This window comes from Chiloscyllium plagiosum, unplaced genomic scaffold (assembly GCF_037043375.1).
Source record: "Chiloscyllium plagiosum isolate Xiang-an unplaced genomic scaffold, Cpla_swu_hap1 HiC_scaffold_39, whole genome shotgun sequence".
NCBI classification, from domain to species: Eukaryota; Metazoa; Chordata; class Chondrichthyes; order Orectolobiformes; family Hemiscylliidae; genus Chiloscyllium; species Chiloscyllium plagiosum.
This window is the reverse complement of record NW_028270177.1, coordinates 18,165,474-18,309,652: the sequence shown is the minus strand read 5'-3', so window position 1 is coordinate 18,309,652 and position 144,179 is coordinate 18,165,474. Positions and strand designations below refer to the sequence as shown.

The window sequence follows — 144,179 nt, the reverse complement described above, 5'->3', positions numbered from 1 at the left end:
ACTTGTTCCTGACTTAATCAGGAACTTGGACTCATTAAGCTGGTTTTAGCAAGCAAATACTTAGTTAGTTTGCATTTGCTTGCTATGCCTTCTATTTCAGTAGAGGCATTAATCCATTTCAAAGACCCAAAAACATTCTCAATAGTCTGAGGTGGAGGTGGGTTTGATCTTCACATTTGGTTTAGCAATATATATTTACGGTTATAAATATTAATTTACAACCTCCAGAAATTAACAGCTATGTTTGGAGAATGCTCTCATTTCAAAATATCTCTGTTTTTGTGCTGCACTACACAGTCACCCTCCAAATGTGTTAGTGTCATGGCCCATTTTGTTGAAAAATAATTTTTCTCCTCTTATTGGATTCTCTTGAGGAATTGGTTTAGCTCAGTTGGCTGGATTGTTGGTTTACAGAGCAGTGTGATGCCAACAGCATGGGTTCAATTTCCATCACCGGTTTGAGGTTACCATGAAGGATCTACTTCTCAACCTCTTACCTTGCTTGAGGTCTGGTGGCCCTCAGGTTAAATCACCACCAGTCACCTCTCTCTGAGAGAGCAGCCCCTATGGTCTGTAAGACTATGGCAACACAACAATTCTTTCTCGAATTCACCTCCACTTCTGCCATTTATCTTTCTCTTTTGATTTTGTTTCAGTTGTGTGAAAAGTTTTGTTTTTTTCTTTTTCCTTCTGTCTTCATCTCTTCTCCTCCTGCTCTATTTTTTACTTTGTAGTCCACTTTTTTCTTGTTTCACCTCTTATTTCAATGTTTTCCAAACATTTTCCAGTTGTGACTCAATTTTGGTGTTCACCCATTGCCATGACCCCAAACCCTTGAGTGTAGTTTTTTTTGCAGAGGTGGGGGACTGCAGTGAGGAATGTTGGGAAGGGACCTGTGGCAGCGATTCTTCTCCATTGGATTTGCAGCATCCAGATCTCACTATTTGGCTGGGTTAAGTTGCATCCACCTTCCAAACACATTCCAATGATTTAGAGGTGTCCCAATGCGTTTAGCACTCATCGTTAACTCACTGTTGCTGCCTCAGAGTTCATGGCCCGAGAACATCGGTTTGTAACACCTCTAGGAGTTAGTTTGGGAACCTCTGTTATTTTCTGTACATTCTACCCTATCTCTGTTGGAAACAATATCGAAAATGTTGAGGAAGAAACTTGAGTAAGAGAAAATAAAAAGTGCTCAATACTGGTCTTTATTACTATCTGTTGTGTTGAGACTGGCTCCTCATTGGGTGCCTTTTTATATTGCCATATTTGAATCAATTTTGAGTAGGGAAATTTGGCGAAAACATCATGGTCAGTAGACCCTAATGGAGCTAAGTGTTTAAGTAAATTACTTTCATCTGAAGCTGCATGCATGTTTGATAACTAAACAATCCATCTAATCAGTACAGACAAAAACCCAGCCTCCCCGCACCTGATGTCCTAGTGTGAGCATTTCTCAGCTGATCTTTTTTTGTTTCTGCCATTAGATATCTGGCAATTGTCCCAGCTAGCAGCCAACTTGAACTCTGACCAGGAGTTGAACCTGGAGTTTTGCTGCTGTGCATGGCTCAACCCTGGGCAATGGGTTTGATAGCAATCAGGGAGAAGCCTAATCCACTACTTTTGTAAAGTGTGGCTCTTTTGACAGGAATTTGTTAGAAATTTAGGCAAATGCATTATTGCCAATTAAGATATTGACCATAAATAAAGTTAATTAGCACCACCCAGCAGTCCAGGGGTGGTTTGTAAACTGCAAGAACATGTGCAACTTGAAACAGCCTTCACTACATCCTTTGTTTCTATGGCCCTAAACTGTTCACCCTTTTCGGTAGCTCAGTCCTGACTGTCTAATTTAATGTTGTTATCAGACAAAGTTTAATATATGCTGTTTATTTGTTTGGATTGAGTTGGGGCGGGGGGAAGAAATGATATTGAACGAACCATGGACAGAATGCTACTTGGCTTCAGCTCATGGTGTTATGGACAGTTAGGTGGGAATGAGCATGTTCTCCCTCGTCCCTGGAATGCTGTAGCATCTTGTTCCACAATGAGCATATTTTTATACACTGACCTGAACTGGAATGTGTTGGAATTGTCTTGGTTCAGAAACTAGTGAATGGGATTCTTCTCACAGAACATAGACCTCAGTTTACATTCAGTATTGCAATGCTAGCTATAAAATGTATGTTGGCAAAAGTAAGCATTGCCCCACACTGAAGTATTTCACTGTGCTGAGTATGGAATATTTGTCCAAATTAACTTTTCCTTTCTTCTGCAGGAACAGAAGGGATTATAGCATGCCAACTGCTTCCATCAACGCCCTGTTTACTTCACTGTCGATTTCATGGTGGGATTTTATCAGTGTGGCTGCGATCACCTTGCAGTGTCCTTCCAGACTGTATGTTATATGAATGCCAAAAGGTGATGCAAAATGTTCAACTTTAGCAAAAACTCAAGCCAAAACTAAAGTGGACTGGCTTATCTAAGCTTCATTGTGGTTTGCAGAGGTTTTGAGTAGATTGGACTCAAGATGACTGAAGTGTTTGGTGCAAGATTTTTTGTTAATGATCAGTGAGGATTGTTTGTTCAAGAACAGTGACACAACACAAAAATGGTTAACCATTGTCAGTAATGTTTAATTGCGGAATAAGAGAATTTTGCAATAATTAAAACAACCTGATACAGCAGCTACTTGACTGATTTTTGTAGTGTCTACGATAGATTTGTCTTCCTGATGGTTTCTTTGAGAGATACTCAAATATTTCACTTTGATATCATTTCCAAAGTGTTTTTTTTAGAATGTAAGTTCCAGTTAAGACCTTGGCAATTGCCAAGATGTAGCAATGAATTGCGAGCGTGTGCTAGTGGGAACTAGAAGAAATTAGATAAAACATATTTGAAATTTTGGACATGTTGGGATTAATGAAATAAGTGCACAGTTTCCTAGATTTTTAAATGCCAATAGCCTTTGGATGCTGTAATATATTTACAGTTTACAGGTGGGCTTAAAAGTTCTCATTTTTACAATTTCACCAAAGTGCACGCCAATTTATTCTGCCTGTGGTACAACTTGAAGTAAGTTATGTATTGGTAATCTATTCAAATACCTGAAGTATTTTGTACATATTTTTGTCTTTTTCTAAGCACCGAAATGATCAAACCTGTATTCTTTATATTAAGCATTAATATTGAATCTTGTTTGCTGTAGTTAGAACTGAAACACAGGAGCAGTGAAGCAATGTCCTGTACTAAGCAGCAATTTACTGCTCAAGTGTTTAAGCTCTAACACTCAAATTCATTACAAGAGCTCTACTGGTTTGTTGCACTATAATTAAGTGAGTTTGCTTCTTATTTTTTGCACTGTGGACAAGATAAAAGTAAATCAGGGAAGACTTTTCATGGTGAAACAGGTCAACCCTGTATGTAATTTAATAGTGTTTATCGAAGACTAACCCAAAGCCTTATGTTTGTATAATAATCCAAGCTGGTTTGTACCTATGGTACAACCTCCCTATTTAATAATGGATATGTATATCATATATATAAAAATCATATTGTACGTGATTTATTATGATTTTCTTAAGCACCTGTAATTTAATAAATATACCATGCTTAAAAAAAGTCTTTCATCCATATTCTGACTTCTATCCTGTTTCTCAGTACACAGCTGCTTCCCATATCATCTTCCTATGAATCGTACTTCACAACCTGGAGTTGCATGAGTTCAGACTCATCACCGGCACTGACCAGTCAGAGTTGATGGTACTGCGCCACTGTGATGTAGTCTGGTTTCTTTGTAGATACTTAATTCAGTGTGAAATATTTACTGATTCTTTTACCATTCTCTTTTCAAAGTCAAAATGCATATGAACTATGTACATTTCTTTAGAAAAAAAGCTTTTTAACTTGATCTGCTTTAAGTTAAATATTTATAATTTAAATACAAAGTGACGATATTAAAGGACTTTAAATAAAAACAAGTACCAGCAAAACAAAAGACTCATTGGCTGTTTAGCTCATTTTTATTTGATATTTTGTTGGTGTAGCATAGTTACATTTATTGGTCCAAACTTTGGTCTCCAAGTAACCCTGTGAAGAGCTTTGAGGGTCAATTTGACATGTCTGAGAGGCTATGCGAATTCAAGTCATACTTATTTTACACAACCAACCTCAGCCGTTGGGATTAACAGATGGTTCCATCTTTTTGTATCTAGCTGTCAGCTTCATTATATACAGCTAATGAAATGAGTGGCATAAATGTTATCAGATTGGCAGAAAATACTCCAAGGCTGATTATTATCGTCTTTGGCAATGTGGTCTATCAATGTTGTGGGATTATTATTAATCTATAGGCTCTGCAGTTTTTCCATGATCAAATAGCTTCTTGGACAGACTAACAATGGGTCTGAGATCTTCATGTGATAATGACCCCTGCATGGAGGACTTCAATGTCGAACACAAAGTGGCTCAGGTGGACCATTGCTAACTGAGCCGAGTCTGAAAAGGCATATCTGAGAGACTGTGTCTATAGTAGGTGGTGAGGAAACTAAAAGGGGAGAATAAACCCACGAGCCAGTCATCATCAGTCTGCTTATTGCAGTATTGATAGAGGTGATCGCCACATAGCTATTGTGGAGACGCAGTCCCATGTTCACATTGAAGATGTCCTCTATTGTGTTGTGTGGCACTACCGTCATATTAAGTGAGATGGATTCAGAGCTAGGCAACCATGAGGATCTCTAGAACAGCAGCAGAACTATTTTCAACCATAACCAGAATATCCACACTCCTCCATCACTATCAAATTGAGGAATAAACTCTGGCTCAATGAAGACTGCAGGAGATCATGCCAGGAGCAGCACCAGGCACATCTAAAGAATGAAGTATCAACCTAGTGAAGCTACAACACACGGTAACCTGCATGCCCAAAGCAGAAGCAGCATGCAATAGACAGGGCTAAGTGATTCCACCACCAAGGGCAGCACTGTGGCTCAGTGGCTAGCACCGCTGCCTCATAGCGCCAAGGCTAACTGTGTGTGTGGAGTTTACACATTCTCCCCGTGTGTGTGTGGGTTTCCTCCCACAGGTGGATTAAACTGCCCAGTGTCCAGGGATGTGCGGGCTAGATTGATTAGCCATGGGAAAATGCAGGGATACGGCAGGGGAGTGGGTCTGAGTGGGATGCATTTTGAAAAGTCGATATGGATTCAATGGGCCGAATGGGGATTCTATTCTATGATTAAACTGATCAGATCGAAGATCTGCAGTCCTGGTTCATCCAGTTGTCAATGGTGGTAAACAATCAAACAATTCACTGCAGGAGGAAATTCCACGAACATCCCAATTCTGAATGATGAGGCAGCCCAGCATATCTGTGTGAAAGACAGTGTCGAATCTCGTGCAACCATTTTCAACCAGAAGCGTTGAGTGGGTGATTCAACATGGCCTCCTCCTGAGGTCCCTAGCAGCATAGATGCCAGCCAGTTCAATTCACAACTGAGGACTATTTAGATTTCCAGAAGGCCTTTGACAAGTGCCTCATAGGAGGCTACTGAACAAGAGAAGAGCCCGTGGTGTAAGGGGCAAGGGACTGGCATGGATGGAAGATTGGCTGATAGGCGGAAAGCAGAGAATGGACATAAAGGGATTTTTTTCAGGATAGCTGCCAGTGACTCGTGGAGTTCTGTGAGATGGTCAGTGTTGGGACCACAATTATTCACATTATACATTAACAATCTGAACAAAGGAACTCCGGGCTTTGTTACAATGTTTGCAGATGAGAGAAAAATAGGTGGAGGGACAGGTAGTTTTGAGGAAGCGGGGAAGCTGTAGAAGGAGAGTGGGCGAAGAAGTGGCAGGTGGAATACCATTTGGAAAGTATGAACTTAACTTTTAGTAGAAGAATAGAGGAGTAGACTATTTTCTAAGCAGGAAACAGGTAAAGGATTTGAAATTCTGAAGCACAATAGAATTCAGTCCAAATTCAGGATTCTGTTAAGGTTAATGTGCAGGTACATAGAACATTATAGTGCAATACAGGCCCTTCGGCCCTCGATGTTGCGCCGACCTGTTATACCAATCTGATGCCCATCTAACCTACACTATTCCATGTATGTCCGTATGCTTGTCCAATGACGACTTAAAGTTGGCGAATCTACTACCGTTTGCAGGCAAAACATTCCATACCCTTACTACTCTCTGAGTAAAGAAACTACCTCTGACATCTGTCCTATATGTATCACCCCTCAATTTAAAGCTATGCCCCCTCGTGCTCGCCATCACCATACTTGGAAAAAGGCTCTCCCTGTCCACCCTATCTAACCCTCTGATTATCTTATATGTCTCTATTAAGTCACCTTTCAACCTTCTCTCTAACGAAAACAGCCTCAAGTCCCTCAGCCTTTCCTTGTAAGACCTTCCCTCCATACCAGGCAACATCCTAGTAAATCTCCTCTGCACCCTTTCCAAAGCTTCCACATCCTTCTTATAATGCAGTGACCAGAACTGTACACAATACAACCAAGTGCGGCCACACCAGAGTTTTGTACAGCTGTAGCATCACCTCATGATTCCGGAACTCGATGCCTCTATTAATAAAAGGTAAAACACTGTATGTCTTCTTAACAACCCTGTCAACCTGGATGGCAACTTTCAAGGATAGTTCAGTTGGCAGTTAGGAAGGGACTAGAACACCAGGGCACAGATGTACAGCTGAAGCTGCCTAAGTATTTGGTCAGACCATATTTGAAATATAGTGAACAGTTTTGGGTTCTGTATCTAAGGAAGGATGTGCTGGCTTTGGTGGGAGTCCAGAAGATGTTTACAAGAATGATCTTGGGAATGATGGGATTGTCAAATGAGGAGCAGTTGAGGACTCTGGGTCTGTACTCAGACTTTAGTTGGATAGTGGGGGGGATTGCATTGAAACTTACAAAATACTAAGAGGCCTGGAGAGAGTGGACATGAAGAAGATGTTTCCATTTGTAGGAGAGACTAGGACCCGAGGGCACAGCCTCCGAGTGAGGGACAACCCTTTAGAACTGAGATGAGGAGGCATTTCTTCAGCCATTGGGTGGTGAATCTGTGGAACTCATTGTCACAGAAAGCTGTGGAGACCAGGTCATTGATTGTCTTTAAGATGGGGAAAGATTGGTTCGTGATTAATAAGGGGATCAAAAGTTATGGGAAGAAGGCAGGAGAATTGGATTGAGAACTTATCAGCCATGATAGGAGCAGAATTAGGCCATTCCATGTGCTATGGTCTAAGACAAATGGATACCACAAAGACCTTGGGATCTTTGAGTTCTGGTCATTGTACTGAAGACCTCTGATTCAGCACTGTCCTGCCTCTATCTTTGGTTTTTGGGTACAGCTACAGTGCTGGCATCTATCTGAAATTGTAAAAACTGTGCCAGTTATTTCCTGTCCACAAAAAGCAGGACAAATCCAACTCAACCAAATGCTGCTAAATTGGTCTACTCGCGATCATTGCAAAGTGATGGAAAGGATCAATGACAGTGCTATTAAGTGACACTCTGAATTAGTCTGCTCACTGATATTCATTCTCCATTCTCCCAGGCCACTTGATTCCTGATCTCATTATACTCAGTCCAAACATGGAACATAAGAGCTGATCTCAAAATGAGGCAAGAGTGACTGTCCTTGAAATGAAGGCAGTAGTTGACAAAGTGCAGCATCAAGGTATCCTATTAAAAATGAAATTGATGGGAAGTGGGAGGAAACTTTCCACTAGGAATCATATCCAGCACAATAGAAGATAACTACTGTTGTTGGAGCTCAGTCAAATCAGAGCCTGGATATTTGCAGGAGTCCTTCAGAATTGCATCCTTTCTATTCACACTTTAAGTGTTCATTCCCGCTTCACTCACCAGAGCAATATATATCTATTAAAGTGAGGTAGCAGAGCGTTTGGTAGCTCAAGAAATATGAAGTATGAAAATAATAAAAGTATAAACTCCTGACAAAACTAAGCGTATTTAAGCTGAGACTTACCCCCCCCCCCCTTATTACTGAGCACAACTTGCGTATCAGTGTAATTGTTCATGTGGGGCTATGCAGGCAAGTGGGACTGGTTTAGTTTTAGGAAGTTTGGTTGGGGTGGACAAGTTGAATTGAAGGATCTGTTTCCGTGTTGTATGACTCTATAACATATCCTTAGCAACATTGTGATCCTGTTGATGTACTTATTTGTAATCAGATGTTGAAAATGCCCTTGGTTGTATTATTGAGAATCTGTCTTCCCAGTGCACAGGGAATTGCTGCTGGGGTTCCTCAGGGTAGTGTCCTAGGCCCAACCATCTTCAGCTGCTTAATCAATGACCTTCTCGAATCCAAGATAGCGGCGACCCAGCAAGTCTGAGTCTGTAGTGTTCCTCCCAAGGCAAAGTGGGCCACCTGCCTCCACCACACTCACCAAATCATTAAAAATAGTTTTTACTTAATGTAATTAGTTGCTCAGTACTGAATTTAAACAATCTAATCTCCTGTAAAAATGCCTAAAGGGAAGGGAGCCCGCAGCTCTCCGTGGGCAGGAACCCCTCCCCCACCCTCCCCAGCCAAATATATTACCTACGGTGGTGAGCCTCGTGGAAATAATCTCCAAACTTGGCGCGAAGATCGACGCCTTCATTGAAGAGTCCCGGAGTCAATGGGATTCACTCTCGGCCGCACTACAAAAGCACGACCGAGACATCAAGGAAATCGAGTCGGAGGGGCGGAGCTAAAGGCCGCGACCTCCGAGACTATAGTAGAATCGGCCGTGGATCGGGTCTGCACTCTCGAACAGCGAGTCCAGACCTTAGAGAATCACATCGACGACCTCGTGAAAACATATTCGTTTGCTGGGCCTTCCCGAATGGGAAGAGGAAGGCCAGCTTACAGCGTTCCTTGAGCAGTGGCTTCCACAGCTTTTAAATCTGGAGGCTGGATCAGGCCAGGTAAGGGTGGAATGGGCCTACCGGGTTGCAATACGCAGGCCCGGCTCGAACCAGCGCCCACGCCCGGTCCTGTTCCGGCTGCAGAGCTACAAGGAGAGGCAGATACTTTTAGAAGCTTCCAGAAATCTTGGGAAAGATCCCCAAGCCATGATTTATAAAGGAGCCAAGATTATGTTATTCCAGGACTTTTCCCCAGCTCTGGTCTGAAGAGGATGACATTTGACGAAGCGAAGAAGTGTTTAAGGGACTTAAATATTCAGTACTCCTTGCGCTACCCAGCAACGCTACGCTTTAACCATGAAGGGTCCGTGTACAACTTCGGATCGCCGGAGAAGGCCAAGGAATTTTTGGATTCTTTTAGATAAATTGTAAGAATTAATTGATGATGTTTTGCTCTCCCCCCACCCCGGTTTACACCCCCCTTTTTTAATATATTAATCCCTTTCATTACCTTACTGTTTAATATTTTCTTCAGGGGGTGGGGAGAGGGGTTTATTTATTTGTTCTCTACTTAGCGATTTTCTCTCCCCTTTATTTTTCTTTTATATATATAGGCCGGGGGGTTTAGTTAATGTAGGTGGGGGGAGGTGGTTACCTTATCCTATTTCATTTCTGTCTTTAGGAGCGGGGTTGTTTTCCTCTGTTATTTTGTTTTACTATATTTAAATTATTACTTGCCGAGACTGTAATTTTATAGTTATATATGTTTATACATGATATTAACATTACCAAATATATCCAGATGTTGGTGTGGTTGGGGGGGAGGGGGTGCGGGGGTTGGGTGCTCACTGTTAACTCTAGCTCTGTAGTATATTTGAATTTTCTTCATCCTATCGTGGGACGCCTGGGTCAAGGGTGGGGCACGGTTGGGAGAGAATATGATGGGCTTTTGGAAAGGAAGTGATGCCCCCTGGGGACAAGGGGGAAAATCTCCATTTAAATACGTTTTATATTTTTTAAATTTAGAAATAGTTTTTTATTATATTGATGTGAGTGTATTAAAGAGCCTTTATTTTTGTGAATTTTATATGCTCTATGCTCAAGATGTTCTGGATAGGATTTCTCCTCCCGAGGGGTCTCGGACTTGCCCGGACGATTATGGTTAATCAGTCGGTTAAATGGTGCACCTGGAATGTCAAGGGGAGTAACTCACCAGTCAAAAAGAAGAAAATATTATCAAACCTCAAGAAAGAAAGGGTTGATATAGCTCTCCAACAGGATACACACTTATTGGATAAAGAACATTTGAAATTACGACAGGGTGAATTTGATCAGGCCTTCTTTTCTTCCTTCAACTCAAAAAGTAGGGGAATTGTTATTCTTATTCGGAAGAATTTCCCTTTCAAAATCCTAAATCAGATAAAAGACGATTCTGGACGATATATTCTGATTAAAGTCCTCATAAATGGAGAAGAATATGGGATCTTAAATCTGTATTGCCCCCCGGCACATCCTTTTAAATTTGTAACGGAAGCCTTCTCAAAATTGATGGCTCTCGGTGCTCATTGTACAATTATAGGGGGAGATTTTAATTGTATTAAGGATCCGGAAATAGATAGGCTTCCAAAGAGTATTGCAGGAGTATCTCCTAGATCTAAATAATTGGTGGATTTGAACTAAGAATAAGGACTAGTAGATGTATGGAGATGCCTTCATCCACAGGGCAGAGATTTTTCTTTTTACTCCAATCCACATAAATGTCATACTAGAATTGGTATGTTTTTTGCCCCCTTGATTTTTTAAAATTCCATATCATCCTGTAAAATAGGCAGTATATCAATTTCTGATCATGCTGCTGTACATATGGAAATCAAGACGAGGAACAATGAGACATCCCCCTAGCATTGGCGTATGGACCCCTTCCTGATGATAGAAAGTAAATTTGTAAAGTACTTCTCTCAAGAATTTAAAACTTTTTTAGAAATTAATTCAGGTACGGCTAGCAACCCATCAATGATGTGGGAGACCATCAAAGCTTACGCGCGAGGTTTGATCATTTCATACTCAGCGACCCAGAAAAAATTAAAGGGAGAACAACAGCGTCTGCTTGAAGCTTGCTTAAAAGCAGCTGAAGCAGCCTACGCTGACAGACCTATTATCAAATTACAAAGGATTACGGCCCTTAGGACAGCTCTAAACACCACGCTTACCCAAACGGCTAAGAAGGGAAATATTATTTGCAAAACAAAGGTTATATGAATTTGGCGATAAACCTGGTAGATACTTAGCATTTCTCACAAAGAAAAAGAAGACCCCTTAAACTATCATGTCTATCAAGGAAAGTATGGGTACTCTGACTCATGATCATAAAAGGATTAACACAATCTTTAAAAAATTTTATTCTGATTTATATAAATCGCAGGATTGCAAAGACAGAACTAGGAGGATGCAGTCATTTTTTAAAAATCTGACCTTTCTGGACCTAACTCTTGAGTGTTCTCTTAACAAGCCAAGAAATACTTGACGCAATCAGGCAACTTCAGAGCACCTGGCCCAGATGGCTTTCAAACTGAATTCTATAAAGAATTTACAGGAATATTGGCTGGTCCACTTATGGACATGTATAACTATTCATACAGTCAGGGCTGTCTCCCGCCTTCGCTGTAAGAGGCGAATATCTCCCTTATTCTCAACAAAGGGAAGGACCCAGAAGATTGCGCATCATACAGACCAATATCCTTGCTAAATGTAGATTTTAAAATCCTTTCTAAAACATTAGCATTGAGGCTAGAAAGGGTATTGCCACACATCATAAAGGAGGATCAGACGGGGTTTATTAAGGGCCGTAGATCATCCAGTAATGTTAGAAGGGTTTTGAATATGATTCAAGCCTGCCATCAGGGAAAGATACCAGGAGTAGTAGTCTCATTAGACGCGGAAAAGGCATTCGACAGGGTTGAATGGTCATATCTGTTTTACACATTGGAAAGGTTTGGCGTTGGAAAGGTGTTTACCAAATGGGTCTCAACACTGTATAGTGATCCCAAAGCAGTTGTGATTACCAATGGATTAAGCTCGGATAGCTTCAGTGTGGATAGGGGCTACCGTCAGGGATGTCCTCTTTCGCCATTGCTATCTACGCTAATAATTGAGCCATTAGCAGAAGCTATACGGGCTGACCCTAAAATAACGGCCCCGAGGATTGGTACAGGTAAACATAAAATTACCCTTTATGCAGATGATGTTCTTCTATTCCTCAGTAATCCTCTGATGTCCGTGCCTTGCTTAATCCAAGTTATTAATATCTTTAGTGCATTCTCAGGCTATAAAATTAATTTTTTCAAAATCGGATGCTATGCCAATGGGTGGCCTTGCTAGTATATCCCACTTATTGGACGGATCCCACTTTCCCTTTCGGTGGTCCCTGGAGGGCTTCTTATATTTAGGCATTTGTATCACCCCAGTATTTGGTCAGTTATACAAGGCTAACTTTGTGCATTTACTGGAAAGGATAAGGCAGGACCTCCAGCGATGGGGAGACCTTCCAATTTCCTGGTTAGGCAGAATAGCACTAATTAAAATGAATGTCCTGCCCCGTCTCCTATACCCTATGGGAATGCTTCCGGTGATGCTGCCGAGGCTGGCTCTACGCAGATTGTATGGCTGGCTGGGTTCCTTCATCTGGAATCATAGATGGCCCCTCATTAAGCTGAAGAAGCTACAATTTCCATAGGCAAGGGGAGGACTGGATTTCCCAGATTTTAGGAAACATCAGTTAAGTTCCCTGTTAAGCTACATAGCCGATTGGGTCTTGTCTGACCCACAATCAATCTGGCTGGACATCGAGGCTTCTCAGGTAAAATGCCCACTTATTAACCTCTTGTTTTCAGACAAGAGGAAAATCATAATACTAAATACAATTAAAGCTTGGAATATGAGGGCAACTCGTATAAAACATCCCCCTATGCTCCGATAGTGGGAGCATGGGGATTTTAACCGGGGCTTACAGATGTCACTTTTAAACTCTGGAGATCCAGGGGTATCTCCTGTTTAGGGGATCTGTTTAAAGAAGGGGTCCTGATGTCTTTTGAACAGCTGTACCAGAAATTTGGATTGCCTAATGGAGACCTCTTTCGATACTTCCAAATTCGAGATTACATACAGAAGAAGACTACGCTATTAGATAGACTTTATAAATCAGATAGAGAACGTAGAGTGTTATGGCCAACGGGGGTATCTTCGGTCAGCACTATTTATCATTGATTACATGGTGAAGTATCGGGAGATATGGACAATCTGCTTCAAACATGGGATCAGGATTTGGGACTGGAAATCTCTATAGAAATGTAGAATGACATTTGGGAAAATGCCAGAAAAATTTCCATCTGCAACAGAACTCAGGCCATTCAGTTGAAGATACTTCATAGGGCCCATATAGCACCGGACCGATTGGCAAAATTTAAGGCAGGAGCATCTCCAATGTGTCCCAAATGTAAAACAGAGGTGGGCTTATGGACCTGTCATAAGATCGTAGATATTGGACTAAAGTAGCAAGTGCTCTGACAGAAATCTTAGGAACGGAAATTAGAGTGGACCCTGTATCTCTCCTTTTGGGCTTTTCGAACTTACCCTCCCTGGATATGCACGGGAAGAGATTATTTTCTATTCTCTCTTTCTGTGCAAGGAAAAATATTTTGGTAAACTGGGTGGCTGAGGGCCCTCCTGGACTTTCGAATTGGCACATATTAATCATGGAATGTATTCCCCTTGACTTCCTTACAAATATGGTGCACCAAAAGACCGAATTATTCCATAAAATATGGCAGCCCTTCTTGAATTACATAAATACAGATATTTCGGCTATCCTAATAAGGGCTTTTATTTAATTGAGATGGGGAACCTGGCTAGTCCGGGGCCCCTTGGGAGAGGAATCCCACACGAATACAGGTTTTGTTATGATTTGATGTTAACACATTCTGAGCATGTATCTCAGTACTCAATTTCTGTGTTATCCATTGGGTTTTTTTTCTTCCCTGAATAATATAAGAGACTTAATTATACACTCTGGTTAGTTGTAGGTTAGATTAGTAGTAATTTAATTTTTTTTTCTCTCGGTATCTTTTTTCTGTTTGATAAATTTTGGTTATTATTTATTTACGATTTAATTGTATATCAATGTTTATACTTGGGTTTTTTTTATTTGTAAACTTGTAAAATATGTTAAATTTTCAATTAAAATATGTATTAAAAAAAATCAATGACCTTCCCTCCACCGTAAGGTCAGAGTTGGGATGTTTGGTAATGACTGCATGTTCAATATCATTTGCGACTCCTCAGATACAAAAACAGACTATGTCCAAATGCAACATACCCTGGACAGCATCCAGCCTTGGACTGGGAAGTGGCAGGTAACTTTGGCTGACACTCGTGTGGTCCAAATGACCATCTTGAGCAAGAAAGAATCTAACCATGGCCCCTCGACATTCAATGACATTACCATCACTGAATCCCCTACTATCAACATGCTGGGGTTTACAAGTCTTTCGATGTGTAACCACATAACAAAACAGTTGTTTAAAATCCACTCTACATTTAATATACATATTTTATTTTAAAGGTATGGAAAACTTACAGTACATGACTGGTACTTCATACAAAGTCTGTGCATTATTAGAACCAGATATACTAAATGTGATTGAAATATGGTTTCAAAAATCAGTTGCAGATTGACCTTTTGAGACAATTTTATATTCACATTCTAGCTTATCAACACTATACATACCTAAACTAAAATTTAGCAAGTACGTATGATAATATTGAACATATCTGAATATCAAAAACATAGAAAGATCTAGCAGTCATGAGGGGAATTCAACTTGAAGTTTTTGAATCAGCTGCCGATGTCCTGGTTGCTGACAAAATGTACTTCCTGTAGCTGTTGATTCACAGTGAATGATAGTTACTTATAAAAGAAAGAGCTTGTATTCGGATAGTGCCTTTTAGATCAGGAGATTTTAAAGTGCTTCGCAGCCAAAGAACTGTTTTGAAGTGCAGTCACGGTTGTTATGTAGGCAAATGCAGAGCTAGGACACACAAACAACAATGAGCTAATGATCAGTTAGTCTGACTTTAGAGGGTGTTGATTTAGACAAATATGGACAGGGACAATTTCTTTATCAGAAGTGCAATGGGCTCTCTCATCAAAACAGGCATATGAAGCTTCAGCTTAATATCTGGAGCACACCCTTCTGGAATGGAAATATGCCACTCAACTGCTTTGCCATTCTAATAGCTTGTGGGTAATCTACAATATATGGTTATGCCTTTGTTCCAAATCCTTATATGCCTATTGAATCTGTTTTAAATTTCAATTTTCCCAGCATTTCCAGCCTTTTATAAGAGAGAATTCCAGATTTCTAATTGGCAGAATGAGATTCCTAAATGGTCAAGCTCTTTTTCTACGATTGCATCCCCTTGTTCTGGATGCCCATGTCAGAGGAAAAAGCTTCTCTGCATCCACACAATCTACTCTCTTTACTATGTTAAGTACTTCACTTAGTTTACCATCAAACGTTTTTGTTTCTGATTTACAACATCCGCAGTTCTTTTCAGTTTTTATAATGTATGCTAAATATTGGTTTAAAGTCTAAAATTTCAACTTGCACTGTTGAATTGTTTGAATTTAATCAATTAACTAACACCACACATAATTCTTGTTTTGGCTATAACTTAGAAATTATTTGCAATTGATGACTAAAAGATTATGGCATTGATGAGTACAATGGTTACAGGTCTTTGTCGCAACTTGAGATGTCAATATACCAAAGAAGAGTTAATGTCATGATCATTATCTGGATCCTTCTAGTTTGATTCTTTTTTTTATTTCTACGTTCCACACTCTATCCAACTGCAGCAGCTCTCCTATATTCTACAGATGACCAAGCTTACCGTCACCCAACAACAGATCAGCTTCATATTTTCTCCTAGACTCACTAACTGTGGAGGCATTGTAGCACTTGAACTTTCACTGATGTTCTTCCAAAAAATACTCTCAGATTATAATAGTTAGTAGCTTATTTTGCCAGCAAGATCATACTGCATTTGACAAGTGTGTCATTCGGTGGAAAGATTCAAGTGTGTGATCCCATTTATTTCAAATGTATCGTTATGATCCACAGTTGACTACTGGCAAATGAATATACAGTGGAATCTCATTGTGGCATTACCTCTCATCTGCTAGCCTGACCCCATCCTCATTGGGCACTAGCAAGGCCCCTTGCAGGTCTTCATCTGGAATCAGGGGCCTGGAGTGTGAATCATGCCTAGCGAGCAGTGTGCTTAGCAGTGCTAATGAGGAGGTCATCACTTTGGTTCCCATAATTGTAGAGAGCACAGGCTACAGATAATATGTGTCAGAGAGGGGACAGTGGGTGATGTCAGGGGAGTCGGAATAAGAAGGGACTGGTTACCATTGGGTCCCTTGACTAAGTCTTTGAATGAGGCCTTCCTGCCTATCCCCAGGAGACTCCAAGCATTCTGCACAGTCTCACCTGTTGTGCATTCTGTGTGATGATTGGCTACTTACGACTGGGTTAATTGTCATGGAAGTGGAGTGACACCCTTAAGAGGTCATTAATTGGCCACTTAAGGGCTTCAGTTGGCAGGGAGGGCAGGTAAACTCTAAGCTTTCCTGCTCAGGTCTTCATTCTGATGGGGAGGGGTGATGGGGTAAGATGTCAAGGTTGAGGGTTCTTGTGGAACAGTGGTAATGTCCATGTCTCTGGGCCAGGAAATCTGGGTTCAAGTCCTATCTGTTTGAGATGTATGTCACAACATCCCAGCAAAGTTGATACAAAAATGTAAAAAAGATAGAGGGGGTTCAGGTATATCATTGCCCTGGCTGTATAAATGCAATTCCTTCCTCCAAGCTCATCACCAACAGAAATAATATTCTGTCACAAAAGAATGGCACTTGATTTTGAACAGAGTTCAGTTGGACGCAATCAAAGCTTTTCTGATCGAAGAGCATTGAACTGTTTCTTTCGGTACAGATGTGGTCAGACATGCCCGGTATTTCTGGCACTTTGGTCATTTATGATTTCTAGCATTTTGTGTTTGCCAAGGGGTTTCTCTCCAGTGGGAGGCTGGTGACCTGAAATGGTTTGTTTCTCACTGTATTAACACTACCCAATGACCTGCTGAGTGGTTTCTCTTTTAGTTTCTTTATTTTTCATAATAACTTACAATCAGTTTGGTGAACTCCCAATCCAATTCTTAGTGCAGGAGGTTGGAGGGCAATGGACGATAATGGAGTTTGAAGAGGTGTAAAAGGCACATTGATACAGTACAAGATCTTTGACTTTCGGTTTGTTAGGCAGTGTTTTTTTTTAACCTGAATTGTCAGTAACATTTTATGGTTGAGACTGTAGCAGAAGAATGTTGCACCATGTATCATTCACCTCATCTGCACAAGAAAAAATCTAAAATATCAATCGCAAAATAATTTTTTAAAGTTCAATTTTTTGCCTCGTGTGGAGAAAAAGATCCTTGGCAAATGACTATTAGACGTGATGGGTCTCGTTTTGAAGGAATTAACTAAATTACTGCTAACTTGTGCCTGCCAACATACAGTGGGTTGTGAAAGGTGCAATCCTTCTAGTCTCAGAGGGCTGCTGCCTCTTTGGAGAGAGATGACTGGTGATGGTTTAACCTCACAGTCCCCACAGCTCAGGTCAGGAGTGATGTTGAGATGGCAGGACCTTCATGGTAACCTTAGCCAGTGCTGAAATTGAACCGATGCTGTTGATGTCACTCTGTGTTACAGTCTGGCCGTCCAGCAACAGTCCGTCTAATTTTCATCCTGACTGTGCAGACCTCTGAAGCTGGAGAGTGGCAGCGCCTCCCAGAACCAGAAGTCAGTGTTGCAATCAGTTTGCTTACGCTGATCATTGTGAGTGGAACGCTCCTGTCCAGCCAACTGAGCTAACCAACCACCTCTGGATGGAATAACTCTTACAGCATATTCTGTTTGTCAATTTACAGCAGGGCTAATTATCTGTTTGAAAAAGAAGGATTTTTTAAAAATATAAAGTAATTTTTTAAAAAAGGCCTGCTTTATAAAGAACACAGCTTTTTCTGGATTTAATTTTGGCATGATGCACTGGACTGCCTTTCGTTAATGGGACATACCAATCTGGAAATTTGACGTTTATGAGCTAACTGAACATATTACAGCTGTGTCGGTGATACTTTTATCACAGATTATTAGCAAGTTGAAAAATCTTTGTTCTGAGAGATTTGCTTTCCCATTTCAGGCAACATATTCAGACATTACACAGTTTAAGTAGAGAACACACACATGCAGAGCAGAGTTATCCCATCAGGCCATGAGAATCTGTACACCCCACTAAATTAATATAACATTTCTCTCATTTTCCAGACCAGCCGTCTTGTGGTTTCTGAGTGATTGTCAATCAGGGCCATTCAGTGCTGAGGGTCTGTACCAACTGGGAGCTAGTTTGAAAAGCTCATTCATTCCACATAGGACCCTTACAGCTACCAGACAAAGGTGGCTTTCATTGCGTCAGTCTGCAGTGGATTTCAACTGTGAACCTAAAGGCAGTAAGCCAGTGTTTAAGACACTACACCACCTTGTTTCTTGTGTGCAATTGCTTTTTTCTCTCTTTCCTTTCTTTCAAGTTTATATTTGACTGCCAGTGAACAGAATTCTGTGTGAGGTCAATGATAATTCAATTTGTGAAAATGTTCCATACAACAGTGTTGCAATTGTAAATAAAAAGTAATGAGGATTGATGCTGATATCAAAGCTTTAACTGGGGTTTGCCTACCACTTGGTCGATTTGAGGACAATATGGTCAACTCATTTACGATAGCTGCAGATGCTGTTTACACCCTTGGTTTTATATGTTTTGATGTGAGTAGATTCTTTACATTTGCATTCTGCTGCTGAAAATCCCACAGCAGCATTTGGTCAATGTTGTCAGTTTTGAGTTGTGGATGTGGACAAAAACACAAAAACTAACATGCCCACCTCTGGCTGAGCCGAGGTGGATTCCACCCACTCTCCCGGAACGTACTGTACTTTGCTTAGCCCTACTAAGTACTTAGTGATCGCTATTCTAAGCATCAGTTCTGAAGAAAGGTCATTGGACTCGAAATATTAACCGTGTTTCTCTCCACAGATGCTGCCAGACTTGTTGAGTTTTTTCAGCAATTTCTGTTTTTGTTCCACTATTCCTAACTTTTCCTGTCTTTTTGTTCCAGCACATGCCCCAGAACGTGGCAGGGAGGTATGATGCGGCACATTGGGTGAAGGTCGTTAATGATACAAGGTCAGCTGTAAATAGCCCCCGCAGGGCCTGTTTACAATCTATTGAAGCCATGAATATTTTATTAGTTACATTAGTTGAAAATTACTAATGATCCAGATTCAGTATTTCCTCATAGTTGTGGTTGAAACAGTCCAGCGTAAGGATAGCAGCTTGAGAACCGAGTAAACCTACAGATATTGATGCTAGTCCTTGTCCTTTGCTGTATTAACTTCAGCAGTGACTTTAGTGATGCAGGAAACAAGCTCACTGTATATATTCCAAAGCATTTAAGGATAATCCAAATACGGGGCAGATACAGAACAAAAGACTAAATGTGTGAAGAAGGTAACCTTTAAAATTGAATTCACATTTTAATCATTTAAAAATTAAAATTGCAGATAGTTTCAGTTTTACAAGATCAAAGATTGTCGTTTAAAGTGGCAGTTTCCTAAAGTTCTTACCATTGGTTTTATTTTGAAATTATTTAATATTTTAACTGACATTTCACAAGAATCTTGAAGGCTTTCTGTCAAAAATAAGTAATTAAAGCAGGAAGACCATGCTGTGCCTGTTGGCTTGATCAAAAAGCCCATCTTCAGAAACTGCAACTTAATGGAGGTGACCATGACAGCATCTCCAATTGGTTGTTCTAGCTGAGTTCACCAGCTTGTTTGTGACCTGCTGTCACACACTTTTATCTTAAGCTGCTTTTGTGTTCTAATTCATAGATCTAGTTCATGTAGAGAGATAATGTGTGCATTTCACTATCACTCTTACACTTGGATTTCGGGTGATGTCCCTGGGTTTGCTATCTTTCAATTTTCCACAGAAACAGACATACAAAACAAGTCACCCGTGTCTTTTGTGCTACTGAAACCTGACACAGTATTCAGAGAGCAGAATTTTTTTTGTTTGTATAAGATGCTGCAGGGAAAGAGAGACAGACTTGTTTCCATTATGCAATCTCACAGTTGTGACTGTAGTGATTGTAACGAGGAAGACCAGGTGAACCTCTAGAATATGAGTTCTCTGATTGGGACTGTTAATTTGGTCTAATCGAGGAGCCCTGGCCACCATATAAGAACATTTTGTTAAAAATAAGCACTACACTATTAGGCGATAGTGCAAGGAAAAAAAAAAGAACATCTTGTTCAGACATCTTGTTTACTCTGAGAGCTGGCTCTGAGGGAGCTGGATCAGTGTGAAGGACTCTCCTCATGTAAATAAAGGGTGATTTGGTAATGGGATACCAGCCTCTGTGGAATTATTTCAATGGTGACACGAGAAAAGCACGCTCCTGAAGAAATTCACTCGGAGCAGTTGTCCTTGAATTGGGGTAAGCATTTCTGGCATCATGTCATTTTTTTGGGAAGCTTCACTTGTTCAATTCTGCCATTGAAGATTGGGCCCAGTATGTGGAAAGAATGCGTTTTTTTTTCTGGGCAAATGACATTGGGGCAGATGAAAAGCAATGAGCAATTCTCCTGACAGGGTATGGACCCGTAGCTTTTTCAGTTATTAGGAGGCACAAAATACTAAAATCTTTCAAGAGTTGACGCATTTGGTTAAGGAATATTACGACCCCAAACTAACTCTAATTCTGAGATGCTATTGGTTTTACTCAGCAGTTTGAGAACTTGGGGAATCCAGATCGGGATTTTTGACTACGGTAAGATGGTTGGTAGAGGCATGTGACTTTGGTTTGCTGTTTTCCCTGGAGCGTCAGAGGCTGAGGATTGAGCTTACAGAGGTTTACAAAATTATGGATAGGATAAATAGACAAAGTCTTTTCCCTGGGGTCGGGGAGTCCTGAACTAGAGGGCAGAGGTTTAGGGTGAGAGGGGAAAGATATAAAAGAGACCTAAGGAGCAATTTTTTCATGCAGAGGGTGGTACGTGTATGGAATGAGCTGACAGAGGAAGTGGAGGAGGCTGGTACAATTGCAACATTTAAAAGGCATTTGGATGGGTATATGAATAGGAAGGGTTTCGAGTGATATGGGCCGGGTGCTAGATTGGGTTGGGATATCTGGTCGGCATGGACGGGTTGGACTGAAGGGTCTGTTTCCATGCTGTACATCTCTATGACTCGATAACCTTAATGGAATGCTGAGAGTCTGTTTGGTGTGTGGGATTAATTATGTAACTATGGAAAAACGTCTACTACCTGATGCCCTATCAGACTTCAAGCAGACACTACAACTGACTGTATCACTGGAAAATGCTGCAAATAGAGCAGATGAGTTGCAGGGTATTCTGATTGACTCACCAGTCTGACTGGGTTTGGAGAACACCACTTAAATGAAGGCAATTGCATAGCCTCACTCAGGTCATATCCTGAACAGAGGGACTCTAGGTCAGCCCACAGCAACACCCCAAAACAAAGCCAAGTCTCAACCAAAAGATTAACATTTTCATCAGAATCTGGGCTGGCAAGCCATTGTAGTTGCTGCCAGTGTGTAGACCCAAGACAGCAAGCATCCCGCTAGACCTAAGTTGAGTAAGAGAACTCCCAGGAAAGTCCACCTACACCTGGTTTGGAGCAGTTAAATTGTTTAGCAATATCCAAATCAGAACCAATCAAAATAGCCATCTGGTTAAATGGTCACCTGGTTCTAATGCAAGTTGATACCAGCACAGCCATTTCAGTGAACTAGACTTTAACAAAATTTACTCTGGAACCTAACCCTTAGGTTTGTACAAGACTTCGGCTCGACTGGGAACCTAAGGGGACAACTTTGGTTCCAGTCTCTTATGAGAAGCAGCTGGTTCAATTCCTGCTGATTGTAGTAAAAGGCTCGGGCCCAAACTTGATGGGGCGAAATTGGTTGAGAAAGATTCACCTTGATTGGTTGAACATTTTTTGATTGGAGAATGGCTGCCTGAGTGAAGGCCTAATTAAATACCTGGAGGTTTTTCAGGATGTTCTAGGGATGGTCAAAGGAGCCAAAGCCACTTCGTATGTTGACCAGGAAGCAATTCCACTGTTCTGCAAGGCCTGTCCAGTGTCATTTGCCTCATGGGCAAAAGTAGAGTCAGAAGTCAGGAGGTTGGAAAGCGAAGGAATCATTAAACCAGTTCAGATTGCAGAATGGGCAGCAGCAATCATACCGACTATGAAGCCTGATGAGTCAGTTCACCTTTGTGGGGGTTTTAAACGAACAGTAAACCGCTTTTCTTGGCTAGATAAATACCCAGTCCCTTGTATAGCAGATTTATACGCAAAGCTGGCAGAGAGGCTGGCTTCACGAAGTTGAACATGAGCCATGCGTACTTGCAATTGTGGTTAGATGAGGATTCCCAAAAGTAAGGATGATCAAAGGTGCCCAGGCTCCCATGCCTGTACCAGAGCTTAGCTCTTTCCTGGAACTGGTGACTTATTATGGAAAGTTCATACATAAATCTGGTGTCCATCCTGGCACCTTTGCATCAACTCTTAAAAAAGGTCAGCCTTGGAAATGGTCACTTGGCCAAGCCATAGCTTTCAGGGAAGTGAAGAAACAGCAATCATCATCTAAGGTGTTAAAACTAAGATCCCAAGCTAGATCTGGTACTGACATGTGATGCCTTCCTGTACAGCATTGAGGCAATATTAGCTCACAGTGAGCCCAATGGAGAGGAACGCCCAATAGTGCATGCATCCATGACTTTGGCTAATGCAGAATGTAAATGCACCTAGATAGAGAAGGGAGGTTTGGCGGTCATATTTGGAGTTCAGAAGTTCGACCAATACCTTTACAGACGAAAATTTGTGATAATAATGGACCGCAGACCCCTGCTAGGTCCACTTTAATAGGACAATGTAGTGCCACCCGTAGATTCAGGCTGACTTCAGCAGTAGGCTCTGATACTAAGAGCAGATAATTACAAGTTGGAAAACCGTCCAGGAGGCCAAGTAGCAAATGCAGATACATTGTGCTGCCTCCTGCTAGCAGGTACATTGTCAGTGGTACTGCCACTGGAAGAGTCTGTAATCATTTTAGATTTTCTGGACACACTTCCAATCACAGCTGACAATATCAGAATTTGGATGCAGAAAGATCCAGTTCTGGCAAAACTGAAACAGCTGATAATGATGGGGAAAATCAAAGGGCCATCACAACCAGAACTAAACCATTTTGGACCAGGAGAGACCAGATCACTGTAGAGAATGGCATAGAGGAATAGTTATTTCCCGAGCAAAGTTCACTGCCAGATACTGGCTGAACTCCAACAGGGTCATCCAGGGGTTTCCAAAAGGAAGATGTAGGCGAGAAATTATGTCTGGTGGCCTGGATTAGATGCAAATATAGCTGCATTAGGAGGGCAAGGCCCTGAGTGCCAAAAGGGACAAAAATACCACCTGCAGGTCCTCCACATTTTTGGGAATGGCTGGGTAAGTCCTAGACTCAGTTACATGTCTACTGTGCAGGTCATTTCGTGGGCTCAATGTTCTTAGTCATTGTGGACGCCCACTCAAAATGGCTGGACATGCATTGAGTACTTTGTCAAACACAGAGTCAATGATATAAAAACTGCTAACATCTTTTACAGTACACAGACTCCTAGAAGGTCACAGATAACAGGCCATAGCTTACTAGCAGGGAATTTGAATATTTCCTAAAGTCATGAGGTGTTTGACATAGAAGGGCAGCTCCATACCATCCATCATCCAATGGTCTGGCAGAAACAGCAGTCCAAATTTTAAAGAAACAGCCTACAATTTCACTAATTGCCAAACTGTCCCGGTTCCTCTTTGATTATAGGACCACCCCTCATGCAACTACAAGGATGGCTCCAGCAGAGTTGTTAATGTGGACAAGATTCTGCACCAAGTCTTCCTGGACCTGAGGGGGAGGCTGAAACAGCATCAGGAATGCCAATGTTGGACACCAGAGAGACAGCTAAGCAAGAGAGACAGTTTACTTCAGGGGACGCAGTTTGGTGTAGGTATCATGGAATGCCCCTACATAGCTAAGAGACATGGTCAACACAAGGTCAGGTCCAGTGACGTATAAAGTTTGGGTAGGTGTGATGGTCCTGAACAAGCACCTGGACCATACGAAAGCTGCAAACTCACAAATGGTGTGGGAGTGAAACGTGCCCAGCTCCTCGACAGCCTTTCCAACTGTTCTGGAATCCATGGGTTTTCCCTCTCTGTCAGGCATTGGGATCTGGGATGGACACGGCGATTATCACTGCCTTTGCTGCCTGAAGAGGAGAATGAATTTCTTCCAAGATGCTCCAGGCACAAGGGCTGAGCTGCTGTGTGTTACACGCCAGCCGTATCAGAGACAGAGTTGGCGGAACCTGACCCGGTGCTGAAACACCCCAGGAGGAGCTAAACAAAAAAAACCCAGCCTGTGTCTTCAAACTCAGAGGGATAAGAATGCAGTGACTGTAACGAGGTCAGCCAGTTGGACCTCATAGAATATGAGTTCCCTGATTGGGGCTGTTAACCTGGTACAATCAGGGAGCCCTGGCTGTCACTGGCCACTCGGGTGTTTCCTTTCTTCCTGGTGGTAGAAATTGAATAAAGATTCGTACACCTTGTGTCTCTCACTGTGTCTCACACCTGCACACACACAACATGGGTGCTGGGGAAAAAATAAGCGCCACCGAAGTTAGGCGGTAGTGTGGGGGTTAAAAAAGAACAGGAGTGTCAGGGGTTCTATTAAAAAAAAAACAGGAGTGTCGAATAACCTCTCCCCACTTCCTCCCACCACCCACCCACCCACCCAATCCCACACCATTTCACAGCAGAAAAAAACAACAAAAAGAAATAATAAAAAAAAGAAAACAAAGGGTGATGGGAAAGGAGAGAGAAGGGAGGAAGAGAGGAAAAACAGAAACAATTATGACTCCGATATATATTTAAAAAAATCCAAGAACAAGAGTGTCAGACATCCTGTTCATTCCGAAAGCTCTGAGGGAGCTGGAACAGTGTCAAGGACTCTCTACATGTAAATGAAGGGTGACTTGGTGACGAGATACTGGCTTCTGTGGAGTTATTTCAGTGACAGACCATCTACCAGCTGCTGTGCTTCAATGGGGCTGGAGGTTAGATTGTTACTTAAACAAAAATAAGTAGTTAACAGGAAATGATGTGGCTGCTAATTTCCTGAAAAGGTGACTGACAATTCTTATGAAATTTGCAATCCATGGCGGGATTATTCTTGTCCTGGCTTTGCAATGTCTGCCTTTGAGTTAGAAAACAGTCTGTATTTCGTTCTCCCTTTCCGCCAAGCATTGAAGATACCTTGGAATCTGAGACAGACACCGTGGATTGACTGGTGAGTCCGCATTTTTTTCAAAAAAGGGTTGTAAGAACATCCTATCAATCTGTGGTGGAAGCACAATCTGTAATACCTTTTAAAAGGTATCTGCATCAATAAATGAGAGGGAGGAATGGATAGGAAGAATGACATTATGGGGGCGGCAGGGTAATGATTCTTTCAGAGAAGTGGCACAGGTACCATGGGGTGAATGGCCTTCTAAGCTGTAAGCTATTTTGACTCTGCTTAACCTACGAATATGTTTGACCTAAATTACTGTTGCATTTTAAGCAGTGCTACAGCAATATTTTGTGGGTTGTTTAGCTAGAACTGCTGCATTGTTATAATTTTTGTGATCATAATAGCTCATTGTTACTTCGAAGTGCTGGAAAACACTTTTAACATCTGAAGATAACAGTACTATAAACACCCCAACTTGTGCAAGTGAAAATGTAATTTCAACTTTTACAAAAAGCTCTTTAGCATGCATTGTCACAGCAGATAAGTTACTCATCCTCCATAACGACAAAATTGATTCACAATCTGGTTTGTTTTCAAATGCACACACTTACAGTATAAGAATCAGACAAAAGGAATCTCTGTAGCACTCAAATACAAACAATGAGAATCAGCCACCAAACCCTGCGATGATGGTACATGGTGTCCCTTGATAACAAGTGGAGGGGGTGGGGGGAGGATGGGGTTCAAATGCTGTCCTTTTGTTCAGGCTGCAAAGTTCAGACGATGCCTTCATCCAGCAGTTTGTTGACCCCCTCGCAGATTTTCTGCAGATACTCTTTGTAAACTCCATCAGGATTGTACAACTCAGACAGAAACTCCACGTCTGCGAAGAGTCTGAAAACGTGATCGATGCGTCCGTGGGATTTGGGAGTGAGGTGCCGCTCGATTAGAACGTGCAGCAAATCCTTGCATTCAATCAGCAGTTCCGCCAGAATGTTTCTGTCGAAGGTGAACTCAACCTCATAGAAACTGACTGCCGTCATGGCCGCCTGATTTAATTTCTTCTTGAATTTATCCACTGTCTCCACTTCGTCCTGGTTGAACTGGTTATTCCTGTAGAGGATTCCGATTTTTAAAGCAATCTTGATCAAATCCTTTAAGACTTTGTGGGCCTCTTTCTTGTCATTTGTGTAATCTCTGGTTACTTTGTACAGTTCATCCAAGATGTCACTACTTGTGTCGTCAATGAGCATATTGGCCACTGCCTTGGTGGCCATTTTGCTCAGGATCTTTTTCTGAGCTTGCAGGGCCAAGCTTTTGGAGTTAAAGGATTCCGTTCCTGTTGTGGAAATAAAAGAAAAAAATCAGTGATCACAAAGCGTTTTCATACAATACAGTTACACAGTAGTCTCTGGCACCAGAACATGCCATTGTGGGTTCCATTAATTTTTACCTGCGTTCATCTTCCACACAAGTTAATTCCAACATGATTAACTCCTGTGACATAATGTAAAGGGTGCTTTGATTGGGAAAGGAGGGGAAGTGTGTAGGAGGCCCTGGATGTTTTTGTGGAGACTGGGAGAGTTGTGGATGACCACAAGTGAGAGGTGTTGGGATGCTGGTGTGGATAACTATAAAAGCTGGGCAGGAAGGGGTCGTGTGGTATGATGGTAATGTTCCTTCCTCTGGACCAGGAAGCTGAGTTCAATTCCCATCTGCTCCAGAGGTGTGTAACAATAAGGTCTATAATGTGAAGATATCTAAGAGCTGGGGAGTTTTGGAAGGTGAGGGGGCAGGGGAAGACTAACACCCACTGGTGACCTTGCCCACACTACGTATCCACAAAGAAACAAACAGACTAAACCCCTCAGAGATTGTCCTTAAAATAAACTATGTAAATAAATAATAAATAAAATCAACCGTCAAAATAAGGGACTTTTCCTTGAAATGCAGGTCTGTTGTTCAAACAGGAACAGAAATTGCTAGAGAAACTCAGCAGGCCTGGAAGTATTTGTGGAGAAAAATCAGCATTAACATTACAAGTCCATGATCTTTCTTCAGAACTGGAAGCAGCTAGGAAAAAGTAATACTTATTGCTGATTGGGGGATGGGGAGGGTGAAAGGGAGAAAGTGTCCAGAGTGAGAAAGGAAATAGAGGGAAGGCTGATAAAGGGATTGTTGATAATAAGCCTGGGAAGAAGAGAAGCATGATAGGTGATAATAGGAACTAATAGGTGGGTTCAGCATAAATACCATCTTTCCCTAGTTGCTTCTGAAGTGGTTTGCTGGAGTTGAAATGTGAACACTGATTGCTCTCTCTCCACAGATGCTGCCAGCTCTGCTGAGTTTCTCTAGCAATTTCTGTTTTTGTTTTAGATCACCAGCTCTTTATTTGCCCTTACATCTTTTGAGTATATCTCATTCCTTTCTCCCAACTGTGGTTATCCTACACCCTCTTAAATGTATCTACCATTCACCTCAATATACCTTGTGGTGGCAAGTTGCACATTCTAATTATCCTTTCATCGAAATGTTATGGTGTGGAAGCAGGCCATTCAGCCGAATGAGTCCACACCAACCTTCTGAACAGGGTTCCACCCAGACCCACCACCCCTTCTCTGTAACCCTGCATTTCCCCTGGCCAATCCACCTAATCTACACATCTTTGTATTGTGGGAGGAAACCAGAGCAGCTGGAGGAAACCCATGTGGATACAGAGAGAATGTGTGATCTCCATGCAGACAGTCACCCAAGGCTGGAATTGAATCTGGGTCCCTGACTCTGTAAAGCAGCAGTGCTAACCACTGAGCTACTGTGCCACCCTTTGAGTGAAGCCATTTCTCCTGAATTCATTATTGGATTATCATCCTATTTATGATTCTTCAATTTTGATGGAAGGTCATCAATCTGAAGTATTAGCTGAAAATGTGTTGCTGGAAAAGCGCAGCAGGTCAGGCAGCATCCAAGGAACAGGAGAATCGACGTTTCGGGCATAAGCCCTTCTTCAGGACCAAGGAACAGGAGAATCGACGTTTCGGGCATAAGCCCGTTGATTCTCCTGTTCCTTCGATGCTGCCTGACCTGCTGTGCTTTTCCAGCAACACATTTTCAGCTCTGATCTCCAGCATCTGCAGTCCTCACTTTCTCCTCCTAATCTGAAATATTACCTTTGTTTCACTCCACAGAAACTGTCTGACCTGTGATTTTCCAGCATTTTTTGTTGTTCTCTATTTCATGATCTTTGTATGTATGATCTGCCACAAAACAAAACTTTTCACTGTAACTAGGTACATGTGGCAATAATAAATCACATCAAATTAAAGTCACCTCCGCCTTCCTTTGTGTAAATCTCTGTTCATACAGGCAGTGTTTTGTACTTGTACATGGTATGCACATGAGGTCCTTAATGGACAGAAGTAAGATATGCTAGTCTTTTAATTAGTCTTCATGCTAGCATGTTCATGCTAACATGCTAGACTTCATTAATTCTGAATATTCATAAGTAATGGAGTAAAATAATTTCATAGGGCAGCAGATTCAGAGATGATGCAATAAAAGGTTGACTGATTTATCTGTAAAAATACCGATAAGCCATTGTACACAAAAAGTGTATAAGTGTTTGATAGGAAGATCCTAAAAGAGATGACCATCTGCAAAGTTACTTTCAGATCTCCCCCCAAGGATGGGATGGCTGCAATCAACAATGCAACTGTAAGCTATAGGTGGCCTTTTTAAAAATTCACTCAACATTGATGTCAGATTGAGCTTTTAACACACTCCAACACGTGACATTTGGTGGTCTAAGAGGAAATTACAGAATGCATTGTGATTCCAGAGACAGCCTGCCCCAATACAATCATATGTTATTAAACCATAGACTGGTTATAGATATTTTAAATCAGTGGTCCCCTGTCATGTTATGACACACCTTTGGAGCATGTGGGATTTGAACCAGTGTCTTCTGGCTCAGAACTAGGGAGACTTCCAGTTGTACCATCAAGTAATTGCTACGGTCAACAGCAACCATCAACTGAGTCAGAAATGGAGGCAATTAGAAATATCCTGTAGCACCTACTTCCAATATAGTATTGACCAGTTTACAATCAAGGCCAGTGTGCTGCTTGCTGAAAGGTTCTGCAAATATTTAGTCACTATGAAAGCAACAATTAGTAACAAAGGCAGCATGTCACATTTAACCAAATAGTCTGAGTCTCCAAAATCTAGGAAGTCACTGATGACATTTATATGGTCGCTGAACACAGAGTCAGTCTGTTGCAAATAAGATCACTGCGCAGCAATTCTGTGCAGCACCACCAGCCAATAATACCTTTCCAACCAGCTACTCATTCACGTGACCTGCAATCAGTCACTTCTTTCAAATAACTATCCGGTTCATTGTTGGGAAATCAATATGCCCAATCATTTACCAATATTATTGTCAGCTTGACATGTTTCAGCTACCATGGATATCAATCCTTTCCTTATTAAGATGTTGTTACCTTATTCTGCATCATTAAAAACATCTGAACAAAGTTGCAATGAGCTGCATCAATGTTCTCTGCAAATTTAAGAAGCCCAGGCCCATCTCATCCCAGTTGCATTTAAGTCATGCATAAACAACAGCATACCTCCAAAAATGTTTTCTCTGTCACTGATGCAGAAATTAATCCAAATGGAAAGAATTTGGTGAATTCCTGTTTTCCACTGTTATATGAATGAAGATGGGTAAGGGTTACTTTATTGCACAAGGAATGGAGTATAAAAATAGGGAAGTCTTGGGAAAATGATGCCAGCCACTAGTGTCCACAGCTGACTACTGTAAGCAATTTTGGGCTCCTGGTCTAGGGAAAGATGTGCTGCCGTTGGAGGCAGTCTAGAGGAAATTCTCTAGGTTGAATCTGGGAATGAAGACTCTGTCTTATGAGGAAGTTGGTCCTGTACTCATTGGAGTTTAGAAGAATGAAACATATGGTGAAACGAAAATGAAACAAATTCTGCAGGGACCTGATAGAGTAGATGTGGAAAGTCTAGGACCAGAGGGCATAGCCTCAGTTTAATCCACGGACTGTATTTAGTTTCAATCTTGGCCAACCTTCCTGCCAGAAGTGCAGCATGATGCTGTCAAGTCAAATAGAGCAAACCAACACCCTACTTCCCCATTTGGGTTGTTCCACCACTTACCCAGAAACACAGTTGTGATTGCCATCCTGATCTGTTTTCCACATTGGGCCATTTGACATTTTGTTTTTCAAAAGCTTCGCACAGAACATTTTCTCCTCAACTTTGAACCCATGAGCAAGTCCCCACTAGTAGGCAGGAACTCTAGTCACTAAATATGCCAGTCACAGAAGTGGTCATCAGGAGCTCGGCTGGGTACAGATAGAATCATAGAGATGTCGTCCATGCTGACCAGATATCCTACATTAAGCTAGTCCCATTTGTCATCACTTGGCCCATATCCCTCCAAACCATTCCTATTCATATACCCATCCAGATTCCTTTTAAAATGTTGTAATTGTACCAGCCTCCACCACTTCCTCTCGCAACTCATTCCATACATGTTGAAAAGGTTGCCCCTTAGGTCCCTTTTAAATCTTTCCCCTCTCACCCTAATACTATGCCCTCTAGTTCTGGACTCCCCCAATCCAGGGACAAGACCTTGTGTATTTACCCTATCCATGCCCCTCATGATTTTATAAACCTCAATAAGGTCACCCCTCAGCTTCCAATGCTCCAGGGAAAACAGCCACAGCCTGAAATGCCAGCCTCGAGAAAGATCTACAATCTAGGCTGACGTGCAAAATAGCCACTTGAGATGGATATCAAAGCACTACCCATCATTCCCCACCTCCCCAGAGTTTGTGCTGTATGAGGTGAAGTGATTTAGAAGTAAGAAAGTAAACTCTGGTTTGCTATTTCAGGTCATTGGAGAAGAAACAGGAGCCTCAGAGGATCTGGAAAAAATGGAGATTAGTAATGATGTTATAAAGACTGGAGCATTTCAATAACAATGGAGCATGAGGACCATTTGGAAAGCATCCAATGCTGAAAGACTGACACTTGAAGTAAAAAGAGCTATAACTGAGTTTATTTGGAGGGTGTAACAGAGAGAGGAGCAGCCAGAAAATAAGACATCAATTATTCTCAGGTTTTTTTCAACATGGTCCAACATAGGGCAGCACAGTGGCTCAGTGGTTAGCACTGCTGCCTCACAGCACCAGGGCCCCGGGTTCAATTCCACCCTTGGATGACAGTCTCCCCGTGTTTACATGGGTTTCCTCCAGGTGCGCCGGTTTCCTCCCACAGTCAAAAAGATGTGTAGGCTGGGTGGATTAACCATGGGAAATGGACGGGTTATGGAGATTAGGGGGGCATGTCTGGGTAGGATGGTCGTCAGAGAGTCAGTGTGGACTTGATGGGTCGAATGGCTGGCTTCCACACTCTAGATATTCTACAATATAAAAGGAACTAATTAAAGCATACAGTCGGTTCTGATATAATGTGATAGTTGCGATCTCGCATTACAAGAAAATTGCGCAATAGCTGCACTGTTTAAACGAATGGGGCCAGAATTGTGTTATAGCCAACACAGGTAAGGAAAGTTTGCGTTTTGCAAATAATAGTGTAAATTCTTAAATTGCGTTAAAGCCAATTTGTATTGACGAAACACGCGTTATAGCAGAACCGATTGTAGTTACTAAAGGCAATACTCACTAACTATCACGCGTTTGTGAAAGACCATTTGTAGCTTATCAATGGGAATAAGCACAAAATTATTTGCTTGGGACTTACTGAGACAATTTGACAAAACACCTATTTAAAACTGTTTAATAAGTCTTTGTAATTCAAAAGTGAATGAAAAACAATGCATTATTTAAAATTTCAAGCAACAATACAGTATTTACACCCATTCAGCATCTAGCTAGCTCCAATCCCTTCAGCCTAGGCTGGATAGTGTGATATAAACTGATGACTGAATTTGTAGAATACACAAACGTCCTTAGCAGTCAATATAGCAGCGTGTATGCACGTTAATGTGAAATAATAAGGTTGACGAAGTCAGGGAATTCCATTGTGCTGTTGACATGAAATTGGACGTGCTGTACTGATGAGCAGAAAGGCCAAGGTCCTGCAACATGCATAAGATACTCAGCACCCTGGACAGCAAGTTACTTTCTGGGAGCCTTTGTTCAAACACTGCACTAATGCTCCAAGGAAATGGTTAAATTAAGAAATGTGTTCATGATATTGACTTGGAAAGAATGCTCGAGTGGAGTCTGATAGGAAAGGAAACACATTTTGATAAAGGGCACTTTCTTCTTGATGCTGGAACATCCTAACTACTCCTTCAGTGTTTTGCAATTACATTTAATTGAAATTCTCTTGCAAACACAAATAAATAATAGCAATCATCTGAAAATTAGGGCTAGAACCATTCAGGAGAGAGGTTAAGAAGCACCCCTACACACAGAGAGGGTGCTCGATGTTTGGAACTCTCTTCCACAAGCAGTAGTGGATGCTGGATCAGTTGTTAGTTTTAAGTCTCAGATAGATAAATTTCTTGTTAAGCAATAATATTAAGAGATATGGGCAAAGAGCAGGAAGGTGGAGATGTGCCACAGATTAGCTATGATCTCATTAAATGGTGGAACAGGCTTGAGGGGCTGAATGGCCTACTCCTGTTGGTTCCTAGATAAATTAGATTCAGTTTGAGAATGTAAGATACCGACAGTAAGAATGGTTAAGGGAAAAGCTCAGACTGAGGATCAAGGGGTGACCTAAAGAAGAAATGAATAAGCTGCAGATCAATTGAGAAATAAGGGCAGCGTAAACTGAACTACTGTAAAGAGCTGGCAACAGGTAGCAATGCAGATGAGAAGAACAAGACAGCGACAGCTAATCACCTCCCCCTTTCCCAAGATTTAAAGATTCTCAAACACATGAAACAGTAACTAAAGTTAACAAGAAATGCCTTCTAGCCTTTATCACTATTATTAGTGATAGGAGTTAGGCTTTCAGAAGAACTATTTTTCAGTTTGCCAGCTTTATCAATTTTATTGCTGTTAAGAAAGGCCTGTTGCTGAAGTTTTTCACCTTGTTGTCATTGGAACCAATGCAAGAATTCCAAATTTTTACTTGCTGGTTAGTCGGCAAGTCAACTCTGATTGGCTGAGGGGTCACCAATTCGGCAGGGTTGGAAACAGAGGTGGCAGACTAGCAATGCAAGTGGTTAGTTCCATTTTCTTTGGGTAGATGCCAACCCTACAAAACTTTGGCCCAAGGTAGTAATTCCATTCATTAGAACTTTGATTGAGGGCTGGAACTTTACTTATTACAACACTAGATGGAGCACTACACAATGGGAATGATAGCTGTGAAGACACTGATGCATCAAAGCCACATCCCTACTGCAATTACACTTCACAAAATTACAGACAATGGAATCGACTGTATTAATGTCTGAATCTTTGTCTCAGTCAATGAAGCCTCAGGGTCAACACAGAACCAGAAAGCACAAAAGCAGACCATTTGCCCATTCTTGAAAATGCTTTCCTAAAAGAACCAACCAATTATCCCTGCTTTTTTTCCCTTAACCTGACAATATTTTCCATCTCCAAATATTTATTCACTTTTTTTTTGCAAGTAACTCTTGAAAGTAACTTCCAATGCCACCTGACACTGAATTCCAGATTGTAATAAACTTACTCCTTAAAGAAATAGGGGAGTCCAAAACTAGAGGGCATAGGTTTAAGGTGAGAGGGGAAAGATTTAAAAGGGACCTAATGGTGCGTGTATGGAATGACTACCAGAGGAAGTGGTGGAGGTTGATACAATTACATTTAAAAGGCATGTGGATGGGTACATTTATAGGAAGGGTTTAGAGGGATATGGGGCAAATGCTGGCAAATGGGACTAGATTAATTCAAGATATCTGGTTAACATGAATGAATTGGACCATAAGGTCAGTTTCCGTTCTGTATGACTCTGATTCTATCTGGCCCTTTTGGTGGTTAATAATCTGATCTATTACCTCTAATTACCATCTTGTGCATTAAGTCTCTTTAGAATAAAAAATCTAAAAGGGGAACAATTTAGGCTTGGCAAGAGGGATTAGGGAGAACCCAAAGGCATTTTACTCATACGTGAGGAATAAGAAAATGATCAGGGAGAAGGAAGGGCCTATCAGGGATATCATAGAGAACTTGTGCGTGGAGTCTGAGCAGATAGGGGAAGCCTGAAATGAGTTTTTTGCTTTGGTTTTCACTAAAGAAAGGAACCTTGTTGTGAATGAGAACTTTCAGGAGCTGGGATACAGGCTTGACCAGATCAAGATTGATGAAGTTGATGTGCTGGAAATTTTGGAAAACATTAAGATTAATAAGTCCCCAGGGCCAGACCAGATTTAACCTAGGCTCCTCCGGGAAGCGAGAAAGGAGGTTGCTAAGCCGCTGGCGAAGATCTTTGCCTCCTCACTCTCCACAGGAGTTGTACTGGAGGATTGGAAGGAGGCGAATGTTGTTCCTCTTTTCAAGACGGGTAATAGGGAAATCCCTGGCAATTACAAACCAGTCAGTCTTACATCTGTGGTCAGCAAAGGTTTGGAAAGAATTCTGAGGGATAGGATTTATGACTATTAGTGTGATTAAAGGCAGTCAGCATGGCTTTGTGAGGGGTAGGTCATGTCCCCTCACAAATCTTATTGAGCTCTTTGAGGTGACAAGACAGGTCGATAAATATATGGACTTCAGCGAGGCATTTGATAAGGTTCCCCATGGTAGGGTCATTCAAAAAGTCAGGAAATATAGAATACAGGGAGATTTGGCTATCTGGATTCAGAATTGGTTGGCTGACAGAAGGCAGAGAGTGGTTGTAGATGCAAAGTATCCTGTCTGGAGGTCAGTGTTGAGTGGGGTCCCGCAGAGCTCTGTTCTTGGGCCTCTGCTCTTTGTAGTTGTAATAAACGACTTGGAGGAGGAGGAGGTTGAGGGGTGGGTTAGTAAATTTGCAGATGACATAAATGTTGGAGGTGCTGTCGATAATATTGAGGGCTATTGCAGGCTGCAGTGCAATCTAGACAGGATGCAGAGCTGGGCTGAGAAATGGCAGATGGAGTACAACCTGGATAGTGCAAAGTGATGTATTTTGGAAGGTTGAACTCAAATGCTGAATATAGGATTAAAGACAAGATTCTTGGCAGTGTGGAGGAACAGTGGGATCTGGGTGTGCAAGTACATAGATCCCTCAAAGTCGCCACCCAAGTGGATAGGATTATTAGGAAAGCATATGGTTTTGGTTCTCATTAACAGGGGGATCGAGTTTAAGAGCCACGAGGTTTTGCTGCAGCTGTACAAGACCCTGGTGAGACCACACTTGGAATATTGTGTTCAGTTCTGGTCACACTACTATAGGAAAGGTACAGAGGCTTTGGAGAGGGTGCAAAGATGGTTTACCAGGATGCTGCCTGGACTGGAGGGCTTACATTATGAAGAGAGGTTGAATAAGCTTAGACTTTTCTCTCTGGAGAGAAGGAGGAAGAGAGGAGACCTGATCGAGGTATACAAGATAATGAGAGGAACGGATAGAGTCAATAGCCAGAGACTTTTCCCCAGGGCAGGATTGACTGGCATGAGGGGTCATAGTTTTAAGATATTAGGAGAAAGGTATAGAGGGGACGTCAGAGGTAGGTTCTTTACACAGAGAGTTGTGAATGCATGGAATGCGTTGCCAGCAGTGGTGTGGAAGCAGAGTCATTAGGGACATTTAAGTGACTGCTGGACATGCACATGTATAGCAATGAATTGAGGGGTGTGTAGGTTAAGTTATTTTATTTTACATTAGAATTAACCCTCAGCACAACATCATGGGCCAAAGGGCCTGTTCTGTGCTGTACTTTTCTATGCTCTATGCTCAGTTCCCAAGTCTCTCCCAAGATGTTATCCCTGTAGCAGCCTCCTATGCATACATTTATAGCTTTCGACATCTTCCTGAAGTGTAGTCACCAAACTTGGATACAATGAAAACCAAACATTTTTAAAAGTTTTACATAACTTCTTTGCTCAAGCATGCACAGTTTAAATTAATGCTCTCTTTCAATTTCACATTTTTCAAAACTCATCATTGATGGATTTTGGTCTTTTGATCTTAGGTTTGTGACTCTGCAGCATGCACATTAGGAACATTCTGCCACAACATGGTAGCAGTGTGTAGCATCTACAAGATGCACTGCAGCAACTTAGCAAGGCTCCTTTGATTACACCTTCCAAACTCATGCCCTCTACCACCTGGAAGAACAAGGGACGTGGAAACACCAGCAATGACAGACCATCCTGACTTGGAACTGTATCACCATCCCTTCATTGTTGCTGCACTGGTTTTTTGTAACAGCTATCTGGGTATACATATGACATTGCAATGATTCAAGCAGACAACTCACCACCACGGAGAGTTAGGGACAGGCAATAGAGTCTGGTATAGCCAGATGCTCACATCTAAAAATGAATAAACAACTGAAGTAACTCAGCCCCAGTGAAAATGAAACATAAGGGCAAATACGAGTTGACGTGAATCAGGCCCTGTTGGCAGTTTGGAGGCACAGTGATTGTTGCTTGAGTCTGATGCCCTAACCTGCCTCCTGGTGGCTGCAGAGGGACATGTAGCTTCTGTGGGATGCCCAAAGTGGGATGCCCAGGGTTAAACATAAAACAATAACTTGGATTACTGAGGCTCGGCAAAGGTACATTGCTGCTGGTGCAATCTATCTGGAGCCTCCTGCTGCACTTTGTGACATGGATAAAGGATAGGAAAGACCACAGCTGTTACTGTTCAAAGATTAGAAACAATCTACCTTTGGCTAAAGCATTGCCTGAGAAATCAGATTTATGTTTTTAATGTATCAGGGTACTTCTGCAGCTTTCACCAGTGACAGATCATGGGTCTGTCACATTATTCTGGGCTCCAAAAGCCAACAACTTAATCCTTAAATGGCTTCCGGCAGGCTGTCACTTCATTGCTCAATATATAGACTAAAATGAAAGTGTATTATATTTCGTATGCATTAGGAAAAACCCACTAAGATAATTAAAAAGATCACGCAATTCAATGACTAGAACAATGCCAGTATGGTTATTTTATTTATTACAGTAATACCAGAACAGACATTTTTGTCAAACACATTAGATATAAAATTCAGCTTGTTTAATGTAACTCCTGTGCCCTTCATTCAAAAGGCTCTGAGTGCAAGCCCTACTTATCGAGCCATGGAATCATACAACACAGAAACAGACCCTTGGGTCCAACTCATCTTTGCCAACCAGATATCCTAAATTAATCTAGTCCCATTCGCCAGCATTTGGTCCATATCTCTCTGAACCCTTCCTATTCATGTATCCATCCAGATGCCAATTAAATGTTATGATTGTACCAACCTCCACTGGCAGCTCATTCTGTACACCTGCTGCATAAAAAGATTGCCCCTTTAGGTCCTTTTTAAATCTTTCTCCTCTCACCTTAAACCTATACCCTCTAGTTTTGGACTCCCCTACCCTGGGAAAAGACCCTGGATATTCACCCTATCCATGCCCCTCATGTTATTATAAACCTCTGTAATGTCACCCCTCAACCTTTGATGTTCCAGAGGAAAATAGCCTGAGCCTCTTCGGCCTCTCCTTATGGCTCAAACCCTCCAACCCTGGCAACATCCTTGTAAATCTTTTCTGAACCCTTTCAAGTTTCACAATATCCTTCCTTATAGCAGGGAGACCAGAATTGTACACAGTACCCCAAAAGTGGCGTAACCAACATCCTGGGACTGAGCGTAAATTTAATGTGACACTCTGGTGCATACTGAAGACAGGTGCTGTATTTATTGGTAGTCCTTTGTTGGGAAATATTAAATTGGGAGGCCGGACTCTTGGTGGTTTCTGATCAGGCATTCATCATGTTCATCAGGCATTCCTGATGAAGGGCTTATATCCAAAACGGTGATTCTCCTGCCCTTCGGATGCTGCCTGTGCTGCTGTGCTTTTCCAGAACCACACTCTCGACTCTTGGTTATAGTACTTATTCAGAATCTTGCAGTCCGATGGAACAAAGAAGAAACTTCTCCTGGAATCTGACCTCACTCCTGAGAAAGCAAATTGGCCGATCGTTCATCTCGCCCTTGTTTGTGGGATTTTCGGCAACCGAAATGCTGTTTACATAGTTAGCAGTGACTTCACTTCAATTAGATCACTGCATACTCTGAGGTGAGTGTTACTGGGACTCAGGATATTGGGTTTGCCCAGTGTTGGTGGATGAACTGGGGGTGGGGTGTGCAGAGGGTGTTGGTGGATGTAGAAAGATACCCATATGGTGACAGAAATCTGGATTCAACAGGCTGTAATTCTTTTTCCTTTCTCTGCACTTTATCATGGGGCGAACTCTAGTCCCTCCCAATCCATTTTCATCATCCTGGTATTGAAAAGGCATTTCAGTATCATCTAAAAGTCCTCAGGTTCTGGTAGAAGAAAACCAAAGGCACATTACATCTCCTTGATATGGGTGCATCAGCTGTCCTGGATAAATCTCATGACAATTTCGTAATGGCTGGACATTCCTCTGGAAACATAGACCAGAACAATGCACCATCCTCCTGATGCAGTAGACAAGAGATCTTCACTGAATCAAATGACAGAAGTATTTGAGTGAGAGTCTAATGGAGCCTCATCAATATTAATCACCAATACACCACAAAAACATAGCATACATAATCGGGAAACACATGTTCCTGTCCAGCAAGACTCCACTCTCAGAACACAATGTTGCTGAACTTTCCCTTGAGCTGCTCGATGCTTTACTTTTATTTTGGCACAAATATGTTTATTTGAAATGGATTAAGCCCGATGTATAGACATATAAATGGTAAGAAATAAGAGCTGGAGTCCTTCGTATCTGTTCGACCAGTCAATAAAATTATGGCTGATCTGATGTGGCCTTGACTCCACTTCCCTGCTTTCTCCTTTTGTCAATCAAAAAATCGGTCCAACTCTGAGGCACTGAACATATTCAGTGCAGCCTCCACTGCTCATTTGGGATTCCCTTCCCTCGTGACTCTCAGAAGAAATTCTTCCTCATCTCTGTTTTAAATGGAAGGCCCTTTGAAACTGTTTCCTAGTTCTACATTTTCCCAGGAGGGAAAACATCCTTGCAGCATCTAAACTCTTGGTTGTAGTACTATCCAGTCAGAAGCCTCTCCGATCAATTTCCAAAGAGGTGACCGATGAGCTTCTTGGAGAGCTAAGAGCTTTGATAATAAAGACCACAGAGGGACAGGGTTCTAGAAGATTTATTCTGGTGGGAACTTTTAAGCCTTTGAAAACACACACCAGTCAGATAACGCATGAGGTAATATGGTACTTGTGCGTTGAGTTCATAGGGTCAACCTTACTAATTATGAAGCTTAACTTACAGTCTCATGTACAATGGAGGGCTATGCTCAGTTCTGTATGTTGACTCACTCAAAGATTATGGGCCTGGTTTGAGGGCAGACAGAATTCTATAGATTTTCTTTGGACTCTCAAACAGTAACACTTTGGGCAGGTGGTTAATATGAGTAAAGTGCAAAACAGAGTTCACACTCGAAGCTTTCCTCTGACTGGTGTGTGTTTTCAAAGGCTTAAAAGTTCCCACCAGAATAAATCTTCTAGAACCCTGTCCCTCTGTGGTCTTTATTATCAAAGCTCTTAGCTCTCCGAGAAGCTCATCGGTCACCTCTTTGGAAACTGATCAGAGAGGCTTCTGACTGGATAGGATGGAGAATCACTTGCCCCTGAAGATGCCATCAAAGGCACCATGCCACTATGTGTCGGCCTCATTACATTTTATTATGTTCAAGGCACAATGTAAGCTTCTATTGTTTTTCCTGGTCTGTAAGGTGCTGATCCCTCCAGAAGGTCCCAAATTCAATATGCAGTCGATTCCATTCCATGTTATATACAAGAATGTCTAAAACACTGAAGGGGATGTCTTCCTCTCATGCTTTACTACTGTTTCTATTTGGTTTTTGAATATGCAAGTTAGACAAATCAGATCAAAATTTCCCAGTCGACTAAAATCAAACACAAACACAAATGAACCACACAAAGCTGATATAGAAAGAAACGACTTCTGGAAACGCACTGGAGAACAGGTGGAGTCAGATAAACAAACATTTAAGATGCAGTGTTAGAATTAATTAGCTCAGTCAGAGTGGACTGTCTAAAACTAAAGATGTGGGCTGTGTGAGAGGGGAAATTTAATTATGAAACTTTGTGATGACAACAAAAAACAGCAGGAGGTAACTTTGAGAATAATATATGGAATGCCTTATGAAAATGAATACACTACTGAATAAATCTTCTCATTATGTGGAAGGAACACCACGTACACAGTTTCAATAGTAATCAGAACAGCTTTATTCTTGCAGACAAATGGAAAGACACCTCAAAATCATCTACTTGCTCCACACACAAAAAAATTAAACGTGTAGAAAAATAATCTGTCTACCAGACGCATATGACAAGGACTGCCCTTGCATTGCTCGAGGTCCCTTCCCCCCATTGGCCCTCATTTGTTTCCAATGTTCGCTGTGCTTCAATTAACTGGTATTTCGATCCCTGGGATAACACTTCATGCGTCAAATTATTCTGCACTGCAGGATTCCACATCTTCCCGAAAGTCATCATTTATTTTCCAGTTGCTGTCAGAAACATCCTCATTTTGTCCCTGAATGAACTGACAGCAATGCGTGCTGCTCCATACAATGAGATCAGCTTCTTCCTTTGGTGCCTGTGGACAAATTAGTGGGCATCAAGGCTATTTTTAAAGTTATTTTTACCTCAAACATTTTTTTACTGGAGTTAGAGAATCAGGTTTAAATCACTCCACAATTGGAAGACCTGTCAATGGTGCCAAGTTCTAAGTTTTGAAATTTGCTCTCTAAACCTCTCCAGTTTTCTTTCTTCCTTTAAGAGGTCCACAAATGCCTGCCTTTTTGACTACAATTATGGTCAGCTCTCCTCTATGTCTTTATGTGGCTCAGTGTTAAATTCTGCTTGCGAACGCTCCAGAGAATTGCTCTGGAACTTTAACTCTATCAAAAGGCACTCAGGGTTATGGTATTATCAATTCAGCCATTTCATTGAAGGGTGGAGACACCCGATGGGCTGAATGGCCTATTTCTGCTCCTATGTCTTATGGTCGAATCAGTTCATCTCTCATCTTCTAAACTCCAGGGAACAAAGGCCCACTCTACTCAATCTCTCCTGATTATCAGAACCCTCTCATCTCAGTTCTGTTCTAGTAACAGAATCTTCCCATTCCCACATTGACACATTTAACGGTGACTTGTAGCCTCTTTTTGCACTGTCCAAGCAGATGGAGGTGAGGATCCATGTCTGCTGGTATCTGCTGGGAAGTACGCAAGTGTCCACAGGGTTGTTACTAGAACAGAACTGAGATGAGAGGGCCCTGATAATCAGGAGAGATTGAGTAGAGTGGGCCTTTGTTCCCTGGAGTTTAGAAGGATGAGAGATGAACTGATTCGACCATAAGACATAGGAGCAGAAACAGACCATTCAGCCCATCGAGTGTGCTCCCCACCCTTCAATGAGATGGCTGGATTGATAATCCTCAAATCCTCAATTTCCTGCCTTTTTAACCCTGATTGCCTTACTGATCAAAAATTTGTCTTTCTCAGCCTTGAAAGATGTAAGAATCCAGCCTCAGCAGCCCTCTGTGGTAAAGAATTCCAGATTCACTCCCCTCAGAGGAAATCCCTCCTCAACGTTGCCTTAAATTTATAATCCCTTATTCTTAGATTATGTCCTCTGGTCCTTGACTCCCCCACAAAAGAAGCATATCTTCCATACCTACCTACTCGAGTCCTCTGCATTGAAATATATAGACGTCTGACACAGCTTGAAAGGTAAACAGCTAAGGTGTTTTCCCAGGCTGGACAGTCTAGAACTGGGTCTCAATACCTGTGATGAGGAGTGTGGCAATTTGATGTTGAGATGGGGAGAAAATTCAGGGGGCTGTTAATTAATGAGGCATCTGGCTGTTCAGTATATATTTAACACAAACTTTTTTGAGAAGTTTTTGAGAAGGAAAGACAGGACATGATGTTGAAATAAAATGTTAACTTTTCCATTATTACCATTTTTTTTGTATATGGGTCTCAAAACTGTGGAAGTTTTGATTTTTAAAAAAAATCAGAACTCTCTTTTAATAATCATCAGGCCTTTGCCACCAAGCTTGGTTTCACCCATCCCCTACACTGCCTTTTCAATCACTCTTCTCACACACCAAAAAACTCAAGGGTAGAATCTTCCCTTCCCTGGAGGTGAAGGCAGAACCAATAATGGGACGAGTTAACCCTGGAGAGATACTCAACCCCTTCTAGCCACCAGCACATTTGTACTGGGTGAGAATGTCCCTGGGCTACTTTCTCAATGCGCTAGCAATTGAGGCCCAGAAGTGGTCAATCAGTGGCCAATTAAGAGCCTCAACATGCCACTCTCCTGATGCCACCCTGGTGGGTAAAAAGGTTGACTAGCTTGGCAGACTGCCTGCTGAGTTTGAACGTCCTCCAATCACCGCAATCTGGGGACAATTGGTGTCATAGACGGAGGGGCGGGGGGAAAATGAAGTAGATGGCTTCTGAAAGCCTCAAAATCACTGACTACACCCTCCCCTTCTCATGAACTCCATGAAAAGAAGAACAAAGTATTTGCACTCCTGACCACTGGACTTTAGGACCCTGAAGATGCCAACCTCAGATTGACCAAAGGCTTACGGTTGCCAGTGTTGAGCTGACTGGCAGCTGATCCAACAGGGGCCAGTGTGTTAGTGATAACCTGATGATGAAAACCAGAGAGACATCATTTTAAGTGACAGGGTCTCTCCTCCACAGGCTATCGATAATTCTAACATTACATTGCTGCCATTAGCCCACTGTTTAGTGTCCAGTGGGGAGGCAATTTTATAGAATTATAAGCTACTTACAGCCAAGGGAGTGTATTCAGCCCATCTTAAGCTACCTATACAGAACAATCCAGAAAAAGCTAAATGTTTATCAGCACAAATGAGTAAAAAGAGTACAGTGTGATTGGAAGACTAAAGTGTGAACATGGAGTGTAGTGTGTATGTATAAGTGCCTCTTGCTAACAGTGATGCTATGGGCCAGTTAATGGGAGCTTCACTTGAAGAAACATATGTACATATCTACCCTTTTTAAACTTCCCATAATTAACCTTAGAGAAGGAAAAATTTTTTTTTGTGAATAATCTGCTACTCATACTTGGTTTAATGATTGGAATTAATCTATTTTTCTAATCAAGTTGTTCAGCGATGTTATGCACTTCTGGAGCAGGTGAGTCTCAAATCCAGGTCTCTTGGTTCAGGGGTAGGGACACTACCACCATGCCACAAGTAAAGGCCACTTAAAATTCGAAATGAAGTCCAAGCGGTCTAGCTACTTTCTTAACAGAGCTGTTATGTCACATCTCTGGATCAAGTGAGACATGAAACCGGGACTCCTGGCTCTGAGGTAGGGACAGTACCACCACACCAAAAGAGTCCCTTCAGTTGGCATTGTGTATTCAGAATTTTAAAGTATTAACTAAAAATAGCTCAAAGATGTTTCCAATCAGAATGTGCAGCGGTTATGCAATGCATTCTTTTTCCCTAAAGGGTTTGCTCGGAGGGAATTTTCTCGGTTGGGGGAGAAAAGCTAATTCAGAGGGTATTCAACCACAGCTGCTATGGTATTTTGTGATTCCTCTTTACCTTGATTTAGCAGTCTACTGGAAGTGTAGTTCAACAGAATCACAGAATGGATTACACAGATTTCTTATTAAAAAAAGATCAAAACATTTAAACTATTCGTGTAGAATATTAGATAACAAGTTGTACAATTATCTCTAAAAATACACAGCAGAGTAAAATCAGGAAGCCAAGGCTACTGAATAAAGGAGTCAATTGATTTACAATGACTGGTAATTATGTTGGGAACCAATGCTTTCCATGACACATTAAGAGCCACCGTTGGTTATTTGATGGATTGTTTAAGCTTGCACTAGAACACTGGTCATTAAAATTTATTTTCTTTGAACTACTTTTTGTGTTCAGTGATCTTCCACTTACTTGTAATTTGGGTCTTTCTGCTAAAGTCAATGTCCAGTCTCCTTTAGCCTTAAGGGTGCAGTAGACTGGACTGTAAATAGTCCTGTGCTTATATCAGCAACAGTCATTCTACAATTTAGAGTAAATGGGGTGAGAAAATATAGAATGTTCCCTTCCAGTGGTCCAAAATTATCTGTCAATGAATGCTGGAGAAACTCAGCAGGTGTGGCAGCATCTGTGAAGAGAGAAACAGAGTAAATGTTTAGAGCCCAATAGGACTTCTTCAGGATTACTGGTCGTAACAGACGTGAAACATTAACTCTGTTTCTCTCTCCACAGATGCTGCCTCTATTAGGGACCCAGTATTTGGCTGGTATTCTGTATCATAGATCTTCAGTAGACCCAATCCACCCTCCCTTTCCCTTTCCTATAGCTGGATAAAGACAATCCCAGCACTCATTCAAGTATCATCCATCTCAAATTAGCTAACTCAGCACAGACTGGGAATAAAATGGAAATGTTTCCCCGTGTAGCTCAGTGACCCTTTCCACATTGGCCAACCCCAACCAACCATTGCTGAACTGAAGAAAGAAACATTTGTGTATCTTCTGTATCCATACATCTCGGCAATGACCTGGTTTCCTTTTGTCTCTAACTTCTGTCTTGACATTAAACAGGGAGGAATTAATTTCATCAGACAGATGTGATTTAGTGGAATGCAGTTTAATTTACCAAACTGAAGAGGCAGCTTGTTTCAGTCCACTTATGCCTACACACTTGGGAGGAAGTAAGCTATACACTGATTTGAAAGTAATTTGTTTCAAAAATAGATGCTTGATACACTCGTCCTTGCATATTGAGCTTAAAATCTTTTGGACAATTCACCTACATTTTTAATCAGTGACTGGTTTCTTTGACGTAAAAGGATCAAGACGCTATTCTGCGTGACTGGAACAGCAATTCAAATAACCTTCAATCCTCTGACATTGGTACAAGCATTTACATATGAATATATGAATCAGGAGCAGGAATAAGCTGCTTCCACCATTTAGGGTGATCGTGGCTGATCTGATTACTTCACATTCGCATCTACCCCAACGACCTTTCATCCCCCTTCTTTATCAAGAATCCATTTATTACTGCCTTCAGAATATCAAGGATTCTGCTTTTATCAAATTTTGAAGAATAGAATTCAAAAGACTCACAGCCCTTTGTTAGCAAATTGTTCTCCTCGGATTTAAAGGGCCGAACCTTTATTTTTAAACAGTGGCCCCTAATTGTATTTTCCCCCACAAGAGGAAACATCCTTTCCACATTCACCCTGTCAAAAACCCCACAGGATCTTTTACATTTCAATCAATTCGCTTTCTAAACTCCAGACGATAACAAGCTCAATCTGTTCAAACTTTCCTCGTAAAACAATCCACCTTTTCTGATATTCATCTAGTTAACGTTATCTAAACTATTCTAATGCAGTTATGTCCTTCCTTATATAAGGAGCCCAATAGAATGCACCATATCCAGATGTAGTCTCACCAATGCTTTGTATAAATAAAGCAAACCTCCCTATTTATATATTCAATTTGACTTGCAATAAGCAATAAAATTCTGTTAGCTTTTCTAATTAGTTGTTGTACCTGCATGCTAACCTTTTATGGGTCAAGCACTAGGACGCCTAGATGCCTCTGAAACTCAGCTCTGCAACATCTCACCATTTAAATAATATGTTCTCTCTTTTACTCTTCTTGCCAAAATGGACAATTCCACATTTTCCCACATTATAATCCATTTGGCAGATCTTTGTCCAATCACTTAACCTATTTATGTATTTTTGTAGTTTCCTGATGTCCCCTTCATAACTTACTTTCAAACCAGCTTTATGTCATCAGCAAATATCGTGATCATGCCTTGAGTCCCTTCATTCAAGGCATTTACATAAATTGCAAAATGTTGAGTCTCTTTACTGATCCTTTTGGCACATCATTTGTAAATTAAACTGTGTTCCACTAAATCACATCTGTCTGATGAAATTAACTCCTCCTGTTTAACAGGAGTTCGAGACAAAAGGAAACCAGGTCATTCCCTAGATATATGGACACAGAAGACACAATCTGAAAATGATCATGACTACTGTTTCCTGTTAGCTAAATCAATATTGTGTCTAGGCCAACATGTTATCTCTTACACCATGAGTTTTTATTAATGTTTGATGTAGCACCTTATCAAATCTCTTCTGAAAATGTAAATACAATACCTTCGCCAGTTCCACTTTAACCACAGCACAAGTTAATTCTGCATGGATCACTAATAAATTATTTCCCATTCACAAAACCATGTTGACATTGCCTGATTACCTCAACCTTTTTTTTTAAAAAAGGTTCCCTGCTATAATATCTTCAATGATGACTTTAATATTTTCCCTATCAGAGATGTTAAGCTAACTGGTCTGTAATTTCCAACTTCCTGTTTCCTTTTTTGAATTAAAAATGTGTTACATTCACCATTTTCCAATCTAATGGAACTTCTGAATATATATGGCAGATTAAAACCAACACATCAACTATCTCACCAGATACTTAAGACCCTAGGATGAAGTCCATCAGGATTTGGGAACTTGTCAGCCCTCATCTCCAACAATTTACTCAGTACCACTTTTCTAATAATTGTAATTTTCTGAGTGCTCCCTCCTTCCCATTTACTGATTTGCAGCTATTTTGCAAATTGTATTTATATCCTCTATAATGAAGAATGATACAAAATACCTGTTTAGTTCAACTCCTTATTTTTCACTATTAATTTCCCAGACACTTATTCAATAGGACAAACGCTTAATTTAGATCAACAAGGATCACCAGTGAGGCTAATACTGCAACCAAACATGTACATTTCCACAAGTAGAAACACAATATACATGATGTGATAAATGCTAATTTTCTTTGGTTGAGGAATTATTATTGATCAGAGACTGAAAAAACTATGTACTCTTCCACAGATTGTGCCACTACACATTCCATAGCCACCAGAGCAATAATAATGTGAGGTCTGAGATTAACATCAAATCCAAAAGATGACAGGTGATTAAAACAATACTTCAAATATTTTCTCTACTTTATTTTAGAGTGATACATTGATGCCATTTGATTAATAGAGCTGAAAAAAAATCACAAAGTATAAACATTTTAAGTCATACAGTAGGGAAACAGACCCTGCCACCTAATCAGTCCATGCTGACCATTTTCCCCACACTAAACCAGTCCCACCTGCCCACACTTGGCCCTTATTCCTTCAAACATTTTTTATTCATGTACTTGTTAAAGTGTAATTTAAAAGTAGCTGTACCCCCATCCACACTTCCTTTGGAAGTTCATTACATATGCAAACCACCCTCTGTCTAAAAAGGTTGCCTCCTCATGTCTTTTTAAAATCTTTCTTCACTCATTTTAAAAATATGTCCCCTAGTCTTGAAATCCCCCACCTGAGGGAAATGACACTTGCCCTTCGCTTTATCTATACCACTCATGATTTTATAAACCTCTGTAAGGTCACTCTCAACCTCCTACACTCCAGGGGAAAAGGTGCCTCCCCTTATAACTCAAACTCTGCATTCCCAGCAACATCCTGGAAAATTTCTTCTGAATAATATTGTTCCTATAACAGGGTGACAGTTCTCCAGAAGAGGCCTCACCAACATTCTGTACAACCTCAACATAACGTCCCACTCCTATACTCAAAGGTCTGAGTTATGAAGGCAAGCATGCCAAGTACCCTTTTAAACATCCTATCTATGATGCAAACTTCAAAGAATTATGTACCTAAACCCTTTGGTCTCTCTGTTCTACAACACTATTCAAGGCCCTACTTTAATTGTATCAGTCCTGCTCTTGTCTGTTTTTACCAAAATGGATTTTACCAATTACAGTTATCCAAATTAAACTCCTTCTGCCACTTCTCAGCCCATTGACCCAATTGATCAAGATCTCTTAGATAACCTTCTTCACTGCCTACTACATCGCCAAAGTGATAATAAATTCAATTCAATTTTGGTGTCATATATAAACTTTCTAACCATGCCTTCTATATTCTCATCCAAATCATTTGTATAAATTATAAACAAAAGTAGACCCAACACCGGTCCCTGTGGAAGACCACAGGGCAGCACCACTTCATCACCTTTGAGTAACCCAGTATTCATTGGCTGAAAATCCACTGGTTATATTGCAGAACATAGGTAGTTCCTTAAAAAAAAATCTGAAAAAAAAACTTTTCAATTATGTCTCTGTCTGAAAGAATCACTTTCACGAATAGGAAGGGCTTAGAGGGATATGGGCCAAGTGCTGACAAATAGGACTAGATTAGGTTGGGATATCTGGTCAGCATGAACGAGTTGGACCAAAGGGTCTGTTTCGGTGCTGTACATCTCTATGACTCTTATTACTGTTTACTCTGATGTTAGGAGTCATTGGTCTGCTGTTCAAAACAAGAACTGACACATTCAATCTGAAGTGTTGTGGGATACTGGAGCATCAAAAGTTGCTAGAATATCGTTGTATGGCCATAGTTGTGGGTGTCTTGTTGAAAGCAACATCCCATCCACCAGCTTAAATGCTCACTCATTGCTCCACAGAGCAAAAGATGCAAATCAACCAACACTTCTTTGATAGCACCTTCCAAATCCACAATCTCTATCATGTAGAAGCATAAGGGCATCAGTGTTGTGTCACCTCGACGTAGCCTTCCATCATGGCTTGCATGTATATTACTGTTTCATCACTGTCACTCAGTCAAACTCCTGCCTCTCAGTACATGGACTGCAATAGTTCATGAAGGTGACCTACCACCACCCAAGGAGGCAAGTTTGATCAATATAAATAATAATCTATGCTAAGTAATAGTTCACATTCATTGTACCTTTGGTTAATCGTGGAAGAAAACTGTCCATTTGTAATAAATCAATAAATAATAAAATTATTAAAAAGTAAAATACTGCAGATGCTGGAAATTTGCAACAAACACAGAATGCTGGAGGAACTCAGCACGTCTGGCAGCATCTGTGGAGAGAGACAGCATTAAATTTTGAGTCTGGTTTGACTCTTGTTTAGAACTGAAAAGGTGTTGGGAAATAGGTTCTTCATACCAGACTCTGAACATTAACTCTGCTTCAACCTCCATAGATGCTGCCAGATGTGGTGAACTAACAGAAAGAGCTTTATGCTGATGGAGATTCAAATGAGTGCAAAGAAGTTTCTAGAAATTGAGCGGTGTCCATGACTGAGCCTTTGAACAGTGACTAATGCCATGGTTTGCTGATCCATTGAGATATTTATACAGCCCCATAACATTTGTGTTTAGAAATTCCACATCAACCAAGTAACTAAATATAATGAAAGCCTTTTGTAAATATGGCATCCATTAATTTGTATTCATCATTAAAAAGGCAGTGCCCTTTTTAATTAAAACCCTTTGATGGTTTACATAAGTTGATCTTTGTCCAGCGATGGCTTTACTCAGCCCAATTAAAAGAGTGACATTGTAGAAAATAAACACTCAGTACACCAGCTTTCACAAGGGTTTGTTAGTGAATACGTATTTATCACTGCTGAAGACTGGAAATAAAGATTTTAAGATTGTAATTAGGTCAGGAAAAAAAACTAAGATTGGTGATGAAGTCATCAATCAGGAGAAGTAACCACTTCTCCAGTCACCCATCTCCGTGACTAAAAACTTACACATAAAGCAATCACTGCCAAATCATACAGGGTTAAATAAGGCAATCTTAGGAATGGTTTTTCATTTTGCTTTGTGCATAGTAATATGTTTTTGAAATATCCTGATGCTGCAGAGGGCAGTTTCACAATTTTGATTGGTTAAAGGGACTGCCTCTTTTAGCAGCCCTTTTCAAGTCACTAATTGGAGTCAGAGTAATAAGTATTGTTCATAGCTCCGTGTGTCCATACTTCTTATTAACGTGAGCAGATGGTGTTACTGACATGGGGTAATTTTGACTTTGACCAACAGAATTACAGAGACATTACAATGTAACTGGATCTTTTATGCCCACCTTATCCAAACATTGCATCAAAACGACATCACCTCGACTAACATGGCACACGTCAGTAACATACAGAGATCTTAACATAGACTGTGTTGTCAAGTTCTTGGGTGAGTTTCAAAGCAAAAACTTTCATATTCTGAGACAAACATGCTACCACCAAACTAACCTGACACAAGGGAAAGAACAATCAACAAATTATTGTTGGAGAAAAGATCCTGAAAACGTTGCTGCTGCTGTCGGAGAGCAGCTGTAGGGCATCTACGGTTACAGAAATTAACCAGACAATTTGAACAGATATATATAGTACCTGCATGCCCTTCTATATATGTGTTAGCAGGCTAAGCGTTTGGTGTGGGGTGAGACTTCTTTGAGGCTTTAAAGATTAAAACAGAAGATTTCAACGTAGGCTTAATTCAGAACTGCACAGACTTTTGACTTGATTTATCATCATCGCATGTACCTTGTGACAGTGAAAATATTTGTTTTGCCTGCAGTACAGGCAGATCCTAGCATACAAAGTGCATTAGGGTAATAGAACAGAGTGAAGGATACAATGTTACGGCTGCAGAGAAGGTGCACAAGGAGCGAGATCAAACTTAGAGGAGACATTATTCATTTAGTTAGACCGACACATAACTACAATAATGGAAACCAAAGTAGAAACTCGTTAATGTCTCCGGGAGATGTTTGCTGTAAATGGGAGCCTGTTTGTATTTCCAAGACACATGGGCACAGCATGAGCTTGATTGGCCTTCGAGTGGGAAGCAATTATCCAAACTGGGAACTGGTCCAGCCTTCTAATGAGATATTGATGCTGTAATTGTCATGTTTACAGTCATGTGACAAAACAATAGACTGCAAAGTGTGTAACAAGGTAAAGAAATCTTAGTGCATTGAACAGTCTCCCTCAGACTGTACTCCCATATGCACAAGGTAGAATATTTGCTTTGTTTGAAGCCCTGTCTTTATGTCGAGTGTTGGTTGAAACACAACTGAAGTACATCACACTTGTCTGTTCCTGTGTCATCCTCACACACCTACTGCAGCTGGTCTGCAACTGCTTTGTGAAAGCCATCATCCAATTACACTTAGCTCAACCCCTTTTTCATATGCCCCCACCTTGTCCTCTGGAGAGATCTCTGTAGTTCTTCAGTATAGGTAGAGTGGCCAAAAAACTGACATTTTCTTTACTGACATTACATTTCAGAATTCTGTGTTTTTATAATTTCAATGTCACCATCTGAAAATCCATTTTTTGTTTTAAGCACAGGACTTACCATACACATTTCATCCATAAATTTTTACTTATTTTCCAGGTTTATGAGCAGATAGAAAATAGCATTTTACAAATTAGTTTCCTTGTTGTTAACAAACACAATCTTCACAAGTTTCTTTTGACTGCTGTATCACATCTGCCAACTTTTGTTATTGGTTGTCATAAAAAGACAAACCTAATCCACTTATTCCAGTATAACACCATCCAGCTCAATCTCCACATTAGTTTCTTCTAATTGAATTTATTATAAAAGCTATTTTCCTTTTAGATTTTGGTGTTCGCTCTCAATCCATATTCTAAACTTCTAGATTTTCATTGACCTGAGATATTTTGGGAAGTTTTTTTGGATGCTGCAAGAAACATTGTGTCATCAGTATACCACAAATTTCTTATGTTCTTGCCTTCAAATTTGAACTCCTGGAAACAGAACAATTATTCAGTGAATAAGGTGTGTGTGTGTGTGCAGTCTGAATAATTTTGACAACAGTACTGTGATGATACTATGGCTTTAAGAGGTGTATTTTGTCCTTTTTATTAATAAAGAGAGGTTGAGACAGAGGTACCAAGTGGTGTGTTTCAAGCTAATAAAGTAAACAGCTTGTGACGCCTTGCAGTTTTTTTTTGTTGGAACAATAGAAGCAGCACAAAGGGGTGGGGTCAAGCTCCCAGAGAACCAGGACTTTTAGTTTAACTTTCTGCAATTACTGGGGTCTTGAAGCTGGAAGTGGAAACTCTTATTCCTCTCTCTGTTACAGCTAAAAGCTGGGGTTCTCTTGCTGCTGCTAAAATTGCATGCGAGACAATCTGTTTTAATGAATTTGCCTTTGCCAAGGGTGTGTTTATGGGATGTTACTATATTGGAACAGTTGCTGTTTAGTAGTTAAATAATCGGTTAAAAAATTCTGTTAAGTTTCCAATAGAGTTAAGCTTTTTTCCAATCCTTCTTTTTCTTGTTTACATTTTAACTATAGTGTAAAGATAAAGCGTGTTTTGCTTCAAGCCTGGTAATTTGACCAATTGAATGGTGTTCTGCATACAATGTCTCACACTTGTCTTTAAAAAAAATAAGTTGAGGTCTAGGCTATCATCTTAATATATTTTGAGGGGTTTAGTCTGGTCCTGACAATACACAGCCTTGTCATATTCCTCTCTTCACTTGACTCGTGTCCGATTGTCCCTCCTTCAGCCTGATGCTGACTATTTCGTCCCAATATAGTCTTTAGATTAACTCCCATCTTTACTGTCAATGTCGCATTTCAGCAAACTGTCTAATAACTTGTGTGTTGAAGATGATTGAATGTCTTTTCACAGTCTATGAAGCATGTGTAAATGTTTGCTTACTTCTAGATTTTTATCAAAGGTTATTCCTAGGCTAGAAAATCTCTCTCATATTTCTACCACAGGTCTAAATCTAGATTAATTCACCAATCTCTGCTTGAGCAGTTTAACAAATCATAAGAAAGTCACATCATTAAAATTAGAAACTATGATATTGTAACCATTACAGAGAACATAGCTGCAGAATGGTCAGGACTAGAAACCAAACATACCATGCTATAAAAGTTTACGGCGGTGGGGGTGTGCAGAAATAGAGAAAATGACAGAGGGGGTGGAGTAGCATTACTGATAAGAGACAGAATCACTTCACTGACAAGGGAGAATGTAATGAAGGGAAAGTATCCAATACAGACCTTACGGGTGAAACTGAGGAACCGTAAAAGCAATTAAAACCACAAAACAAACCAAATAAGTATCATGTATAGATCACCTGGTAACGGCTCAGATGTGCTAGAATTTATAAATGCTGAAATTAAGCAACTATTTAGCAAAGGCAGAGTAGTATTAATGGAGGATTTTAATCTTAATATAACATGGGAGAGACAGACAAGCATCTGCCAGAAAGTGGGTCTACGATAGTTTCCTATGGTAATATGTCTTGGATGTAACAAGGGGGTAAGCAATACTGAATCTAGTAATGAGCAATGAGCCCGATTTAATTAGTGACCTAGTTGTTTGTGAGCATTTGCCAAATAGTGAAGAAAACATGATCGAATTTCATGTAACGTTTCTAAGAGACATAGGAAACTAGATTTCTGGATTCAAGTAAAGCAGACTTTAAGGGGATGAAGCAGAAACTGTCTGCAGTAAACTGGGAATCTCCGATAATGTTCAGTGCATTCGACACTTGCTTTGAACAGGAGGGCAGTGAAATGATGTCACCTATCCCAACAGCCTCGGATGCACCTGTACCCATGGTCACCGCCACAGGCGTTAGGTCGGCCTTCCTGACAGTGAACCCATGGAAAGTGACTGGCACAGATGGAGTCCCTGACTCAAATCAGCTGGCAGGAGTATTCATAGACATCTTTAACCTCTCCATACTATGATCTGAAATTCTCACCTGCTTCAAGGAGACCACTATCATCCTGGTGTCAAAGAAAAATCATGCAGCCTGCCTTAATGACTACCATCTGGTGGCTCTGACCTCCATAATTATGCAGTCTTTGAGATGTTAATCATGACTCACACCAACTCCAGCCTCCAAAACCGCCTTGATCCTTTGTAGTTTGCCGACTGGTGCAACAGATCCACAGCAGACATCATCTCTCTGGCTCTACACTCATCCCTAGACCAGCTGGATGATACGCATACCTATATCAGACTCCTACAGCTCTGCATTCAACACCATAATCCCAAACAAACAGATCTCGAAACTTCGAAGCCTAGGTCTCGCTCCCTCCTCTGTAACTGGACCCTCGACTTCCTGCCCCATAGACCACAATCAGTAAGACCAGCCATCAACACCTCCTCCACCATAATCCACAACACCGATGTCCCACAAGGCTGTGTACTCAGCCCCCTGCTATACTCCTTATATACTCACAACTGTGTGGCCAAATTCCACCCCAACTCCATTTACAAGTCTGCTGATGACACCACCCTTGTAGGGCAGATCTCAAACAGCAATGAGACAGAATACAGGAAAGAGACTGAGTCCTTAGCAGCATGGTGTAAAGACATCAATCTCTCCATCAACATCAGCAAAACGAAGGAGCTGGTCACTGACTTCAGGAAGCAGAGTGGGGGGAGCACCCCTGTCTGTATCACTGGTGCTGAGCTGGAGATGATTGAGAGCATCAAGTTCCTGGGAGTGATGATCACCAATGATCTGTCCTGGGCCACTGTCAAGAAAGCACCCCAATATCTCTACTTGCTCAGGAGGCTAAGGAAATTGGGCATGTCCAATTTTTAGTAGATGCACAATGGAAAGTCCTATCTGGGTGCATCAAAACGTGGTTTGGCAACTGCTTTTCCCAATATGGCAAGAAACTACAGAGAGTCGTGAACACAGCCCTGTTCATCTCGCAAAGCAGCCTCACATCCATTGACTCCATCTATACTTCCAACATAATCATAAATCCCTCCCACCCCGGTCTTACTCTTTTCCACCCTCTTCCATCAGACAGAAATATAAAGGTTTGTACACACATCACAGTCATAGAGATGTACAGCATGGAAACAGACCCATCGGTCCAACCCGTCCATGCTGACCAATCTAGTCCCACCTGCCAGTATCCAGCCCATTTCCCTCCAAACCCTTCCTATTCATATACCCATCCAAATGCCTCTTAAATGTTGCAATTGTACCAGCCTCCACTGGCAGCTCATTCCATACACGTACCACCCTCTGTGTGAAAAGGTACAATAGATTCAAGAACAGCTTCTTTCTCACATTTACTAGACTTTTAAATGGACCTCTCAAATTTTAAATTTAACGTTGTTGATCTCGCTCTCTGTGCACCTTCCCTCCAGTTGTAACATTGTATTCCTCACTGTTCTATTCATCTCATGAACTTTGTATGGTATGATCTGCCTGCACTACATGCAAAACAAAAATCTTTTTCACTATACCTAGGTGCACGTGATAAAAGTAAGTAAAACAACCGAGGAACAGGTAAGGGTATTCAAAGAAATATTTAAAGCTATTCAGAAGCAGTCTGTACCCATGAGAAGAGAAAGCTCCACCTCACAAAAAAAACAAACACAGGCACGGACATCTAAGGAGATAAGGAACAATGTAAAAGAAAAGGGCTTATAAAATCACAAAAATCAGTACAGATCCCACAGAAATGGGACAAATACAAAAACCAACAATGGGCCCAAAGCAACTTATTAGAGCGGCTTAAAAGAATTCTAAGAGAAACATGGAAGACAATAGAGCTTTTCTAGTTATATAAAAAGGGAAAGCAGCTGATTAAGAGTACCAATGGCCCACTGAAGGCCAGGGGGAAATGGGTGACTTGCTGAACAAGTACTTTGCTTCAGTATTCACATTAGAAAAAAAAAAGAGAATAGCTTGCCGGAAGTCCCAAAGAAATTGAGAGAATCAGGGAGAGAGTCTAAATAAAATTAGCTTAAGTAAATGATCAATAATGGGGAAATTAATGGAACTGAAGAGTGACAAGGCCCCAGGTCCCGATGGTTTCCATCCACAGTGTTAAAGAAAGTAGGAGAGTATGTTGCTGATGTCCTGAACATAATCTTCCAGAGTTCCGTGTTGCAAAGTTTTACCTCTGGATTTGAAATTTGCTGATGTCACTCCACTGTTTAAGGAGGGTGACAGAATGGAAACCAGGGAATTATGGACAAGTTAGCCTGACATCAGTGGTGGGAAAAATGTTGGAGTTTATAACGAGAGTTGGTTAATTAATCAGCTTGGAAATTGTCTGTTAAATCGGGGAGTGTTAGCATCGATTCATGAACGATAGTTCATCCCTGACAAACCTCAAAGATCTTTGAAGAAATGGCAATTTGGTGGACAGAGATAAGTTGGTAGATGTCGTTATTTCCATGGACTTCCAGAAGGCTTTGATAAAGTCCTACTCAAGCTATCATTAGCTAAGGTGGAAGCTCACTGAACTGAGGATTAATAACTGACATGCATAGGAAATTGTTTGAGTAGCATGAATCAGAGAGTAGAACTAATGGGTCAGTATTCAAATTGACAGAATGTGACTAATAGTGCCTTGTAGAAATCTGTGTTGAGGCCTCAATTATTCACAATATTCATTAACGACTTGGATAATGGCATAAAAAGCCAAATATCTACATTTCCAGATTACACAAAATTAGGCAGCATTGTGGACAGTGTTACCAAGAGCATAAAATTACAACAGGATATTGATAGATTAGGTGAATGGGCAAAGCTGTGGCAGAAGGATTTTAATATAAGCAAATGTGAGGTTATCCATTTTTGACTGAAAAAGGATAGCTCAGGGTTTTTTTTTTAAGAAGGCATGAAGTTAAATCTGGTGGCTGTCCAATGGGATTTGGGGTTCAGGCGCACAGCTCTTTAAAATGGACAGGTGCAGGATATAGTCAAGAAGGCTAATGGAATGCTGGCCTTTGTGTCTAAAGAGGTGGAGTAGGGATGCGGACATTATGCTGCAGTTATAGAAATCCTGGTTAGACCCCACTGAGAGTACTGTGAGCAGGTCTGGGTACCACACCTTAGGAAGGGTGTTTTAGCTCTGGAGGGAGTTCAAAACAGGTCTACAAAGATGATACCTTGACTTAAGGGGTTAAGTTATGAGGAGACATTAGATAAATTAGGCCTTTATTCTCTAGAATTTAGAAGATTAAAAGGGTGATTTAATAAAATCTTCGGGAAACTAAGACAGGATAGATAAAAATAAATTATTTCCACTGGTTCCAGAGTCGGGGGCATAGTCTAAGAATTAGGGCCAGGCCATTCAGGTGAAATGTTAGAAAACACTTCTACACAGTTATGGAGGTGTGGAACTCTCTTCCTCAAATGATGGTCAATGTTAATTCAATTGTTAAGTTTAAATCAGAGAGAGACAATTTTTTATTAGGCAAAGGTATCAAGGGAAAGAGGACCAAGGCAGACATATGGATTTAGGCCTCAGATCAGCCAGGATCGTACTGAATGATACAGCAGGCTTGAGGGGCTGAATAGCCTCTTGTTCTTACGTTCCTGAAATGATCTTGAAAATCATAATAGAAAGAATTGAAACAGAAATTGGTGGAACAGTCTGAATGAAGCCCTGGCATTGGATGAGAAGGATTGTTTAATCTGAATATTCACTATTACAAATGTTAATCAATACATTCAGCTAATGAATAGTGAATTTTACTGTAGCTACATTAATTAGTACTGTCCTAAAGACTTGCGATTCTAGATTTGTAAGGACTAACTTACTGACACTGTGCTTCTAGCTAGGAACCACCCTTAAATTATAGAAATGAATCATTGCTGTTCACGATTGTAGCCCAACCCCTTCTGACATGCTCTTTGAGTGGGATTCATTTCTGGAAGGGTGGGGCTGGAGAATTTACTGTTGTTGTTTCTTCTCAATTTCACAACAGTAGAAATTAAATTTCAACTATTCCACTGCAGAAATGCTATTCATCATCAGTGGCAAAGCCAGTAGTTACTACCCATCCCTAACTACCCTTGAGAAGGTGATGGTGAACAACTGCAGCTATGTGATGAAGGCAGTCCGCTGTGCTGTTCATATGAAACTTCAGATTTTAATGCAGCAAAAGAACAGCAATATAATTCCAAAGCAGGATATCGTGTGATTAGATGGAACCTTGGGGCTGGTGGCATTCCCATGTGACCACTGTCCTCATTTATCTAGATCCAGGCAGTCCCTGGGTTGCAAATGATTTCTATTCTGGAGTATGTTTGAAAGACGATTTTTATGAAAGTCACACACAATGCAAGACAATATAAAATAGCTGTTCATAAATATAAGGAAACATTTACATGAAAGGGGAAAGATTTAAAAGAGAGACGAAAGGGGCAATGTTTTCATGCAGAGGATGGTGTGTGTATGGAATGAGATGCCAGAAGAAGTGGTGGGAGATGGTACAATTACGGTAAATGCATAGGAAAGGTTTAAAGGGATATGGACCAAGTGCTATGGAACTAGGTTATGTTAGGATATCTGATCGGCCTGGATGAGTTGGACTGAGGGGTCGGTTTCCATGCTGTACACCTCTATGACTATGTCAGATCTTTAAAATTAATATTAATATATCCCTGTATGGGATTGTGTTTCCATATACAGGTAGACAACCCTTTATTCAAAATCCTGAAATCCAAAAAGCTCCAAAGTCCGAAAGTTTTTTTTGTGAAGTTTTTTTCTCATTAACAAGGTTGTTTGGTGTGCAAACAGTTAACCCAAATTGACAGCCAATGTGTGGCACTCAGATGCGACGTGGGTGGGCATGGCCCAGTACTGGCAGGCCTCAATTCTGTCTCAAGGCCCATTTTACTCAGTGAGTCTACTCCTCCAGTCTGATTTTTAAAACTTTCACCATCAAACTGTCACTTAATCTGAAATTTGAAAAATTCTGAATTCCAGTAACTAGCTGGTCCTGAGCATTTCAGATAAAGGATTTTGCAACTGTACAAGTTTCGTAACTTTGTAAATTGGTGACTCTTCCCCACCGCCCCTGTAATAGAAGTCACATTTGAATGGTGTTGTTGAAGAAGCCTTGATAACTGATGCAGTGCATCTTGTACATGACATACTGCTGCCACTGTGGGGTGGTGGTGGAAGAAATTAATTCTTAAAAGGTGCTGAAAGGGGTCAATGACTTTGAATTTCGCATGTGTTGTTAAAGTTAAACACATTCATTTAATTGGAGAAAATTCCATCACCTTTCTAACTTGCCTTGTGGAAAGGCTTTGGGGAATCAGGTGGTGAATCACTCACTGCAGAATTTATAGCCTGTTCTGGTAACCAGGGAATGTATGTGGCTGGTCCAATTAGGTTTCTGGTCATTGGTAACTGATGATGTCAAGTGTGGGGAATTCTGCCAACATAAGACCATTGAATGTCAAGGTTCAGTGGCTAAGTTTTATTTTATTGATGACAGGAAATAACTGAACAGGTCTGAATTTGAGTCCACTGTTACCTCTCTGCAGATGCTGCCAGACCTGCTGAGTTTCTCCAACAGTTTCTGGTTTTGTTTCTTTCAGGTCTTCAACGTAGACAGTTCTTTGTTTTAATTTAAATACCCAAGACTTGTGTTGCATTAATGCTACTTGCCACTTATCAGCCCAAGTCAGAAATTCCAGTAGTAATCAGCATCTTGTCCATGATAGATACTGCATATGAATTAACTAAGTCAATATAAAAAGGTCTCCCCAGGACCAGTTCCTACTCCTACATATCACTGCACTGCTGCTGACCTGTGGATCAGTGCTGTTGTTGGGACAGAACTAATCCAGGGTTGAGAATGGAGGAGACTGGACATTGACTGAACAGAATGATTCTGTGCATAAGACTATGTCAGGAACTTGCTTAACTCATCTTTAGGTCTTACCTTTTGTTAACAATTAGGACTTTGCAGGGTTAAATGGTCATGCCTTTATCCAGATGGGTTTTTACTTTAGTCTAATAGTTTCAGGATCATTCTCATTGAGATCAGTTTTTTTAAAAATTGCAGATTGGTTTTATTATTGAACTTAAATTCCTAGGTGGCTTAAAGCAATTTGAACACATGTCTCTGGATGCTGGGACCAAACCTCAATTTTTATTCCAATACCATAACCACCAGACAACCAGTTGGTGATGGACAGCAGACATGTACTTGCCTTTATATTGTCAATGGTCAAATGCTTGTAATTGGAGATGAACAGCAGAGTTTTTTTCCCCTAAAAAGAGTATTAATTATAGTGAGTGACTTCAAAATAGCAGTGCATAGGGTTTCACCATATTTTGTCCATATCTTCTGGTATTAATTTAATCCTACCTTGAAAGTTTATATCACTGTAGAATTTATGTAAATACAACAGTTAGTGAAGCACATTGGTTCTTCAGTGATCAGTTAATTAAAGAAATAGGTCAAGACAGTCTCTCAAAAAAAATTGCTTTGTGGTGTATGTTTTGTTCTACAGAACAAGCACGGTCACATGGAATTTAGAGTCTGGACATAAACGGGTTATTAGAGAGTTTATTTAAAATTCAGGTACATTTGTTAAATCTGGAAAATTATGAAGGCAAAATTCTGATTTGTTTCTAAAGAAAGATTCCCTGGAAGGATGCCATCGTGATCAAATGTTTAGCATCCCTAAATCCCTAATGGCAGATGTTGTGCCATTGGAATGGGAAGGGATCAACTCTTCTCCCTCAGTCCCTAGAGAAAATGAATGCCATTCATCTTTATCCAAAATGTTGAATATCAAGCACATTTACCAGAGATCAGACCTCCTCCAGGGCCTTTCTCAAGACCAGAGATCCCAAGGGTGGAAGTCCAGCCAACTGAGAACTGTTGGTTCATTTAAAAAGAGAATTTTAAATGGTAGCACCACTGATGAGGTGGTGGCCGCTGCTGGTATGACATCCAGGATTGTCACTGGATCCAACAGCAGATGTATGTGTTGTCAGGAGAGGTGGTCCATGGGTCAGGGCTTACCAGCAAGGGCAGAGAGTGGGTCTCTCTTCCCTCAATCATGAGCTGAGAGCTGCTAAGGAACGATGTGTGGGTTTGCTTGATGTGCTCCTACAGAGCATGCTTCCAGCTTGTTGTAAACAATAAAACCACCAAGGTGGGATGAGGTCCTTAACTGGGCATTTATTTCCCACTTAATGATATCATTTGACAGGGGGGTGGCAAGGTTGTTCAAGGGCGTTCCCCACTATGGACTTCACCAGAATGGAAATGCCCATTCACCTGCTTGAATACTCCCATCAAACTTACCACAGAAGGCCCAAGATTTTGCTACGCAATCAGCACTCAAAAGCAAAATTGTAATTTTTGTAAAAGGTATATATACTCTCCCTTATATATAATCTTACTCCAGCAGTCAACCATCACTCAGACAACAATGTTAATCGTGATAACAAGGCCCGCAGGGAATCACTAGTTAATCTCCTTGTAGAACTCCTTGAGTACGAGTCTCTTTGGTAACATCCACTGGATGTGCCCATCTGGAACTCATCACCTTAGTAAGGCAAATCCTTTAAGGCCTTCTTGTGGCACAACAGTAGTGTTCCTACCCCTGAACTGGAGGCCTGGTTTCAAGTCCAACCTGCTTTGGAGACGTGTAGCAACATCTTTGAACTGGTTGATTAGGAAAATAGGTTAAATGATAAAGGAGGGAATTAGAAGTCTGAACTTAACCACACAAATCAAAACTACTCACGCTGAGGGCTCAGTTAGAAAGTCCAAATTTGCGAGAGCAGATCTTTATTGGGGAAGGATAATACATACAGCAGACCCTGGTGCCTTCTTGTGGTGCAATGATAATGTCCCTACCCCTAAATCAGGAGACCCAGGTTGACATCTCACTTGCTCCAGACGTGTGGAATTTCATCTCTGAACAGGTTGATTAAAAAAAAGGTCAATAATAAAAAGGCAGACCCACCCTAGTCAGTGGTTTTGTTCATGCCTGGGCATCCTTGGAGGAGGAGCAAGTGATGTTCCATTAATGCTACTGATGCCTATAGCAAAAGGTGGGCACCGTGGGGGATAACTGCTTTATTCCCCCCAACTCTCGTGTTAGTCCCTTCCCTCTCCCTACTCCCCCTCACTTTTGATGGCTTCCATAGGGGCCTTTACTTGCAAATATTTAATTGGCTACACAGAGGACCATTGGTTGTGGTTAGTAGTTTAAAAAAAGAAAGAAAACGTCACTGTGATTTTGGTGGTGGGAAAGTCGGTGTGTGTGCGCATGAGCATTTCTGGGTGTATAGAATTAAAAAAATGGCAGACCCATTAATAGTTTAAGAAACTCAGTGACTTCATTGCTGAGAACTTGGAGTATGGGAGTTGGGACATCCTGTTGAGTTGTACAGAATGTTGGTGAGGCCTCTTTGGGAGTACTGTGTTCAGTCCTGGTCACCCTCTTATAGGGAAGATATATTATGCTAGCAAGGATTCAGAAAAGATTTACCAGCAATGTTTCTGGGAATGGAGGGGGTGGATAGCTTGGAACATTTTCACTGAAGCATAGCAGGGGTGGCCTTATAAAATCATGAAGGGCATAGAGATAAGCTGAATGGTAGATGTCTTTTCCTTTGGGGATTTCAGGATGAGGGAGCATGTTTTGAAAGTTTAGAGGAGAAAGATTTTAAAAAAGACACTAGGGGCAACTTTTTTTTTTGTACACAGACAGTGGTTCGTATGTGGAATGAACTGACACAGGAAGTGATGGATGTGGGTGCAATTACATTACATAAAACACATTTCAGTAAGTACATGAATAAGAAATGTTCGGAGGGATATGGGCCAAGTATAGACAGGTGGGACTAGTTTAGTTTGGGATTATACTGGCTGGACTGAAAGGTCTACTTCCATGCTGTATGACTATGACAGTGATTTTGATGGTGGGTGAGTCGCTCTGTGGTGTGTGATAACACTTCTGGGTGTGTAGAGAGAAAAAAAAAAAGAGGCTGACCCATTAATAGTTAAAACCAAAATTGAAGTCAGTGATTTGGTGGGAAAGTTGTTCGGCTGTGTGTGACAACGCTTGCAGGTACGAATCAAGAAAGAAAAGAGAAAAATATTAGATAGGGCAGACCTAGTAAGGGTATTTTGGCACAGTAGTAGTATCCCCATCTCTGGTCCAGGAGGCCTGTGTTCAAGTCCCACCTGCTCCAGACGTGTATAATAATATCTCTGAACAGGGTGATTTGAAAATATCTCAAAGATAGGCGCAGCCAGTCTCTGTAGCACAATTAGGAGGAGAAAGTGAGGACTGCAGATGCTGGAGATCAGAGCTGAAAATGTGTTGCTGGAACACATGTGTGACCTGCTGTGCTTTTCCAGCAACACATTTTCAGCTCTGTAGCACAATTAGCCAGCATGGTTGGCCTTTAAATAAAGGTATTAAAATAGGCAGACACATTACCATTAGGCACTTTGGTTTGCATTGTCCAGTGACTGGTTTCACATATAACCATCTAATTGGCTGCACAGGTGATTTTCTGGTGGTGGTTAGGAGTTGGAAAAAAAATGTCACGGTGATTTGGCGATGGGAAAGCCATTTTATTTTGTGTAAGAGCACTTCAGGAAATAAAAGTAGAATAATATGACAAATAAAGCAGATTCAGGAAGGTCAGGAGATCGGGCCTAATGGTATTATCACAAGATGATTAACCTGGAGACCTAGGCCATGTTCTGGGGACTGAGGTTTGAATCCCATCATGGCAGATGGTGGAATTTGAATTCAATAAAGATCTGGAATCAGATCTGAGATGATGGACTATGAAACACTTGCTGATTTTTGGGGGGAAACCCATCTGGTTCACTAATGTCCTTTAGGGAAGGAAACTGCAGTCCTTACCAGATCTAGCCTTTGTGTCATTCCAGATCAATATGGTTTGAGATTATACTGGCTGGACTGAAAGGTCTACTTCCATGCTGCATGACCTAAGACAGTGATCTGATGGTGGAAAGTTGCTCTGTTAACAATATGATTAACTGTTAACTGCGCTCTGGGTAGTTAGGGAAGGACAACAAATGCTGGCTTGGCCAGTGATGTCCATGCCCTGTGAACGAATTAATAAAAAGACAAAATAAAGGAGGTGATGGCCTAGTGGTATTATCACTGAACTGTTAATCCTGAGACACAGGTAATGATCTGGGATTCTGGGTTCAAATCCTGCCATAGCAGACAGTGAAATTTGAATTCAATAAAAACCTGGAGTTGAGTCTATTGGTGATCATGAATCCATTGTTATTTAAAAGAAGCAGACCCAGGGTTCTTGTGACACACGGTGATGTCCCTGCCCCTGAGGCTGGACACTCAGGTTCATATCCCACCTGTTCCAGAGCAATAACTGTAAAGCGTTTTGGTGCTTCTTAAAGCAGACTCAGGGCTCTTGTGATGCAGTAGCAATTTCTCTACCTCAGAGTCTGGAGGGTTAGGCTCAAGTCCTACCTACTCCAGAGACATTCTTGGACAGATGGATTAAAAAAAAACGTTTATCCCTGGGTTTGTAGAATTGATTGGTCGCAGGCTGTGACTAATCTATGTACACAACAATTAGTGGATGTTGGTGTTTGATATCCTCAGTCATATTACATCAAAATACTAAAATTGCTCTTTTGATTTATTATTCCACCATTTTTCTATCCACCATTTTTCTAAAGAACTGCCCAAATCAAACTTAGTGTGAATACAGCACTTTATTAATTCACCTAAACTGGCTCTGCATAAAACGTGGGATTTTGTTGAAGACACAAGCTAAATAGTGCAACAAGGACAGTGAAAAATCAGATTGCTATCATCCTCATTCCGATTTAATACATCACATACAGTTTTTACACACGGAGTGCAGCATTCAATTAAAATGGTGTTAAAGTGGTTAGGGAATGTGGACCAAGGAGCACAATTACAATTTAATACCTACTTCATTTCCTTTTAAGGCATAGTATTTTGCATTTTATTTAGTTATATTAAAAATTGATGCAAACTGAGGAACTACAGTTGGTTGGAGGCTAGGACTTTCTAAAGGCTGGGGAGATGGGAGGTACAAAACTGACGTACCAGAGCATCACTACAGGTGGATGTGTGAAATTGCAGCATGACAGGTTTACATAGACACGTCCCAGTATAAACAAGGAGATAGAACACAGAACATTACAGCACAGTGCAGGCCCTTCGACTCTCAATGTTGCACTGACCTGTGGAACCAAATCTGAAGCCTATCTAACCTACACTATTACATTTTCATCCATATGTTTATTCAATGACCATTTAAATACCCTTAAAATTGGCAAGTAAACTATTGTTGCAGGCAGTGCGTTCCACGTCCTTACTACTGAGTGAAGAAACTACCTCTGACATCTGTCCTATATCTATCACCCCTCAATTTAAAGCTATGTCCTCTTGTGCTAGCCATCACCATCCGAGGAAAAAGGCCCTCACTGTCCACCCTATCTAACACAATGCCTACTCTAGCTAACAACGTTTATAATGGGAAAAAAAAATTGACAAAAATATGGCAACAGAAATTAAGATTCTGTAGAAAGGAAATTTGTTTGGACGCTGAAAAGGCTAAAGACTTCAGCCTACCTTTTTGTTTCTCAATACAAACAAGACGTACAGATCCACAGTTAGGATGTTTCTCTAAATTGAAGGTATCTTGCTGTGTGAAATCTAACCTTTTGAAATATCCTGATGTAAATCACGATTTCATTTTGAATTCTAAGAAAACACACTTTTTTGTGATCAACCAGAACTTCATCAGCAACTCATTTACATCAGAAAAAAATTCCTGCTATTTGCTTCCAGCCTCAGTTTGTTGCTTTGTTTCAGAAAACCAGCGACTCATTGATTTTCACACTTTCCTGTATTTTTAAGTAAATTTTCCAATGGCTACTTTCTAACAGTTGCCAATGCCATTGTTTGCGTTAAATAGTTCAGCTGTTTCTTTCCCATGTGAGAAACGCACTAAATTATTTCATACTTTTAATGATTTTACAATTAAACACCACAGGCACAGCACCTCGAACACAAAAGGTGCATGTTCACTTTGCCATGTACTAATGTGAACAATTAATAAGATTCAGGTGTACTGTACCTCTACCATGGTTGCACTGCTGGGAAACTTCCTTTGCAAAATAGAAATGGTGAAAAAACTCTCCACCTGGCACACATTTTGAAACTAATGGCCTGTGTTTTGGAATCTCAGTTCAGAAAAAGACAAAGAATAGGAGGAAAATCAAGATAGGAGCAGAAGGATCATTGCTAAAATGGAGATTAACAGGTTAGCAGTGTAATAAATGATGACTGCAAGACTTGGGTAGCTCTTTGCTGAAGAGCAATTATTTTCACTGTAACAAGTACAATGTTATCAGTCAAGAGCACAACTCTCAGTATGCTTGTACGCAGGAATGATTAAAAGGTAGTCTCATTTGTCTTTTCAACCGTGTTTTGAAAATGATCGGTCCTGGTTGAATTGAGTCTGACAATATTATTTGTGACATTCAGAGGGTGGTTGCAATTTCGGTTGTTAATGGAACTTTTGATAGAAACTTTTGATATGCAAGCTCAGCAGTTTAGCAGCTCACAATGTCTTTGGTCCAAGCCTCAGTATAGCCTAACAAAAGTTACTTTTGTGTTGACAGTCCATAGTTGCATTTTTGAAAACTCGAGTTGTTCTCTGGATGTGTTTGGCAATGAACAGTTTGTCTTATATTACAGTACTCCTTTTTGTATGCGCTCACAGCTTCTATTATTGCACTGGCAAATTTAAAGTTTAGAAGGTGTTTGCCTCAAGGCACCAATTCTTGCTTTGTTTTGATTCAATAAGAGACAGAGGTTGTCTAATATACCATCGTAGGTACCCCTCTTCAATAGCAAACCTAAACTTATTGACATTTTACTCTGCAGTCAGCAGTTTCTGCTTTTTCACTTATTATGGATGAACAAGTAGAGGTCACAGCCTGGTGGGACCAGAGTGGAAAGCTCCATCAAATGCAGATTGATTTGGAGAAATGTCAAAACTAATCCAAAACCATGTCTAATTTCTATTCCTCTCCTGCCCAGGGCTACTGCCCTCATTTATAGCCACATGGGTTGCTACCCAAACAGAGATCAGTTAATGAAGTTAAGGCAAGTTATCAAGCCTGGGATCTTTATGATAGATAGAAGATATAATCCCTACAGTTTGGGAACAGGCCCTTGGGCCCAACAAGCCCATACTGACCCTCTGAAGAGTAACCCACCCAGACTCATTCCCCTACCCTATTACTCTACATTTATTCCTGGCTAGTGCACCTAACCAACACACACCCCCAAACACTACGGGCAATTTAGCATGGCCAATTCACCTAACCTGTACATCTTTCGACTGTGGGAGGAAATTGGAGCACCTGAAGGAAACCCACGCAGACACGGGAAGAATATGCAAACGCCGCACTGCTAGTTGCCAGAGGCTAAAATTGAACTTGGGTCCCTAGCACCATGAGGCAGCAGTGCTAGCTACTAAGTATCTCACCTCATAACTCCCAAAAGCCTGACCATAATTTACTAGGCACACCAAGAGTGCGATGGAATATTCCCAACTTGCCTGGTTAGCTCCAACACCACATGACCTCTACTGACGAGAAGGACAAGGACAGTACTTACACAAGCTAACCACTGAGCCACCCTGCCACCCAAAGATCTGCATGACTCTACCCCATTTCTTATGTGACAACATCCAAAGAACACAAGATTCATAGATCAAAAGAATATTATTGGTTTATGTAATGTACTGAAGAGAAAAATTGTAAAAGGGGTTATAGTTTTGTTTTCTTAACAGCAACACAAACATAACAAACAATTGGTCCTATTAGGTAAAGGTTTAATATGTTTCAGCAAATGCTTCTTTTAAGATCATGACACTGAAAATATATGGTGTTCATTTTCTCCAACACCAGAGAGAGAGAGAGAGAGAGAGAGAGAGAGAGAGAGAGAGAGAGCCATTTCCTGCAATAAATTGCCTGCCATGCAAACCAATAAACATTGTGGGTTTTGTGTGAAGGAAGTACAGAATAAACAAAAAGTAACACTGCTTTTACAGAACGTAAAGTCAAGTAAAGGCAAAATACTGCGAATGTTGGAAATCTGAAATAAGGAGATATTGCCAGTGAAACTCAAGAGGTCTGGCAGCACCTGTGAAGAGAGAAAGAGTTTATGTTGCACCCAGTAGGACTCGGATATCAGAATCAAAAATGTTTATCCTGTTTCTCTCCACAGATGCTACCAAACCTACTGAGTTTCTGCAGCATTGCCTTTTTCTTTCTAACTGAAAACTGGGCTTCTATTCTTCAGTCAAGACCTCAGGATAGCAGACTTTTAAAAATGTTTCGTGGAAAGTGGGCAATGTCACTAGGTGGTGCAGGTATACCTAGTGTAAAAAAGATGAAAAAACAAACAGTAAAGTTATCATAGTCTTATCAGACCATAGGGCTGCTCTCTCAGAGACAGAAAGACAACTGGTGTTAGTTTAACCTGAGGGTCACCACACATCAGCTGAAGGGAGAGGTTGAGATGGAAAATCCTTCATAGTGACTTTGCAAAAGGAATGGTGATATAATTCCAATAGTCAGAACGATATGTAGCTTGGACAGGAACTTGAAGATGCTGGTTCTCTTGTGTAAATACTGTTCTTTACCTCCTGGTCAGTAGAGGTCATATGTTGCTGGAGCTGCACCACCCAGGCAAGTTGGGAGCATTCCATCACACTCTTGGTGTGCCTAGTAAAGATCAGGCTTTCTGGAGTCAGGAGGTAAGATACTCAACACAATTCTCAGCCTCTGACATGCTCTTGTAGCCAAGATGTGTACAAGGCTGATCCAGTTCAACAGGTCCCGAGCTGGCTGATCAGTTCAATGCACAATCTGCAGACTTTGCCAAATCGGAGGCAGGTGATGCTGGAAGAATAGAGTATATGGGTTATTCGGAGGTTTCTCTGCTCCCTCAGACAACTCACATTCACCTCGGCACATTCAGACATATTGGGGCGATCATCCCAAAATAAGTCGCCTTTGTTTTGGTCAGTCAAAAGTCAAAGCCTCCCATGAGTCCTCAGGGATGTTTGATCTCTCAGTGGATGCTTTTCGCGGACATTTCTAAAGGTGTTTCTGCTGTCTTGAGAGGGTGCTACGACAATGCTGTCTCACAGGGGAACTGTCAGTTTGGGGAGTCCGTTATCCGGCAAATGAACGAGGTGTAACATTCAGAGAAGCTGGTTTTGATGCCAGAGAAGGGTTGCTGCTTTTGGGTAATCTTTCTTCCCAACAGATTTGAAAGGCCACCATTGGTGGTGACACTCCAACACTTTGCAATAGTCTCACGTCTGAGTTCCTGATCCTCAAATACTTCCTTCCTCAGTTAGCACTTCCTTGGGCTAGTTCAGCCTTTGGCTGATGAATTTTGTCTTCCACATATGGATCATTATACATACCTTGGGAGGCAGGTTGCAGGCTCCCAGTCACATTCAATATAAAAGGTATTTCCATGTGCCACAGAAAACCTGGCAATATTTAGCCAAATGTGAAAGTTTAATTTGCTTGTATCGTTGAGTTCAATATCAAGAATATTAAATCAAACAGCAGGCGAGGTCAGCTGCAGAGAGCATAGTTGCTGAGTACAAAAGTGGATACCTAGAATTGGAAAGCAACGCTGAATTTCTAAATTAATACAACTGGCAACTTTGTCAAATGGTGCCAAGAAGGATATTTGGGATTTTAGAAAGTAGAAAGCAAAAAATGTCATTAGATTTATGAACAAGGTTTTCAAATCCAGTTAGATTTCCTTGCCAACTTGAATGTCAGGGAGATATTGATTTGCTATGTCCTGCCTCTCCACATGGCTGATGGAAACAGTACGCAATGCCTGATGTAGATGGCTTCAATCTTACCAGACTCTTCAACAAGGTACTCTGTATCAGCTATGAATATAAAATGACATTAAATGCTGCAGAATAATCTCTGTTTGTACGAGACAGGGATCTGGTACAGAAGAAATGTCATGAAAGGAAAAGAAGAGCGTTTGCATGCTGATTTGTTTTAATTGAGCATGTTTTGGTTGTGTGTTGGACCGTATACACAAAATAAATTTATTTCTCCTGCTAGCATCTGGTGCATTAATAAATTATTAATTATGGAACCTTGTTGCCAGAAATCTGTGACTATACAGTAAAGCCAGCTGACAATTGTCATGTTACAGGCTAATGATATAAATCTACAAAACTACCTTGAAAATCTTTCATCTCCAATCTCAGTTAATCTTCAGTCTCATGCCTACTTAAATCATTAAAACAATCTTTCATCTTTAATATCAAAGGAATCTTCACCCTAATTAGTTAGCTTTTTATCTTTGAATTGTAGTTAAGCTATTAGATTCATGGTGAGGACATACTCCCCACTGAAAAATTAAATAGATTTCAGTGAAGAAAGAAATTTGAATACCAAATTCTGTGGAGTTTTGCTAGATTTCTAGTTTCATGAGGCAGAAAAATTGGACTTGAAATTCCTGGGTTTACCTCCTGGATGTTTGTGGCTGTTTATTAGAAGGTTTAATGCTGATTTAGTGACTTTTATTTCAGTTTACAAAGTTGGTTTAGCAGCAAAGTATAAATACACTTCATGCAAAGCCAAGTGATAATATTTCCTCCTTAGGGGTCATCATATATGAAATTATTCCATCAAGTTGGTCAGATAGCTCATATCAAGTCCTGAACTGGTACTAATTGGTTTGAAATATTTTGCTTTCCCCAAATCTAAAATTCCATCATTCTTTTAAAAGTATCAGAATTACAAATAGCCTACATATCAAATCCTTGACATATTTAGCACAAAATTGAAGTTTATTAAACACAATTAACACAAACTTGTTTTGATCATTTTAATACTTTCATTAATATTTAAGTTATGATGTAAGGAAAGGAATGCTCTAAGGACTTACTGAACTCTGAAGCTTGAAGTACACAAGTACAGTTGAATCTACACTGACCTTATTTGGTGAAATTAGAGTTAAGTTCCTCTTAAAGCTAAGCTTTAAGCCCTATACCCCTACATCAAGCCCACTTATTTCTACCAATGAAATGTTCTTACCACATCTAATTCATATCCTGGCTCTGTTACCTCCAAATTCAATGCTCTTCCAACCAGTCTCCAAATATCATACCTAAACTTCTAAGCGCCTTAACTGCACAAAGCTCTCCTCATGTATCTCCTTGTCAATCTACCTTGAATCGGTTTCTCTTTTTGCATCAACTCCGTAATCCCCATCCTCATCTATAAAGCCCAATTAAACCGCATTCCTTCCCATCTTGGCAACTTCCTTCAAACTTTCACCTTTGCTTATATTCTGTGCCCTTCAAGGTCTAACTCCCTACATCACCCTCTACAAATTTACCACTGGTGGGAAAGGATTCAGCTTGTGTACACTCTAGAAGTCCATGCATCTTTGTAACAGAACTTTGCACCTTTCCCACTGTAGGTTTGGCCCAAATTATTGTGCGAGACAGTGTGCCTGGTTCCTAACTGCAAGGTATCTGGAGAAGATTTATCTGTTTAAAGATGTTACATAAATGTAACCTGTAGTGACGGCCTGTTTTTCTGCACATTCTCTTGTTTAAATAGGCAATTTAATTTCCTTATCTCCACTGGTCTTAAATTTGTTTTTCTTAACACTGTCTAGCACAATAATTCATCAACACCAATTCCGCACACTAAAGTCAAACAAAATCCTTTAATATAAAACAGAAATGTCAGAAATATCCAACTATTTGTTAGATTGTCTCCTGGCTACAATTTTCTGTTTCCTTTTTAGTCTAAGTTCTGTATCAAGTGAAATAAACTCGATTCAGCAGGAATTCAAGATGATGGCACATGGCCAGAGACTTACATTTAACTAATTCTTTTGTCTGTATTTTAGCCAAACTACCCGGATTAATTATTGTCCTGCTCAAAGCCTAAAGCTTATGTTTTAACTAGACCTTCCAACTGTTTGGAAAGCTTTGGAATTATGTAAATTCAGAACCCAAAAGAGTCCAACTCCCTTCCTTTTAAAGTGAGTGCATGTGGGACAAACACTTAAATGAATAAACAGCAAATGGGAATAGAACTGAGAGGTGATAACAGAAATACTTCACTAAATGAATTAAAGCCAAATAGTTCCTAGATAAAAGGGGGAAATAACTTGGGTAGTGGATATTTGGTATATTTTTCTGTACACCAATATCCTAACATTATGCATTTCATTGTCCTGACATTACAGGAAATGTGAGCACAGAGCTTGCGGTTGGCAATACATTTCAGGTTTTAGAAAGGACGCGTAATATCTTGCCCCGAATAATATTTTTCATACATGATATGATCATACAGGTGTCAGCCTGCTTTTTTGCTGTGGTCAATGTCACCGTTTCAGCACTGGATATTTACAAAGAGGCCATTCAGCCCATTGTGTTCCTGACACCTCTCTGCAAGAGCAACTCAGCAATCTCACTCCTTTACCCTTACCTTCTAGCACAGCAAATTACATTGGTGTTCCCGCTTTGCGAGCTTTCCACCAATGGCAACAGTTTCTTCATGATTTTGAAAACCTTCAAACCCCCACTCAACATTCAATTCTCAAGAGGAGGAATCACAGAATCATACAGTAGAGAGGAGGCCTTCAGCCCCTCAAGTCCATAATGACAACAACCTACTCTAAACCCACACTCATCCCACTTTCCAATACTTGATTCACAGCCCTTGAAATTTAGAATAGAAATGCCCCAGCCTTAGTTCTGTCCACATAACTGAGCAGAGGCACGTTTTCATGTGCCCTGTTCTGAAACCTCTCTAAATGTCCTCCAAGTGTGGTGCCCAGACAGACTGCAGTCCAGAAATGTACAAATCTGCACCTCTTCCTGTCCCCAGTGAGATCTGAACAAGAGGCCAATGTCTGCAAATACATTTCCAACATGATTTACTGGATAATAAATCAGCAAAAAGGTGTTTTTTTCTGGTTCCAGTGATAAGCAACATGATCTGCATTTCTCAGTATCACACTGAGTCATGCATGATCACATTTTGCTCAGATTTTATTTCTCACGGAGGCCCCTTTTATATCTTTCCCCTCTCACCCTAAACCTATGCCCTCTAATTCTGAACTCCCCCACCACAGGGAAAAGACCTTGTCAATTTAGGGGCAACTTTTTCACACAGAGGGTGGAGAGTGTATAGAATGAGCTGTCAGAGGAAGGGGAGGAGTCTGGTACAATTACATAATTTAAAAGGCATCTGGATGGGTATATAATAGAAAGAGTTTAGAGGGATATGGGCCAAGTGCCAGCAAATGGGACTAGATTAGGTTAGAATATCTGGTCAAAGAGAACAAAGAAAATGTACAGCCCAGGAACATGCCCTTCGACCCTCCAAGCCTGAGCTGATCCAAATCCATGGTCTAAATCTGTCGCCCAATTCCTAAGCATCTGTATCCCTCTGCTCCCTACCTACTCCTGCATCTGGACAGTTGCATCTTGAATGAATCTACCGTGCCTTCCACTACTACCTCTGCTGGCAACACGTTCCAGGGACTTACCACCCTCTGTGTAAAGTACTTGCTGTGTGTATCCCCCTTAAACTTTTCACCTCACCTTGAAAGCATGACCTCATTATTGAGTCCTTCACATGGTCGAGATGGACAAGTTGGACCACAGGGTCTGTTTCCGTGCTGTGCATCTCTAGGTCTTTATTTCTTTCCCAAATTCTTTTAAGCAATTATCTTCTTACTTATTTATTCATGAGATAGATATTGGCAAAGCAAATCTTTATTGCCCATTATTAATTGCCTGCAGAAGCTGGTGCTGGGTCACCTTCGAACTGTTGCAGTTCACGTGGTGTTGTTACATCCACAGTACTGTTAGGGAGCACAGTCCAGGATTTTGACCCAGCAGCACTGAAGGAACAGCAATATTATTTCAAAATATTGTACTGGACAGCCTGTCTTTGTTCCTCATGTCTGGAAACACTCAGCCTGAGGCAGGTTAAATCAAATCTTTATTTGATGCTCAAGTTTTATTATGTTGTTTTTAAAATAGAATACAAATGCAATTGTTGAGCTCACTTCAATGAATTATAATGAAGTTTGGAATTAACTTGGCATGTATAGGAATGTAGAGGCTAAAGTGGAAAAATAACTTTTTTCAGCTCAGTCAGTGGCCACCTTACTTCAGATGGTAGGGGCTTCGTTGATGTTATTGCTATAGTTTTTCTTGAGAAGAATCAGTACAAAAATGTGTGAGGTACAAATATTACTTGCCACTTTCACTGCAAGGTAGACAAGCAGGAGGCAGGAAGAACACAGCAAGCCAGGCAGCATCAGAAGGTGGAGAAGTCAGCATTTTCGGGTGTAACCCTTTTTCAGGGGGTGGGTGTAAGGGGTGTGAGGAATTCCAGCATCTGCAGTTGTTTTGTCTCTAACTAACTATCACTCCAACCCTGAATGTTTTCTGCTTCTTGCTGCTAATGAATCATGGCCACCCTCACTTTGACAGGAATTGCTGAAAAATAATCCTGTGCAAGCATCAGCGATCTTCCCCAGTTTCGACCTTATGACAGGAAAAAAAAAAGTTTATTGATGAAGCAGCTGAGGAACTCATACAACAATGTCCCAGGCTCAGATGATTGGCCTCCATGTGTTTTATGATGCCTGGTTCCAGCCAGAGTTGAGTTTTCTGACTTCAATCTTGCTGGGGCTCATTGGTGCCACAGTCAGTCAAATGCTGTTTTGACATCAGGTGTAGTCACTCAACTCACCTCCAGAATTCAGCTGTTGTACTTCTGGATCAAATCTGAACAGGTGTGGTCCTGGTGGAAAGGAAAATAATACCGAAAGAGGCTTAGAAACGTCTAAGTGCTTCTTGATAGCATTGTCAAGAAGACCTTACATGGTTTTGCTGATTTATTTGAGTAGACGAATGGACCAAAAGTGTCAGATAGGAGTTGCCCAAAGTGTGCGAAGAACACACCTGACCATTTCTTGACACTTTGCTGTGTAGATACCGGTGTTGTTCTTCGCTGCTATAATGCAGAATGTCTTAAAGGCACATCTATTCCTGAAGCATCATTATTCAGCACTAAAGCTATTGAAGCCTTTACTGTACCCAATGCAGTGAATCATTTCTTTATTCAAATGATTTGAATTGATGAGTGATAAATATGACGGAGCCGAAGTCAAGGGGATGCAGAGATGGTTCAGCTCTTGCACTTCTAGGAATTGCAAATTCTTCAGTCATGTCTTCTATACTGTCCTGCAGACCATGCCGAGTTTGAGAACATCAAGATACTACTGATTTTTCAGCAAGAACTAATTCTGTGTCTTCAGCCTTGGGATTCTAGACAATAGGTTTAACTGACTACAAAGAAACAAACTCACCCGAAATAATTTGACAAATAAATCAAAAAATGCTTTCTTTGGAAAGAAGTTAATCTTAGATCACAATGTTGGAATCTGAAGCTTGCTCCTTATAAAATTCTAATCTATAATCCATTAAATGAATAGAACAAAATCTGTTGAAATGCGCCATTTACATAACTTGTACATGTGTAAGATTTTTATTGCTGGAAATGGTCTAAAATTCCATTACACGACTGGGAAATCAGTGATAAAACTATGACACTGGGCAGTGAGCAGTTGTCCAGGAAGAAGAGGAAAGTAGGACAAAAGTGTGATAAACCATTCTTTAGTTAAAAGGCTAGATCATTTCCTTAAAACATTCACCACAAGTCCTGAATTGCATGTACTTTTCCCAGAAACCATGCTTCCACACTTAAAAGAACCAGTGGGAAATGCTCTGCAAAGGGAGGGCAAAAAGTTATATCGAGGTTCACATGTGAAACAGCAGCTGAAGGAGGGGAGAAATGAAAGTCTGTCAAGGACAGTTTCAGGTGAAAGCTGAATGGGAATTCCTCGAAGGTATTACTCCACATGCCAAATGCTGGAATATTATGTGGAAGTGGAAAAGCAGAGCTTAGGAAATGGATTATAATGGTTTCACCTTCATTGGATGCTGCAATAATTCTGGAACGGGGAAATCTATACACACAGGATAGTTGTTAGCTAAATTGATGTGGTATCTATATTCTAGTGAACTGGTTAAGTAGGACATTTTCTTAAATATCTGTAAAGGATCTCAACTCAGGGAGACCTATAAAAATAGGCCATCAATAAAATGAGATATTTATAGAAGTGTCAGAACAGTATACTTTCTCCCATTAAGCAGAACATCAACAACTTCCAATACGTGGCAGGCGAGGAGCATAGCAAGAAATTAGATATAGAACCATAGAGTCAGAGATATACAGCATGGAAACAGACACTTCAGTCTAACCCGTCCATGTCAACCAGATATCAAATTAATCTAGACCCATTTCCAAGCATTTGGCTCTTATCCCTCTAAACCCTTCCTATCCATATACCCATCCAGATGCTTTTTAAGTGTTGAAACTGTACCAGTCTCCACTGCTTCCCCTGGCAGCTCATTCCATACATGCAACACTCTGCATGAAAAAGTTGCCCCTTAGGTCCCTTTAAACCTTTCCCTTCACACCTTAAACCTATGCCCTTTAATTCTGGACTCCCCCACCCCAGGAAAAAAGACTGTCTATTTACCCTATTCATGTCTCTCATGATTTTAAACACCTCAGGTCAACCTTCAGCCTCCGAAGGAGAGAAATTAGCCCCAGTATGTTCAGTCTCCCCCTCATAGCGCAAACCCTGGCAACATATTTGTAAATCTTTTCTGAACCCTTTCAAGTTTCACAACATCCTTTCTATAGCATAGAGACCAGAATTGCTCACAGTATTCCAAAAGTGACGTATCCAATGTCCTGTACAGCTTCAACATGACCTCCCAACTCCTATACTCAATGCACTGACCAATAATTGTAACTTAAAATTAAAAAGGTAGTATGAGAAAATGGGATATTCAAGTAATTTGTTTTCATTTAAAGGCTGCTATTAACAAAAAGATGTGGGAACATAATGTTATGATAAACAAATTAACCAAATTAGTCAGAGATTCATTGTGATTAGATTGGTATATATATTGAGGTGACCTTGCCCAAAGTATAATGAGTAAGGTAGGTGGCACAACTGCAAACTCCAACCTGCAAAATGCGTCCATGTTACTGTCTTGAGACAAAACATACTTGTTTTATTGTATGGTACTTAAATAATAAATCCATGACAATCCTGGAGAGTGGCATGGTGTAATATCCCTAGCCATCCAGAGGCTCTGGAAGCAATGGTTCAAATCCCACCATGGCAGTTGATATAGAATCTAAACTCAATTAATAACTTTGGAATGTAAACCTAATATCTGTAGTGATGACTGATAGCTATCAGCATCAGTTGTAAATAAAAGCATGTTGTTCACTTGTCATTGCAAGGAAATCATCCAATCTTACCTGGTTTGGCACACATGTGCTGCCAGACCCACCGCAATGTGATTGACTCTTAACTGCCCTCTGAAATGGTCAATTCAGTTGCAAGGGCAATTAGGAATGGGGTAGCAAACGCCTGCATTACCAGTGACACCTACTTTCTATTCAGAAACAGTGAAGCTGCACACAGTCATCTCATGCCTATTATTTTTCAGCCCTTTCTCTTTCACAGCTGTAAAGTTCTAAATATTAAACGATATTGAGAAATATCTTCAGTTTTGTTTGATCTACAACAGCACATCAAAATTCAGCCTGAATTTGACAATCACAACTTAGTAGATCATAAAAGTTTGAGAGGGGATTTAGCACCTAACTATGCTGGCACCGATTTTATGGTCATAGAGAAAGATGATGCTCACTGCTGATTTTGAAGAAAACTACCTGGAAATTTCTAGTGATCTTGGTCACATCAATTTCCCCTCTCTGGATGGGAACCTGCTCACTGATGCTCAGTTTGGGTTCCACTAGGCCCACTTAGCTCCTGACCTCATTATAGCCTTGGTTCAAACATGGACGAAAGATGAATTCCAGAAGGGCAGTCACTCTTACCTTCCTTGACATGCCAGTGTGGCATTAAAGAGCTCTAGCGAAACTGGAATAATGGGAATCAGGGGGCAAACTCTGTTGGTTGGTGTCAATCCTGGAACATAAGAAAATGTTTGTTGTTGGTGGAGGTCAGTCATCAGTTCTAGGACATAGGGTAATGTCCTAGGCCCAACTATATTCAACAATGACTTTTCCTGCACCATAAGGTCAGAAGTGGAGATGTTCACTGATGATTGCACAATGTTCAGCACCACTCATTACTTCTCAGATACTAAAGCAGCAAGTGTCCAAATGCAGCAAGAACAGGAGACTATCCACGTGTGGGCCAAAAAAATGATAAGTAACATTCATGCCACACAAATGCCAGGCAATAACCATTTGCATGGAGACAATCTAACCACTGCTTCTTAACATCCAATGGCATTGCCATCACTAAATTCCCCACTAATCAACATTGAGGTTATCATTGACCAAGAAACCGAACTGGCCTGTCCACATAAACAGTGGTTATGTGAGCAGGTCAGACGCTAGGAATACTGCGGCAAGTAACATCTCCTGACTCCTCAAATCCTGTCTACCATCTACAAGACAAAGTTAGGAGTGTGATGGAATACTCCACTTGCCTGAATGAGTGCAGCTCCAACCACACATATAACTTGATGCCATTTAGAACAAAGCACCATTGATGCTTAGTAACAGTAAAAAGTGAACTTTTATTTATTCATGGGATGTGGGCATCACTAGCTAGGACCACCACTTATTCTGGATTAGTGGTGCTGGAAGAGCACAGCAGTTCAGGCAGCATCCAAGGAGCACTGCCTGAACTGCTGTGCTCTTCCAGCACCACTAATCCAGAATCTGATTTCCAGCATCTGCAGTCATTGTTTTTACCTCGAGGACCACCACTTATTGCCCATTCCTAATTGCCCAGAGGGCTATTAAGAGTCAACCACATTGCTGTGGGTCTGGAGTCACATGTAGGCTAAGAGGGAATTACTGGATCAGGTGGGTTCTTTTTCCTGACAATCAGCAGTAGTTGTCAGAATTCTAATTTCATGGCAGGGTTGGAACCCAAGCCCCCAGAACACTTCCTGGGTCTCGGGATTAATAGGGTACTGCCTATCAGCTACAAGACACACCGCAGAAATTTACCAGAGAACTTCAACAGCACCTTCCAAACACGCAACCGCTATCATCTCGAAGGACAAGAGGAGCAGATACATTGGAATACCCGAATCCGCTCTTTCCCCTTCATGTCCTCTACCGTCCTGACCTGGAAATATATTGCTGGTCTTTCACTGTTGCTGGGTCAAAATCCTTGAATTCCCTCCCTAATGGCTTTGCGGATCAGCCTGCAGCACAGCCTGCAGCAGTTCAAGAAGGCAGTTCACTGTGACTTTCTGAAGGGCAACTAGGAATGGGCAAAAAATGCTGGCCCAGCCAGCGATACCCATGTTTCATGAGTGATTTAAAAAAAAACGTTAAATTTGGTGCTATCTCAAGAGGTGTCCAAGCATAAGCAGCCAGAATCGTTCTCACAAACCAGAAAGTTAAAAACTTTAACAAAAACCTTAAATCTAAATTTTCAGTTAACAAAATAAACAATTGCAATTAGATTTTGATGGAAGCTAAAATAGCATAAACAAATCTTGGATAAAGTCATTAATTTGAAATGTGGCATTTCCATCTGACATTGTTGGACAGATGGCCAAAGCAGAGAGGTTTTAACATTTGACATTTGAAAGAGAGCAGAGTAAGTGCAAAGCTTTGGAATTCTCTCCAAGCCACGTGCTTCTCTATCTCTCCCTCCTTTAACATTCTTCTCAAAACCCAATCTATTGTCAAGGTTCTGATAGTTTGCCTTAATGTCTTTCTAATGGCTTGGTGAGAAACACCTTGAAATTTGTAATCATGTTAAAGGCAATATCTGTGGCCCTACCTGTGTGTGCACACAGCAACACTAACATTTGAAGTAAACAATGATAACTAGGGTACCTGCTGCTTTCAGAGGGCAAAACTGCCAATAGGAATCATCTTTCTTTTTCAGACACTTCTGTTTAGTAGCCTAAGACCAATTGTATATTAGACTCCTGCTTGTAACTAGACAGGGCACAAGTAGTATATTGAAAATTGCATTGTACATTTTGTCCACTTAAAAATGTACTCTATGCACATACACTAGAAGGAGGAGTGTGGAAGAAATTTTTACAACAGCATGTGTGTTTCTGATCATGAAGTTCTTGTGAAGAAACATTCGCAAAGGCATCAAGGATGGTGTAAAATCAGAAACATTGCTTTCAGGTACAAACGGTTTTGGAAATTACTTGTCTACTTACTAAAGGCAGCAAGCTATAGTGGAGATTTCAGCACACAGATTGTGTTCGATAAACACAGGAGGCACTCCAGTTTAGGATTAGCAACAGGAACAGCTGCGCATTGTGCATGGTAGTGTAGACACTGATTTCACCAAAACAATCACTCAAAAGAAAACATAATCTCAGATCATTGCAAAGATTTTTTTCTTTGAAGGGAAGGTGTTCCTGGATCACTTATCACACTATCTGCACTGCAGATTAATATAACATTGTCTTTGCCTCATCTCCCACCTTTTCATACTACCTCATAGGCAACATCTATATTACCGTGCTGCTTTCATGTTGCAAAATGCATTGGGAGGTGTCTGGCTGTCAAAATTAAAATGCAGCATTTTTACAAAGAGCCAGAATCGTACTCCCTGTCACAGCTGATCTAGATGGACACAGAAGCTCAGTCAGTCAACTAAATTGTTGATTGGTAATGGAAATGTTGGAAGAGTTTCTTCAAATTGGGATCTTTAGCTGCTTTGATATTCCACGCAAGGGCACTCTAATACCAGGGGCAGATGAGCCTCAGAGCTGACAGCAACAGCAGTGTAGTGCGCCAGAGAATTAGAAAAAGGAAGCCCAATTTTATTGGCAACTTTACTCTCATATTCCTTGGGTGAAATATAAAAGCAGCTTTTATACGCCATCTGGCAAGATGGGATTCAGAATCATTCACAGAAGTGTTATGGCACAGAAGGTGGCCATTTGGCCCATCATGTCTGGACAGGCTCTTCAGATGAAGATCATTAACTACTGCCATACTTCTGCTCGCCCCCATAAATGCCCTCTTGAATGTCTCAATTGAACTTGCCCTCACCACATTTCCAGCCAGTGCATTCCATACCCTAAATACTTGTCGTGTTTCCTCACGTGACATTTGCTCCTTTTGCAAATTAATCTAAATCAGTGCCATCTTTTTCTTTTTAAAAGCTGGAACGGTTTCTCTCTTTCTGCACTATGCAGCCAGGTCATAATTTTGAAACCCTCTCCCAGATCTTCTCTTTGCTCCAAAGAGAACAATCAGCATTTCTGGCAACCTCACTCCCCGGATGTGGCTTTGGATTCTGAACTCCGGTTCTGGTGTGGGCATCAACACCTTCACCCAGAGACAAGGGATCTGTTAACAGAGACAGGCTGGTACATATTCATTACAATGGGACAAATTACACAGATAACTTAAGAATTCTTGAAGAATAAATTTGATACTGTAAGTGGAAAAGCACTGGGTTCATGGTGGGCTATAAGGACATCCTTGTTTCTCTCACTTCTGGTCGTGGTTATTGCTTCACTCGCTTACGTTCTTGTCTAAATAAAAATGGTACAAGCATTGCTGCCGCATAGCGCCAGGGACTCAATTCCACTCTTGGGTGACTGTGTGGCGTTTCCACATTTTCCTGTGTCTGCACAAGTTTCCTCCCATAGTCCAAAGATATGCAGGTTAGGGTGGATTGGCCATGCTAAATTGGCCATAGTGTCCAGGCTAGGTGGATTAGACATGGGAAATGCGAGGTTACAGGGATAGTGTGGGTCTGTGTGGGATGCTCTTCAGATGGTTAGCATGGACTTGATGGGCTTAATGGCCAGCTTCCACATTGTAGGGATTCTATGATAGATCAACTTCTAACCAGCCACTCCCCCAGAAATGTCCTTTGATACATCAAAGCAAGCCCTCTTTAAAATGAGTTCATGATGTACAAAATATTTACACAGCACCATGGTTAGTTAAACATAATTCAGCTACAAACAATGGCTCCAGATGTTTCCGTTGAAACAGGACAGTTTATTTATGAACAAGTAATCCCTCGGAAACTTGAAGAGATAAAACATGTGGTTTATAGGCAGCATGCTTCAGTGCTGGAATTTATGCTTTGGTTATCATTTCCACAACTAAAAAATACTCCGAAATGGAGCTGGGATCTGGGCAACAAATTATCTGTGATGTGATGCAGTAAAATACATCCGCGCCTGCAGAGTCTGGTCTGACTGCTTGCATAGATTGATATCTTCCGATCATTACGTTTCTCTGCTTTATGTTCGCAGTAATTTTATTTTGCCAGTCAGATTAAAAGCTGGAGCAAAATGTATTCACTTGCTATTCATATTATAAAACTTTAGTATTTCTGAATTATTTCCATTTGCACCATGGTGTGGATTTAGAACATTCATGATACTGGAAATGAAGCAAAGCTTGTTCACCTATGTCAGTTCAGAAACTTTGCCATCACATCATGCGCTTGCATCTGACATGGTTCAGTGATTTGCACTCTCACTCCAAGGCAGATGGATTGTAGGTTCAGTGTCCTACTCCAGAGACTCCAGCATTAAATCGAGGCTGACTGTTGTGGAATTGAAGGAACTATCTCCCTGGTTCAGACACTAAGCTCAGTCCTTCTCTTTCCATTCACACAAAAATGATTCCATGGCACGTTTGCTTGTTAAGAAAAGCAAGGTATTCTCCCCAATAGTCTGGCCAATATTTAATCCCCCACCAATTTCACAAATACAGACTGTCAAGTCATTACCGAATTGCTGTTTGTGGGATCTTGCTGTGCACATTAGCTGCCATGATTCCTACATCAAAACAGCAATGACACATCAACATTGACTTCAAAATACTTTTGACAATTCTAATGTCTTTAAAAAGGGCAAGTCTCTCTTTTCTTCATGTTTCCTTCCTGATGGGACAAAACCTTCTGCCCACTTTCTGTAGCGAGCTTGCAGGTGGCAAGGAGACTTAAGTAGGTAGGGTGGTGAACTCCACCATGCTCCTACATCCACCAGCTAGGCCCATGGTTGATGTTCTGTTCCACCACCCCCAACTAAAGACCACTTAACAGCCTCAGCCCAGTCCTGCTCCAGATGGACCTGTTCACTGAACGTCAGCTTCCCAACTCCTGGGGAGGGGTGGGGGGCTCTCGATAAAAAAAAGCATCGAGGGAATTGACATCAGGAAGTAACTGTCCTTGCTGCTGACCTCTCTACACTCCTCTCCATGCAACTCCCACTTGTATAACTGTGGCTTGCTCCTTGATCCTGGGACTCCAGTGCTTGTCGAGCCAGGAGCTGCCACTACTTTCAGTGGCACTGCTGAGCACAAGACTGGCAGGCCTGATTGATAAAGAGCTTATGCCTGAAATGCGGACTCTTGTTCCTTGGATGCTGCCTGATCTGCTGTACTTTTCCAGTGCCATGCTTTTCAACTCTGATTGATCGTCAGCCTGCGGTAGGCATGACCTGTGCCCCCTGTGTAGTGGTAATTGCGGTGAAAGGCCCATTATGGGCATTGCCATAGCCAAAATGAGGTGACACAAGGTTCTCACTGGCTCTCCACCTGCAGGTGAGACCCCTTTCCCCAAGTCCTCAACAAGATTCCACTTGAGCGGTGCTTCATAAAAATGTTCCTCTAAAGCAGGAAAATACACTTCTAAAAATGGTGCTTATTTCCCAATTTAAGGGGCATGGACATCGTCCTTTAATATAATAGTGTTCCTCCAAGTACTATAATAACAATAATTGTACAGTCTATTAATACCATCTGGCACAAAAGTAGTTATGCTGAAATGGCTTTTGCAGCATTTGCACTAACTCATGTCAACAAGAAATTGCAATTTATCCAGCATCATATTTAAAGATGGTAAGAATGTCCCAATAAGATCAGACAATAATTTGACACAGTGACATAAACAGACGTTAGGACACTCGGCCAACAGTGTGATCACAGAGGTAGATTTTAAAGAGTGACTTAAAGAAAAGGAGGGAATTCCAGGGTTAATGGCCCAGGGGAGGTGAAGGCACAGTCCCATATCAACTACCTTTTAAGGAACTTTATATTGCAAAAGTCAGATGGACACAGGCATGTGACAAACGCTTCCAAATTCAGGTCATGGACAGCATTACTGATCTAAGTGAATGTGCAATTCCAAATCTGATATTGAAATAAATGAATTACTTTTATTAAAGTAAATAATGGGGCTTGGTCTCCATAAGTTACATTCAATTGGGAATCCACATTTAGCAGCACAAGTTCATAGTGATCAGCAGGCAATCAAAAAGGGGCAAATGGACCCTTGGAGGCTGAGGGGTGACCGTATAGAGGTTTATAAAATTATGAGGGGCATGGATACGGTAAATAGACAAGGTATTTTCTCTGGGGTGGGGGAGTCCAGAACTGGAGGACATAGGGTGAGATGGGAAAGATTTAAAAGGGACCTAAGGGGTAACGTTTTCACGCAGAGGATGGTGTGCGTATGGAATGAGCTGCCAGAGGAAGTGGTGGAGGCTAGTACAATAACAACATTTAAAAGGCATCTAGATGGGTACATGATTGGGAAAGGTTTAGAGGGATATGGGCCAAGTACTGGCAAATGGGACTAGATTAACTTAGAATATCTAGTCAGCATGGACGAGTTGGACTGAAGGGTCTGTTTTCGTGCTGCACATCTCTATGACTCCAAGTGTGCCAAGGTCTTTCTACTATTCCAGAAGTTTAAGACCATGTGCTCGAGTTGGATTACTATCACAATTGTGTGACAGGAAGTGGCATTTGACTTACCTCAGCCGGTTCACACAAATTAGTGCTCTGTCGCAGACTTCCAGCTGGTATAAATCTGGTACCCAGAATGTTAGTTTTGTTTACTGTGGACCAAGATTGTATAAACAGCAATGGTATGACTGTCTGAAGCAGAGGGAAGATCACAATGCAAACAGCTGAGATTGTTAACTGGAGTCGACATCTACTCGGCACAGGAACTGTTAATCATTGAGCAACAATTACTCATTAGCAAGGCAGGAAATCCTGCCAAAAAGGAATCAGCACATTTTCAGTGGGACATTAACGCCAAGTGGAGCGGATCCCAACATTTCCTAAAAACACTAATTGATCATTAGTCATGTGCTTCCTAGTTACTTTCCCTGTCCACCATCCTTCCAGAAAGTGGGACCATCACTTCTTACAGCAAAGGAGCAGGTAGACTGCTTGACAATACAGATGCTTTGTTCTGAAACTCTGTTTGCAAACTGACAGCCCTTTTCATGAACTGGGAAACATTATTTAGGCCCAGGTGGGGCTCTGATACAAAAATACGAGAACAGCTTAATACAGATGTTAAACTGCTTTTTCTTTGATTAAGGGAGTTCAACAGCAGAGAAAGCACAAGTCATTTTTTTTCTCCTGCTGCAGGAATTGGAGTTTTTCCAAACTCAGAAATTCAGTGGAGGAATCGGCATAACTTTTTTTTGGTTAGAAATCCCCCAACACATACCGTCTGATTCCTCTGATGATCAATTTGTGCAGATTCTATGTTTGACTTGGCTGAAAGACACTTGCTGAGAACTGTGTAAGACACTAATCACAAGTTGAGAAAATGAAAAATAGACCATTAATAGACTACAGAGACGGTGAAGTTTCACCGCGGAAGCTTCCTCTGAGGGAGCTGTGTGCATTTTTCAGTGTATTTTTCTGTTACGTTAGAAACGGCAGTGGATATACATTTTACTTAGTGAAGAAGAGGACAGCAGCCATGTATTTAATCCAGTCCGCCGTCTGACCTCATTAATAACCATGCAACAGGTAGGGCACAGGTCGCCATAAGGTCACTGCCACCTTTTCAGGTTTAAGGTTTCGTGGAAATTATACAAATTGACCCCCTCCCCAAAAAAAAAGTGGAGCAAAAACACCCATCCTACCTGAGAGATCTCCTTCACCCAGTTCCCCAGACTCCAAATCCATGATTTTTCTTTCAGAGATATGAAGCCTTGCCTCAGCGACTGACAGCTGACTGACTGCTTGAAGTGAACTCTTCAGCTCAGAGCCTGCTGCACATGCAGACAGAACCACTGCTGGAAGTTAGAAGCTAAACTGAGTCAGCTCTGGGCGCTCTGCCTCATCATCTCTGCCCCTTTTTTTCAGTACACCACACAGACTGAGCTGCTGGTGATTGGCTGTGACGTCCGACTGAAACCCATTCTGTCTGAAGGGACTGCTTGATGCTGAAGAAACGAATCTGGGGATTTAAAAAAAAACTGCTTAAGTCCCCTTTATACCGTTATATATATCTAAAAACCAGAAGCATTCAAATGATTAAACACGAGCTGCATGCTCTAAGGAATTATGCGTGCAGAATTGAAGCTAACTACATGATTAATAAAGTGATAGACTTGGGGCCCCAGCTGTTTCTTGGATTGCAGTACAGTGTTCACTGTTCACAGCTTTAGTCATAGCGTTTTATAAGCCTCTGAAATTATTATATGTGGCATTCCATCCTTTGCTGCAAAATGTTTATTCATGTTTTAAACCAGCAGTATTCGGACAGTGTACTCAGGTCCTGGGGGATGGGTGAGCATTATGACTTTGTTTGGATTGCGGGAGACGTTTTAGGCCAGTGGAATATAAACCTATGAATCTCTGCTACAGTTTCCCTTCTATTCAACTCGACTAAACCGCAAAACAAAAAAAAAATTGGCACGCTGCTTTGTTCCACTGAATTGCTCTGAAGAAGAGAAAAACGGTACGTGTGAGTCACTTCCCCCGCTTGTGCCATCATTCATAAGAAAGTCTGTTCACTTCTGCACAGGGTTTTCTGGCCGGGAGATGGTAGAGCCTGTATTACTTTCATTTTGTACGGTTTTGTATCAGCTAGTGGCTCTGGGACATTTCTGAAGCAAAAGCCTGAGATTTGCTGCCCCTTTCTAAAAACTGCTAATTCTTAAAAACAAAACCCAGTTGTTTTATTGAAGCATTCGTTTCCCTCCATCTCCTTCGAGTTTAACATGTAGCTCCCCTCTGCATTGATTGAAGCAAAAGGAGGAGTTGCCACTCTGCTGTTTCTCCTGCTGCTTACTGCAATTTTTCAATTCTTCTATTCTGAAGGCAACAACATTTGGACTATGGGTTGCCCATTATACGGAGGAGTAATCTGTTGACTGTAGGAGGCCGATAATCCTTAACCAGTCTCTAATCAGATCCTTGTTCACAGGCGCTTTTAGAATCAGAATTATACAGTAGTGAAGGGGGCAATTTGACTCACTGAGTTTGCACGGGCACCTGAAAGAGCTGCCTAGTTCATCCCACTGTCAAGCTCTATTTCCGTAGCCTATACATTCATCATTTTCAACTATATTACCAGCTGTCTTTGAAACCTCCTTTGGAAACCGCCTCCACCAGGCAGTGCATCCCAAATCCTAACATTTCTCCTCATCTCACTCTTAGTTATTTTGCTAACAATCTTGAAATTGTGACACCTAGATACTGACATACAAGCTGATGGAAACAGAATATCCTTTTTTACCCTATCAAAATTGTTTATAAGTTTGAACTAGGAGAAAGTGAGGACTGCAGATGCTGAAGATCAGAGTCGAGAATGTGGTGCAGGAATGATGAAGGGTTTATGCCCGAAATGTCGATTCTCCTGCTCCTCGAATGCTGTCTGACTTGTTGTGCTTTTCCAGCACCACACTCTCGACTCATAATTTTGAACACCTCTTAATCCTCTCTGCTCCAAAGAGAATAATTCCGGTTTCTCTAATCTTTCCTTGTATCGAAAATCCCTCATTCCTGGTATCATTCCGGTAAATCTCCCTTGCACTGTCTTCGGTGCTTTAACATCTTTCTTCAAATAAAATGTCCAGAACTGAACGCAATGCTCCAAATGATTTGTAGTAGTGTTGCATCACTTTCTTGCTGTTATACTCTATGTCTCTATTTATAAACTCAAAGATCCTATAAACCTTCTTAACAACTGTTTCAACTTGCCTGACCACTTTTAGAGAATTTTGCATGTGTACCCTAGTTGGATAAATATGAAAATGGAATAGTTTGGGTTAGATGGGCTTCAGATTGTTGCACCGACCTGTGAAACCATCGAGGGCTGAAGGGCCTGTACTGTGCTGTAATGTTGTATGTTCAATGTTCTATGTCCCGCTGTTCCTGTACTCCCTTCGAAGTTGTACCATTGAGCCTGTATTGTCTGACCTTGTTTTTCTAGAAAATGTACTGCTTCACATTTCTCTGCTTTGAAAATTCACCTGCCAGGTGTCTGTCAATTTGGTCATGTCTCTTTGAAGTTGCTCAGTGTCATCCTCACAGTACACTATTCTCATCAGCTTAGTATAAACTGCACACGTAGGGATTTGCTTTCAACACCCGTATCCAGATTGTTTATGTTAGTCACAAAAGGAGTCCCAACATTGATCCCTAGGAAACATTACTTTCAACTGTTTCCAGTCTGAAAAATGCTCATCTATATCTGCCCTCTGTTTCCTTTGTTAACCAACTTCTAATCCACGCAACCAAGGACCCATCAATCTCAAACATTTCTAATTTGTGCACCAACCTGCCATGTGGAACCCTTTCAAATGCTTTCTGAAAGCCCAAATACACAACACCCACAGCACTACCCTCATTCACCGCCCATGTCACTGCATTAAAGAACAGACATGAAAATTACCCGTGACAAATCCCTGTTGACCCTCATATTAACTTAATTTTCTCTAAGTGTATATTTATTTATCCTGTATTACAGCCTCCATCAGTTTTCCCACTATTGATGTCAAGCTGACAGGTTGGTCGTTTCCTGGGTTATCCTTTGCCCCTATCTTAAACAATGGTTTCATATTTTCAATCGTCCAGTCACATCAGCCTAATGCTATATTCAAAGAAACCCAGAACATTTCTGTTAACAGCTCCACAATTTGCTCCCATATCTCTCTCAGCAAACTAGATGCATCCCACCTGAGCCGCACAACTTCTGTAACTGGAATGCTGCCAGTCTTTTTAGCACCTCTTCTTTATCACCGTACTGCTCTCTGCTCAACACCCACATTTTCAACTAGGCTAATGTTAGCATTTTCTAATTTGATAAAGACAGAAGCAAAATACTCATTTAGTTCCTCTACCAAACCCTTTGCTTCAGTGAACAGTTGACCCTGCTTGTTCCTTATGGGTCCCACTTTATACTTCACCACTCATTTAACATTAATATGTTTGAAAAACATTTTACTATTTGCTTAGCACAGCCTGCTGTCCTTTCCTCATATTTCCTCTTAGCTTTCTTTATTTCAGCCTTAGCCTCTCTCCTGCATCTGAGATACTTTTCCTGATTTCTATTGCTATTATTATTCTGTTATGCAACTTCTGCCTCATTTTTAGATTAGATTAGATTCCTTAGTGTGGAAGCAGGCCCTTCGGCCCAACAAGTCCACACCGACCCTCCGAAGAGCAACCCACCCAGACCCATTCTCCTACATTTACCCCTTCACCTAACACTATGGGCAATTTAGCATGGCCAACTCACCTAACCTGCACATTTTTTGGATTGTGGGAGGAAACCGGAGAACCGGGAGGAAACCCACGCAGACTACGGGGAGAATGTGCAAACTCCACACAGACAGTTGCCTGAGGTGGGAATTGAACCCGGGTCTCTGGCACTCTGAGGCAGCTTCGCTAACCACTGTGCCACCGTGTTTCTTCTTTATTTTCTTATCTTAGAGTCATAGAGTTATAGAGATGTATAGCACAGAAACAGGCCCTTCGGTCCAACTCATTTATGCTGACCAGATTATCCTAACCTAATCTAGCCCCTTTTGCCAGCACTTGGCCCATATCCCTCTAAACCCTTCCTATTCATACACCCATCCAGATGCCTTTTAAATGTTGTAGTTGTACCAGTCTCCACCATTTCCTCTGGCAGCTCATTCCATACACGCACCATCCTCTGTGTAAAAGAGTTCCCCTTCGGTCCTTTTTAAATTTTTCCCCTCTTACCCTAAACCAATCCCCTCTAGTTTTGGACTCCCCCACCCCAGGTAAAAGACCTTGTCTATTTATCTTAGCCATGCCTCTCATGATTTTGTAAACCTCTATAAGGTCACCCCTCAGCCTCTGACGCTCCAGGTAAAGCAGCCCCAGCCTATTCAGCCTCTCCCTGTTGCTCAATATCTTTAGTCATCCAGGATACTGTAGCTTTGAATATCTCATATTTATCTCATGGGTTTGTATGTAGCGTGCATCCGAGTCATCTCTCTGATGAAAGTATCCCATCTTTCACTCATGACTGTGAAGACTGTGCCCATGTCTTCTAGTTCACACCTCCATTATCTCTTTGGTCCCGAACAGTCCTCACTCTTTTCTCAGTTATTCTCTTACTCTATCTACTCTTCCTTGATTCTTTGATCAATATTGTGACCTCCCTCTTCATCTAATCCCTGTCCATCTTTTCTGAATACCCTAGTCAGGATATGCCATGGTATCATACGTCCACATGCCTAGCTCTGCCTTTTGCTCACTTGTCTTACTCCTCAGGCTCCTTGCAATAAAATACATTCCCCTGCTAATCCAGTTTAAATCCACCCGAGAACATTAGCACACTTCCCTACGAGTACATTGGTTCCATGTCTATTCAGATTCCTTTAGCCCTTAATTCCTTTCACACTCACAAATCTATCCGTATCTGTCTTGAATATGTTCAAGTGTTAATGGCTCTCTGGGCTCAAGATTCCAAAGATTCTCAGCCCTTTACATGAAGAAATTTCTCCTCATCTCAGTCTTAAATAGCTGATTATCTCTGAGTCTGTGAGTATATTTTAGTCTCCCCAGACACCTAATGATGACATGCTCCCTGACAAGCTTCTTAAGAACTTTGTGTTCCATTGAGTTGACTTCTCAATCTTTGAAACTCCACTGGTTTATAGGCTCACACCGACCTTATAGGATATTCCCCCCCTCATCCCAGGAATTATTCTTGCACACTCCATCTCGGACAAATCGTTTCTACTTGAGGTAAGGAGACTAAACTGGGAAATCAGAAAAGGGAGTCACCGGATAATTACTAAATGTGGGAACCCTGGTGGTTATTTGCAGTCCATCACTGAGGGGCACAGACTCCGATTTCAGTGTCTATACCTGCATATATCTGGTTCTGTTCTGAGAAGTCAGGACAGACCAAACCTCTGGACGAATATTCTGTGTAACTCAGCACAGCCTTAGGTGATAACATTTACCCATTAGACTACTGAGTGGACTGTGGCAAAAATCATTAGGCAGAGGACATAATTATATGCAGTACATTAGGGATGTGTCAGAAGAGGTTAACTTAGATAACTTACTATTTCCCAATATAGATCCTTAAAGTTCATCTGGGAGGAAAGGGAGAAATTACACAACTCATGCACTTAATGCTGCCTGAAACTTCAACTAATTTTGTCAAACTAAAGCAGGCATTCAATCTCATATTCCTTTATTATAAGACACGGGGATGTGTGTAGTACAGGTTCTGTAACAGCATTCATGGGAGCACTTCTAATAGAGACCACCTGGAAGAGTTTGTTTTTCAGACACCGAGTGCTAGTGAGAATATCCAGGGGTGTTGCTCAAAGCTTCTTTGGCCCGAAGCCCAAGATAATTAAATGTCTCCTAAATATATTTAAAGAGAAACATTAAAAAGACCCTATTGTGCATGATACAATACTTTCTTAAAAACGTGAAGGGGTTGATGTGAGAAGACAGTATAATTGGCCCGATTTCAGTAATTCTGTGCTAGCTGAAAGGAACCAGTGTAGTAATAAAGGGACGTCAAGTTTTGGCTACAAAGTTTTATGCAGCTGCTATGAAATTAAATTCTCCTTATACAGACACCCTGTATGAGAAACCTTGGAACAGGAGTAGGCCATTTAGCGCCTTGAGATTGTTCTGTCGTTCAATGAGATCATGGTTGCCTCTGTGGTCTCATTCCATAAGCCCCATATCCCTTAAGAGCAATTCTGGTCTCCCTGCTTTACGAAGGATGTTGTGAAACTTGAAAGGGTTCAGAAAAGATTTACAAGGATGTTACCAGGGTTGGATAGTTTGAGTTATAGGGAGAGGCTGAATTGGCTGAGGCTCTTTTCCCTAGAGTGTCGGAGGCTGAGGGGTGAACTTATAGAGATTTATAAAATCATGAGGGGTATGGATACAGTGAATAGCCAAAGTCTTTTCCTTGGGGTAGGGAGAGGGGTCCAAAACTAGAGGGCATAGGTTGAAGGTGAGAGAGAAAAGATTTAAAAGTGATTTAAGGGGCAACATTTTCGTGCAGAGGGTGTTACTTATATGTATTACTGATCTACCAGAGGAAGTGGTGGAGGCTGGTACAATTACAACATTTAAAAGGCTTCTGGATGGGCATGTGAATAGGAAGGGTTTAGAGGGATATGGACCAAATGCTGGCAAATGGGACGAGATTAGGATATCTGGTCGGCATTGATGATTTGGACTGAAGGGTCTGTTTCTGTTCTCTACATCTCTATGTATCTTTTGTTAGCAGACATTTATTACTCTCAGATTGAGAATTAATAATTGACAGAACATTGATTGCTGTTTGCAGAGGAGAGTTCCAAGCTTCTACCAAGTGTTTATTAACTTCACCCATGAAATCAAGAGTGTAGATGATTTCAACATCCAGGTGAGAAGTTTACGTATGAGGAATTGAGGGAATTGGAATCCAACTACTGAAGATTTTAAAAACATATCACGCTGGACTTTCACTGAAACTCGAGAGAAACAGCAGAGCGTCCATTTTCTAATTGGTCGTGTGCTAAGTGGAGGTGTCATGTCTTCCTTCTGCACTTGTCAACCTCCTCCTGCCTGACTAGTCCACCTTTCGGATCTGTTCCTCTGATACTGGATTTGTGTACACCTTCCCCCCACCGGCCTCACCCATCCCTTAGCAGCCATCCCTCAGTTCCACAGCTACAAATCCCTTCTTTCAACTCCTCTGTCAAATTATGTTTGGTAATATTCCTGTGCTTTTTGCTTGCTTGCATTAAAGGTGCTTTATAAAAGCAGGTTTTTGATCAAAGGCATTTGGTACTTAAGTGCACCCGTACGGCTGGATTTGAACTGTATCCATTGAATCACTGGTGTTTCCAGAACTTTTCAAAATCAGCACAGAATGAGTTTGCAGCTGTGGGTTTTGGCTCCAAAGCTATATATTTTATTGCTGCACTATTTCTCTGCAGTACAGCTGTGTTTATTGTTTATCAGTTTTGGAAGCACGGCAATAGTGGTGATATAGGATTTGTTGCAAAAAAGGAGAATCATGTCCAGTATAATTTATCAATAGCCTCAGGTTTAAGTACAAAAAAATTGATAAAGGAATAAACGAGGTGAGAATCAAAGGCTATCAGGTAAGGAGATCAGAGTTGGCTGCATCTCAGCATTGTTAGAATCCATGATATAATTTTAACAACATGTACATCCAACTACACTCATTAAAAATACCTGATGTGCATGGATGCTAATAAGATTTGATTTCAAGGCCTCAAATAAGTAATAAAAGAAGAATTACAAGTCGGCTAAAAAAATCAGTAATTGTGAGATTTTGACAATCTGGACACAATAAAGCATTGAGCCTCGAGCATAAGAAATGCAGTTGGCTGAAAATAATCCATTGGACCTTATACAGCCAAAGGATGTTCTGATAGAGTTTATATATTTGAAGAGCTATAAATAGAGTATCCAAAAGTCAACTGCTCTGTCAAAAACATTTCAGTTAAATTGCCCGTTAAAATCCATTTACTGTCTAATGTTGTGTTCTGATTTATGGCATGATTCGAGTAAACAACTTGTGGTCTTCCAAAATTTTGATGCTGGTATAGCGACGAGCTCGGCAATCATAAAGGGTGCACCAAGGTTCTGTCTATTTACCATCATTCCAATGAGATGCCAAGCCAAAGCCGTATCAAATAGAAAGTGAGGAATACAAATTCTGAAGATCAGAGTCAAAAAGTGTGGCACTGGAAAAGCCCAACTGGTCAGGCAGTATCTGAGTACCCAATCCTGATGAAGAGATTATGCTCAAAACTTCGACTCTCCTGCTCCTTGGATGCTGCCTGACCGGTTGTGCTTTTCCAGTCACACGTTTTGACTCAAAAGCCCTATCTACTCAATAAGGTTGCATGGTTCTATTCAAGGAAAGGTTAGAAACAAGGAACCACACCAATGTACAGTGAGGAAGGATGTGACTCAGCCCATCATAGCTGTGTGGGATCATTGCTAGTGTAATCAAACTGCTTTGCTCACTAACGTTCGGCCTACATCTTGCTCTGTTTCAGTAGATGTGATCTATATGGACTTCAGTAAGGCATTCGACAAGGTTCCCCATGGGAGACTGATTAGCAAGGTTAGATCTCATGGAATACAGGGAGAACTAGCCATTTGGATACAAAACTGGCTCAAAGATAGAAGACAGAGGGTGGTGGTGAAGGGTTGTTTTTTAGACTGGAGGCCTGTGACCAGGAGTGCCACAAGGATCGGTGCTGGGTCCACTGCTTTTTGTCAATTACATAAATAATTTGGATGCGAGCATAAGAGGTACAGTTAATAAGTTTGCAGATGACACTAAAATTGGAGGTGTAGTGGACAGAGAAGAGGGTTACCTCAGATTACAAAAAGATCTGGACCAGATGGGCCAATGGGCTGAGAAGTGGCAGATGGAGTTTAATTCAGATAAATGCGAGGTGCTGCATTTGAGAAAGCAAATCTTAGTAGGACTTATACACTTAATGGTAAGGTCCTAGGGAGTGTTGCTGAACAAAGAGACCTTGGAGTACAGGTTCATAGCTTCTTGAAAGTGGAATCACAGGTAGATAGGATAGTGAAGAAGGCGTTTGGTATGCTTTCCTTTATTGGTCAGAGTATTGAGTACAGGAGTTGGGAGATCATGTTGCAGCTGTACAGGACATTGGTTAGGTCACTGTTAGTATATTGTGTGCAATTCTGGTCTCCTTCCTATCGGAAAGATGTTGTGAAACTTGAAAGGGTTCAGAAAGGATTTACAAGGATGTGGCCAGGGTTGGAGGATTTGAGCTATAGGGAGAGGCTGAACAGGCTGGGGCTGTTTTCCCTGGAGCGTCGGAGGCTGAGGGGTGACCTGATAGAGGTTTACAAAATTATGAGGGCCATAGATAGGATAAATAGACAAAGTCTTTTCCCTGGGGTGGGGGAGTCCAGAACTAGAGGGCATAGGTTTAGGGTGAGAGGGGAAAGATATAAAAGAGACCTAAGGGGCAACTTTTTCACGCAGAGGGTGGTACGTGTATGGAATGAGCTGCCAGAGGATGTGGTGGAGGCTGGTACAATTGCAACATTTAAGAGGCATTTGGATGGGTATCTCAATAGGAAGGGTTTGGAGGGTTATGGGTCAGGTGCTGGCAGGTGGGACTAGATTGGGTTGGGATATCTGGTCGCCATGGACAGGTTGGATGCTGTACATCTCTATGACTCTAAATAGTCACCAAATGTTCCCTTGAAAAGTACAAAAGTATCACCTTCAACAATTCTCTGTGGGAAAAAGTGATCCAATCACACCCTGTCAATAACTTTCTGCTGATCTGTCTCCTTACTCTCGAATTGTAAGTTTATGACTTATGTTACTCCCCCACAACCAAAATGTGTCATAATAAAAAAAAGTTGAATCACCTGTTGACCTTCGCTGTTCCAGAGGCAATATAACAAGCATCTCAAGTCCTTTTCCATAATAAGTTTCTGATCCCTCGTATCACCTTGCTGCAATTAGACTCAGATTGATTTTAATGCCCTTCCATAACTTATGAGAAACAAATTAGTCACATTGTGATCTCACTGTGCATACAGTCCATATCATTGTTCCTAATGATTATTGGGCACTCCAAAATCAACATGTGAGCTGAAAGGACAAGATTGAGAAAATGCTTCAAATTTCTCCCTACTCGAACATAATATGAGGCATAATGTGGGAAAAATGACTTCACAAAGTCCTCAATAGCTTCTACTGAAGTCTAGTTCTGCAAGTTCTTGTGAGTTTATTAGCAATTGATTTTGTTTTGCAACAGCACTCCTATATTGTGAAATTAAACCCAGCTAGGAGAAAGTGAGGACTACAGATGCTGGAGATCAGAGCTTAAAAATGTGTTGCTGGAAAAGCGCAGCAGGTCAGGCAGCATCAAAGGAGCAGGAGAATCAATGTTTCGGGCATAAGCCCTTCTTCAGGAATGAGGAGGGTGTGCCAAGCAGGCTAAGATAAAAGGTAGGGTGGAGGGACTTGGGGAGGGGCGTTGGGAATACGATAGGTGGAAGGAGGTTAAGATGAGGGTGATAGGCTAGAGAGGGGGTGGGGGCGGAGAGGTCGGGAAGAAGGTTGCAGGTCAAGAAGGTGGTGCTGAGTCTGAGGGTTGGAACTGAGAAAAGGTGGGGCGAGGGGAATTGAGAAAGCTGGAGAAATCTGCATTCATCCCTTGTGGTCGGAGGGTTCCTAGGCGGAAGATGAGGCGCTCTTCCTCCAGGCGTCGTGTTCCTATGGTCTGGCGATGGAGGAGGCCAAAGACCTGCATGTCCTTGGCGGAGTGGTGGGGGGGAGTTAAAGTGTTCTGCCACGGGGTGGTTGGGTTGGTTGGTGCGGGTGTCCCAGAGGTGTTCTCTGAAACGTTCCGCAAGTAGGCGGCCTGTCTCCCCAATGTATAGGATGCTACATCGGGTGCAGCAGATGCAGTAAATGATGTGTGTGGAGGTGCAGGTGAATTTCTGACGGATATGGAAGGATCCCTTGGGGACTTGGAGGGAAGTGAGGGGGGAGGTGTGGGCGCAAGTTGGGTTGGTGAGGGGTGTGGATCTGACGAGGGAGGTCCTTGGACTCCTCCATCGCCAGACCATAGGAACACGACGCCTGGAGCGCCTCATCTTCCGCCTAGGAACCCTCCAACCACTAGGGATGAATGCAGATTTCTCCAGCTTTCTCATTTCCCCTCCCCCCCACCTTTTCTCAGTCCCAACCCTCAGACTCAGCACCGCCTTCTTGACCTGCAATCTTCTTCCCAACCTCTCCACCCCCCACCCCCTCTCCGGCCTATCACCCTTACCTTAACCTCCTTCCACCTATCATATCCCAATGCCCCTCCCCCAAGTCCCTCCTCCCTACCTTTTATCTTAGCCTGCTTGGCACACCCTCCTCATTACTGAAGAAGGGCTTATGCTCGAAAAGTCGATTCTCCTGCTCCTTTGATGCTGCCTGACCTGCTGCGCTTTTCCAGCAACACATTTTTAAATTAAACCCAGCCCCAAGCCCCTTCAGTCAGACAGAACTGCAGGCTGAATCTGTAATTATTGTCTCCTTTAACTGGATGCAGATTTTAGAAAGTGCAATTGGTCATAAAGTGTCTCCAAAATGGAGAAAAAAGAACATACTCAAGGAGGCTTTGCAGCCTACATTGCAATTTAAACCAGTGTGCTTTTTCCAGCACGTTTAAAAATAACCTAATAATTCATGCTGTAAAAACACTGAAGTGCTGAATCCTGTGATTCTGTCTCCCGAGGGCTTTTTCCGTTGTTCTGGAGTTTGCCTTTGTGCTATTTCCATATCTGTTTATTTGCCAAAATCCTGACAGCACTACCTATATTAATCTTGTTACCTGGTATTACAATCCCTCCCCCTTTCACTGGTTTTTTTCTTCAGTGTTTCTTCATGTGTAAAGTATGAATAACTCCCCACCAAGTGCTATCACGTGCATTCTAGTTTTATAAGCACCGTTAATTTCTGGTGAAACAATCTTTGGTGGGATGGCTTTGCAGTAGCCTAGAATTTGCAATAGCAATGACAGCAAAACGGTCAACAACATCTGGAGTCTGCGCATATACATTTCAATACATCAAACTAAAATTGTTGTTAGGTACTCTATATTCCCCCATAGGGTATATAGTTGGCCCTTCTGCAGAACACAATGAATTTGAAATCACTGCAAGTTCTATTCTGATATTAGTCTAACTGTAAAAAATTCCAACATATTGGATGAAGTGTAAGGCTTTTCAATAGCATACTAAATACAGAACTACCACTGAACAGTCACTGTCCCTAAAATTCAAATGTATTTTTGGAATCTCAATTTTTTCTGTCCTGATCAAAGAAGTTCCACATAGAGTCAGAAAGTCATAGAGATGTACAACACAGAAACAGAACCTTTGATCCAACTTGTCCACACCGATCAAATATCCTAAATTAATCTAGTCCCATTTGCCAGCACTTAGCCCATATCCCTCTAAACCTTTCCTATTCATATATCCATTCAGATGCCTTTTAAATGTTGCAATTGTACCAGCCTCCACCAGTTCCTCTGGCAGCCCATTCCATACATGCACCATCCTTTGCATGAAAACATTGCCCCTTAGGTCTCTTTTAAGGATATTCAAGAAGTTTTTAATTTGCACCTTTGCTTCAATTCCAAGTCTAGTCCCAATGATTTATATGACTTTCCGTAAGTTTCTTCAAAAGTGAGGAATACTCATTGCTTTTTACTTTGTGGTTTGCTGTTGGTGAAATGACTTCAGTGTGAATGGCTGTTTGCCCTGCTGTTGTTGGATGTCTAGAGATCCCCTTGGCTTAGCACCAGATACAAATAAATATCAGAAAAGTGAAGGATCATTGTGGCCAACTTTCATCAAGGTCAGTAGTTGGCTCATCAAATTGTCATTGAAATTACTCAATAAAACACCATAACACCATAAGAAATAAGAGTGGAAGTAAGGCCATTTGGCCCATCGAGTCCACTCCACTATTCAATCAAGGCTGATGGGCATTTCAATGCCACTTACCTGCATTCTCCCTATATCCCTTAAATTCCTTGCGAGATTAGGAATTTATCAATTTAATGTATAAATGCCATCTGCATTATTTAACCTTACTTGATGTGAGAATGATTCAGAAAGTGCTTTCTCCCCTATATTCCTCTATATTTCCCCTAATTACATGCACTCATTATTTTTCATTTCTGGCAAAGAACATCAGCATTACTGAAAAGCTTTTTCTGAAAATATGGTAATGTCACAGTAAGTTCAGATGGAGTGAATGATCAAATACATGTAATGTATTACATGTTTGCGTGTGGTATATACTTGTGCTCTATACTTATTCTTTTTAAGCTTTTTAAGTTATACATACATTTTTTAAGCTCATATGTAAAGGGTATATACAGGGGCAGTATAGACTGGATTGTATTGGAATAACAGCAATAGCTCAGGTTTGATTTCCAATTGGCTGAAGTAACCTTGAGAAGCTGCTCCCTCTCACTGTCTCTGAGAGTGGCAGACCATGGCAAACCACCAGTGACTAAAACTGGAGAGAGAGAATGCTTCAGGATGAAGCATCAGCAGACAAGCTTTCAATGATCTGTATTTGGGCAGAGTATGGATGACGTGACATGATGTGACATGACTTGACATACATGTATGTATTAACTTATCATCCATGGTGCTGCTCAGCAGTAGTCTAGGGCGTGGAGTAGAAGTGCTGTGTGAGGCTTTTAGAATGAAGGATCTGTCCCCAGAAGGTACTCATTGTGGAGATACAGTTCAAGTAAATTCTGAAGTTAGCAAGAGGCTCATTCTGAAAGAAATACCTGTTGATTGGAAATGTCCTCAGGAGGGCCTGATTTATCAAGGTCAGAAAAAAAATCATAAGGAATACATTTTACTTTTGGCATTTTGAAATCTAAAGTGCACTATCTGAAGTGTGTTGATGTATTCTATGTACACACTTGTGAATCTCCTTTTGTGTTGCTCGCATTATTTAACATTAATGCCAAGTTGTGCATAATATAATATCATGACAACTAGTTTATTATAATTTTATATATACATTTTCACTTTTCATTCAAAATGTTAAGAAAGTAATGGCATTTTCAGATTGAATATATGTGATTATACCAATACCATAAACAAACACATAGATCTAGATACCATCTATCAACCTCTCAGAAAATGAACAGGAAATGACATCACCATAAATCCCAGGAACCCCATCCAGGACAAACATATAAATAGAAAACAGGAGACAACAGCTTCACTTCACTTGGAGGTTGCCACTGGTGATGTTACCTAGCCAGGTAATGAAACGTCTGGATATCAGCGAGCAAACCTACATCCCCCCTCCCCATTATACCAATAATTTTATGTTCCTCATTATTAAAATGCTTGTTTACCTGCTTGCTAATTCATTCTTGTGCAGGATACACAAGAAATGGAAGGGAAGATGTTCAAGATCCTAGGTAGCTGCAGAAATGGAGCTCTGGGATTCCTTCTTATAACATAAGAGCTGATGTACCGGCTCAGGGATTGTCAGAATCACCATTAACTCAATGCGATATGGAGACTGTCTCCGTAATGCGGAGTAGTTTTGACAGTATACTAGTACGAGAGCAAGGAGGTGAATTTTTTTACATTACTAAAGCCCTTCAGCCCAACAAGTCCACACCAACCCTCCAAAGAGCAACTCACCCAGACCCATTTCCCTACATTTACCCCTTCACCTAATACTACAGGCAATTTAGCATGGCCAATTCACCTAACCTGCACATCTTTGGACTGTGGGAAGAGACCAGAGCACCCGGAAGAAACCCACGCAGACACAGGGAGAATGTGCAAACTCCACACAGATAGTTGCCCGTGGTGGGAATTGAACCTGGGTCGCTGGCGCTGTGAGGCGTCAATGCTAACAACTGTGCCACCGTGCTGCCCATATGTACATACAAGACACAGGAGGGTATAGGTGTAGGGGCCACATAACAGAAAATTTGCATTGGAGAGAGTGCAGAAGCAATTTACTCAAATTGTCCCAGTTGTGAGAAACTTCAAATTTTGAAGATAGATTGAAAATCTTGGGACTCTTCTCCCTGGAGAGGAGACGGCTGAGAGATCTGATTGAGGGTTTCAAAAACATGAACAGCTAGACAGAGGAGATTAGGTGAAGCTGTTTCAATTTTTAAAACAAACAGTTAGTGAGTGGGTATAGATTTAAAGTGATATGCAAACCCAACAAGGGTGATGTGGGAAAAACCCTTTTGTTGCACAGCGTGAATTAGGGCATGAAATGCACTGTCTGGAAATGTGGTGGAGGCAGGTTCGATTGAGGCATTCAGTGGAGCATTGGATGGTTTTTGGAAAGTAATGGTGTCAGGATATGGGAAAAAGGCCAGAGATTGTCACTAGGTTACAGAGCTGGACTAGAGCCTCCTTTGGCACCATGATAATTCAGTGATTCTGTCATCACTGCCTCTGCAGAATGAGCCACTAAACAAATTCATCCTTTGTAGAATGATCGGGACAAAATTAAAAAGTTAAAACACAGCAGAAAAAGGAATTTGACCCTTCGTCTTAATCCAATTCCCTCCGCAAGCCTCTTCCACTCTTCCACAGGCACTACCTCAGCCGCTTAATCTCCCGAAACAATGTTTGTGATTATTTGCATTAGATGGTGTTCACATTGTATGAGTATATAGCAGTCTGCAACTTTTATTGTTTTTCTAAGAGTTCAGCTTGTAGTGCAATGTGGATCCTCATTAAAAGTAATGGAGTGAGGACAGATTGAAGGCAAGTCTACTGTTTTGATGCTGATTTCCCAACCAAGGCATCGCTTATAAAGGCCAATCATATAGTCATGGGTGGTCATTTAGTACTAAGTATCATAACAGTGCATTTCTGTTGCCTGTTACTATACCACACACTTTCAGGGAGATCCATTAACTCAGTTGGGATTACGGAGTCACAGCTGCAGCATTAGCTCAGTTGATGTCCTTTGGCATTTACGTTTTTTAAAAACGCATAAAAATGTTCGATGTTGACAGAATCAGTTCATTATCAGAATGACTCTGCTGCTAATAAACTCTGTTATTGTTCTGCAAAACAGTGAGAAAGATGGACAATTTGCAGTTATAACGGTAAACACCATTACTTAGCTGAGGTTTTATTCAGATTAAAATTATCAACAATGGAGCAACATTGATTGGAGGGACAAATAAAGAGCCAGCTAATTAAGAGATTTTTAATTATTCAATTAAATAGTTTCATATGGACTTGCAATTACCTTCCTGGACAAACGTCTACATAAAACATCTCATTCAAGTTGCAAATCTATTTTATTAAGTTCTGTGGGAAATATTACATCATTGTAAATATGCATTTTCTCTCTCCATTTTGTACATATTTTCTAATGAGCCTATTTAGGAATGTTATGACACATGCCTAGAACAGTTGTGACTGGAATTCAGGCCTCCTGGCCTAGAAATAGGGACATGACTACTGTATCACAAGAGCCCTTTTCTTTTCCATGATTGTATGTTATTTCATTCTCTCCTTCAGTCCTCTGTATAACATGCAAACTCCCACCCGAAGAAGTTAAGAATTAAGAATTTACACTCATAGCTTCAGTTTATCCAAATTTGTTCAATGTTGCTAGGTAGGCAAGCAAAGCAGCCAATTTATGCACAGCACCTTCCCCCACGCACAAATTGAGATATGAGATCATCTCTTTTTGCTGCTGTCTTGGAGGGGAGGAACATTGGCTGAAACTGCAGGAAATCTTATCCCAGGTAGTGTTAGGGAGTGTTAAAACATATTCTGAAGTGTAAGGTAATGGTTCTGAATGAGCTAATGTTAAAGTTGCATTAAGGTCCACCCAGAGTGATTAGATTCCCTACAGTGTGGAAACAGGCCATTTGGCCCAACCAGTCCCCACCAACTCTCCGAAAGTATCCCACCAGACTCATTTCCCTCTGACCAATGCATCTAACTGTGCTGATATCACACAGTCTTTGTCATCACTGGCTTGTGATAGTCTTGCAATAATTATGCCGACCTGGTCAATGTAATTGTCCCTATTGTTATGCAATAAACCGCCTCTTGTTATGTCAGATAAATGCCTCTTCTTGTTATGAATCTCCAGTCTTCTAGCTTCTACCACTCATAATTAGACAGCTCCTCTGACTTAACATTGAAAAGAGGATTGGTAACACCACTTTAGCCACCACAGGTGCCAGTAGCTGGTAACTCAGCGTCCAATTCAACAATTTCCTTCATCAAATCAGTGCCGTTCAGTGCCAAGAGTTGAATTGGCACTTATGAATATTGATTACCTGTGCACAAAATAATGCCCTACTGTTGAATCTTTTGACTTGCTTTCAACCCATCAAAAGAGTAGAAGAGACGAAAGCCTGTTTGTCAGTTTGATGATACCAGAGCATTAGGACTTTGTGCAACCTAGGCCAGAAATATCTGTTGACAAACACTCAAACTATTTAGAGGTAATAAGATTTTCCTCAAAGTAAAAGTAGCATTTTTGTTTCACATACTCAGTGTGTAGTGCTGGAATTGCTGTACCTTTTGTTTTTAAATCTTCATGTACCAGAAACCTCATTCTAACGATGAAGTAAAGGTGAATGTACACTGTTCATGAAAGCAACATTATTATGCTTCAGATTAAAAATGATCAAGATCAGATTGGCAATTTCAAATTGCGCTGAATCAGTTTCATTCTGTTGGATCATGTTTGGTCACTGACTGTGAAATGAAATTTCTGGAGGATCGTGTGTGGCTCCCTTATTAGAGAGACGTATTTGGTGGTAAATTTAACCTGTGAGTCACCACACCTCAAGTGAGGGTGAGGTGAGAGTAAAATCATGGTTATCTCCGCTGGTGTGGGAATTGAACCCACACTATTGGCATTAAAATTAGCCTTCCAGTCAACTGAGCTAAAACCGAACAAATTCAGTTGATGAAATCAATGTAACTTTGTAAAGATCCATTGGCAGCAAGCACGAATTGGAGCTTCAAGATTACATTCTTGTTCTCATCCCATCTGATAACTGTGATGGTAATTTGATTAAAATTACAAAAAGGGAATTCCTGCTGATTTTCTATGGGATCTCAGTGTACTTTTCATGTTACTCAGCATTACTGCCATTGCCTACTCAGTCTGTCCATAATTCATATACAGTGCAGGCCAAGGATGGCCTATTCAGTGCTTTTTGAAGAGATCTGTACTGCAGAACAGAAAGCCAGAAGCAGATCAGGTATTAATTTTTTCCTGAAGTATTTTATGAGTTTTAAGCCTTAAGGCTTCCTTAACGTTAAACCATTCAACATAGATACTGTGCATTTGAGGACATATTTAAGTTGATATTTGGTGTGCAGTTATTGAGGTTTGTCTTTGTTCACTTTGCGCAGATTATCACAATGTCTTAATGCAATGGAAACTGAGTATGTGAAATCAATGCAACTGTATAGCTGAATGGTGCAGAAAGAATTGTTGGCAGAGAAAAAGTGTTCCATTCTAAAATTCATCTGTTATCAAATGGATTTGATTCAGTTTATAAGTTTACACAGGTAAGAGGTACAGTTAGTAAGTTTGCAGGTGACACCAAAATTGCAGGTGTAGTAGACAGCAAAGAAGGTGACCTCAGATTCCAACAGATCTGGACCAGATGGGCCAATGGGTTGAGAAGTGGCAGATGAAGTTTCATTCAGATAAATGTGAGGTGCTGCATTTTGGGAAAGCAAATCTTAGCAGGACTTAAACACTTAATGGTAAGGTCCTAGGGAGTGTTGCTGAACAAAGAGACCTTGGAGTGCAGGTTCATAGCTCCTTGAAAGTGGAGTCACAGGTAGATAGGATAGTGAAGAAGGCGTTTGGTATGCTTTCTTTTATTGATCAGAGCATTGAGTACAGGAGTTGGGAGGTCATGTTGCGGCTGTACAGGACATTGGTTAGACCACTGCTGGAATATTGCGTGCAATTCTGGTCTCCTTCCTATCGGAAAGATGTGAAACTTGAAAGGGTTCAGAAAAGATTTACAAGGATGTTGCCAGGGTTGGAGGATTTGAGCTATAGGGAGAGGCTGAACAGGCTGGGGCTGTTTTCCCTGGAGTGTCGGAGGCTGAGGGGTGACCTTATAGAGGTTTACAAAATCATGAGGGGCATGGATAGGATAAATAGACCAAGTCTTTTCCCTGGGGTGGGGGAATCCAGAACTAGAGGGCATAGGTTTAGGGTGAAAGGGGAAAGATATAAAAGAGACCTAAGGGGCAACGTTTTCACGCAGAGGGTGGTACGTGTATGGAATGGGCTGCCAGAGGAAGTGATGGAGGCTGGTACAATTGCAACATTTAAAAGGCATTTGGATGGGTATCTGAACAGGAAGGGTTTGGAGGGATATGGGCCGGGTGCTGGCAGGTGGGACTAGATTGAGTTGGGATATCTGGTCGGCATGGACGGGTTGGACCGAAGGGTCAGTTTCCATGCTGTGCATCTCTATGACTATGACTACTCTAAGATGTTTGAATATTTTTAGAACTAAGGTTAACAATAGGGAATGAACACATCTTAAAATTGTAAAGCTCTTATCCTTGTTTATAAATCTGTCCATGCCTTCACCTTTGCACATTTCTGTAGGCTCTTCTTGTCCCAAGAATCCCTGAGATATCTGAGCTCCTTGTGCATCCCCAATTTTAACTGCTCCATCCCTGGTGGCTGTGCAGTCAATTATCATGGACCCAGGCTATGAAATATCTGACCTACACTTCTCTGTGTCTCTATTTTAAGGCACTTAAGGCCTATATGTTTAATGGCTGCCACAAATTAAGCACTACAGCAGAAGTGCAGGTCATGTGATTTTGGAAAGCCAGCTGATATACTGTGCATAAACACATTTCTTCAAATATCCCCCTTTTTCATTTTAAATAAAATTCCATACATAGCATTTTGCAGCTACAGTTCTACATGGTCTCCAAAGAAAATGTATCATTCATGAACAACACTGTGATAATTGTGGTTATCTCCCTCTTTCATTAGGCACTACACAAGCATTCGATCCATTATCTCTAAAGCGAGTGCTTGGTCAGAACAAGACATTTGTCTTTCAGAATCAATGTCTCTCCTGCAGTGATAACTTCCAGAGCATGTCAAGCTATTGTTGCTAGTTTTTGCTTCAAGTGAAAGCTGCTTCTGCTTCTGTGCCCCACTGCACATCCTTAACACTGACCTTGTGTAGATGCTCACAATCTGATGGTGAGTTAAGCAAGATTTTTATGCAGTTCGCAGTCTAACAAATCATTGATTTGTTTTCACTTCTGTCGGTCACCACACCTATGATAGAGCTCTCAACTTATCAGGATACAGTGGAAGTCCTTTCGGTGTCAGTACATGGCCTAGATACTTGATTTCAAGCATCTGCCTTTGTATCTTGTTCAACTTCACATTCGAAACTTTATTGCTGGAACAGCACAGCAGGTCAGGCAGCATCCGGGGAACAGGAGATTCGACGTTTCGGGCACAGGCCCTTCTTCAGGAAGAAGGACCTGTGCCCGAAACGTCGAATCTCCTGTTCCCTGGATGCTGCCTGACCTGCTGTGCTGTTCCAGCAATAAAGTTTCAACTTTGATCTCCAGCATCTGCAGACCTCACTTTCTCCCCCAACTTCACATTCACCTAGTGAGCGCTGTCTAGCAGTCACACTGGATTCTGTTTATCGTTTGAGATGGCTTCTTCCATTGTCTTTCCACACCCAGAGTCAAGCATCATCAGCAATAGCTTCTCCTCCTGGTGGGTCACTAACTATGTTGTGTTGTCTCTGTTGATACGCTTCTGGTGCAGAGGAAATGCCAAGTGCTACACACAACCAGCTATAACTGCTGAGTGCTGCTTTCAGCAGCTTCACTTGCCTGGAATCCTCCTTTGCACTCAGGGATTATAAAGACCTTTGCCATGGCAAGTTTTGCCATCTGGCTTACTCATAGAATGCCTCCAGTGTGGGAGCAGGCCATTAGGCCCATCGAGTCCATGCCGACTGTTTGAAGAGCATTCCCCCCTCCACACTGTGCATGTATCCCTACATTTCCTACAGCCAATCCACCTAACCTACACATGTTTGGATTGTGGGAGGAAACTGGTGCACCCGGAAGAAACCCATGCAGGCAGAGGAATTGAACCCAGGGCCCTGGCACTGTGAGGCAGCAGTCTAACGATTGAGTCACTGTGCCAGCATCTATCCTTGGTATGACTTTAAAATTTTATTGAGTTCCTTCAGATCTATGCATACTCTCTTTCCATTTCATTTTCACTGTTGCCGTGCCACTAATCCCGTCCATGCGAGTTGTCACTTTAATGATTGCTCCCTTCTTTTCCATCTTTTCTATCTTGTCGGTCAGACTGGTGTTGAGGGTCGCTTGAACTCTGCTCAGTGGATACTGCATTGATCTCATAGCCTCGCTCACGTTGAGGTGACATTCACCAGGAGGTCGTCAAAGACTTTTAAAAACATCTTTATTATCGTTCAGGTTGTCATTGGCTTTGTGATCTGCAAAACACTGCCAATCAATTCCAACATGTGTAGGGTAACCAGTCTAAGCTTTAGACTTTTATCAGCTGAGATGAGTGAATTTAATTAATGTCTATAATCCGGAATCCCAGATCTTCATTGTTCCCACTGCACTGGGGTTTGAGCTTCATACTATAGGAACACAAGAACAAAGGGAAGCTATTCAGCCTGTCAAGCTTGCTCCACCATTTCATATGATCATGGCCAATCGAACATTTTATTATCTTTTAGCCACACTATCCCCAAAGCCGGCATTCCCATTCCTTTTTGTTTTCTGCATAGATCTCTGAGATCTGCGTGTGGCAGAGATGTTTGGAACCCCAGAGGTCAATGCTTTGAATGAGGTCACTATAGACAGACCCTTGAAGCTGTTGTGCACATGTACAGCCATGCAGCTTAGACAAAATGTTGGCTGTAATCCTTTAGACCATTGCTAGTCAGAAAGCTATCAACCTTTATTTTAAATATACTCAAAGACTGAGCAACCTCAGCCCTCTAGAGTCGAGAATTCCAAAGGTTCACAATCCAAAAAGATTTCTGTTCATCTCTGAATGTCACCCCCTTTTTTTGAAATTGTGTTCCCTGGTTCAATCAGAGCAGCTTGCATTCTTTGTAACTCTAGAGGATACAGGCCCACAACTTGATCCGATTGCTATTCAGAGGACAGTCCTGCCATCCCAGGAACAAATTTGGTGAACAATCATTGCACCTCCTCTATGGCAATAATATCTGTCCTGAAGTACCGGAGATCGAAACTGCAGACAGTGCTCAGGTGCAATTGAACCAAACACCTATATAACTGAAGCAAGAATTCACCACTCCTGTGCTCAAAGCCAATTATGATAAAGGTTACCAATCCATTAGCCTTCTAATAGCTTGCTGGGTTTATCTATTAGCCTTTAGCAACTTGTGGTTAAGGACATGTAGGGCTGTTTATACTCCTACACTTTTCAGCCTTTTACTATTTCAGAAATATTATGCACATCTGTTTCTCCTACCAAAGTGGGTAACTTAACATTTTTAACATTATATCCCAGCTGCCATGTTCTTGCCCACTCACTGAGCCTGTCCAAATCCTTCTAACATCTTCCTCACCACACACATTCTCACTTAGCTTTTGATCATCAGCAAATTTGGAAATTTGTAATTTGTTCCCATGTTCAAATTGTTGACATATGTTATAAATAATAGGGAACCAAGAATTAATCCTTACTGTACCCCACTAGTCACAGCCTGACCACTCAGGAATGACCATTTTTTCTGACTCTCTGTTTTCTGACTGTTTTCCCACCCTTAATCCATGCCAGTGCATTACCTCCTATCCCATTTGCTTTAATTTTGCTAACCAACCTTGTCAAAGTTCTTACCAGAAAGATCTTATCAAAAGCTTTATGAAAATCTAAGTATACTGAGATTCCCCTTTATGAATGTTATTAGTAATATGTTCAAAACCTTCAACAATCAAGTCAAGCAAGATGTCCTATTCACAAATCTATATTGACCATGCCCAATTAGATCATAATTATTGAAGGTTCTATCTGTCATATTCTTTATAATTAATTCTAAGATTTTCTCTGCCATCGATTTAAGATTAGCAGGCCTGTAGTTCCTAGTTTTCTGTTTTGCTCCTTTTCTATGTAGTAGGGTGACATTTTCTGCCTTCCAATTTGCAGGAATCTTTCCAGGATCATTACTAATGCACCAACTGCCTCCATTGCCACCTCCCTCATCAGCCTGCAGTATCGATTATTAGTTATTGTTCCATTATATAGCCTCACTATTACTTTTGAAAGTTTCAGTTTTTCATCATCATCTTGAGGCACTTCATAAAGGCCTGTAAAGTTCATAATGTTCCGCATAGCATTGGTGTCAATCTGACACTTCACTTGATGCTGACCTGTAGTATTCTTTCTAACAGTGACAGGCGACCTATCACCTTTTCAATGTGCCATATGATGTAGAGTGATGCATCAGAATCATTGGCTGGCATCTCTTCAGCAGCCACTTATCTAAGAAAAGTGAAATTGGCATTGGGAGCATTGGCATTGGCATTGAGAGCTCTTCTAGGGTGGCTTTGCTTCTTTTGAGCTAAACACTTGAAAAGCACTTCACCTTCTTGCAGTTAGAGTACAACTTACTCCATAAGACCATAAAATGTAGGAGCAGAAGAAGGCTATTCAGGCCATTGAGTCTGCACCACCATTCAATGAGATCATTGCTGATCTGATCATCCTCATCTCCACTTTCCTGCCTTTTCCCCAAAACCCATCATTCCCTCACAGATGAAAAATCTGACTATTTCAGCCATGTATATACTTAATAGTGCAATGGCAACATCTCTCTGTGGTAAAGAATTCCACAGATTCACAACTCTCCAAGAGGAGAAATTCCTCCTAATCTCTGTCTTAAATGTGTGACCCTTTATTCTGAGACTATGCCATTTGGCCCTCGGCTCTCCCACAAGGGGAAACACCTTTCTGCATCTACCTGTCAAGTTCCATAAGATTCTTTCAATATGGTTGCTGCTCATTCTTTTAATTTCCAATGAATTCAAGTTCAATCTACTCAACATCATAATACAGTCCTTCAGTACCTGATTTCAGTCTAGTGAACCTTCTCTAGACTGCTCCCAATGCCAATATAGCTTTTCTTAGATAAGTGGCCCCAAACTGATCACAGTATTCCCATAATGGTCTGACTATTGCTTTATACAGTTTTGGCAAACCCTTGCTACTTTCATACTCCATTTCCTTTGAAATAAAAGCTAACATTTCATTTGTCTTCCCTATTACCTGCTGAATTAGATGCTAGCGTTTTGTGCTTCATGGATGATGACTCCCAAATCCATCTGTTCTGTATTTCTCTGCATTCTTTTTCCATGTAACTAATATTCAGCTCCCGTATTCTGCCTGCCAAAGTGCATAACTTTATTTTTCCCCACATTATATTCCATCTGTCAGATTTCTGCCCACTCACTTCGCCTGTGTATATTTCTCTGCAGACCCTTTTTGTCATCATTATCACTTACCTTCTGACCTATTTGTGTGTCCTCTGCAATCTTGACTATGGTATATTTATTTTTGACATCTAAGTAATTAAAATATGTTGTAAATAATTTTGGCTCCAGTACTGATGATCCTTGTGGCACTGCATATACTGCCTCCAACACCATGGGCTTTCATTGCGTAGTCTAATGTATGATACTTTATCATATCCCTTCTAAACATCCAAAGATGTCATATCCTCTGCTTCTCCTTTATCTATTCTGCTTGATACTCCCTCAAAGAATTCTTGTAAATTTGTCAGACATGATTTTGCCTTCGTGAAGCTGTACTGACATACTTACTTTCATCTGATGCTCTCTGGCTTTGATCTTCCTGTTAACTGTTCTACAAATATATCTTCCTTTCTTCCAATGTATCGTCTTCATTTGGCCTGTAATGTCTCTCAGTAGAATGCAAAGCCTTGTCAGTTCTCAAGTCAAAACCTGTAGCTGATGAGCTTTCTTGAGAGTAATATTCTCCACTATCAGTAAATGTGCTCTCACTGTAGGATCTCATGAGTAAGACAATTGTTTCTATGAAAAGATCATATTTCAGTTGTCCAAACTCACAGGATTCAGCTAAATGTAATAATGCTATCACATACTGATCAATAGTCTTTCTCGATTCCTGAGCTTAGATGTTGAACAAGTACCATCTATTATTAACATTAATATGACGTTCAAAATATGGCTTCAGTGCCTTCAAAATCTCTTCTTTCTGTGTTCTCTGCTCCCCAGTGAAATCTAAAACACCTTCTAGCACTATTTTTGAAGCGACCGAATCAACACGGACATCTACTACAAACCAACCGACTCCCACAGCTACCTGGACTACACCTCCTCCCATCCTGCCCCCTGTAAAAACGCCATCCCATTCTCCCAATTCCTTCGTCTCCGCCGCATCTGCTCCCAGGAGGACCAGTTCAAAATACGTACAACACAGATGGCCTCCTTCTTCAAGGACCACAATTTCCCCCCCGACGTGGTCGACGGTGCCCTCCACCGCATCTCCTCCACTTCCCGCTCCTCCGCCCTTGAGCCCCGCCCCTCCAACCGCCACCAGGACAGAACCCCACTGGTCCTCACCTACCACCCCACCAATCTCCATGTACAGCGCATCATCCGCCGTCACTTCCGCCACCTCCAAACAGACCCCAGCACCAAGGATATATTTCCCTCCCCTCCCCTATCAGCTTTCCGTAGAGACCACTCCCTCCGCGACTCCCTTGTCAGATCCACACCCCCCACCGACCCAACCTCCACTCCCGGCACCTTCCCTTGCAACCGCAGGAGGTGCAACACTTGCGCCCACACCTCCCCCCTCACTTCTCTCCAAGGCCCCAAAGGAAACTTCCATATCCGCCACAGATTCACCTGCACCTCCACCCACATCATCTACTGCATCCGCTGCAGCCGGTGTGGCCTCCTCTATATTGGGGAGACAGGCCGCCTACTTGCGGAGCGATTCAGAGAGCACCTCTGGGCCACCCGGACGAACCAACCCAACCAACCTGTAGCACAGCATTTCAACTCCCCCTCCCACTCCACCGAGGATATGCAGGTCATTGGACTCATCCACCGCCAAACCACAACAACCTGACGGTCGGAGGAGGAGCGTCTTATCTTCCGACTGGGAACCCTCCAACCGCAGGGGATGAACTTGGACTTCACCAGTTTCTTCATCCCCCCTCCCCCCACCTTGTCTCAGCCGGATCCCTCCAGCCCGGCACCGCCTTCCTGACCTGCAGTCTTCTTCTTGACCTCTCCGCCTCCATCCTCCTCCGACCTATCACCCTCACCTTGACCTCTTTCCACCTATCACATTTCCAACGCCCCTCCTCCAAGTCCCTCCTCCCTACCTTTTATCTTCTCCTGCTGAACACTCTCTGCTCATTCCTGAAGAAGGGCCTGTGCCCGAAACGTCGAATCTCCTGTTCCCTGGATGCTGCCTGACCTGCTGTGCTGTTCCAGCAATAAAGTTTCAACTTTGATCTCCAGCATCTGCAGACCTCACTTTCTCCTGGTTCATATGTGAAATGATCTGCCAGAGGAAGTGGTAGATGCAAGTACAGTTACAACATTTAAAATACATTGAACATGCACATGAATAAGAATGGTTAAGAGGGATATGGGCCTAATGCAGGCAAGTGAGACTAGCTTAGTTTGGAAAACTTGGTTGACACGAACGAGTTGGACTGAAGGGTCTGTTTCTGTGCTGTATGACTCTATAACTCAGTGCATGAATCTTGCCACGTTGGTGTCTCTTCTGTGCCTGGTCTGGAGAAAACAGTTTCTTAAACATAAAAGGAGTTAACTGACTTCTCTCATGATCTCTGTTGCTAACAGCCCAGTAATCCAAATACAGTCATGGCCATTGAACTCTGTAGTACAGGAAAAGGCCCTTCAGCCTTTTCCTGGCACGGTGGCACGGTGGTTAGCACTGCTGCCCCACAGCACCAGAGACCCGGGTTCAATTCCCGCCTCAGGCGACTGACTGTGTGGAGTTTGCACATTCTCCCCATGTCTGTGGGTTTCCTCCGGGTGCTCCGGTTTCCCCCCACAGTCCAAAAATGTGCAGGTTAGATGAATTGGCCATGCTAAATTGCCCACAGTGTTAGGTGTAGGGGAATGGATCTGGATGGTTTGCGCTTCGGTGGGTCGGTGTGGACTTGTTGGGCCGAAGGGCCTGTTTCCACACTGTAAGTAATCTATTCTGATGCCATGATCACACATCAGGCCTGCACCCAGAGTGATTCATGCATTAGCCCATTGGGGTTATATGGGTGAAAACAAATACCTAACCAATGTAATCCCATTTTCCAGCACTTAGCCTATAGCTTGTATGCTTTAGCTGACGGATTCTAGTTGATCTGTTTACATGTTTTTTTTACAAGTCAATTAGGCATTTCCAGCCAATAAGTTCAAATAGCAATTTCTATATAAAGCATGGTTTCAGAAAATCTTTGTCTTCAGAAAAGACAAATTAATGATACAAGAGGTCAAATTTAGATAAATCTTGCTTTGAAGACAAGCATCCTTTTGATATCTGAAGATCTTCTTTTACACAATAATTGGTCGGGGCAGACTTTGCCCATTACTTTTATAGTTTATAGTATACTCCTAGTATTTGCCGAACCATTGATTTCACATCAATATTTAATTATGCTTACAGAAATATGACTCACTTAAATCTGTAAAACCATTCCAGAGCGTGAGACTGTGTTTAATCGAGTAAAATGATTATTATGTGCAGCACAACTATTAGTCCTCAGATCTCATAACTACTTAGAGGCAGTCCTAGCCTCCTGATCATATTTAACATAGTTTACTTAACAGGGACACTATGGTCCTGAAAACAATTCCATAAAACATCCAAAGCTGTAAGTGGCTTTATGGTTAGTATCACCTGTTAATATCACAGTTTTTTTCAGAATATCTAATAAAAGAGAACATCTTTTATTTTCTTAAAAAATGAATCTTGTGCAGAATAACAAATAAACCAAATTCATTCATAGGAATCGTTGAGTTATTGAAGCACAAAAGGAAGCAATACAGCCCATCAAGTCCATGCCAATTCTTTACAGAGCAACTTAATCAGATTCATTCTCCTGCTCTATCCTTACAACCTGCAAGTTTGCTTCCCTCTTTCAGTTGCACTCTTTTTTAATATCACTGATCGTCTCACCTTCCACCACCCTGCTAGGCAGCAAGATTCAGCTCATTATCACTTACACAATTAAAAAAAATTTTTCCTTACATTTTCCCATATTTCTCAACCAATAAATTAAATGAGTCGCACTCAACCTTCTGACACTAACTTACGAAGACAGATTTTTGCTGACTACCATATGTGAACCTATCCTAATCTTGTTTACCTCTCTCCTCATTCTCCTTTGCTGCAAAACAAACAATCCAAGGTACTCCATCCTAACTTCTTAACTTTTAAAAATCTATATCTTGTAAACGGTACTGGTAAATTTCCTCTTCACCCACTGAAAAATTCACACAAGTAGCTTGGTCAACCTGATGCAGCAGCAAAGGTAATATGATGCTCCCTGTGGCAGTCTTTTTTAGAATAGAATTCATTAAGTAATGTAAGAAAATACTGGGTTTATCTCTGACATTTACAAAATTTGTTCATAACATACCTTAATGTGAATAGGGAGATTATTCAGTGGTTAATGGTGTCTTTGAAGGGAACCAGATGTTTCTAATACATCAGCTTTTGCTACCTGTCACCTTATATTTCTGATGGAAGTATATTTAATGTTGGTGAATATTATCAACCTTAAACATATATAATCCAATGTAAAGCTAACTGCAAGGATTAAGAAGCAGAAAATGTTAGGTTCACTATTTGTTAAGAAGATTATGTAAATAATAACCTACAAAGGTTATATTGAAGCTCAAGTATAATTTGTGGATTAAAAATGTATTTTTTATCTCTCAGGCTCTGCATTTGGTAATTGAACTTTACGATTTATTGTATTAGAGTAGCATATCATATATTGCTAAAATTCGAACTCTGTTTTTTTAAAACCACCGTCTAAATCCCTATATGTTTGCGCTAAGCAACTAGGGAGCTATCCAATGACTGTCACTAAAATTTGTTTATCAGCTTCCTTTTGCAGCAATTCCCAACCTAGACTTGACAACATAATCTCCAACATATCACTGCTCAGTCGTCAGTGCTGTCATTCTGCATCATGAATCAAGTTCATGTAGATGATTAAGTTCTGATGGCACCATGCAGTAAATTGCTTTTATTAGTGTCCTTGGTGATATTCCAACCTTGCCCAATTGCAGAAAATAATGATCCACTGGCAGTTCCTCTTACTGATGCTTGTGAACTCTTGCAAATGAAGCTGGTTGATATTAGCCACGAAGAAACAGACTTGTAGCCTAAAATTGACAGCCATGTTTGCAGTGTACCTAACACTCTTTACACTGAAGTTCACAGAAGAATTGTTCAAACTCTTTTTGAAGACTTATTTCGTAATTACCCTATTGTTTTTACAATACCTTTAAATTAAAAATCTTATTAATACTGATTCCAGGTCAATGGAAGATAAAATCTGATGAAGTGAGAAATCAACTGCTGATTCACTGTGTCGATCACACTGTTGCAAGAATCCATTTGTACACCTGAGTCTCTGCAGCAACAGTACGTTTTTGAATGTGAAGTGCTCTGAAACGAGTTTCTGGACAGTGTGATGAACTGCTTTACATGTGCAATTCTCTGTTAATAAGGTAAGGTAGTTTGAAGATTTATCCAAAGTGCTTTCTGCAGCAAACTCAAGGATCAACAGAAATCAAATTTTTACATTTACATTTATTTCAGTTTCTGCTGTTGCAATGAGAAATAATTGAAAGAATTGAAGCCTTTCTTCACTGAATTCACAATTTACAAATCTGTGCTTTTTTTAACATCAAATTTCCATTCTATTAATTTATCTTTATGCAAATGCCTGGTCTCCTCTATTTACTAATGCATTTTCACTCTCTTTAGTCTTATGTTAGCAGCTGACAGCAAATAAAAATGGGTGGCAGCACCACAGGCAAATGTCAGTCTATAATGAGACAACCCGGTAGTACTGAAAACAAAAAATGCTGGAAATCACATTGAGTCAGGCAGCATCCATGGTGAGAGAGAGAGAGAGAGACAGCAAGCTGACATTTCAAGTCTGGATGACTCTTCATCAGAGAAGAAGGGTTCCACCCGAAATATCGACTTCTACACCTCCTGATGCAGCCTGGCTTGTGTTCTTCCAGCCTCCTGCCTGACTCTTCATCAGAGCTGACACGAAGTGTGGAGGGAGCAGCATATATGCAGTAGTGTTGGGGTGGAGTGCTGGGGGAGAAAGGGCACTGATAGTGCAGATTAATTGATCAGAATGTAAGAAGGGCAGAACAATGGTGTGTCCAACTGTCAAACTGGAAAGAACAGGGGTCCCAAAGGAGTGGGGAGAAGGGAGAGAGGACATGGTGACAGAGATTCCAACAAATAAAGCTAAAAGAAAGGGTGTTGAACTCAATATTAAGTTCAGAAGGTTATAAAGTGTCTAGTCTGAAGATGAGATATCTACTGTTGGCAGGTTATTAACATGATCGTGCTACAGTCTATTTGGCATCTTTTGCAAGCATTGTTTACAGAACAAAGACAGCATCGGGACTGAAACAAATGGGGAGTGCAGGGAATGCTCCCTGTTCATTGCTGTTATAATAGTGTATTGATTAATGTAACCACCCGAAGCATGATTAAATGGTTTGTAGTATACAATTTGAACATTTCAAAAAAAAGAGACAAGAAGTTACATCTACAAAGCTACCAGCCAGTCTGGATTGTTACTTAGTAGAGTTGGATCTGCCACTCCTGAAAATAGTGCAAATGCAGCTAAAGGGTTTGCAGAGCAATATTCTCCATTGATTTTTATTGTGTCTGCGCAGGTTGTCTGAGTGATTTCAGTTGTATAGTTAAACCAGAGTGGGAGACATGAGGTGAAAGATGATGGAATGTACTTGGGGTTGTTTTATTTAACTGCTATGCAGTCAGGTACGCATCTGGCTTTCAGGGAACATGCTGCAGAGTGATTGGGTGGGCTCTTTCAGTCGCCTAGGCGAAAGTGAGGCCTGCAGATGCTGGAGATCAGAGTCAAGGTTAGAGTGGTGCTGGAAAATCACAGCTGGTCAGGCAGCAGCCGAGGAGCAGGCAAATCGACGTTTCGGGCAAAAGCCCTTCATCGGGAATGAAGGGTTCCTGCCCGAAACGTTGATTTTCCTGCTCTTTCAGTAGCCTGCCTCAGTGCTCTGAGACTTCATTCTAGTTAAAATAAAAACTAAATGACCCTCCAGACTCCATTCCTCATACCCAACACAATTCCCATTCCTTATCTATGCCAATGCATGACACTTCATAACACACACCCCTTGCTCCTCGTACCCTCTGCCAGACTATGTCCACTCACCACTCTTTGCCCTTATACTCTCTATACCAACTGATCCAGTATCCACGTGGGCAGACCTCAGGGTCCATGTGGAGCTGAAACAAAACAAAGTTCTGAGTATCTATTATAAGATCCATGATTATGGATATAAAAAATAAACTCTAAATGATAAAAGACCATTTGATACGTTTAAATTCCTTCAAGTGTTTCATCAAACATTTGCATTTATTGCACCAGATTAAAGATAGCTCAACCCATTGTAACTGTTCAGTGCTGTCAGAAAGCTGTGTGAATGTGAGGGTATAATGATAACCCTCAAACTTGTGTCAACAAGATCTACTGGGATTGCAGACACAGATTTTTTTTCAAGCGGATCAGAACAGGGTACTTAAGTAACTGAAGGATGGCTCAGTGGTCAGCCCTGCTCTCTGGATTTGATTCCAGCCTTGGGTGACTGACTGTGTGGAGTTTGTGCATTCTCTCTGTGTTTGTGTGGGTTTCCTCCCACTGTCCAGGATTAGGTGGAATGGCCATGGGAGATGTGTGATTCTAAAGATGCTTGCCGGAGACAAGTGCAGACTTGACAGGCTGAATGGCCTCTTTGTACAGAGCTAATCCACCTTTTAGATCTAACCATACTGAAGGTACCTGAACTTCTTTAAAACCTCAAATTTGAAAGAAATCTGGTAGATTTAGGTCTTACCTTCAAATTGTGAAGCTTAGGAATCATGTTTCAGAACCCCATGTAAAGGAAGTTATTTCTGGTTGAAGGCAGCTGCATTTTTAAGTTTGCCCTTTCCCTATGTGAACAATGGATGTGTTAAAAATGCCCTGCCCCTGTCAAGACCAGGGTGGAACTCCCAGAGTCAGAAGTTCTGTAGTTTTTTGGCTATGGAACTGAGCCCTTCTGGCTCCTTGAAAATTCAGGCGAAAGGTGGCTGCTACCAAAATCCTTGAGACTGTTTAGTTCTGTAACACGTGCACAATGAGGTGGTCCGGTTCCCCACATTGCCTGCAGCTGCACTGCTGGCCATTTTTCCAGAGAGTCCTGCTCTTACCAGACTTGGGTAAATCTCCTCATCTGCAATGGTGACATTTTGTTTACTCCAGTTAACTTCACCTGAGTCAGCAATAAGGAAAAATTATTAGTAATCTCCTGACATCATGTGGAGAATCAGTTTCCTTTTGTTATCAATCTACTGTTTGATGTATGGTGAGGAGCAGTTAATTAAGTTAGTATTTTTGTCTGGAAACACTTGTGATAGCTTTCTCATTTGACAGAAAGAGATTTGGGATTTTCAACCACAAACTGCCAGCTCTCCTGAAAAGGGATTGAAGTAAAATAGTGTCCCATAGTGTTCAGGGATGTGTAGGTGAGGTCCATTAGTCAGGGGCAAATGCAGGATAATAGGTTTTGGGGAATAGATCTGGGTGCATTACTCTTTGGAGGGTAGGTGTGGACATGTTGGACCGAAGCGCCTTTTTCCACATTGTAAGGATTCTATGAACTTCTATGATTCTATGATAGCTTTTTCATTTGACAGAGAGAGCATTGGGATTTTCAACCACAAACTGTCAGCTCTCCCGAAAAGGGATTGAAGTAAAAATATAATGAGCAGGGACATTGCTTTGTTGTAAACCTCTTATCAGAGGTCAGGATTTGTTTATGATTAGGAGACCAGTGAAAGAGGGACTATGCCTTCTGATTTAGTGCCTATTTTCTGAGTTCATCACTCATGAGATTTAGTCCCAGTTCCACCACCTACACCATACAGCTGGTCCCGTTTATTTATTTTCTCTTCTTTGGTTTCTGCCTTCCTCCCACCCTCTTTGATTAGTAAAATAAATACTCCGACCGACTGGCATCTTGTGGGCAGTTCTGCTTATTTGCTTATGTGTTTGAAAGCCAGCTTGTGTTGATATTATTATTTATCTGCACAAGGTATGTGCAATGGTTTGTGCTGGTTCTTTGCCTATGTTTGGTGATGGATTCTATCATTTTTCAACTGCTGTTTTGCTCCTTATTTTCATTTTATTTTCACAATCCATCAATGTACGTGTGTGCAGCTACAACTACATTTGAAAATTACTTCCATCCAGCGTGGGAAACTGCATGAGGTTATGCACTTTGGATGAAGAATAGAGGCATAGGCTATTTTCTAAATGGAGAAAAGCTTTGGAAATCTGAAGCACAAAGTCCTAGTTCAGGATTCTCTTAGAGTTAATATGCAGTTGACAACCAGGAAGGCAAATGCAATGTTGACATTCATTTCAAGAGGGCTAGAATACAAGAGCAGAGATGTACTGCTGAGGCTATGTTGGTCTCTGGTCATTTGGAATATTGTGAGGAATTTGGACTCTGTATCTAAGAAAGGCTATGCAGGTGTTGGAGGGGGACCAGAGGAGATTTTCAAGAATGATCCCAGGGATGAAGGGTTTGTTATTTAAGGAGCGGTTGGGGACTGTGGGTTTGTAATTAATGGAGTTCAGAAGGATAACTGGGGATCTGAGTGAAACTTATGGAATACTGAGAGGCTTGGATAAAGTGAGCATGGAGAAGATGCTTCCACTAGTAGGAGAGACTAGGAACTGAGGGCACAACCTCAGGTTAAAGGGACAATCGTTTAGAATTAAGATGAGAAGAACTTATGGGCAGCACGGTGGCATGGTGGTTAGCACTGCTGCCTCAGCGCCAGAGACCCGGGTTCAGTTCCCGCCTCAGGTGACTGACTGACTGTGTGGAGTTTGCACATTCTCCCCGTGTCTGTGTGGGTTTCCTCCGGGTGCTCCAGTTTCCTCCCACAGTCCAAAAATGTGCAGGTTGGGTGAATTGGCCAAGCTAAATTGCTCGTAGTGTTAGGTGAAGAGGTTAATGTAGGTGAGTGGGTTGTGCTTCGGCGGGTCAGTGTGGACTTGTTGGGTCGAAGGGCCTGTTTCCACACTGTAACTAATCTAATCTAATCTAATCTAAAAAAAAACTTTCTTCAGCCAAAGAGTGGTTAATTTGTGGAACTCATTACCACAGAGGGCTGTGGAGGCCAAATCATTGAGTGTATTTAAGGCAGAGATAGATAGGTTCTTGATTAGTAAAGGAATCAAGGGTTATGGGGAGGAGGCAGGAAAATGGGGTTGAAAAACATATCATAAGACCATAAGACATAGGAGCAGAAATTAGGCCATTCACCATTGAGCCTGCTCTGCCATTCAATCATACCTGATAAGTTTCTCAACCTCATTCTCCTTCCTTCTCCCCATAACCCTTGATCCCCTTGACAATCAAGAAACGATCTATCTCAGTCTTAAATATATTCAATGACCTGGCCTCCACAGCCTTTTGTGACAATGAATTCTATAGGTTCACCATTCTCTGGCTGAAGAAGTTTCACAATACCTCCATTCTAAAGGGTGTTTCCTTTACTCTAAGGCTGTGCCCTTGGGCCCTAGGCTCTCCTATCTTCCCAGCAAAAACTCTGTCCAGGCCATTTAGTATTATATAAGTTTCAATTAGATCCCCCTCATTCTTCTAAACTCCACCAGTTATAGACCCAGACTACTCAAATGTTCCTCATATGGGCCCTCTACTTTTTGTCATTTACATAAATGATTTGGATGTGAGCATAAGAGGTACAGTTAGTAAGTTTGCAGATGACAACAAAATTGGAGGTGTAGTGGACAGCGAAGAGGGTTACCTCAGATTACAACAGGATCTTGACCAGATGGGCCAATGGGCTGAGAGGTGGCAGATGGAGTTTAATTCAGATAAATGCGAGGTGCTGCATTTTGGGAAAGCAAATCTTAGCAGGACTTATACACTTAATGGTAAGGTCCTAGGGAGTGTTGCTGAACAAAGAGACCTTGGAGTGCAGGTTCATAGCTCCTTGAAAGTGGAGTCGCAGGTAGATAGAATAGTGAAGAAGGCGTTTGGTATGCTTTCCTTTATTGTTCAGAGTATTGAGTACAGGAGTTGGGAGGTCATGTTGCGGCTGTACAGGACATTGGTTAGGCCACTGTTGGAATATTGCGTGCAATTCTGGTCTCCTTCCTATCGGAAAGATGTTGTGAAACTTGAAAGGGTTCAGAAAAGATTTACAAGAATGTTGCCAGGGTTGGAGGATCTGAGCTACAGGGAGAGGCTGAACAGGCTGGGGCTGTTTTCCCTGGAGCGTCGGAGGCTGAGGGGTGACCTTATAGAGGTTTACAAAATTATGAGGGGTATGGATAGGATAAATAGGGGTTGGGGAGTCCAGAACTAGAGGGCATAGGTTTAGGGTGACAGGGGAAAGATATAAAAGAGACCTAAGGGGCAATCTTTTCACGCAGAGGGTGGTACGTGTATGGAATGAGCTGCCAGAGGATGTGGTGGAGGCTGGTACAGTTGCAACATTTAAGAGGCATTTGGATGGGTATATGAATAGGAAGGGTTTGGAGGGATATGGGCCGGGTGCTGGCAGATGGGACTAGATTGGGTTGGGATATCTGGTCAACATGGACGGGTTGGACCGAAGGGTCTGTTTCCATGCTGTGAATCTCTATGACTCTATGACTCTAAGATTGAATGGCGGAGAATGGTGTAATTCTTCCTTTATCTTATGGTCTTATAGTCTGAAAGGACAAAGCAGCCACGCATCCCCCCCCTTCTTGTCTCCTGTCCATCATCAGCATACCATGTCTGCAACATATACCATTTGTGCCAACTTGTCCAACAACTCCTCCCAAGACCATGACCTCTACAATCTAAAAGGACAAATGCAGTGAATGCAGTGGAATACTATCCACTTCTGAGTCTATAGGCCATCTCAACTTGGATATATATTGAATGTACATGGCCACTCCTGCATGGCTGCTGAATCAAAGTCCTGAAGAGTCCTAAAGAAGGGTTACACCCAAAACATTGAATTCTCCACCACCTGATGTTTCCTGTCTTACTGTGTTCTTCCAGCCACCGACCTATCTACTTTGAATCAAGAGCTCCATATCTAACTACATTGGAGGAATAACCATATGGATTACAGCGATTTAAGAAGAAGGCCAAGGTCAGGGGAACCCGGAGCAGGAGTGACTCTCAGGCCTGCTCCATCATTCATTATGATCATGGCTGATCTCTTGCCTCAGCTCTATGTTCCTGCTTGTTCTTCAAATCGCTGCTGTCTTCCTCAGTGATTCCAAACTCTGTGAGTAAAAACTCAATCAGTAGCAGTAGGTAGTGGTGGAGGAGTAATGACCATAGGCCAATAATCCAGGACCTCACGACTATGTTCAGGGGTCGTGGGTTCAAATCCCACCATGGCAGATGGTGACATTGGAATTCAATAACAAAATCTGGAAAGTTGATGGTAACCATTGCTGAGTGTTTATAGGAATGATGGAAAGGAAATCTGTCATCCTTACCTGGTGTGGCCTGTATGTGACTGCAGACCCACCAATAACTCTGGGTAACGAATGCTGGTTTAGCCTGTGACGCCCATATCCACTGAAGAATTATGGTGCTTGACGAAAGAACAAATTTAAATGATACAATTAAAAGCCAGCACAATTGTAGATGGACATTTTCTCAATAGATCCCTCTTGCCTTACTGCGTAAACCCTCGAAATGATGTTCTTCAGTAAATACAAATGTGTGCTGAGCTAACTGACCTTGAGAGCAATTGTTGAGAGAGTCTAACTGGACAAAAATGTGTTTGAATGAATCGGGGAAAACAATATGTGCAGTCAGTCAGTAAGCAGCCATTTGTACAGGTTAGCACGTACAGGTGGGAGTTTGCATTAAGGCAGGACTAGCTCTGGTAAGTTCCCTCTCAGTTGTGAACAGTGATTTGCTAGTCAGGCATGTTACCAGGGCAACTGCACCCAGCAGGGGGCATGAATCACAAAAAGTGAGAAACAGATGCCAAAAAAGACCTAGATCTGTGACATGTCTCGATTCTTCGACCTTAAACTGTCGGAGAATTTTTAATGTCCATATCTTTAAAAAAATCACAGGAATGACAAGGTCACTTGACAACTCTGGAAGAACAAAATAAAACTCAAGGAAAAGATTATTAATCGAAGCATACAAGATCCCATAGGAACTTGACAGGGTGGGTTCTAGCAGATAGTTCTTCTTGTGGATGACGTTACACCTCTGGTCATTCACCTACAAAACAGAAACCAATCTTTTCCTCAACTCTTTATTTGCGTTTCATAGTTTAATACAAACCACAAGACTATGAGCAATCAGAATCCATGAGCAGGCCATTCGGCCCCTTGATCCCATTGAGTTGGATCATGGCTGCTCCAATATTCCTTACGTTCACTTTTCGGACCTTTAATAATCCTTGATTCCCCGACTAATCAAACTGCAGTCTGCTCTCTCTCCTTCCTAACAAACCTTCACCTACTTTAATGAGGAAAACCAGCTCTTTTTTTAAACAGGCATTTAATTTAAGATACTTTACAATTAACCTGTTTAGAAATGTTATGACATAACCCTGGAGCAGATGGAACTCCTGGCCTAGAAATAGTAACACTACCACTAGACCACAAGAACTCTTTAAAATATATGCGCCAGTGAGCATTAACAGCTCTATTATCTCTGGAGCCTCACCGTGTTAAAGGGACAATCGTTAGTATTGTTAAGGGAGGTTAGAGCTAGAAAGATTTCCCATTCTTAAATGAGTCTGAGGGGATTTCTTTTTCTCTCTTAGAAGGTTGTCAGTCTGTCAACTTCTCTCCTCCAGAATGTAATAGAGACTGTCTGTTTGAATTTATTCAAGGCAGAAGCAAAACTAGATTTTTGATTGACAAGGGAGAGAAGGACAGTGGGGACAAGACAAGAAAGTGGGGTTGAGAGCACAACTGGATCAGCCAAGGATCTTAATGAAAAGTGGAGCAGTTTCAAAGGGTCAGTCGGCCTAATCATGATCCTAACATCTGTTCCAAAGTTTCTATGACCAATGTCAGAGTCATCATTTCCATTTTACGTGTTGTTCCCCCTCCTAAATTCTCAAGGAATTCATCAATGTTTAACATCATTGAGAGGGAGTGTGGAGGAACCCTTTATTTATCATCTGCTTCACTTGTAAAAATGGGGTCAGTCCTGTCAAGATGATTTATGGTCACACTTAAGAGATAAAATAGCTGTCCAGTAGTTACCCTCTGATGGAGGGCCCGGTCAAATTACTGTCAGTGCAATGCAGACAGTGGTATCGCTGACATAGATATTGCAGAAAATGTATATTTGAGGTGTGTTTATGCTAAAGACTTGAACAATCATATTACCCTTGTCACAGTGTACCTTGTAACTGTTAGTTCAGATTTCATATGGAAAGTTCCATGTTTCTTGGCTACATTTACCCTGCAGTGTTAACTCTGTGCTTTCATTGCTGATTTGCAGCTTGTTATGTTATGCCATTAGCTCTTTGCTCTGACTTTACTCAGGTCATTTTAATTATTAGAACATGCTCCCAGCAAATGTTGTCTCTGATTTAGTGGGCACATTGACAGGTCATTACCACGACTCAGCAGTTCATTGTAACAACTCGAAGAATTTAAGAGATGCATCAAGTCAAATGCTGCAACGATTTGAAATGGGTCTAGAGAATTGGGGGAATACCTGTGAAGGGATCAAGTCACTGGTTAACACTCTGGGGATGTGGGTTTAAATTTAAATAAACTTAATGTCAGGGTGCTCATGAAATGCTCACCAATTATCTGAAAATCCGTCTTGTTCACTAAGTTCCCTTAGGGAAGGAAATCTGCTATCGTTACCTGGTCAGGCTTACATCTTAATAAAATCCCAGTCAGTTGGTGGGATTTTAACGAAGGCACGCATGTGGGCAGGAAGGAGAGGAGTTGAATATTATTTAAGTGGAGGAAGACTGCACAAAGCTACAGAAAAGAGGGATTTGGGGGTCCTCGTCCATTACTTACCAAAAGCTGTCATCCAAGTCCAATGGGTAATAGGGAAGGCAAATGGTATGTTAGCCTTTATTTCAAAGGAAAAGGGGAAAAAAAAATAGGGAGACTTGGCTAAAACTGTACTCAACCTTAGTCAAATGCAACTGGAATACTGTGAATAGTTTTGGGCCACCTATCTAAGGAAACAAATGCTGGCATTAAAGGCGTTCCAGAGAAGGTTCATTACTCTGCATCCTATCCAGTATCAGCACATCATTTCTCAAGTAAGGAGACCAAAACAGTACACAATACTCCAGGTGTGCCCTCATCAACACCCTATACAGCTGCAGCATAACCTCCCTGTTTTTAAACTCCATCCAGGACAATATTCCATTTGCCTCCTTAATTACCTGCTGCATCTGCAAACCAACTTCTTTGAGAAATATAGACTAAATGTGGGCAAACGGGACTGGATTTATTCAGGTCAGCATGGACACGTTGGACCAAAGGGTCTGTTTCTGTGTGAAGCCCTATGACTCTATGACAGATATTAGCTATGGAGGGATTGTGCTATGAGGGGAGGTTGAATAGATTGGGCCTCTACTCATTGGATTTTCGAAGAATGAGAGTTGATCTTATTGAAACATTTGAGATTCTTAGGCAACTTGACAGGGCAGATGCAGAAAGGTGGTTAGCCTTGTGGACCAGAAGTGTAACCTCAGAATAAGGGATGCACATTTATGACTGAGACCAATAGCGATTACTTCTCTCAGAGGATAGTGTATTGTGAAATTCTTTACCGCAGAGGGCTGTCAAGGCTGGGTCAATAAGTATGTTCAAGGCTGAGATAGACAGATATTTAATCAGTAAGAGAATCAAATGTTATGTGGAAAAAGAAGAAAGTAGATTTGAAGGTTATCAGATCAGCCGTAATCTCTCTGAAACGTGGAGCAGTGAACTGAATGGCTTACTTCTGCTCCTCCATCTTAGGGCCTTATGGACATGTATATTTTATTTGTGTGGAGAGAGCTTATTGACTGTTGCAGCCTTATCTCTCTCTCTCATCTCATTATCCAGTCAGCTAAGTGCTCCCGAATAATGTGCTCACACAATTAATAGTCACCATCTTTTGCTATTTATCGTAACTAAAGAAATGACCAAATTAGTGCGGTGAATGGTACCAGGTCGACCTTGTTGACTATGAGATCTTTGATTGGGGTTTAAACCTGGGCCAATCAGGGAGCCCTGGCTGACAGATATAACCAGGAGATTCAGAATCTCCTCCGTTTAGGGGATTGACTCTGTGCTGGCTCATGTTACAATCAGTGTGTTACTGCTGCTGTTGGTTTCTGCTTTTTGGGGGGGGTGGGGCAGAAACCTGATTCCTGAACTGGCAGAATTATTTACCAGTTTGTTAACTGGTATTCCTTCTTTATTGAGGACTGATTTCTACACTGCCTGATCCACACAGTCAATGTGTTTCAGGTGTAACTCAGTTCACATTAGAGGATTGTTGTTTCACTGGCTGGTTACAGTCTGTGTGTTACTCTCTTCTCTTCTTCTTTGAGAGAAGGACAATGTTGATTTTGTGGCAACGATTAGCACTTGCAATCTAGTTTTCATTTATTTTGTATGTGTCCTCACTGTTTTTTTGGGGCTTGGATGGAGCCCTTGTGAGAAAATACAACTTTCCAGATGAGCTGTTCCTGTGGGTAGACCTGATCCTGGACTGGGCCTCTGTAAAGACTGAATACCTATGTGTGTGTGCACTGTGAGGTGAGCACTTGCTGCATCCTGAAGTGTGGGAGTTGACCCTGCCTTTGGGAGTGGACCAAACCGTTGTGAGTTAACTGCACTTTTACAATGTACTGTGTTCCTGTGAGTGGGCCTGGTTCTCTATAGATGGCCAGGACTTGATGGCGACTGAACACCTGTGTGCTGTGGGGTGTGCATTTGCTGTCTTCAGGAGTGGATTCTGCCCTTGGTTGTGGACTCTGTTTTTAGCAATGGACTCTGCAGATTGGAGTGAATTCTATTTCTGACAATGCACTTTGTATAATGGAGTGGACTCTGTTCCTGGGAATGGACTCTACATTTTGAAGAGAACTGTTTATCGTAATGAACTCTGTACCAGAAAGGACTCTGTTTGTTGGTAATTGACTCTGTCTTGTTGTTTGGTGCGTTTATCACCTGCACTGTCTGGTGTGTCCCTGGGTCTAGCAGGCCTTACTGTGAGCCTCATAGGTTGTCCTGAAAGCTGTCACCTCGAGAGCCGGAGGCTGGGTAGGCCATTCTGTGAACCTGAAGGTGAGTAGGCTGTCCCAAAAGCCAGAAGGTGGGTGGTCCACCCCGATGCCAGTTGCCCTGAGAGCCAGAAGATGGGTAGGCCGTTCTGAGCGCTGTCTTCCCGAGAAGCGGTAATCGGGACGGGCTGTCCTAGAGATGGTCGGAAGGTGTATCAAAGCTGCCGAGAGCCAGACAGAAAATGCGTAGGGCCAGACAGAGATTCGGAAGGCTTGTGGACTGTCCTGTGGACAGTCATCCCAGGGAAGGGGGACAAGCTGTCCTAGAGGTGCCGGAAGGTGTGTCAGGGCAGTCCAAAGGCCGGATGGTGCGTCTGGGTGCGTGAGAGCTGGATGGTATGTAGGGGCAGACCAAGAGCCGGAAGGCGGGTAGGCCGTTCTCAATGCTGTCACTCCGGTCAGGTACTGGGCCGGACTATCCTAGAGGTGGCCGGAAGGTGTGTCAGAGTGGACTGAGAGCTGGAGGTGGGGTAGGGATGGGCTGCTTTTGTGCCTGGAAGGTGGGAGGGACAGGTGTCTTGCTGGGTCGCCGGGGTGTCTATGCTATATGTGCTCTTTTATTGTTCAGTTTTTCGAACTGTCTGTGATTGTGTTTGTGATGTGACGTATGTGCATTTACTGTTCCAATTTCTATATAAGGTGGGATTTGAGGTTTATCCTCATTTCCCTGTGAACTGATTATACGGTGAGGCGTGGCTGCCCCATTCTCCTGTAAATTGCTGTTTCTTGTGTACAGCTATTAATGTTAACTGTTTGTAATTATACAGGTTAATGAAATTTTAAAAAATAAATAAACAGGGGATTCTGACTTCAGGGCTCAACTCTGAGCTGGCTGGCTACAGCCAGGGTACTCTACACATTTAAACAGAGGATGGTGCTGGTAAGGCACCATCTGAGAAGCAGAAGATACGACGTTTAAGACACAAGCCCTTCATCCTCATTCCTGATGAAGGGCTTATGCTGAAACATCGATTCGCCTGTTCCTCGGATGCTGCCTGACCTGCTGTGCATTTCCAGCACCACACTCTTGATTTTAATCTCTAGCATCTGCAGTCCTCACATTCTCCCTAATGTAAATAAGGAGTGATTTGGTGATGGGATACCAGCCTCTGTGCAGTTATTTCACCTAAAAAATGCAGGCCATTAACATATGTGACTGCTGACCCATAGTTAAAATATTGGTTCTTAGCTGATTCTAAGCAACTCAGTTCAAGGGGACTTGGGGATAGGCAACAAATGCTAGTGACACCCAGGTCCCATGAATGAATTTATCATTTGGTAACTTCCATAGTCATTCCCAAATGGTCACTTGCAAATGGTCAGTTTAATTGAATGAATTGCACAGCTTCCTGTCGAATCCTCGAGGGGTTGTCATTCCAGAACTCAAACCACGAGGCTGTCCTACCCTTTAAGTTTCACTTGTTAGGACATCACAACCTTTCTACAACTACCACCACTTGTTAAGATTTGGAGATGCCGGTGCTGGACTGGGGTGTACAAAGTTAAAAATCACACAACACCAGATAATAGTTCAACAGGTCTATTTGGAAGCATTAGCACTAGATGCGAGACTTAACAAACAATCCAGGTCTTTTTCAATATATAATTTCAGTTACATCACACTGTAAACTTTTGCTATAAATTCTGTGTCTTACAATCGTCTACTCCACAACCACCTGATAAAGGAGCAGCGCTCTGAAAGCTAGTGCTTCCAAATAAACCTGTTGGACTATAACCTGGTGTGGTGTGATTTTTAACTTTGTACACCACTTGTTAATTTATATTTCATCTTATTGCAGTTTGGGGAGTGTTGAAAAAGAATGGTTGCCACATTCCCCTACATAGTGGCAATAACTGTACTCCTAAATGAGTAAAGAGAAACATTTCGGAATGAGCTGGAAGAGGTGATAGGGCAGTAAATTCGGTCATAAATTTGAAATAAATAGATCAATTTTATTGTGACCATCCAGATAAGGGCCACTGCATAATGGAGGGTGGCATGGGAGATGAGGACCATATGTTTATATGATGTTTTTAAATATCTGCTAACACCAGGGTACACCAGAGGATGAGTTCTGGCAGAATGCAACACCACAATTGCCAAGCAGATAGGACAGACGTCATTGCAGCCAGGATGAGGCATAAGACGCAGTACTGCAGCTCAAGAGTGGAGACATTAATCAAGTGCTGTCAGAATTCTTGTTCTTCCAACTGTCCTTGCTTAGTTGTGTCGACAATGTCATTTCTTTTCTTCCTGTTACAGTAATGCCCACTGTTCCTCTTTATTATTGTGGGATATGGGTGTCACAAGCATGGCCAGCATTTGTTAGCCATCCCTATCTCCCTCTGATCTGAGCCTATTTCACAAGGTAGTTAAACATCAACCACATCTGGAGTTGATTGGAAGCAGACTGGGTAAAGAGAGACTTCCTTTATGAATAACATTTATGACCCAGATGTACCTTTACAGCAATCATAGGATCCCTACAGTTGGGAAGTAGGTCATTACCCCCATTGAATCGCACGTCCCTCTGAAGGGTATCGCACTCAGACCCACCCCTCTCCTCTCCCTGTAACCTTGTATTTCCCATGGCCAATCCACCGAACCTGCACAACTTTGGATTGTGAGAAAAAGCCAGAACACCTGAAGGAAACCCATACAGACACAGGGAGAATATGTAAACTCCACACACACAGAGGCCCAAGGGTGGAATCGAACCCAGGTTCTTGGCACTGTGAGGCAGCATTGCTAACCACTGAGTGACCATGCTGCAATCTCGATGTTCCTGATAGGTTAAGAATCTGCCAGAAGTCTGACTGGAGTATCCAGTGGGCTTTTGCAACTGGTGAGGTGGGGGTTAGTCTTCCCTGAAGATGCACAATCCTTTGTTTCAGGTGAACATCTATGAACTCATGGCACTTGTTGAAAAAGGGCAGTTAATTTTCCTCATCAAAACTCCTCCATTATTAAAATTGGTAATAGTTTTGTAACCACCATGATTGAGACTCGTTTCCATTTCCAGATTTTATCGATCAAATTCGAATTTCAGCAGCTGCGGTGGTGGGATTTGAACCTGCATCCATCCCCATGGGATTATTCTGGGCTCCTGGGATTATGAGTCCAGTGACATTGCTACTGCCTCCCCTTCACTGGTGACAGCCCAGGAGCTGCTCTTCCACCTTCCGTCAGGGAAGAGAAAGCAAGTAAACTGGACGGTTCTGGCCAGTTTCCAGCAGTGAGTGAGGGGGAGCTGGTAAAAGAGGGCAAGGATTGTTTGAGCATATGAAAGATCTGCAATGATCAGGTCATTGGGCTGGTCATGAACTTCACGTCTCAGTTCTCCGCCACACAAATCCGTAACTTAAAAATGTCATTATTTTGATTCTTGACAAGATCGCTTTGTTGACTGAAGAAATTTCTTGTGATTTATTATTGCAGATGTCCCAGGTCTCTTGATAGGTTGAAGATAGATCTAATTACTCACAATGTGTCAATTGTGTTACTGTTAAATGGATTTGCATTTGATTGGCTGCACAGCTGGTTTGCTATGCAGAGTGAGGCTAACAGCACAGGTTCAATTCCTGCACCAGCTGAGCTTACCACAAAGGGCTCCCCTTCTCTCATTGACCTGAGCCGCAGTACATTAAACCATCACCAGTTATCTCTCTCTAATGAGAGACCATGATCCTCCGGAACTATGGTGACTCTACTCTTATCAAGTTCCTCACCTTGATGTGGGAAATTTTCAAATACAGGCTGGTCCCTCAAGCGAGGCAGAAATTAGGATCAGGAGAATCACGAGGCAATGCCTATAAACTCCCAGAAACTGGATTTTACAGAGGTATCGGTTTAGCCTCGAGACACACATTTTGCCACATCTTTTGAACGGCAGCCTCACTGAGGAGGCCGGGGCTGCTGCCAGGACAACAGGTAGCTCAGGCCCAGGATCAAAGAATGGCCCAATTCACGGTTAAATAATGGCAGGAAGGGCTTGGCAGGGTGGGAATGGTGGGGAGTAAAGGCTTGGGCTTTGCTCTCAGCTGGTTCCTCCTTCCTGCGTCTATTGATCAGTCACTGAGTGCCTTTGAGGTAGCACTGTGTGCTGCCTTGATCCACCCCATCCCATTCCCAACACCATGGAGACCACAAACAACCTGCATGGTTTTACCTATTGCACATATCACATGGCAACAGGTCTGGCCCACAGTTCTGTTCAGACCAGTGGTGACTGCGCTTCCTATAAGTGGTCATTGATTGGTCATTTAAGGGTGCCAATTGGCCGGAACTCTGACCATGGACTTTCCTGGCCTGGATTTAATTCTGGTGAAGAGAGGAAAGTAGCAGGTAGTGTTCAAGCATGTTGCCATCTGAACTAATGAAATACCCTCTTTGATACAGGCACATTCCAACAGAGGCCATTAAATACCACATCGTGCTCCTCAAAACACCAGCAGTAGATGTTTGGGAGTAACTGGGGTGGAGAGTGTGGTGCTGGAAAAGCACAGCAGGTCAGGTAAGCATCCAAGGAGCAGGAAATTTGACATTTCGGGCAAAAGCCCTTCATCAAGAATAACTCCCCCATTCTTGTCCACATGATGGTCAGTCCACGGGTTTTGAGAGACACGGAGAGAAGGGAGTTCAAGAAAAATGAAGTGAGTTTACTCTGCAAGTTTAATCACGCTGTGCTTTTTAGAATGTTTCTGCAATGCATCCATACGGCATCACCATACACAGCTATAGATGTGCCACTCCTCACCATGACACTGAGACTGCTTTGTTTGGCTTCCTTGTTAGTTCATCATAGACTGGCCCTAGCTCAGTGTTGTTGTAGGAAGAGAGACAGGAAGGAAATGGAAACATGATTCAAACTGTGTGGAATCTGAAACATTGGGTTGGAGAAAGACAGCCCAACCCCAATCTCACAATCTCAAATTCTAAACGATTAATCTGGTTTTGAGCAGTCAACTCACCTTCCTGTTCATATTTTCCCCAGTGCTAGTAAATTGGGGCACAGGATGTTAAAACACACAATCTGATGGCTGGTTTTACGGCTAACATCTGACCTTGAAACAGATTTAAATTAGTGGCACATTTTGTCACAGCTGGGAATGTTACATTATGGTAGCTCAACAGTCATTGCAAGTGTAGAATTCCCCTGAAAATAATAGAATAAAATCAAAATGTTCTATTTTTAAGAAACGCATACAGAATCTACCAAACAAGATTCTAATCAGAGCAAGCGGCAGAAACGTGATTGAGAGGACAACTGGTAGTTGTGATAACATTTTGCATTCAATGAATAAATACTTAACTGTCACCACTCAATAATTGTAATAAAACTGCCTTTAAAAGGTGTTCTTTTTCCCTCCAGCCTGTTTAATGCCCAGGCTTAAAAGACATCATTAGGTTTTTCTTTGACATAGTTCTACAATAGAAACTCTGCCAGTTGTCCCTGGAGCTGACATGAGTGAACTCATTCAACGGCATTCAGAATGTTATCACACATCCTGCTGACAAAAACAAAGCAACAGTTAAATTTATGTGGTGTGTTTCACAATTGCAACACAATCCCATGCAGAGCCAATGTATTTTTGGGGTGTAGTCGCTGTTGTAAGAGATACAGAGGCCAGTATGCACCCACCATGCTCCCAAAGTAGCAATGTGATTATGACCAGATCATTTTTTTTTGTTGTGTGTTGTTAATTCCAGTTTAAATATTGGCCAGGCCATCAGAGATAACACCTCTTCTCTTCCCCAAAATACTTTGACATGTTATATATTGTTCATCTGAGACGATACCCAACAGCTTCTTAGATATTTAGGATCGTAGGACAGAGGAGCAGGATTAGCCCCTTCGGGTCTGCTTGGTCATTCAATAAGACCATGATTGATCTGGCTGTGATCTCAAACCCACTTTCCTGTCTGCCTCCTCATAGCCCTCGACTCCCTTGTCTATCAAAAACCTAACTCAGCCTTGAGTGAATTCAATGACACAGCCTCCACTGCTCTCTGGGGAAGAGAATTTAACTGGCTGGCAACCCTCCGAGAGAAAATCTCCTCAATTCTCCATCGATTCATTTTCTCTAGCTGACCTTTACCCAATCCTTTGTCTGCCCAACTGATGTTTTTCTCTCTATGGGCTCCTTCTCCACCTATTGTTTACTCTTTGCCCCTCCCCCTTCTCGAGCATATACACCAACGGTGTTACTAGCTACAATCAGTTTTGATGAAGGGCCACTGGATCCGAAATATTTTCTTTGCTTGCTCTCCACAGATGCTGCCAGATCTGCTGAGTTTCTCCAGCAATTTGTTTGTTTCTGATTTCCAGCAACCACAGCTCTTTTTTTTTTTGGACTTTGTTCATGGTGTCCTCACCTCTTGAACTTTATACCCCATAACTTAGACCCCTCACCCAAAATTGTGCTGCAGTACTGAGGGAATGCCACTATGTCAAAGGCTACAGATTGACATTATAGTGTGCCTGTCACTACTGCAGTAATCAACCATTGCCTGTACATTATACAAGGATTATTAGGAGAAGAACTGCTGTATGGGCCAGCCAAGAACAGCTTTCGACTTCGTCATGATCCTCTGTGAGTGAATTAGTTCTCTTGTCTACCTGCACTTTCTGCACTTTAGATACAACACATTAGGAGGTTAAAAAGTTTCAAAGAATCAAAGAACCCCTACAGTGTGGAATCAGGCCCTTTGGCCCAACAAGTCGACACCGACCCTCCAAAAAGTATCCCACCCAAACCCACTACTCTACTTTTTAACCCTAGCTAATGCACCCTATGAGCAGTTTATCATGGCCAATTCACCTGACCTGCGCATCTTTGGACTGTGAGAGAACTTGGAGGAAAGCCACACAGACATTGGGAGAATGTGCAAACTCCTCATAGACAGTCACCTGATGCTGGATTTGAATCCGGGTCCCTGGTGCTGTAAGGCAGTAGTGCTAAGTTTTATTGTTTAAGTGAGAATGCTCAAGGACTCTTTTGATAAATGGTATTGCTGATCATCTAATTAGAACCAGTGTCTTGCAGTATCATCATATATTGCTGTACATAAATTGCATGTTTGATCCATTCCACCACTGATTGATTGATTTCAGGGAGTATATCTGTGCTTACAAACAATGCCAGGATGTAATAGTCAGCACAGAAGAAGTAATTACATTGTTTGGCAAATCACTCTTCTGCTCTCCTACTGAGGGTGAGGCATATAGGGAACATAAAAGAGGATGAGGATTAATAACTAAAATGCCGGAGAGAATGATATATGAGGGGCATTAAATTTTTGGAGTTTGATTCATGTCCAGCCAGTGGCAACTAGATATATTTAGAGTTAAAGTGGAATTACTTTGATGTGTCTTTTTGTTTATGTCCCTTTCAAATTAGATACAGTGATCAGAATGGTTTAAGATGTATGTTTTTTGCTTTATGACTTAATTCAGTCTGATGTCCAAGCTGTGAGTCATGTAGTGGGGCCCAAAGGAAAGTTCTGTTGAAGAAAGGTCATTCTGGAAATGAACGTAGTGGTCATACTGGTTCCCCATTCTGAAGTATACAGGAGGAGGAGTTGGTCCTGTAAGTGTGTGCCTCTCCCTCACACACACTAAAAACATATGCAAGCAGGCACACACATCTGCATGCTCACACAATACAGCCAACACACTCTAAACAATACACAGCACACACGTGCATGCACCCACACACCACATACTAGACATGTAGCACACACAACACAACCGGAATACACATGCACACACATCGTACACATCAACCCTATCGCAAGCAACACACACAACACACACGCAACACACACAGTTTTCTCCTACCTTGAGACACGGTTGAAGGTTTTGTGGTACTGTGTCTGAGCCAGCAGTTCTGGGTTCAAGGCTTACCTTGGATCTTGATGGTCACAGCAAGTGTGTTCATAACATGGCCAAAACAGGTTTGAGTTCAACGTCCAATCGCTTCCAATATCTATATGGCAGGCACTAATGCTGGGACAGTCTTCCAGTGAGCCATGATTGATATAGACTGGTACCCTCAAGCTATATCTTCTGGTGACATGCTGGTAACTGTTCTTAAATTCTCTCTTGGGATGTGAGCATTGCATCACTTGCAAGGCCAGGATTTGTTGCCCATCCCTAAAATGCCCCTGGACTAAGTGGATTATTAAGCCATAACAGAGGGCAATTAAGAGTCAACCAATTATTGTGGATCTGGAACAACATGTAGACTAGGCAGAAGTGGGTACTGCAGACGCTGGAGGTTAGAGTCAAGATTGGAATAGTGCTGGAAAAGCACAGCAGGTAAGGCAGCATTCGAGAAGCAGGAAAATTGACGTTTCGGGCAAAAGCCCTTCATCAGGAATGAGGCTGTGAGCCTTGGGCTGGAGAGATAAATAGGAAGGAGTGGAGCTGTGGAGAAGGTAACTGAGAGTGCAATAGGTAGATGGAAATAGGGGTGAAGGTGAAAGGTCAGAGAGAATGGTGGAGCGGATAGGTGGGAAGGAAGATTGACAGTTGGCGCGAGTCTTGAGGACGGTGCTGAGCTGGAAGGTTGGAACTGGAGCAAGCTGGAGGGAAGGGAAGTGAGAAAACTGGTGAAGTCCAGTTGAAGGCAGAAGATGAGGCGTTCTTCCTCCAGGCGTCGGGTTGTGAGGGAGTGGCGATGGAGGAGGCCCAGGACCTGCATGTCCTCGGCAGTGTGGGAGGGGGAGGTGAAGTATTTGGCCACGGGACGGTGGGGTTGATTGGTGCAGGTGTCCCGGAGATGTTCCCTGAAGCGCTCTGCAAGATGGCGTCCAGTCTCCCCAATGTAGAGGAGACCGTATCGGGAACAACCGATACAGTAAATGACATTGGTGGATGTGCAGGTGAAACTTTGATGGATGTGGAGGGCTCCTTTGGGTCCTTGGATGGTGGTGAGGGAGGAGGTGTGGGTGCAGGTTTTGCAATTCCTGTGGTGAGAGGGTAGGTGCCAGAGGGGAAGGTGAGTTTTTGGGAAATGTGTTCACGGAAGGAACGGTCTTTGCAGAAAGACGGGTGGGGTGGGGACGGAAATATATCACCAGTGGTGGGGTCTGTTTGGAGGTGGCGGAAATGTTGACGGATGATACGGTTAATGCGGAGGTTGGTGGGGTGGAAGGTGAGGACCAGGGGGCTTCTGTCCTTGTTGCGGGTTGGAAGGGTGGGGTTCGAGGGCGGAGGTGCGGGACGTGGATGAGATGTGTTGGAGGGCATCTTCAACCACGTGGAAGGGAAATTGCGGTCTTTAAAGAAGGAGGCCATCTGGTGTGTTCGGTGGTAGAACTGGTCCTCCTGGGAGCAGATACGGTGGAGGAATTGGGAATACGGGATAGCATTTTTGCAGGAAGTAGGGTGGGAGGATGTGTAATCCAGGTATCTGTGGGAGTTGATGGGTTTGTAAAAATGCCAGTATTTAGTCGGTCATTGCTGATGGAGATAGAGAGGTCCAGGAAGAGGAGGGAGGTGTTGGAGATGGTCCAGGTGAATTTAAGGTTGGGGTGGAATGTACTATTGAAGTTGATGAACTGTTCAACCTCATCGTGGGAGCTAGATTATGTAAGGACAACAGATTTCCTTCCCTAAAGGGCATTATTGTGCCAGCCAGGATCTTACAACCATCAATAATGGTAATTGTGGTCACTATTACTGAGACAAGCTTTTAAATCCAGATTTTATTAATTGAATTCAAATTCCACCAGCCACTGATGTGGGCTTTGAAACCATATCCACAGATACTAGTCCAGTAGCACCAGTATGTACACCACCATCTATGCCTCTATGCCATGTCCCAGAAGAAAACAACTATAGAAACAACACATGCCTCATTAGTCTGATTTGTCACTGGACATGGAATTGTCTCTAAAACTAAGCCTAGTTAAGGGTGGATCAAGCCAGTAATCATAGTCCTTTGCTGTTCCTGTTGACCTTGGTTAACTCATCAAAGGGTGGGGTAAAAGTGGGAGTCTCTGCACTAATGAGTACCAATGGGTACTTGATCCAACAAACCATCAGGGCACTTCAAAAAATCTACCATTTTTCATGGACCTTCAAGCAGTCCCGGTTGTGAAAAACACAAAGTGTTTACGATATTCTTCAAAGAAATGATTTCATGGACAAAATTGTTCACATTGAATGAACGTGTTAAATGTACAGGGTTTTTGTTTTGCGTTTACTGGTGTCTGTTGTTCCAGGCGGAAGAACTTAAATCCTTCCAGATCTTTTGAACTAATTAGAGATGCGATCAGGCTTTGTGATGTTGTCACTCAGTCCTGCTGCTCTGCATTTCTCACCCCTGTGGTCTGATTATAACACGTCCAGGGTTCAATTTATCATCAATCAGCTCTAATCTTATTTTTGAATTAATTCAAACTAGCTTTAGTTGTTGTTGTTGTATTATTGCACAGCTTACTGAAAGGCACTATGCCTTTAAGACAGCTAGATGATATCACAGCATGAGAAACTGTAATGCGAGGTGTCTATGTTCTCTGTACAGTTAGTCTCTTAATAAACTCTGTTAGTCAGCAGTCAGACAGCTTGTCCATCTGTTTGTCAGCATGTCAACTATGTATGTAATATGACAGCAATCTAAGTCACTGCGTACTTAAGTCTGAGATATCACTACCAGCGCTCATAGTTGGTTGTTAAAAAAACTCCCAGATATCTGACTCAACACAAACCTGACTCTCTGTGGTATATGTTACATGGGCTCACATCAGTTGAGAAGCCAAGGTGATTCTTTTGGTGTCTATGTGGGCTCAACACAATGGTCCTTTCAGTGGGGATAGTTACCATGGAAATTGGGAAAGTCATAAGTTTGATGTCTATTCTGTGTTGAATCATTTCAAAATAACTATCTAATTGCTTTCCCCTAAGTTAAAGTACAAAGTCCTTCTCACCAGAAATTTTGAATATACAAATTTAAGAGAAAATATTGCTTTAGAATAGATCTAGTCCCAACCTTGTCCTTTCCTATAAGCCATAAATATTTCTCCCAGACTACCTCTTGCTACAGAGGATGTGCAAATTTGATGTAGGAATGCTACGGTTAGTTCTACCGTTGATCTTGGCCAGGATTTTACTAGAATGTCACGACTCTTAACATTAGGACCAAAAGCGGATTCCAACCAAGTTTGTGTGGGAAAAAGGCAGGAGAGAGGCAGCAGCAGCTTGGACAATAAAGGACAGCAATGTGCCATCTGGAGCCACTGGTCCATGTACCTCAAAGCAATGGTAGCTGCTGCAACAGCAAAGGAAAGAAAAGCATTCCCACTTTGAGGTGCACTCAGAGGACTGGCAGGAAAAATACTGACGTGGCAGAACCAGACAGACATGCCCTGGCATAACTAGGTGACTTGGCGTCAGAATAGGAAAGTCTTTTAAGATAGAGATAAGCAGAGTTTTTCTTCTGTCAGACTGTTGTTCCAATGTTGAATTCCCTTTCCAAGAAAATAATGGAGGCTGGGATTTAAATTTATTTAAGGCTGAGTTAGAAATTTTGTAATATAGATACAGAAGTCATGGGTGATGGGTTGCAAACAGGAAACTGGAACATATCAGCTGTGATCTAATTGAATGACAGACCAAGCTTGAAGGGCAAAATGGCCTGTTCTTTCTCGTGCATCTTATATTCCTCTGTTCCTATTGCAGTGATAATTACTGCCGGTATCAGAGCTGAAGGGGTGTGCATTGCTGCTGACAGGATCCTCTGTGCATCATGGAGCCTCTAGAAAGAGCAGCTTCTCCCCTTAGTCCCCTGAGAGACCGCTGGAAGACCCAATCGATGAAACTAGCAGAAACCCCTTGAGGTAGAAGCCCATTCTAATGAGGTGAAAAGTTGGATGTTTGGTTGTTTTAATTAACCAGCTACCACTAGTGGAGTCCCATCACTGTACATGCACCATGACAGTGGGAGCATTCACTCTTCCCCCTCCTATATTCCTTTTCCTGTCATTTATTACCAATTCAGAGTTGTAATGGTGTAGGTGGAGGTGATTCAGTCAGTTGTGTCTGCATAGCCTTTTTAGCACTTTGGTTTCGTGCCAATCTCCTGTATTTAACCCATAACCCTGCATGTTGTTTCCATTTAAATAATCATCTAATATATGTCAGGCCTAGATATAGCTCATGTCTATTTTAAAAAAAAATTATGGTGGTTCTAAAGTGAATTTGCTGACATTGCAGAAAGTGAGTAAGCAGGGTGGTGACCCATGTTGCATTTTGAGCAACAAAACCTTGTTCACACATATAATCCGTCATTTCGATTTTCTTTAGAAGATAGAAGGAAAAGTTTCTGAGCTTTCATTGAGAAACAGGTTTTTGTGTCCAACAGGGTCTTTGTACCTGATGAGGTAATGCTTATGTTAGTTTCAAGAACTAAACATGGCTAATGTGATATTGAAAGATTCGATAGATGTTCATTACAGCTCCTAGTATGTTCATACATTACAGTAGCCGGCACCTTAAGGTCTAGGTTAACACTAAGTTATTTGGTTGCAAATAGGGGTAAATGGTCAGCTGCGTGTCATGCTTTAAGTGGCCCCAGTTAAGATGGAGTCTGAGACATTTCCATCCTCTGCAATGAAATTGTGATGATATAATGAACATGTCCTTCAAAGGTATACCACATACTAGCTGTGAGACAAAACCAATTAAGCTCCATGTCTATGTCCATGTGTGTCTGTGTGCACCTGTGTAGGTATTGAATCTGCTGGGTAGATTTTACATGGAGGATTATAGTCCTTCAACCCATTTCAAAGTCAGGGTGAGCCCACTTCTGCTTGGCCAGGTCACACCAAGCTAATTTTGAATGTCGGACATTCCTTGGCCTTGGATCTGTCCTCTGTGCCTATTTGGGAGGACAAAGTCAGAAGTCACAAGACGCCAGGTTATAGACGCCAGGTTTATTTGAAATCACAAGCTTTCGGAGAGTTGCCCCTTTGTCAGGTGAAGTCTATCATATCTGGAAGGAGGTCCAGCCTTCAAAAAGGCTGCTTTGACCATGAGATGGTCTCAGCAGCGACACATGGATTGATGGTCACTGTTGTGATTACAGTCAGTCTCCAATGTCAAGGAGCATTGGAGCTAGATAAGAAACTGAGTGGGGCAGGAGTTTCACTGAGGCAGGTCTCAGTGAATGGGGATTGGGCTCAGGAGAGCACCACATGACATGTGAACCCAATGTTTCTGGCAAAGATGACAGTAGGGGTTCAGGTCTGTGTGTATGTCCATCTGTGGTTTTATTCATTCAAATAGATTTTCCTCATCCTGCATTTGCAGTAGAAACCATTGTTACTTTTCAGCCAAACACAATATGATATGTAACAGCAGCCCAGAAATGACCTATCACTATCCCAGTCAGTTTGTTCCTCTTCCTGAACAGAAGCAATCACATTCTGCTCCAGCTTCATCCAAACAAGGGCATAATCACTGGACTATTAATCCAGCTAAAGTTGTGGAGACTGAGGTTTAAACCCTGTCATGGCAGATGGTGAAATTTGAATTCACCAAAAATCTGGAATTAAGGGTCTAATGTTGACCATGAATCCATTGTCGATTGTCAGGAAAATCTCATCTGGTTCACTAATGTCCTTTAGGGAAGGAAACCTGCTCACCTTACCTGGTCCAGCCTACATGTGACTCCAGACCCACAGCAACTGCCTTTTGGACAATTAGGGACGGGTCATAAATGTGGTGTCCCCACTGAAGTCCTGTGAATGAAAGAATAAAGTGACATCATGGAGATCAGCTCCGCAAGCTCAGCAGTCATGGGCATAGCTGCCCACTTGTTAACGTTACAGTGGTGCTGGAAAAGCACAGCACGTCAGGCAGCATCTGAGGAGCAGGAAAATCGTCGTTTTGGGCAAAAGCCCTTCACCAGGAAAGGGCTTTTGCCAGAAACATTGATTTTCCTGTTCCTTGTATGCTGCCTGACCTGCTGTGCTTTTCCAGCACCACTCCAATCTTTACTCTAATCTCCAGCATCTGCAGTACCCACCTCCTGCCCACTAGTTAATACCCAACATATCTGCGCCAAATTATAGCCAAGTTGCTTAGTCAGCAAGAACAAAACATTAGGCATTAATGCCTCAAAGCAAAACTTCTCATCAAAGGTGTCAGTTTGTTTTAATGACTATTACAAGAGGTTAGCACTCTGTGAATAATTTGGCTGGGTATGAAATCATTTGAAGTCAATGGGATGAACCTGCAGCTGGAAGATTACACATTCGAGTATGGTTTGTTAATGTAATGTTAGTTTTGTAACATTTGCTAAAACAATGCTTGATCAGCACGATTTTTGTTTGTAGTGCAAATATACGAGTTTGATGTAAGTATAGGTAACTGGAGGTTAGGCTGATTTACACGTATTTCACCTTGAAGGTATGAAGGTGTATTGCAAGGATTTGTTTTGGGTCCACTGCTGTTGGTCATTTTTATAATTGACCTGGATGAGGGCGTAGAAGGTTGGGTTAGTAAATTTGTGGATGACACTAAGGTCGGTAGAGTTGTGGATAGTGCCGAAGGAAATTTAAGGTTACAGAGGGACATAGATAAGCTGCAGAGTTGGGCTGAGAGGCAGCAAGTGGAGTTTAATGTAGATAAGTGTGAGGTGATTCACTTTGGAAGGAGTAACAGGAATGCAGAGTACTGGGCTAATGGTAAGATTCTTGATAGTGTAGATGAGCAGAGAGATCTCGGTGTCCATGAACATAGATCCCTGAAAATTGCCCCCCAGGCTGATAGGGTTGTTACGAAGACATATGGTGTGTTAGCTTTTATTGGGAGAGGAATTGAGTTTCTGAACCACGAGATTATGCTGCAGCTGTACAAAACTCTGGTGTGGCCGCACTTGGAGTATTGCATACAGTTCTGGTCACTGCGTTATAGGGAGGATGTGGAAGCTTTGGAAATGATTCAGAGGAGATTTACTAGAATGTTGCCTGGTATGGAGGGAAGGTCTTACGAGGATAGGCTTGAGGGGCTTGAAGCTGTTTTTGTTAGAAGAAGGTTGAGAGATGACTTGATTGAGACATATAAGATAATCAGAAGGTTAGATAGGGTGGAGAGTGAAAGCCTTTTTCCTCGGATGATGATGGCTAGCACGAGAAGACGTAGCTCGAAATTGAGGGGTGATAGATATAGCACAGATATCAGAAATAGTTTCTTTACTCAGAGTAGGAGGGGCGTGGAATGCACTGCCTGCAACAGTAGTAGACTTGCCAACTTTAAGGGCATTTAAATGGTCATTGGATAGGCATATAGATGAAAATGGAATAGTGTAGGTTAAATGGGCTTCAGATTGGTTTTACAGGTTGGCACAGCATCGAGGGCTGAAGGGCCTGTACTGCACTTTATTGTTCTATGTTCTATTTAATTAATGGTGAAAGGATAGAGTTTCAAGACCACCGTGAGGGTCTAAATTGAGTTAAGAGCAATGGGATACAAGTTTTCTTTTTGTTGTAACTCTAGAAAAATGAATGGTCCCACCAGAAATTGGCTCACGTAATTTAAAGCATTGGGCCTCAACACCATATTTGAAGTCAGATGTCCGACAGGAATATTTGATGGCAAGGAGACAGAAGTAGGACATCAGAGAGTTGAAAGTCACTGGTGGGACCCCTAGGGAATAATCCCTCAGTGCAGGGATTGCAGAGGGAGCTAGGGTCACAGATGATAACTGTTGCATGGAAAGAAAGGAGATCTCAGACAAAGGCAGCCTAAGGGTACATTGTGGAGTAAGGAGGAGCCTCAAAAGGAAATCTTTAAAAGGTACCTTACTTGTCCTGCCTCAAGCCCCAGGTCCATTTCATGGCAGATTTCCTGGGGGCCACTAGTGTGGTTTGATCCACTTGGAACCATGTTATTTGCATTAGAGTCCAAAGGAAATGATCAAATCCTGACCTGAGACTACCAAAGGCACAGGGCATTTGATGCTACAGTTCTGAAGCTAAGGACACAGATATGATCGTATGCCCTCACTGACTAGAATTGACGATACAGAATTGGGAAATGAAAATATCATAGTGCAGCAAAGAGGTGGTCATTG

General features: G+C 41.6%; 2 protein-coding genes across 2 annotated transcripts in view; one reads left to right on the top strand and one right to left on the bottom strand.

Moving 5' to 3' along the window:
- ap4e1 (adaptor related protein complex 4 subunit epsilon 1) overlaps positions 1-3,621 on the top strand; it is a 65,787-nt gene extending 62,166 nt beyond the window's left edge. The window contains exon 21 of the mRNA XM_043677376.2: positions 2,279-3,621. Within this exon, the coding sequence (XP_043533311.2) occupies positions 2,279-2,445 (167 nt within the window). The 3' untranslated portion in view covers positions 2,446-3,621. The remainder of the gene's footprint in view (positions 1-2,278) is intronic.
- Positions 3,622-24,955: 21,334 nt separating this feature from the next.
- tnfaip8l3 (tumor necrosis factor, alpha-induced protein 8-like 3) lies at positions 24,956-86,672 on the bottom strand. The gene is made up of 2 exons (XM_043677045.2): positions 86,476-86,672; positions 24,956-26,781 (listed from the first exon to the last, which is right to left on the bottom strand). Exons 1-2 carry the CDS (start codon positions 86,516-86,518, stop codon positions 26,219-26,221), a joined length of 606 nt encoding a protein of 201 aa, XP_043532980.2. The 5' UTR covers positions 86,519-86,672; the 3' UTR covers positions 24,956-26,218.
- Between the last annotated feature and the right edge of the window lie 57,507 nt (positions 86,673-144,179).

What these genes read in the sequence shown, in the direction of transcription:
- tnfaip8l3 (XM_043677045.2), bottom strand. Translation starts at nt 86,518, where the DNA reads ATGGATTTGGAGTCTGGGGAACTGGGTGAAGGAGATCTCTCAG. An exon ending in GGGTGAAGGAGATCTCTCAG is followed by an intron (nt 26,782 to 86,475) that starts GTAGGATGGGTG and finishes TTTCCACAACAG; the next exon opens with GAACGGAATCCTTTAACTCC.